Genomic DNA, 144,179 nt, shown 5'->3' on the forward strand with positions numbered 1-144,179 from the left:
ATTATTGAACCAATCAATGATGCATACAGAATCACATCCATTCGTCTACGCTCATCAAGTGTTTTTGGGCACTGAGTTTTTGGGCACTGAGACATGGGTAGGTAGCCTCGCTTGGAGTTTGCCATCTTGAACCTATCAAGTACCTTATTGATATAAGTGCTTTGACTAAGTCTAATCGTCTTTTTAGATCTATCTCTGTAAATCTTGATGCCCAATATGTATTTTGCTTCTCCTAGATCCTTCATCGAAAAACATTTCCCAAGCCAAATCTTGACAAAGTTCAACATAGGAATGTCATTTCCGATAAGTAATATGTCGTCGACATATAATACTAGAAAAGCAATTTTGCTCCCACTGACCTTCTTGTATACACAAGATTCGTCTGTGTTCTTGATGAAACCAAAGTCACTGACTGCTTCATCAAAACGTATATTCCATCTCCTGGATGCCTGCTTCAATCCGTAGATTGATTTCTTTAGCTTGCATACCTTTTTAGCATTCTTTGGATCCTCAAAACCCTCAGACTCTATCATAAACACAGTTTCTGTTAAAACGCCGTTTAAGAAAGCGGTTTTGACATCCATCTGCCATATTTCATAATCGTAATATGCAGCGATTGCTAACATTATCCCAATAGACTTCAGCATTGCAACTGGTGAAAAGGTTTCATCGTAATCCACACCGTGGACTTGCCTGTAACCTTTTGCAACCAATCTAGCTTTGAAAACTTCAAGTTTCCCATCCTTGTCCTTTTTCAGTTTGAAAACCCATTTGCTTCCAATGGCTTGGTAGCCATCTGGCAAATCGACCAAATCCCAAACTTGGTTTTCAGACATGGAGTCTAATTCAGATTGCATGGCTTCTTGCCATTGCTTGGAGCTAGGGCTCGTCATAGCTTGTTTGTAAGTCGCAGGTTCATCACTTTCAAGTAATAGAACGTCATAGCTCTCGTTCGTCAAAATACCTAAGTACCTTTCCGGTTGAGATCTATATCTTTGCGATCTACGCGGGGTTACATCTCTAGATTGTCCATGATTCTCACCAGATACTTCTAAAGATCTCTGAGTTTCATCCTGAATGTCATCTTGAGCATTTTCTAGAGTTTGTTATTCGACTCGAATTTCTTCGAGGTCTACTTTTCTCCCACTTGTCATTTTGGAAATGTGATTCTTTTCCAAAAAGATACCATCTCGAGCAACAAACACCTTGTTCTCAGATGTATTGTAGAAGTAATATCCCTTTGTTTCCTTTGGATAGCCCACAAGGATACATTTGTTAGATTTTGGATGAAGTTTGTCTGAAATTAATTGTTTGATGTATATTTCACATCCCCAAATCTTAAGAAAAGACACTTTTGGAGGCTTTCCAAACCATAACTCATATGGAGTCTTTTCAGCAGCTTTAGACGGAGCTCTATTTATAGTGAGTGCGGCTGTATTTAGTGCATGTCCCCAAAATTCTATTGGAAGTTCGGCCTGACCCATCATTGATCTAACCATGTCTAGCAAGGTTCTGTTCCTCCGTTCCGACACACCGTTCCATTGTGGTGTTCCAGGAGGAGTCAATTCTGATATAATTCCACATTCTTTCAGATGGTCATCAAATTCATAGCTCAGATATTTACCGCCTCTATCAGATCGCAGTGCCTTAATCTTCTTGCCTAATTGATTCTCTACTTCACTCTGAAATTCCTTGAATTTGTCAAAGGATTCAGACTTATGCTTCATTAGGTAGACATAACCGTATCTACTGAAGTCATCAGTGAAAGTGATAAAGTAGCTGAAACCACCTCTAGCATTTGTACTCATTGGTCAACATACATCTGTATGGATTAAACCCAATAGTTCATTTGCTCTTTCTCCAACTTTAGAGAAAGGTTGCTTTGTCATTTTGCCAAGTAAACATGATTCGCATTTACCATAATCCTCTAAGTCAAATGGTTCTAGAATTCCTTCCTTTTGAAGTCTTTCTAAGCGTTTCAAGTTTATATGGCCTAATCGACAATGCCACAGATAGGTGAGATCTGAATCATCCTTTTTGGCCTTTTTGGTATTTATGTTATATACTTGTTTGTCGTGATCTAATATATAAAGTCCATTGACTAATCTAGCAGATCCATAAAACATCTCTTTAAAATAAAACGAATAACTATTGTCTTTTATTAAAAAGGAAAATCCCTTAGCATCTAAGCAAGAAACTGAAATGATATTTTTAGTAAGACTTGGAACATGGAAACACTGTTCCAGTTCCAAAACTAGCCCGGAGGGCAACGACAAATAATAAGTTCCTACAGCTAATGCAGCAATCCGTGCTCCATTTCCCACTCGTAGGTCGACTTCACCCTTGCTTAACTTTCTACTTCTTCTTAGTCCCTGTGAATTGGAACATAAGTGTGAGCCACAACCTGTATCTAATACCCAAGAAGTTGAATTAGAAAGTATACAGTCTATAACGAAAATACCTGAAGATGGAACGACTGTTCCGTTCTTCTGATCTTCCTTTAGCTTTGGACATTCTCTTTTGTAATGGCCTATTCCATCACAATAAAGACAGCTTGGTATTTGAAAGAAAGTTGTTGACAAGGACTCTTTTTTAGAGGTGGACTTGTCCTGCTTTGATTTAGCATTGCCCTTGGACTTTCCGCCTTTCTTGAACGGTCTCCCTTTAGCCTTGAGTAAACCTTTGGCTTCACAGTCCAGTATTATCTCAGCCTTTCTGACAAGGTGAACAAATTCTGCAACTGTTTCTTCTCTTGGTTCACTTAGGTATAGTTGCTTGAAGCGACCAAACCCACTGTGCAGTGAATTGAGCAAGATAGAGACTACCATCCTTTCGCTTATTGGTGTTCCTAGCAGACTTAGGCGACCAAAATATGAAAGCATAAGATCCACATGGAACCTTAGTGGGAAGCCTACCCTTTGTTTAGTGCGAAGGAGCTGAACATGTGTTTCTTGGACCTCCATCCTATAACACCTGTTGGGAGAACTAACCTTTAGACCAGACATTGATTCAATCAATTCATGGACGTTCAGGTCCCTGTCCTCCGTGCTTCCACGAAAGATATCCCTCAGATTCTTGATGAGCATAAAAGGTTCATAAGATACAAACCTTCTAGCCCATTCATCAGAGATATTGTTCAGCATTAGACTCGTAACCTTTTTGAGATCCGCATCCCAGGCGGAAAATCTTTCAGGGGTCATGTCTCTGGCATAGTAGCTTGGCATGGGATGTAACAGTACATACTCAAGTCCATTGAGTCTGACTATTTCAACTAGCTTAGCTTCCCATTCAAGAAAATTTGTTAGGTTCAGCTTGACCATAAGCTCAGAACCCATGATGATGTTTTGATTGTTGTTTGCCATAGTAAAACTACAATTGAAAAAGAATAAACAAATAAATAATCATTCACAGTTTCTCTTAATAAACTTAAATTCTAGCATATATGCATAATTCAATGTTCATTAAGCATTTTATTCAAGTTATGTGTTCCGGCAGGTGTGAATAAAATGATTCCAAGATCCTAAAATCCATTGAAGAATTAAGCACATTATGTATTTAGACTCAATTCTAAAATCTTTTAGGTAAGCAAAAGCCTTTTGCTAATAGTCTAGAAACTACTCTTGGTTGATAGGTACGTCTAAGAACTTATCAGGTAAACCTGTCGATTTTGCCACGACATAAAAGGACTCCTTACTTATATCGTTGAGTTTCACCAAAACTAACATGTACTCACAATTATTTGTGTACCTTACCCCTTTAGTATCGATAAGTAACACCTCGCTATGGCGGAAAACTATTACTAAGATCGATGTAAAGGATATCCAAGTAAGTGTTATTTTGGCATGGCACCTTTTAACTCAATTTTTTAAGTTTGGAACTTAAGGCTCTTACTATGTTGGTTAGATTTTAAGTGAACTAAAATCCTTAATCATGCAACATAATCAAGCTTCGATCTCATGCATATTTAAGACATATTTAAAAGCAAAAATAACTTAAAGCATGCATAAGATAAATTTGATCTAGTATTGCCCGACTTCATCTTGAAGCTTCAACTTCAAAGTCCGTCTTGAAAATGCATTGGAAACTTCGTCTTAAATTTCACCGTGGGAGGCGCCATTTTCTTCAAATAGGATAAGATATAATTAAACTAATTACAACTATTTGATGGTACGCAGACCATATTTGAATTGAAAAATAAATTTTGGTACTTTAGACCAATTACATTCAAATTAATGGTACGCAGACCATATTTTCTATCCTATTTGGGCCATACTAGTCACTTCATAACCTACAAAACAGTACATATACAATATATACCATTCACCCATTCATTACCATGAATGGCCCACATAATTGTTTAGTGAAAACACATTGTATGCATCACATAAATATTTGCAACAATTAATTAAGGGCACCAATAATCTACCAATTATTCAGTCCTTATTAATTCTAATCAAGTTGTTTAACCTTAAAGGATTTGTAGACCTAATCAAGAGTTTATGACTAAAATTGCTCCCACTTAAACCAATAAATTCATATGCTTTACTAATTTTAAACATAAAAATGTATTTCTAGTCTAACCGGAAAATACAAATTTAATTAAAATTTAAAGCTCATATAAATTTATAATTGAATCCATTTTATTTAATTTATTTTCAGTTGATTTAAATGAATTTAAATTAATTCAAGGTTTAATTTTAGTAAAATAATTAGTATAAATTAAATTTTATAATAATTATAATATTCAAAATTAAAATCCGAGAAAACAATTTAAATTATTAATTTTAAAATTTATTAAAATTATTTCCGAACTGAAAAATTCAAATTAAAATTTAAAACGAACCAATCGGGTCAAGACAAGGCCATGGGCTTGCGCCCATACCTCGTCAAGTCCAACAAGCGACAAACCCCTTGTCACTCGATTGATCGTACCGCAAAGCCCAAGCAACAACGCACCAATGCGTCAGGCCCAGCGAGCCACGCTTGCGCGCAGCCCACTCGCCCAACGCCTTGGCGCGCTGCTGGGCAACGCTTGCTGGACAGGCCATCCCGCGTGCACGTTGTGTTGCGCTTGTCGCTGCCTTGGCTACTGCCTTGGCGTGCTGCTGAGCGAGGCAACGCATGTGTGGCGCAACATCCATCGCTGCCCACGCGTGCTTGCCTTGCTCGCTGCACTTGCTCGCCCGTTGCCCCATCGCCCACACGCGTAGCACACGCCCCTTAGGCTCATTGCCTTGTGCATGCCACGCTTGTTGCTCGCTGCATTCGTACCGCACGGCGACGAGCTCCCTTGCTCGTCGTCTCGTGCCTGCACTATACAACACCCTTAAGGGTAACACGTAGCTTCCATTGCTTTGTGCGTGCAACATTTATGGGCGTTTTCATAAAAAATTAAAATTTTTAATTTAAAATTAATGACAAATTAATAAAACATATTAATTTCATAATTTTAGGGCGAAAAATCGAAAATTTATTAATCAATTAATTTCCGATTAACATGGATTCAAATCTAGGTCATAAAAATTAAAATTTTAACATAAATGAACAATTTTTATGGTGGATTTTAATCATGGATACCTAATTAAATTATTAATTAATTATGAAAAACAAATCAATTCTAAATTATTCGAATTTCAAAAAATTAATCATAATTACAAATTAGGTTGTATAATTAACAAGTCTAGGCATTCATAATTGTTAAACATATACAGTAGTTCAATCAAAAACTCAAGATTTATCAACAAGAATCGCAAATACTTAATTTAACATCTTAAATTTACAAACTTTTGCGTTCGAAAAACTAAAACCTCCGAAAAGTCATAGTTAGGCTTCGAATTTGGGAATTCTGGGTTCGGCCAAAAAAAACTCTTTTTGTCAAAAATTTTAGAATGCCTTTTACATGCGGAATTGACACAAAAATCACTCGATTTGGATGAGTAACGAAGAAACTGCCGAAAAACTGCGTACATATAATTAAATAAACGCAATTTGCAATTAATTAACAATTACGAAAATTAATCACCCCTTTTAATTTTTTGCAAATTTGTAAAATTTAACCATGTTCATGCAATTTAGATTATGAAAATAATAAGAGGCTCGTGATACCACTGTTAGGTTATGATACATATGAATAAACATAAATCATGCGGAAAAACCATAAAACCAGGAAACATATTATTTACACATAATCATGTAGCATAATTCAGATGCATACACTTTGTAGCGTGCCCTCCCTAGCTGCGCCCGAACCGAACAAGAACAAGTCTTTAGGACTCCAAGTGTCGTCCCTCCGTAGATAGTCCACAACACGTCCGGATCCGCCTTAAGCTTCACCAACTTGAATCGCCCTTAAGGTTACTTAGGATTTTCGGCTATTTTGGGTTGCAAGTGTTTGACTGATTTTTGCTTAAAATTTTTACCTTTGAATACTTCAAAATCATTTGTTAAATATGTGACCCTATGACCTTATTTATAGAGTTTATGGAAAGGAATTATAATCCTACTAGGATATGGATTTATTAATTAGAATCCTAATAGAACTCTAAATAATAAATTTAATCTTTTAGGATTAGGATTTAATCAGTGCACGAATTCCCATAGGATTAGGATTCGTTACGAACACGAGCACACGCACACGCATGCACGCCCGTACGCAGGCCTTGCGGCCCACGCCGAGCGCACAGCGCATGCGGCCTCGCAGCCCATGAGCTTTGTGCGCGCCTGTCAGTGCTTGGCTGGGCCTGGCCTTGCGCTGGGCTTGGTCGAGCACTTGGCGTGTGGCTTGCTGGGCGTTGGCCTAGCCTCGTGATGGGCCTTCGTCTAGCAAGCCTCGTCCGATGCTAATTCGTACGATACGCTTTCCGATTAAATTCCCGATTCCGGAATTCATTTCCGATACGAACAATATTTAATATTTCCGATTCCGGAATTAATTTCCGTTTCGAACAAATATTTAATATTTCCGTTTCCGGAATTATTTTCCGATTCCGATAATATTTCCGATTCTGACAGTATTTCCGTTTCCGGCAATATTTCCGATTCCGGCAATATTTCAATTTCCATTTCCATTAATATTTTCCGATACGTACCATGTTTCCGTTTCCGGCAACATCTACGAATTGGATAATATTTATATTTCCGATACGATCCATATTTCCGTTTCCGGCAATATCATCGTTTCCGGAGTATTCATTTCTTGCCTTTGATGATCTCAGCTCCCACTGGAACCAAGATCCGTCGATTCCGAATATCCATAGATGGAGTATTTAATGTCATTAAATACTTGATCCGTTTACGTACTATTTGTGTGACCCTACGGGTTCAGTCAAGAGTAAGCTGTGGATTAATATAATTAATTCCACTTGAACTGAAGCGGCCTCTAGCTAGGCATTCAGCTCACTTGATCTCACTGAAATATTAACTTCTTAATTAATACTGAACCGCATTTATTAGGCTTAATATTATATGCATACTTGGACCAAGGGCATTATTTCCTTCATTGTTTGCCTAGATCAGCAGGAGGTTGGAACATTAAAGATATGTTGCTTTGGGACAAAGCAGCTATCTGCAAGTTGTTGTGGGCTATTGCTCACAAGAAAGATAAGCTGTGGGCAAGGTGGGTAAACAGTTACTATGTGAAAAACAAGCCTTTGGTGGGATTGCATTCCCCTGCCAACATGTCTTGGTCTTTGAAGAAGATTCTGGAAGGAATTGATTTGATTGAGCAAGTGGGAGGCTGGTCTGTAGTGATGAAGCATGGGAAGTTTTCTATTAAACTAATGTACCAGAAGCTTAGTGGCACTCATGCCAAAGTTCCTTGGAGGAGATTAACCTGTCACAATCAGGCTACACCAAAAAGTCTGTTTATTCTATGGATTACTATCTGGAAAAGACTTCCTACCCTGGACAGGCTGCTGCAGTGGAATATAGTATCCTCCAGTTTGTGTCCTATGTGCCAAGTTGGTTCTGAATCTGTGGAGCATATGTTTTTTGACTGTCAGTTTTCAGCTCAAGTTTGGCAGAAGGTTCTGAAACTTCTGCAGTTTGCAAGAAGGCCTGTTGGCTTTACTGATGAATTGAAGTGGGTTCTTAAAAGCTGTAAGAGAGGAGGTAATAGGCACAAATTGTTAAGAATGTTCTTTGCTGAGAGTGTGTATTCTCTATGGTTAAATAGGAATGATCAAGTGTATAACAAGCATTGTAAAAGTCCCACTGAACTGTTTAGAGAGATCCAGTTTAGGGTAGCTAGTAGGCTAACTGATGAGCTTTGTTCTTATTTACTAGAACATAGTGTTTAGATGAGCTGATTGTTTTTGCTCAGGAGGCTTGTGTGGCTTAGTGGTTTGTGCTTGTATTGGGCTGTTGCCTAACTCTCCTTTTGGTAATAAAATCTTTTAATTGCCAAAAAAAAAAAAACAGCCTAACAAAAGGTCTTGCACACACAAGGGGTACAATAAATTTAGTTACCTTTTACTTTGATGTACAGAGTACAATATTTATTTTACACCACCTTTAAATAAAAGAATGTGTGACAAATTAATTATTAACTCTTTCAAGCTAATATTCAAGGAAATTAGTGTAATGCTTCATTTTCTATATTAGCATTGAGAACCTCCTACTTGGGTGAATGCAATCAGTATGCATTTGCTGCAGTAAATAATCATCATCTACAAAGAGATTTGCTGCTCAACTTTACAAACTGATCGACTAATCGTAGTCCCTTTCAAACTTTGACGATTATTGACATGCATTTACCCAGCTATTGCATGTAACATCCATTGAAAAGATGAACATATTGCATCTAGACAAGAATTGATACGACAGCAGAAAGTAAATGATCAGAACCTTGAACCTTGTACAAGAAAGTCTCAAGTCTCAACAGAAGCAATATAAATTATGCTGTAATATAACTTTAGTAATCAACATTAGATACTGATCCTGAAGATTTTTTGTTCTGTAATACAATTTATCAACATTAGATACTCTATACAATCCGCTGCAGAACTTGAGATGTTAATGAAAACAAGTATTTTAGTTCCTATCCATGGCCTTTCTTATTTTGTGCCTTATACAGAAAAAAAAAAAGAAGAAAAATTAATGGTGATGACTAAAGCATCGAAAAGGTAAGGAGAGCAAAGGGGTTGTTACTTGGAAAAAAGCTGTCTGCATCGCCTGTTAGGCTTGCGTCTATGGCGAGCTGACTCACCAATAACGATCTCATCTACCAAATCTTTAAAAATGGATCGCTCCAAATCGAGGACTACATTGGAAAATTCACCTCGGAAATCTGTCCAACTATCTGATCTATGCATCACATCCTCCCACAAGATGCATTTCAACACATCCTCTTCTTCCTCAGGGCTAAAATCCTGCTTCTTAATTTGCAGCAATTCTATCTCTGAACACAACTCCCTCAGAAGCTTCTGAGCATTAAGGGTCTTCTTAGCAAGTTTTGTAGGCTTCAACCAAGGCTCGGTAGGTGGGCCCTCAATGGCTAATTTTTCTGTAAGAATTTCATTCACGGCATCAAATATGAGTTTGCGGTGAAACTTTTCAGGCTTGGACTTGCTGAGAGAAACCTCATCAACATTCTCTCCTTTGGCAAGCAAACTGCTTGCTTTTGTCTGCTCTAAAACATAAAACAGTTCTGGGTTGATAGGATGTCCAGATGGGTGGAGTTGGAAGGCTGTGAAGCCTGAACTAAGCTCTCTGAGTAGAAGACCTGAAGCCAAGAGTATCTCAGATATGTATCTGTGGTCTGGATTAGTGTTCTCACACAGTGAGGCGATGTAATCTGTCTGGGCTTCATCATGAGTTGAATTCAATCTTCTGAGCTTTTGAACCAAGTTGTCGATGCTCTGTAATTTCTTTCGACTAATCTCAGAAGGAAGCTCCAAAACCGTGCTCTTAGTAGAAATATTATCTACAGTACTCCACAACTCTTGCCCTCCATCATTTGATTCAGCAACTAAATTATTTGTGCCATAAGAATTTACAGAAAAACAATAAGTGAGCGTAGCGTAAGAGATTATTTTACACAAGGACTTGCAAAAAAATCACATATCAGGTACAGAGTGCCACCCAAAACAAAACAAACAAATCATTTCCGTCCAGATATATTGGCACAACATTTCAACCTATCTGTTCGACTTATTCGACTTGTTTCAGTTCATATAAGTCAGATAAGTTCAGTTAAGTTCAGATAATATAAAGTCAGAAAAAAAAAAGTTTTTTTTCATACATTTTCACACAAATAAGTATATTTCAGACAAAATAAGTTTTTCTCGGATAAAATAAGATAAGTTCAGATAAGTTATGATAAGTTTAGTTAAGTTCAGATAAGTTCATATAATATAAGTTCAGACAAAATAACTCCGATAGAACGGAAACCAAGTACGACAAAGATCTTTATCAATGCAGCAACTAGAAACACTAAATTTACCTTTGCATGTTTTTTGTTTTTGATTTATTTATTACAAAGGCAAATGATAACAAATTTTCAGGGCAAAAAAAATTCACCTTTGAGGGAATGTAAAGTTTGTTTGACAGGAGATGGAGACCCTTCCATGTATGCAGAAGAGTCAAGCACAGAAACAGGACTTGGCTGTTCAGGGGCAAAAGCAAGATTCCCCATCGTGTTCTCTTCAATCAACCTCAAACTCACTTCCTGAAACAGATTAATATGCAATTCCTTAGCCAAGGTTACACACTAGAATGGTCTGAAAAGGCCATCACAGTCAAGGGTCAGAAAACTTACTTCCTCCTTTTCTACGGAGACCCAATGCTTATCCCCGGATGGGCTCTGAGTGATGGCTACATCCACAGACTGCTTGGTGCTGGTGCCTTCTGTATCTATCCTTGACTCCATTGTCAAATTGGTGTTGGATTGCAGATAAACATTGTTTAATTGGCAGCACGAATTTCTGGAGTTGTTACATCTTTCACTTGATTGGTCATCATTCTGCTGCACACTGCTGGTTTTGGTCAATCGCCGCCTCCCGCCTGGGGAACTAGATTCAGTTGACTGCTTAATAGTCTGTCTTCTAGATTTGTTTAAATCAGCAGGTGGGGTTGGAGGACGAGATCTCTTGTCAAACTCCAGTTTCTTCTGTTGCAATCTAGGGCTTATTGATCCCGAATTTTTTGATGAATTTGCAGCGTTATCCTTTGCTATCTGTGGCGACCTTGATGAAGATGGAGCTACTTTTAAGTTTCTATTATTAGTTTTCTTATCAGAAGAAACAACAACCTGATCTCTGCGACCATCTTTAATAGTCTGATCTTTGGGTATTTTGCTACCAACTGAATTCTTTCTGTGAGATGCACCTTCGCTACTCTGGGGCCTTTGAAGAGAAGACAAGCCATCAATTGGGATGATGGAGGAAGCAGGAATACCAGATTTCTGGACAAGCTTAGCAGGCTTCATAATAACAATTGGGGAGTCAAATGCTTTTGGTGTGCCTTTTTCCCTTTGTTTGGAAGCAATAGCTCTACTAGAGCGGAAATCATTGGAGCTCATCATGCCAGCATTCATCTCAGAACCAGTTCTACGGTCATGCTCTCTGTTGTCACCCATGTCGAAAGTGTGATTATCTTTTGTGGAATCTAAAAGACCTTTTGCTTGCATTGCTTCCAGTATCTGCTTTAGAGCTCTAAGGTCCTTTCCAGATTGTTTGAACTCAATATCTTTCAACCGTTTCTCCATTTCACCAAGAACGGAAGGGGAGTTGCTAGATGTACTCGGTGAGGATTTTATCGGCCTTGAAGCTTGCTTTGGAGAAGCTCGGCCACCATCTTGATGCTTCCACGGTGCTGGTTCAATAGGAATTTTTGAAGTAGGAATTGGTTTCATGACTGTATCAGGATTCTTCCACCTTGGTGAAGTTGACTCCTTTCTAGTGCTCCTTGGCGATTTAGGAAGTCGAACTGGCCTGCATCCATCAAGTGTTCTTAAAGGTGCTAAAGAGGGACCACTGTCTTCAAATAACATCTTTATTGGCCCCAACTGATTTTCATTGGAACGTTTAGTTTCAGGTAACAGATCAAGGCCCATGAGTTTAGCCACTACACTAGAGGGACGTGACTGGTTATTTGATGGCTGCAGTACACATTCAACTCTTTCATTATTGGATCCCCTTGCCGAGCTTTCTCTACTGTCCAAAGAAAGCCTCGGAGCATCTTTAATCTTGCGATTCATCTCTCTCCCGTCATAGGAAAACCTCGGTGCATCCCTCGGTGTTGGAAAGAAAGACCCTTCCGTTGACTCATGCGATAACCTCGGAAGTTCTTTTTCATTATAATTCCACTGAGAATCGCGAAGTTTAGCAAGAACTCTTAAAGACTCCTTGATATCAGCTGCCATGTTATTACCCTTCATCCCAACTCCTAATGATTCATCCATTGACTTGGACAACTGTTGGGGTCTTGGGGAGTCGTTATGTTTCAAAATGTGGCCTGATCCATCCTCCTTAGCAGTGGTGTGGACTGATAGACCTCGAGAGTCTCTGTACATTGAATCCTTAACCACATCTCGAATGTCAACAGAAAGTCTTCCCATCTTGGGACTAGCACTTGTCTGGCTTATGACAGGGTCTCTTGAAGGAGTGTCAGGAAATATAATTCTATCTGTGGAAGACGGCTCTGGTTGTCCTGTTCTGCCACAATCAAGGGAGGAAAATGATGAAGAACGTGAAGAAGAGGAAAAGGAGGCTCTTGATGATTCGGTGGATGCCCGTTGTTTTTCATTTACATTTTTATTTGAATTCCTTTCCTGCAACAACAAGCTAAAGTTACTAAATCATGATTGATAGAAATCTATTAAGAAATGCAAAATGAAGCCTACATTGGTGAATTCTCATATAGTATGCTCAAAGCTGAAAGATATAAATATGAAGAAGTGTTTGAGACTTCTGAATTTCAACATATTTCCAAGGAGCTTGTCTAGGGATAAACATATCTAAAATGTTAACACCCCATCATCTGAACATAACAAAAAAAATTCACCAATTTGCCTCAACATGATTAAATTTTAATACCGGCATTCTATGCTCATCTAAACCAATTCACAAACCCACTGATTGACTACACAATATTAAACACAGATACAAAGCACTGCACATAGATGAAACAAACCCAGCGAAAACAAAAAAAAGTTGCCAAATTGAGATCCAGTACCAGCGTTTCACGATTGTAGGCATTACTGGAATCAGCATCCAGTTCTCCATTGCCAAACTTGGAATTACCTATAGAAAAAGGTAATTGACCATTAGAAAATGGTACAGCATTGAGCATTTGGTGAGGGGCGAGGCAGGGTAGTTGATATCACACCACAGTGACCACCATAGGAATACAATCTATCAAATTTCTACATAATACAAGCACCTTCCCACACCCCACCCTCGCAGTGACAAAAAAATGTAAAAAGATACTCCGTAGTAGTTAAGATAAGAAGGCCAATATAGCAAGATACAAGATTATAGATTGCAAGTTTACCAAATGGTCAAAACCACCATATCAACAGATTATAGATTGCAAGTTTCTTACTTATTTGCAATATTCCAAGTATAGAGACAAACAATAATGACAGCCAAAACAAAAGTATCAAAAGGACAGTAGATTGCCAAATATAAGGAAAAATTACAAGTGAGCATACCACATTAGAAAATGGAAATAAGCACACTAGCAAACAGCAATGAAACAGTCAAAGATACAATTGAAATACTTCGTATGAAACCCAAAACCAACAAGCACTTCCATTATCAAATGTATTATCAACAATCCAAAATCAATACCGAAGAGCAATAACAGACTACCTTGGGGAGGAGGAAGGAGTCTCCGGGTGTTCGGCCGCCTCCCGGAGAGGAGTTGCTGGCGGTCAAAGATTTGGAAAATTCCAGTCATACATCCAATTTGCTTGTGCAAATCTGGATTGTCATCTGCCAATGAATGCAACAGCTTTGCAGCCATGGTAGCCCCAAATAGAAACAAATACTACTACCACTTCTCCAAAATCAAACACAAAGTCCAAACACCTTTACCAAACCCAGATAATGTTTATGCCATATTCCTCCAAATTCAGCAAAATCCAAAACCCCACCCCTCCTCAAATCTGAATTACAGTACTGTCAGGACTTCAAAATTTGGGAGTGGGGACAAGCTACTCCACACTGCCACGGTAATTAAGCTTGGTAAATGTCTTGATTAACCAAATTAACCACTCTCAATTTGAGATATAAATCAGTACAATCACCATAATCTCAACCTCCAACCACCAAAATTAAAACCCTAGAAAACTTCCTTTCATTACCCACCTTCAAAATCCAAATACTGAACTACCCAAAATAGCAAAATCAGCACAAATGAGTTGCTATCACTTCAAAATCAAGCAAGCTGGAACGCAGTAACTCCAAGAACACTTTCTCCACCTACCAATTAGTGAAAATTGACAAAAATGCAGGCTTATTTAGTACCAAATTTCTGGGTCTTTTTACCTAATTCTTCAGTACCCAGTACACATTACAGCAGAACAAGAGATACCCAGATGAGCGAAACCAATTTACTCAACTGGGTATCTAATAAAACACCCCGAGATTTGACTTATGTCTCGTTTAGTGAAGAACCATTAAAACCCAGAACAAAAATTGAATTGAATTAAATGTAAAAGGAAGAATAACTGCAGATCCAAGAAGAAATGTTTGGGGTTTGATTTGCGCAGAACACAAAAAGAAATGACAACCAAGAGACAGAAAAATGAAGGAATGGAGGGAGATTGTTAAATCAGAGAATATGGAAATACAGAGTAATCTGTCTCTAGTCTAGCCATGTGGTGCAGAGCAGGTGATTGGGTTTAATTAAACAAAAGGAAAAAGAGGAGAGAGAAAGAGATTAAATAAATGAATGGGGGTGTTTTTATCTGAAGAAGAAGAATCTGTGGAGAGAGATGATCTCTTCCATGTGGGATGATTGTATGGGTGGGGTCATGGAGCTACCTGCATGGGCATGTGAAGTTGTCAGTTGGAGGAGAGAGTGAATTAGTGAATGATAAAACCATTTTAATTACTAGGGAATAAGGGATTACCTTTTCACTTTATTTGTTTGATTAATTTGAGTTAAGAGAAGGAGATTTAGGTATGTTTGGCAAAATTAGCGGTAGGTGTTACTGATTGAGTTGCGGTTAGTTGTTAGAATATTGAGTAGCGATTGAATAGTATCGGTAACGGTTTGTTGCCAAAGTAGCTGTGTCTAATATAAGTATTCGGTAAAAGTAGCGGTGTCTAATATGAGTATTCGGTAAAAATAACGGTTGATATTATAAAATATATTAAAAACTATACTCCTTATATATGGTTACTAAAAAAATTATCCAAATGCTACCCACTACCTTTGAATGCTACTAAGTTTAACGTTTGACCAAAAGTTACTCATTTGCTACCTCTAACGCTAACTGATGCCTTACCAAACATTTATAAATTTAATTAGTGAATGATAAAATATTTTAATTAGTAATTACTAGGGAATAAGGGATTACCTTTTCACTTTTTTTTTTTTTTGATTAATTTGAGTTAAGGGAGGGAGATTTAGGCCATATTCGGCAAAATTAGCAATAAGTGTTACCCATTGAGTTGTGGTTAGTTGTTAGAATATCGAGTAGCGATTGAATAGTAACGGTAAAGCTTGTTGTCAAAGTAGTGGTGTCTAATATGATTATTCGGTCAAAGTAGCGGTTGATATTATAAAATTATATTGTTTGAAACTTTACTATAAAATTATCAAATGCTATTCACTACCTTTGAACGCTACTAAGTTTAACGTTTGACCAAAAGTTACTCAATCGCTCACTCTAACGCTAACCGCTACCTAAATCGCTACCTTGCCAAACATTTATATTTTATGAATTTTACAAGTAGCCTTTTGACTAGGTAAAAATGCTAGTTCAACCGATATTGCCGAACACGCCCTTAATTATTAGGATTTAGGAAGATGAGTGTTTTAATGTTTTTAATATAAGCTCTGTTTAGTTCATTTTATAACCTTATAAAATAAAAGCTTATTATTTAATATTCCCTTTATTCCATATTTTTCTTTTACAATTATGTGATATTTGTAATTGGATATGGGAGAGTGTGAAACCCTAATAGTTTGTAGTGGAAAGAGAGATTTGTTAAAGGGTAAAATGTATGCAAAATTTGTAATTGGATGTGGGAGTGTGAAATCCTTATTGTTTGTAGTGGAAAGAGAGAGTTGGTAAAGGGGTATTTCTTACGTAGTAAAATAGATTTTGATAAACTTAACGAGCCTAACACGAGTCCGGACAAGGAAAGTGATTGATCACATATAAGTCTGATGGTGGTGATAGGTGGAGTAGCCCACAAATCTTATATGTTAGTCAATCTCTTTCTATGTCTTCAATATATGTGGGATAACTAGTCTAATACTCACATGTGGATTATACCCCTTAACACATCTTTAATTAGCTTTTCTTATCATTAATTCCCATCATGAAATTAAAATGAAATTATTATTAGGGTTACTGAAAGAACTTTATTTTTGTGCAAATTTCATTTATATCTTATACTACATAGTCATCATTTTTTTTTTTTGGTTCTACTACGAGGAGTTCCCACCGCCTTAGGCGAGTGGACTAATCTCCCGCGGGAGTTTGTATGGGTACCTCGATGGGCAGCATCCCTCCCAGTTGAGATTTTTTTCATTCCCAAGGCTCGAACCCGAGACCTTGGTTAAGGAGCAAGAGGCCCTTAACCACTCATGCCAACCTCAATTGGTCTATATAGTCGTCATTGATATGCTGAAAGCTGAAAGATATGTTGCAATACAACATTTTTGTTATTGAATAGGGTTACCTTCTTCTATGCACATGTATTATGTATACAATTGTAGCTTGTTAAAAATGACTTGAAATTAGAGTCTTCTTTGGTGATACACCCACCTTCTCTTGGCTAGTTTAGATAGATGTCATTATTTCTTGTTTTGGGTTGTATAGAAGTAGAACCAACATGTAGGCAACCCATGAACCCATAAAAGGGTGACAACAATACAATTGAGAATTTATGTGTAGAATTGACCATTTTATGGCCTGAATATGTAAAGACATTACACTGATTTACCACAACTCATAGGTAAAATTAAAATGTTCTCATCTCCTTTAGATGAGAATGTGACACTGCAACATAAGCCACATGGCACATTAACAATCCATACATGTATTATAATATTATTAATTACCAATGAATACCTTCTATCCTCCAAGTCCACCGAAATATCCCCTCATGACAAACTTTTGGTACGGTACGGTATGTTTCTACTCGCACTACATCGGTTTTATACGGTAATATTTTTAACATTTCACATTTTTATGTTTGCTAATATAAAATTTTAGTATGTAGATCTCTAATGATTTATTCTAAAAATTATAAAAAGTTGATATTTTAAAAGTATATACGAAGTATTGAGATGACTGATAGTAACACCCTTATATGACTATGTTTGATTTTTTTTTTTTACGTATTACAAATAAGGTTAAAGTAGAGCTTGTGAATATCAATTTGTGGTTTATGACTTTATGTACTCCAGGTCTACAGTAAATAGTGTTCAATTAAGTTATCCATTTGTTTTTTTCACCCATCTTTATTTTGAGATTCTTTTTTCTTTCGGGTACTTTAATTTGCTCTATTGTATTTTAACATCTTAACTCAGGCCACAACATTTACAATATACTTCGTATATTTTTCAATCTTTTACTTTCTCCTATACCCACTTTTTAGTTTATCTCTCTTTGCTTTATTCATTTTTCATAGCACACTCACCTTAAAATAGACATAGAGTATTACATTTTTTTTATTAAAATATTGCTTTAAGATAGGCATAGAGTATTGCGTTTTTAATTAAAATATTTCTTTTTTTTACATGTGCTTAAAGAGACAAGTAAGGAAAATTAGAAAAACACAATAAAGCCAAGGAGCTATTAGAATGAGTTGTTACATGTCGTTCTCAATGTATCTATTTAAGTCGATAATTATAAGAATTTGTCCGATGAAAATAATACAATTACCGGTGTTAACATTGTGGATGTCAGTGACTAGTTCAAATTGGTTAAATATACGAGCCGAGGGATGCAATGATCGAATCTTGTATGTATTATTTTCGCCTTGTAACTCTCTCTACAAAAAAAAAAAAAAAAAAAAAAAGGTATACAGTACATTGAGCAAATGTACAACAAGTCCTCTGGTTGTGCCTTAATTGAGAAAAGCAAAACCGGTAGGATGTTGATGAATTAGAATGCTCCCTCATTTTAGAGATTAGTGATCGATATGGTGGCTGAACAAAGGACAGGTGATGAAAACAAAGATGGCATCAATGTATGTACAATTGGTTTACTATATACCTAGCTTGACAATGAGCAAATTCAAGAGTATTAGGTGATCAATATGCCAATAATCAAATACATGTATGTTCATGCAAAACTTGTGGGGCACTTAACATTATTAATTTATTACACAACAATATATGATATTTATTTTAATTTGATATATCACAACACTAACATTAGGACAAAATGAATTTAGACAACATATACATGGATATTATATTTTCAATATGAGCACCCCAAACTCATACCTCTTAAACCATAATTATAGTCTATTCTAAAAAAAAATAAAAAATAAAAAAAACTAACACATACTACCTTGGAAAAACGTATGTATAATATTAATAATGTATAGTCACGTTCAATAATTTGAAAACAAATTGGTCAAAAAATCAACCTAATCAAGGACTTTAAGGTCGGACTTTTGCCTAGAAAAGAAAATATAGATCTACAACATTTACAATAGTCGATAATTTGCAACATGATTTTCAATTGAGAAAACTTCCAATTTATATTACGGAGTACTGAGAGTGATGGATAGCTCAGTTGGTTAGAGCTTCCATCCCAGTTCCAGGTGATCCTGGGATCGATTCTCATCCCCACTCTTGTGGCTCATTCGCACCAAAAAAAGAAAGGAGTACTACCTTCTACTCTGTTACGACTAAAATAAAATAAAATAAAATGTAGACAAATGAAGACTATGGAGAGGGAGGTTGATAAGGGTATGACATGAAAAATGAACTAAGCATGAAGCATCACCACAAATAAGAATATAAGATGTGGGAATGCCTTATACAAGTATATGTTTCAAGGGAACACAACTTATCCACCTCTTTGGTAGACACATGATGGCCTACCTTTCTTTTTTTAACTCTTTACCCCAATAATTTCATTATTATTACATAGCTAGACAAAATTAATGCACGATTAAATAGCTAGTCAATTCAAAAGAAATCATTATTAATTTATTAATTGTTTTTTTTATGTATCTATATCACCCCCATGTCACACAAAAATGAGTGACCAACTAAACTTTTCAATCCTTTACAAATCTAGAATAATTAACTTAGGGAAAGGCAAGTTTCTAAAAAGTTGTTAGGATTGACCAATCATTAAACAAGATAGAAAATTGTTACAAAAAAGGGGCGAAAAGGGCAAGAGATTTCAAAAGTTTGTACCATATCTTGAGTGATAGTGCACCAATGCATTGGTCAAGAATAGCCAAGAGAGTGGAGTTGTAGATGGCTTTGAAGAAGTTCAACAACTATCCATGACTTTTGAAAAAAAAAGGAAATAGGGCTCGAGTTGACCAAGGTCGAATTAACCCTTGACTGATTGTGTTGCACATAACCGTTAGTCCGTTATAGCATGTCCATTTTGAATTTGAGCTCACCACGTGTACCAGTCACACAATTAACTTGTGATCAATTTAATTAGTTTTTCTCATTTTTCATTCTTCAAATGAGTAAAACGGTCAAATCAAATATAACATTTGGATACCAAGGAACGGGGTGGAGGTGTTCCCAATTGCACCGGGAGTAACATTTCCAGCCTTCTCATCCACAATTCTACAATTATTAGGCGTTACTTGGTAGTTAGAAATGCCATGTTGCTCAGCTGGCAAAACCCAACCACCCCAAAAGAGTACATTGTTAAATACACAAATATGTCAAAACAATCATGCAATGGTCTATGCATGCAATTGCGTGATTACATGCATGGTCCAAAATCAAGAGTCATTTTCATGCAAATATCACAAGATTTGTGCTAGGATTCTCTCCACTTTTTTTCATCCAGTTCATTTCTCCGTTACTTTTTATCCGTTTCTTTTCTTAAGATGATTTCACTTAAGCTAGTAGAGAAATTTAATTCCGTTAAGACCATCCATTTTTTGACGGAAATGAAGATGATCCTTACTCGGAAGATTCATTACATACTTGCTGCATGATTTGCTGGAAAAACTTAACTTCCCTTTCAAGCATGATCTTATACTATATGCTTTTGTACTTCCATCATAATGACACAATTATTGACATAATCATGATTATAAACAATCCAAACAAAAGTAACCATGTGCAGATGAGTCAATCACAAATCACAATAAACTTGTTTTCTGTCTGCCGTTGTGCCGGCGATATTCCAGCACGATACAAGTTTACAACCGAACTATAATTTGTTTGAAGCACCGGAAAGCAAAATAGTCCATATTATAAGACACAGTACAAACTGAGAGATCATGATTTTAGTACAAAGGGAGAACAAAAACACAAAGCCGTGACTTCGCTGTAACTCCTCCACAGCCCTCCTTAATAAGAGGGTCAGCAGCATTGGACATCTTCACATCCTTGATTTACAGCCTTTTATCACGTTCCACATCAAAGAATAAATTATAAGCCTATGATCTATGATTTATCGTACACTCTTGACTCTTCTATCAAAATACGATGTAAAACCTAAACCTAAAACTAAGTACTAACCCATCAAGAGTATGTGCCTATATGGTCATGCACAGAAGTGAGTGAAGCCCCTAGCCCCTAGGGATACATGCTCAACGAACTGGTAATGACAAATAAATGCAAACTACAGTCTGTAAACCCTTTGGTTATACAGTCAGCAACGGAAAATATAACCTGGTAGGTACTGAACAATGAACATCAAACCAAAAAACCAATCAGCTTTAAGCAGATTGTTACCACCAAGGACGTGCTACGAGTGAGTGGCTATATTTGCATATTTTCCTTGTTGGCTTCCATAAGTACCAGCTATTTTAGCATAAAACTGCCAAGAACTGCTTGTTTTGGAGAGCGGCCTTTGACCAAATGGATTGTCCTGGATAAATTTCTGGACATTCTCAGCTTCGGCCAGTCTTTCAAGATACACGCGAAGATCACCACCAGGTCCTGTCACGATTTCAAATTGTGAAAAACGCATTCCACGATACTGTTTTATAATAAAATGTGAAAGCGGGAGAGGGCTAGACGGTAGCAAATGCATTAACCAATAAATAACAAAGTTTGGGGGTGGCATACATGCATATTTGAATTAACACGACGAGCATAAAGCTAGGCGGACCAACAATGATCCAGCATGCCAAAGATGATTATTAAGCAGGACACTGAAATCAATACTGTGTGCGAGTGATCTCATAAAGAAAATTCTACAGAGATTGAGGGAACCTTACCTAGTGCATTATCTCCAGCATTCTTGAAACTGTAAGGATGTGGAAATATGGCCGTATGGGGCTGAACAAAAGATGCAAAGAAAGAAAAATGAGTAATAGAATTGAACCACAAGTGACCTAATGATGACTGATGAACAAAGATACAAAATACTGATTAAATGAAAGCCTAACATGTGCACATATCTGAGGACAATGTACGTGCATCAAAATTCAGAACTTACAGGATTCCGTAGAGCCTTGTACGGTGAATCATCCACCAATACTGTATTAGTTTCATTATAATATCCCTTGTCCCAAGGAAGAGATACCCCTTTGTTATCCCACCAAAGGTACCTAAGTTCCTTCAAAACAAGGGGCTTGTCCTTGTTTTCAAGAGTCTTGTATTCTGTAGCAGTACAATGGGACCGATCCTGCACAGAGTTCTCCATTTAATCAATCAGAAACAAAGATGCAGCAGTTAAGAAACAATAACATGTTGAGAAAGGCATAGATGCAAAAAAGAGAAAACGTTACAAAGAGAAACAAGTATCAAGATCCCAATAGCACGAACATACAACATGGTAACATACATCATAATCTACAGGAAAATTTGACAAAAACATTCCCAACTATACATATTCTTCTTTGAACAGTCCCAACTTTTGATTAACTAACAATGGTCCCATCTTTGAGAGTATATTCTCAAATTGGTCCTGTATAACTTGTAACTAACAATGGTCCCTGTTAAACCAGTAATTTGTGTATAAGCTTTCCTCTTCATACGTGTATTGCTGCTACCCCACCAATCCTACGCTTCCTCCCTCCTCGCCCTACCATCGCCACCAGGCCCACTACCATCCTCAAAGTTTGATCTAAAAATGGGCAACTTATAATAGGACATGTTAGGATGTCAGTTCAATAGGTTCACAGGATAATAGTTGGGACTATTTTGAGATCATTAATAGTACGGGATTATTTTGAAATGCCCAAAACAAAGTTAGGGTTATTGGTGCTGATTTTTTCAATGAATTTAATCTATTTCTCTTACAGATTCTTTCAAAATTTTCAGAACAACTTCCAGTTGATTAATGAGTATGTACGCGTAAGGTTGCATACATCTGCACCTTCCTACATCTTGTCCTAAAAGGAGTTTTACTGGATTTCTGGTATTTAACTATTTATCTTTGATGCATACTTCTGGAAAGATTATTAGACATTACACCTAGCAAGAGATCCACCTTTGAAAAAAGTAGAAGCCTTGAAATGAGATCTGACAAAAAGCCAAATGAATGAACTAATTTCTACAACTGGAGAAATAAGTTCCAGCAATATATAGCAGAATTACTGTCTTGCAAGTCTCAATGCCTATCCAATACATCATCAAATACCTCACAATATCTCTAATCTTAATCACTTTTAATACATTCTATGAACATCAATGCCCCTACCATGCCCTGCCCCCCAACAAGCTCCTAAGACCTTGTAGTCTTTACATGTTTTATCACTTGTATGATCCAAATAAGAAGTGAGCAAAGCATCTGTATGTTACTTGCAAAAGCACCTTGATACCTAACAACCAAATTATCCTGATGTCTTCCTTTCAAGAGGTGAGGCGCCTAGACTTCTCAATCAATAAACCATTTCAAACAAACGACAAAACTTCATCACACTCCAGCGATTTGATTTCAGATCCAAGACATGTTACTACTCATGAATTGGATTACTACTGATGTCTGCCTTTCAAGAGTCTTCTCAATCAAAAAACCATTTCAAACAAATGACAAAAAGTCATTACACACCAGTGATTTTATTTCAGAGTCAAGACATGTTACTAGTCATGAATTGGATAACTGGTGTTTTAAACTCTCAACAATCCAACTTAAGGATATAGATAAATCCAACCAATCAGAAGCAAATCAATCACTTAAACTATACTCCTTTAAATGCTAAATAATCACAACACTTGCCTTATTCGTCCGTTCCTGCCTTCCTAAATATGGTTGCAACAATTCTTATTATGGAAAAGACCCCGCTACTATTTTATTTGTTTCTCTCCCACAAACAATAAAAAATAACCCCATTAACCCCTTTTGCACATTAAAAGATGTTTTCCATGTACTAACCACTTGTTCTCCTAAAACTACGAGCAAACAAGTGTTGCGACTATTTAGGAACGGAGGTAGAACTATTATTTTTTGATTTGGGGGGGGGGAGGTTATGAACAGTCATTAACATCACGTTCAAAAGCAGTCATTAACATCAAGTTCAAAAGCAGATTCCAGCTATCAAACACAGTAGTGTAGGTACAACCTTGGCAGCTTCCAGTGTGAATGTCAATCCTGCCAGAAAAGGAAATATAGAACTTCTAGATATACATGACCTTACACCTAACTAGTCAAGGACTCGAGACTAATGAGGAAGTTGTTTCTAACGTTCATCATATAGAGACAACAACAACAACAAAGCCTTAGTCCCAAAATGATTTGGGGTCGGCTAACAACGTTCATCATATAGAGAAAAATCCAAAAAAAATCTTTCCCTACAGAAGGAACAGTTAATAGGTTTCCAGACATCAGAACAGAAAAACAGTTGAAGTACCAGAAACAGCATAGCAACAACTTTACACGTGTAGAACTTCATATGTTGATCAGAAATTGGCATGATTTGACCAATCAAAACGTTATTGGGAAGATAAGACACATTATAACATAAAGAAACTCCATTAGCATGCATGTCAGATATTTGTATAAGAATGCCTCACCCAACAAAAAAGTAATTTATTCTTGGTATCCCTCATGAGGAAGTCCACCACCTTATTCAAGTTCATACTGCACAGACAAAATAGAGACCAATGAGACAATTAATCAAGTACCATTATAAATTTGCAACAAACAAGAATCAAAATATATTTTCCTTGTGCAGATAAGTAGCAGCCACTTCCTGTATAATTAACGATTATTTATAGTGCATAGCTACGCAGGTAATATGTGATTCTTTCCGCTAGGCACAAGACAATAATCAAAGACATCCGTTGGAAATCCTGAGACAAATACCTTTCAGTTTCAAAATTCAAGATGAGGATCAAATAATTTACCTAGCCTATTAAAACTAAGGCATTATTATAATTTAAATGGCACAGAATACATTACTGGAGAAAGCCATATGTCCTTTTCAACAGATTAAATGAAAATATATCATTATTCCAATCACTGCACAAATAAAGCAGAAAAAGACAAGTGGGATTAATCGAGATAATTACTTGGTTCTTGATGACCAAATTCCCACATCAAATCTTTCAAAGCAGAACTTCAGAAAATCATCGCAGAAGGGCCGTTTGAAGACTGGAAAAATAAAGGGGAATGAGTCAGATAAGAATATGGATAACAATAGAAATAGAAGTCAAATAACACAAAACTGAAGTCATAGAGGTAAAATTCCCTCGCCTGCTTTTGCTGCTACCCTTGTGTCCGGCTTGTATCGAGGATGAAAATCCGTGACAACGTCAACCAGTATACCATTTACATCAAGGACAAGAAGATTTTTTCTAGAATTTGGAACAAGATTCCCTACCAAAGAACTGACTGGCATCGCCTCTTTTGATGCATCAATTCCCTCTTTTGATGCATCAGTTCCCTCCTCTTTCATGGGTTCTTCACAAGATGCAGATTCAGAGTGCCTTTTCATATGCTTCTTATCCTGCTGTATAACTGGAAGGTCATCGTTGGTCACTTTCTCCAAATCATTACCATTAGTCTCTACCAAAGAACTAATTGGCGTTCCCAGTTTTGAGGCCTCGTCTTCTACCATTGTTTCTTCACAAGATGCAGATTTAGAGCGCTTTTTTTTACGCTTCTTCTGTTCCTGCGGTTTAACTGGATCACTATCATTTGAAGCACGCAAATTCACAGGCACAGAATTTGGTTCACTCAACGAAGTTTCTACTAATGAACCGGATGGCGTCCCCTGTTTTGGATCAATTACCTCTACTTTCATGGTTTCTTCACAAGATACAGGAAGCCTTTTTCTACTATTCTTCCTAGAATAGGTTTTTAACGATGTCATCAAGTCTAGAGTTGTCTCTTTCCCCTCCTGGCCAAAATCAATGGGCATGTTAACATTGGATTCTTTTTCTAACATAGTCTGACCAATAGCCAATGGAGAAATAACGTTTCTTCCACATGAACGTGTTGAACCTGATTCCAAAGCCTCCTGACTAATAGTGGCTGACCCCCCTGAACTATCAACGGCGACACTGTCTGTTGCTAATACCTCATTATTTTGGTTAGTATTACTAGGCTGTAAAGCACATCTTGCAGAATCAGCTTCATTTTTCTTGCTGGCAATCACAATACTTGAACCATGACCACCATCGGCACGCTGCTCTAGCTGCGAACCTAGAGTAACCACTTCTTTACACCTGTGGGGAGTTGCAAAATTGGAGTCGTTATTTTCACAAGAGCAAGGGTTCACTGAAGTTTCTTTGCCGTTTGTACGCCGTTGGCTATTCGCATGAAACACAGGCTTCTCGTATCTGTAAGAACGACGATCTGAATATTGATATTGTGCAACATTGTAGGACCTGCCTCCACGTGAGCCAACCCAAGAATCATATCTCCTAAACTTCGGGCAATGAAAATCTTCTTGGGAGGGGAAGGGGGGACTACTGTTTCTTTGCCTCTTAAATGGCCGACTCCATAAACTGATATTATCACGTCCTTCAGCAGAATTGCAGAAACTCTCAACTTTTTCTCCAGAAATATCACATTTGAGCCCATCCATGGTTGTCGCATCACCCTTACGAATTTTAGGTTCCATAGCAACATCAACAGATTGCCCTTTAGCTTCCTTGTCAAAGAAACCATCAGATGGAAGTACACTGCTTTCAGTATGCTTACTTTTACCTAAGGACATCTGATAGTTCTTGATACCAGCGCGATCCTGAGCCATCGCTGTATTGGCATATTGATTTTCCACACCAAAATTCCTAGAGTCTCCAGCAGCTTCTGTGTTTGGTTTTCCACTCCAGTTAGAAGTAGAAGTAGCATATTCATGGTAGCCATGGAGATATCTGCAGTGTTCTCCAAGGTCACACCTACCCTTCGTAAACCGAAGGCACACCTCTCGTATTGTCTTGTCACCACCGAAATCATCCGTCAACCTGTTTCTCTGTCCCTCATACGACCAGCTCCTGGATGTAACATCCATATTTTTCCTGTTACCAGCCAACTGTACACCATCCTTTGACGGCCGTGCTTTTTTTGGCTCATGGTATGCATGTGTGTCTCGATATGGTTGGTTTGAATAGTTCTTGCTGTCCTCGTGAATTTGGGATGTCCCAAAAGTCGTAGCTATACTGCCATCAGCAAAATGTGGGGCTCTTGAATTTACTGAAACTCCTTGATTTTGTTGAGCATTCCATAAATCAAATCTTGGTCTATCATATACAGTAACAGGGTGCAAATGCACACAAGATGATCCACGATAACATTTTCCACTGAGGAAATTCCGGCATGGTGATCTGCTACTAGGATCTCTCGAATAAGCCCCAGTTCTCAATTGATTGTGCATATTTGCTTCCGCATACTCATGTGTTGTCCTCAAAATGACATCTCGACTTCTCTCACCAGAAACAGGATAACTTGAAGTTGCTGCGTATCCTTGATGATGTTGAGTATTCAGATCATGTCTGGAACCAACATATGTATTGACTGGGTGCCAACGTTTGCAAGATGCTCCAAAATCGCATTTGCCTCTGAGGAAATGTTGACAAGGGGATCTACTCCTGGACTCTGTATTTGCGTTGTTTGCTCCAACATGTTCCTGAGAAATCCTTGTAAAATTATCTCTATTTCTTCCACCAAAACCAGGATCCCTTACTGCTCTATGTACTTGCTGCTGGTCAACTCTTGAATCATGTATCGTTTTATCAAAACTGGCCATTTCAGGGTGCAAATATGGGCAAGATGCTCCACTGTAGCATCTTCCACTCTGAAATCTACGGCAAGGAGATCTGATCCTGCCACCTCTAGATGAAAACCTAGGTGTAGAATCAGTACCATCATTTGCTCTATAAAAATGGGAGTTTCCTAAAGTTGCAACAGCACCCAACTTTTCTCGCTCACTCTGACAGAACCTGGATCTATCATGTTCATCAGATTCAGAGTGCTGATATTTACAAATTGCTCCACGACTACATTTGCCTCGAAAGTTGTCACGGCATATAGGCATTTGAACCTTATCTTGTCTTAAATGCTCACCACCATAACTTCCACTTTGTGTAGTTCCTCTCCATCCCGTCCATCTCCTGGAGCACCATCGTTCGGTTGGATCCTGTTTCAAATGAGCACCACTGGTATTCACAGTGCCATTATGATGCGTATGAAGTTGATTGATATGTTGTTCCTGAGATAACGGTCTTTCAGAAACAGTTTGCTCCATTCTAGAACTCGCTTGAAGGCAAAAGGACTAGTGCTTGCTCAGTTTCACAAGATGAGTGCACTTCTCTAGCATTCTATCTTGCCTGCCCCAGTTTGGTGACTGCTTCAACAACTACCATGATGTGAGCTTTGAAGAGATCAAGTTTCCGCAACCCAGTATCTATCCATTCCAACAACGATGAAACAAAGTATAATTAGAAGGAAAAACACAGAGATTTTTCAGATCATTCGTAAAAGAAAATATTTTATGATAATCCTGGGGGATGGGGGGAGATAGAAATAAGGTAGGACTGTCTCGTTTATTTCAAAGCTAGCTTAAAGCTCTAGAATTTGGTAGAAGGATGCCAAAGATATAAGTCCCTTCAAATGATAGGTGTATAAACATTCGTATAATTTACAAAGATCAAAAGCAGCCAAAAATAAGAATAACAAAGACATTACTACTAGAAAGTCAAACACACAAAGAAGAAAGGGAAGCTAAACTGCATGTAAAAGAAATCTGACCTTAATACTGGAGACTTCCTTCTCCATTATTCAGGTCCCCAAGATTGCAGAAGCAAGAAGCAAAAGATAACTTAACAATTAATTGATCAAGCAAACCAAACCAATTTCTAATATGCAAACACTTGGCTGTTGCTGACAATAATGGAATCTGGGACATAGACTCTTAATTTCACCATAAGGTATCTGTGCTGCATTCTTCACACTTTGAGATGAGTATGGTCACTCAGGAAATTAGACACCTTAATTTACGACAAAAACACACGAATATTTGGGTGCCGATGACAATATTAAAACCTGGTTATCATACTCTATATATCACCTATAGTACCCATACTGCATACTTCACTCTTAATGTGGGTATGGGTACTTGGGAAGTTAGACGCCTTAATTTAAAACTAAACACATGAATACTTCAGAATATGGCTGAGTTCAATATTTGGACACTGCAAACCTGCTGCATCAGGGTTGGTGATAAGTTGAGAAAAGCTTAAACTTGGGTTAGCACTTAGCAGGTAGCATGGGTCAGCTCAACTCGACACAACTCAATCTTGAGACTGAGCTCTGGCTCGTCGAATTTCAAATTTCAGGCTTAGCTCAAGACGAGCTCTACTAACCAAAACTCAACAAAATCAAATACTTAGTTATGTTAAAATATTGTTAGTCTAACTTTTTGCCAAAACATTGAGATTCTCACAGGTATTGTCTTGATATCTATAAGGAGGCTTTAGGTATAGGGTATTTAGGAAAGGGGAAGAAAATTAGGAGGGCCAATTCCCTTTGTTGTTCACTTGTTTGTAATGTCATTTTAATCATTCCCTTTACTCCTTCAACTCCCCTAAAACTCCTCTACATGGTATTCCCATTCTCTTTCTCTAAAGCCACCAATAAAACACCATGCCACCACACAGCCACTGCCTACCCACCAACTCCGACATCACCACCGGCATCGATACACCACCACCACCCTCTCGGTCAAAAAAATCAACACCTACCACCAACCCAACATGGTATACAAAACTACCACCAGAATCATCCACGCCCCACCGGCCCACCCTCACTGCCGAAAATTCCACCCCATAACCGAAACTCCAAAACAGCCGACGGAATCGCCATCCCATCCATCCAAAATCAACCCAAACCATCGAAAATCCCATCCCATCCACGAAACCCTATCCACAACCCACCTTCATCCGCAAAACCCTAACCCCACCCACCCGAAAACCTACCTTAACCCCTGAAAACCAACAACCACCACCAATAATATACAAAAACCTAGATCTAAGAGAGAAGGTCTGTTTTTTTAAGAAAGAGAGAATTAAAGAAGCAACGGCAGCGGCAAAGGTTGAGGATGTAGGGGAAACGGTGAAGGAGGGGAAAGGAATGGATAGTGGTGGTAGAGGAAAGGTAAAGTGGTGGTCATACATTGGGAATCTTTTTTTCCTAAAACAAACAGTGTAAAATCTACAGGTTTAGCTTTCCATTCTCCTTCTTTCCCTTTCTCCTTTGTAAACCAAAGGCCCACTAAAGTTAATCTCAAATTTTCCATATAATTGGTTTAGTACATGATGCCAGCAGATAAGACTGATAGTATCAAAGGGTTCTTTCATAAATCTTTAACTTTCATGGTGTGATTTCTTGTTTGTTTCATCTTAGTGTGCATTTTCTTAGCTAAATGAGTTTGAGCAATTAATCTTATGACTCCTACACTAATCCACTAGATGTTTTAACTAATATTTCATATGTGTTAAGCTAGCACTAAAAGTTTTAGCAGAATATAAAAATAAAAATTGTCCAATTGAATTTTCCTCGCTTAGTTTTGTGTGACTTTTGGTTCTCTAATTACATTCCAACTTGATAATTTACTGATAATTAGTGTGATATCGAATTGGACAGACTACCCATGCCTATCCCAGAGCCAGGACAGGAGTGACAACCTCCCTGGACACAGGGAGAAAAGGTGCATTTTCATAGTTTTCCATCGTAACATAAAAAGGGTAATGAACAAAAGCCTACAAAATTAAGCTGAATTGTTGAAGGGGTTCAATCGTATTGAGACGTTTACCGCCTGGTTAATCATCAAACTTACTGAGGAATAAGGGGTTCGAATCTAACCTAATACACTTCCTTCTCATGAACAAAACCACCACCACCTACAATTCCTCAATCTCCATAATTCAAAATAAATAAAAAATAACTATGCAAATTCTTATTCAACCAAGGTCATAATTGACATATTAAAATCAATTCAATCATACTAAGTGTTATTATACCGTTAGTTATTGTTCTTTACTACTGGATTCCCTCCTTAAAAAAATCAAATAAACCACTAAAACACACAGTAGAATTTAAACAAAAATAATTGAACACATGACTTCAACTACAACTATGAACTGGTTATAGACTAATCAGACAAAAAAAGAACACTAAAACAAAACAAAGAACAAAAAAGAAAAGACATCCAGCAGAATACATTTAACAAAATGATTGAAACATCATATCAGGCAAAATCCATCATCGGCACATTAGGAAAAACACGAAATGGATCTATAAAAACACAAATAAATGAACAGAAAATTGATAACAAAAATATGAAAGTGAATAAATAGATGAGGAAAAGAAGCTATACATTGTCGTCAACACTGAGAATAACAGCGGCAGAGAAGGAGAATTGGTTAGAAGACCCCCAAATTGAAAATCGACAATGGAAGAGGCGGCGCCGATTAGAAGGTGGTGGTTTTGTGGGAGGAGAATAGTTAGGGTTTTAAGAGGCGGCGGAGGCAGTCAGAACTCCGGAGGCGGGAGGAGGAGGAAGGGTATGGAGATGAGATGAGAGCAGGTGAGATTTGGTGTTTGAGGAGAGAGAAATTAGAGATTAATTTACTTCTTTTTACGGTCATTAATCTATTTTTACAAAACTTAAAATATTACCCAGAAAAAAATAAGGACGATATTTGGATTTTGTAAATCCTGCCAATGCTCGAGTAATCGTTTTCTATCACGCAGTGATTTGTGATTCAGTGTGCCTTGTGCCGAGCTGGTGGACATTGTGGTTGTTTTTTTGTTTTTTTTTAATGAAAAAGAGCAGATAAATTAATATTAGGAATCAAGAGAGTTACTAGCTTCCCTTAGGATATAAAATTAGCATCATTAAAGTAAATTAATACAGATCAGGGGAGGAGTAAGAAAAATACTACTCTCATTGCCCATATTACAATTATGTCTAGCACTTTTCGCCAACAAGTCAGCCACTTTGTTGGTGGATCTAGCTTCAAAAATCAGTCGTATGCCTTGTAGAGCTTCAATTCTTTCCCTGCAATCATCAATAATCATTTTGTGTCTGGAGATACATAAAATAGGCCCAATAATCTCATTAACAGCAGCTAGGCAATCTGAGGATACAATACAATGAGGGCTAGAACAAGTTGCAACCTAAGAGAAGGGTTTCTTGATGCCTAGAACCTCACCCTCAAAAGCATCATGAGCAAACACAACCCTAGTTCTTACTTCAATCCAGTGACAAGAACTATCTCTGACAACCACAGCAATACCCGAAAGAAGAATAGATTAAACAAAAGAAGAGTCTGGATTTATTTTGATGAAACCTGTAGGGGGGGGGGACACCAAGGTAGCGAGGTGGGCTTTCCTTCCTTAGAGTGGTTATTCTGGTGAAGAACCATTCTAAAGTAGCCCACGAAGATTGATTAGTTGAGATGACAATTGGAATATTGTTTTGAGCGAAAATCCACGCATTCCTGCGTTTCCAAACACCCCAAATCCCAAAAGCAAAGAGGACATTGTCAGGCACAATGTGGAGCACATGAGTATTGGATATGAGGTTCATCTTAAACCAATCTTTAAACAGGGGAGACATGTCCACAACAACACCCATTTTTTCCCATAATTCAGTAACCCTAACACACCTCCTAAAAAGGTGATCATTGTCTTCGATCACACCTGGGCAAAAAGAACAAAAGGGGATTGAATTTAGCCTGAAATTTAGATTTTTTTCGAATGGCCAACCTATCCCACCATAATTTCCAAAAGAAAAACTGCATCTTTGGGTGCCACACACTTCCCCATACCCAATTCCAGTCGTCAACAAAATTCACACAAGAAAGTTTTCGATCCATAACAATATCCCTGGCTAAGCTAGAACAAAATTTACCTTTTTTGTGCCAATCTGAGAATATTCTGTCAGATTTAGTGGAGAAAACTGTAGAACTAATATGAACACTAACACACAACTCACTGGGAATAGGGAAGGAAAGGAAACAATGAATTTGGGAGGAAGGCATGTCTTTGAGCTCACTGACAGTTTTGACATCCCCACCTCTCATGATCGGCCCAATTAGTAAAGACCTCAACAAATCCTTACCGATCCACCTATCATTCCACAGATTAATGGATGAGCCATCATCCACCTCCCAAGCAAGTCTATTATGGTAAGACTCCCACCCTTTCCCAATAGATTTCCAAATGTGAGACCCGGTGGAAAAAGCTGTAGGAGAAGATTTTTCTATGAATATATTTGTCAAAAATGATATCGGAAGCAATTGACTTTTTATTTCCCAAATTCCAACAATTCTTAGCGAGGGCGACATAATTAATCTCCTCATTACTAGAATACCCCAACCCTCCAGCTTTTTTAGGTAAACACATATTCTTCCAGGAAACCCATGCCCTTTTTTTCCTGTTCATACTCCCACCCCAAAAGAAATTAGAACAAATGGAGTCTAGTTTGGAAGTGATAACTTTATGGCAGTCAAGAACGAGCGGGAATTTGACAATGGTCATTTTGACAATGGTCATTTTGCTAAATTCTGACAATGGTCATTTTGCTAAATTCTGTGAAAATAATGGGATGCAATTCCGCTTCTCGTGCCCGCATACTTCCCCTCAAAACAGAAAATCGTAACGCAAAATTAAGTCCATAAATAACATCGTTCGGACACTTCTTGCTCACTCCTCCATGCCTCCTTCGTTTTGGCATCACGCCCTTCAAATGGCCACCTACCTTATCAACATTATTCCTACCAAGGTTTTGGGGTATAAATCACCTACACAAAATATCTACTAGAAAAATCTCTCATACTCTCATCTACGTGTCTTTGGGTGTCTTTGCTATCACTTATTCCCCTCTACCTCCATCCATAAATTACAAGCACGTTCTACACCGTGCGTATTCTTGGGCTATCCTTCCCATCATCGGGGTTACAAATGTTACGACTTGTCGAATCGAAAAATTATTATTTCTAGGCATGTAATTTTTGAAGAAAATAACTTTCCCTTCTCTAAAGTCCATGCACCAAACCCATCCTCGTATGATTTTCTTGATGCTGGTCCATCTCCTTTTTTGGTCTCCCAACTGCTGCAGTCGGCCCAATCCAATGAGCCAACTCAAACCAATTCCCTCACTCAACACTCTGACCAGCCCATTTCCTCACCAGATCAGCGCCCAACCAGCCCGCCTTCTCCCTTACCCGTTTCCCAGCAGGCCTACACCATGAGCTCACCCAACTCGCCTAGCTCCCAATCTGCTATTTCGGCCCAGCAGCCTCAGGCCGACCCACCACCCAGAATGTCCACAAGAAGTCAGCATGGCATTTATAAGCCCAAAAAGGGTTTTAATTTGCACACATCCTCCATTCCTTCCATTTCCCCAATTCCTAAAAATATCTTAAGTGCTTCAAAAGACACAAATTGGAAAATGGCTATGTTGGATGAATTTTCTGCTCTAATTGAAAATAAGACGTGGGAGTTGGTCCCACGCTCTGCTGATGTGAATATTATTTGTTCTTTGTGGATTTTTCGACATAAAAAGAAAGATGACGGTTCTTTTGAGCGACATAAAGCTCGTCTTGTAGGTGATGGCCAATCCCAACAGGTGGGTGTAGATTGTTTTGAGACCTTCAGTCCGGTTGTGAAACCGGCCACCATTCGGTCAATTTTGAGCATCGCATTATCTAATTCTTGGTCTATCCGTCAGTTGGATGTCAAGAATGCCTTTCTCCATGGTAATCTCACTGAAACTGTTTATATGCATCAGCATATGGGATTTCGAGATCCTAACTATTCTTATTATGTATGCTTGCTGCGGAAATCTCTCTACGGCCTTAAACAGGCTCCCCGATCCTAGTATCAACGTTTTGCAGATTATGTTACCTCTATTGGCTTTGTTCACAACAAATCTGATCATTCTTTATTTATTTATCATCATGGAGCTGACACTGCATATATTTTGTTGTATGTTGATGACATCATTATTACTGCTTCTTCTGATGCTCTCCGCAAGTCGATAATGTCTCTTCTCAGTTCTGAATTTGCAATGAAGGACTTGGGTCCTCTCATTTATTTTTTGGGTATTTCTGTCACCCAATGTAATACCTCGTATTTTTATAATATTTATAAGTATATTTTATTATATTTATAAAGCATTTTACGATTTATTAACATTTAAATAATATTTAAATGCATTTTATTTAATGTATTTTAATTAATTAGAATATTTATTATTTTAATTAATTACGAAACAAATTTAATTCTTGAGTCGGAAAATTAAATGAGTTACAAATGATTTTTAAAGCTTCTGGTTTTACATAAAAAGTCCAATTCGTTTTACTAAACGAGCCCAATCAATAGTATTTAATTTAAATCCTAAGCTAGCCCAATTCATTTAATTCCTAAGCCCAACTCAAATATCCTAAGCCTAGCCCATCAAGGGATTAGGGAGCCTATAAATAGGACTCCCCCATCATTAAATGAGCCCCTAAAATTCATAAACCCTATTTTTCTTTGCTTGCCCAACACTCCCTCTCGCCCTCGCTCGCCTTCCCTCGCGCATCAACGCCCAGCCCTCGCTCTCTCCCTCACTCGCAGCCAGCGCTGCCCCCTTCCCCTTTGTCGCGCGCAGCTGCTGTTGTTGCTATGGTGCGTTGTTGCTGTCCCTCTCGCCAAGCCGCACGCACACTCCATCCCTCTCTTCTCTCGTTTGCACACCCGCACGCACGCAACCATGCTCGTGCCCTTGTGCTGCTCGGCCTCACGCCCAACGCGCTGCCCCTGTGCCTTTGAGTGTGTCGCGCCCAGCGCTGCACTCCCTCTCGCCCTCGCTTGCTCTCTCTCGCGCACCAGCGCCCAGACCCTCGCTCCCTCTCTCGCGCAACAGCGCCCAGCCCTCGCTCCCTCTCTCGCGCAACAGCGCCCAACCCTCGCTCGCCCCTCGCGCCCAGCGCCCAGCCGCGGCCTTCGCCCTGCTGCTGCTCTTCGTGCCGCGCTGCACACGCACACACGAGTGGTGTGTCGTGTGTTGTGTTGCTTCATTGTTGTTCGTTTTCCAATCTCTTTTCGCCCAATCACATTAATTCGTGGTTGTTCCGTGCTATAGGCCGGATTGGTATAATTCTCTTCTTCCTTATCTATTCTATTTAAATTTCGTATTTTAAATTATTATATTAATATTGTTTTGAGTAATTAAAATGCCGGGAACCGGTTATGAATACCGTGGTTTGAGGATTTGTGTGTTGTGATTCATTAGGTTTGTTTTAATTATTAAAGGATGAATTTTCAGATTTGTTTATTAAATAAAGCATTGATTTTTATGATAAGAAACTAGTGTTATTGGGATTTTCAAGTTAGGGTTTTAACCTAGACCTAATGAGTCAATTGATTAGCATAATTAGGTGATGATTTTAATTATGATAATCAATTATATTTTCAGATTTGAATAAAGGTTTAAAGTGTCGATTTTTATTGATTTTAAAGGCAGAAAAAGTATGTTTTCGTACTAAGGATTGATTTTGCAAATTGAGACGTTTTTATTATTGAAAAACGATTGAATTCTAAAGTCTAAAGGAGGTTTTAAATTTTATAAAGTTGCTGGAAATTTAATGAACATGGAAATAACTTAAGTTTCATTATTTTGATGATAGGAGGTGATTTCTAGTTGAGTGCTCGTTATTGCAAAGTGGCCCCTACGCTTAGGTATTCAAGGTACGTACAAGTCTAGGGCGACCACACCTTGTTGTCAATGACATTACATGATTGTTGATGATGTGAATTACATTATGTGGAATCATGTTTATTTTGGTGAACGAGCATGTGAATTGTGATGTTGGATTTATTGGATTAATTGTTGAACAAGCATGTTGAAATTATTACGAGTATGGATTTCATTGTCAATCATGTTGTTCAATATTTATGCATGTATGGTTTGTTTCACATGCAAGGGATGGATTATTTATTTGTATGATATTGTACGGGATGTCTAGCATACTTTGAGCCAATTATTCGTACCTCGTTGTACTATTTATTTTACCACATGTGAAGGGTTAGCTCACGTAAGCCACCACACATGTAGGGTTCAGTTGGGAATGTTATGTATCAAATGAATTAGGATTTGTCGTGCAAGGGCACAACCCTCATGTTAATATGCATGATATGGAGTCTCACTTTGGTGAGGAGGAACATGGTAGCAATATCACAAGTGTCTCGCTTGGTTGATCACAAGTCTTAAAGCATTAAAATAAGATTGTTCTGGTTGTTGTTTATTAATTGTATGTATGAATGTTGTCGAGTCTTGAGTTCGCCTTTATTAAAATATTAATAAACGTAAAGTGCAACCGGAACAAGCTTCAAAACTCTTGGAACGTATATACCTTGAGTATGAACAATGGGGGGAGTCTTGCCGGAAAGCTCGTACTCCTACTAATGATACAAGACGTTGTTTCATTTATATTATGCGCAGGAATTCCGTCGGTATGGCCCGACACTTGGTATGGCCCGATTTTATTATTATTATATTTGGTGTATGGTTGGCTCCCATCACCTTTCCTTTATGGAATATTTCTTTTGGCCCGTTCGAAGCTTATTCTAATTAAATTGTGAGTCAAGAGTCGAGTCAAGAGTCGAGTCTTGTATTCATGATTGATTGTTAATTATTATATGGCTTTCGCATGTTGATTAACACTTAGTGAGTGATGCATGTTTTAGTTTCATTCACCCTATGCTTGTAAGTACTCAGCTTTTGCTGACTACGTGCTTTGTGTGTGTTGGTCATGGCCTTTGCCTTAATGACCCTATGATGATCTATCATTTGCACTTGCATTGATGGGGAGTAGAATAAAATAGCAGGTTGGTAGATCGGAATCATGTGGCTTGGGATGATCGAGAGAGTTGCATGTTTTCGTATTTTGAACTATTTAACTTTATTTTAATTATGTTTGAAATGTTTGAATTATTTATACTTTGGGTTTTGGGCCATTATGGTTCCAAATTGTAGGAGGCCTCAATATTTCATTAATTATGGTTTTTAAAAGTTAGTTGACATTTAATTCCGCTGCGTAATTCTGGTACTAGCCTTAACCGTTATCACGGTGGCGGTAATACTTTAGTAATTCCTTTATTTTAAGTTGGAAAATGGTTTTATAAAAGCAAGGAATTATTAGGGTGTTACACCCAACATGCAGGTGGTCTCTTTCTTTCTCAGACGAAATATGCTGAATAGATTATTGAACGGGCTGGGATGACATCGTGCAAATCCCCTCCAACACCCGTTGACACTGGCTCCAAACTCAGCTCCTTTGCAGGTTCTCCTTATGAAGATCCTACCCATTATCGCAGTCTTACCGGTGCATTACAATATCTTACATTCACCAGACCAGATATTTCATATGCCGTACAACAAGTGTGCCTTCACATGCATGATCCGAAGACTGAACATATGAGTGCGCTTAAGCGCATATTGCATTACATTTAAGGTACTCTTACATTTGGTTTGCATCTTTACAAATCTTTTATTGCTTCTCTTGTCACATACACAGATGCAGACTGGGGTGGTTGCCCCGATACTAGACGATCCACTTCCGGTTATTGCGTTTTTCTAGGCGACAACCTGATTTCTTGGTCTTCTAAACGCCAACCAATTTTATCTCGGTCCAGTGCAGAAGCATAATATAGGGGGGGTGGAAAATGTCGTCTCTAAGTCTTGTTGGATCCGTAATCTACTTTTGGAACTCTCTTTCCCGATCCGCAAGGCTACATTGGTTTATTGTGACAATGTCAGTGCGATATACCTTTCCGGCAATCCCGTACAACATCAACGCACAAAGCACATTGAAATGGACATTCACTTCGTCCATGAGAAAGTTAGTCGAGGTGAAGTCCGTGTTCTTCATGTTCTATCTCACTATCAGATAGCCGACAATATTCACTAAAGGACTTCCGCACGTACTCTTCAATGATTTTCGGGACAATCTAAGCGTCCGTGAGTCTCCCCCTTTGACCGTGCGGGTGTGATAGACCACATATATATCTTTGTATTTATGTAAATTATTCTGTTAATTATGTATAGCTTGACTTAGTCCAAAACCCTAAACCTAATGTATCCTGTATATATACATTTAACGTAAATCAATAAAAGCACACAACTGAATTCTCTCATCATGAACCACAATGTCACCTGTTTTCGGTACCGCAAAGTATGTAAGAGTATAATTATATACCGACATCAGAAAAATAAGTCACATATTCTTAAGGGTCGTTTGGTTGATCGTGGGAAGTAGAACTTCCTAGGAAGAAACTTTTCCCATGAATAAGCATCTCCTAGGAATTGGGTGATATTGTTTGGTTGAACATGGGAAGTAAATTCCCATGGGAAGTTCCACTCACCTAAGAGAACCTAAGTAAGCAACTTCCTCTATTTTGTAGGAAGTAGAACTTCCTAAAAAGTGTGACTTCCCATGTTTTTGTCAACCAAATAATCCTAAAATTTTCCCCTTCCTAGGAAGTTATACTTCCCATGGTTTTTCATGTCAACCAAACAACACCTTAAGTTGATTACAATTTTATTACGGAGTAACTAGACTATGTTCTTTCCACCTTATTTTTGTTGCTTATTATATTAGAGTATTAGACCAGAAAAATCAAACCAGATTAGACTAGACCTGATAAAAAATTCACGTGGTCCCTTATTAAAGCTGAGTTTGATTAATTTTTGTGCTTAATTTACTGGAATTCAATCTTCCTTTCTAGAACCATCACATTGTTTAACATGTGTATCTAATTTCTCAACATTTGAAGAACAAATATATCATTATGTATTGAAAGTTTTTGTTTGGAAATACAAAAGAAAAGAGTGTAAAAATGTGAATAGCATTTTTGTCCCACATTAAAAGAATTCCTCATTTCCACTTTATTTATACTTAGGGTTGAGGGTGTAACTCTGTTTGATCGAGAAAGTCTGAGAGTTGTATGGATGGACACATAATACATGCGTGCGCCGGCTAGGTCGGGCTTGGGTCTCGCGCCACGGGCCATGGTACTAGGAAATGCAATGCGCGGGCGTGGGGTGTGTTTTGTGGGCCTTACCTATTCCTTTTGACACCGGGCTATTTTGGTTAATTATTTGTTACGGGAATCTGTATTGATGACGTAATCGTTGAATTAATTGGCCTTAATGGTGTCCGTTACATTTTTGTTGCTTTGTCCGTTATTGTCTTTTTCTCTTCCTAAGTTTGATTAAATATCATCAAACTTTGTTAAAAAATAATATATACTACACGAATTGGTTCCTATAAAAACCACATTTTTTTTCTTCCTCTCAAAAAAGTTACTTATCTTATTGTCGCCAGACTCGCAACATCATTTTGTTATTTGATTTGGATACATGTAGTTTCTATCCAAACCCAACGGTAACTTGTTGTAGTTCCTGTCTATCTCATTCTCATCGCCATCTTCACTGCCGCTTTCTGGGTTGGTGTCGCGCTCACGAAACAGTTCTACAACAGCCAGCGCTTGCTTGAAGATTGCATGTTGTCGAGTCCGCACAAGCTTCTCACTCAAGATCTCACAAAGCTTCATTACTTTGGCTTCAATCAGTGTTGTTGCTCTGTAATCATCATCTTCAGTTTTTCGTTGCAGTTTGTGGAGAGGTGTATTCTTCTTCTTAACAAGGAGAAGCCTCTCTACCTTCTGTTGGACGGTACCACCAGATTTAAGTCCTAAGATGTCCAATAACTCCTTTAGCTTTGCAGATCCCAATTCCATAAGACTCTCCGCTGTGTTGAATCCATCAATTTGCTCCATCACATCGCTACTTGTCATTGTCATTGTCATTGTCATACTCCTCCGCCGCTTCTGTCCTACAATGAAATCAGATTCCAAATCTTTGAACAATCGATCCAAAAACAACAAGGGTTGCGTTCGATCAAGAAAGGACACCAAGTACTCAAATATTTCTGTGATATATTGTTTATAGTCTGTTCTGCGCTTGTATTTTGAAGATCCAATTCCAGGGAATATGGCGAGGTAATCGACATAGCAAAGAGGGTAACCAAATTTAGAATTGACGAAAGTAAAATAAAATTGATGAAGATCTAAATACCTTCCACAGTTTTCTTCTCCGCTGAAAGGTATGTCAAAACTCTGTAATTCCTGAAGAATCATCTCTATTTGCTCGCCGTCACGAACGACCCTCGAAGACGACTCCATCATCTGATTGAATGTTTTTGTTTTTGTTTTAGAATTTATAGATATTATTGAAGTGAATTATGTTAAATGTTGACGGCTTATCAAATACGGAGTATATATATACATACACACGTAATATCAGTCCGAATATATATTTTTAGTTTCCTAATCCTAACACTTATAAAGCTTTGAACTTGATTTACTATTCACCCAATAGTAGAATACCCACACTACCCCCGTTTCATGCCTAAATTTTATTTTTGTCTTATTCTTAATAATAGTGCTCAGACTATATTACCCTCGGTTATTTTACTTACACGTGTTTCTTTTCTCCTTCTCTTTCCTCCTTCCTTTTCTTTCCTTTTCGATTGAACGCTGGGAAGTGAGAACCCTATCTTTTCTTCTATCTCCTCCCGTCTTTCCTCTGCCATTCATCATCTCCTTCCTCCTTTCACTTGGTTTTTCGAGTTCTCCTTCCTCTTTCTACATCGGATCTTTTTCTCTCTCCTCCAAGCAGCTTCAATTCTCGTCTGCTACTTCCGACGATTGTTGTAGCAACTACAATCTTTGACCCAGGTTTGTTTTATTCAGTTTCTCAATCTATTTTCTTGATTTTGATTTCTTTGATTTCATGGCACTCTTTATGAATTTGTATGAATTAGGACTGATGGTATGAATTTGTTAATTAATTATGTTAATTTGTTAATTTTATGATGAGATCAAAATTGTATGAATTAGGGCTGATTGTATGAATTTGTTAATTAGTTATGTTAATTTGTTAATCTTATGACGAGATCGAACTTGTATGAATTTGTATGAATTAGGGCTGATTGTATGGATTTGTAACCCTAAACTGAATTAAGTTGTGAAGACTAATTGCACTTGCTTAATTTAAGCTGCTTGTCCAACTAGCAGTTCATAGTTCATACTCTTACATTATTTGAATGTACGAACATCTTCAAGCTTACAATTGACATGTGAATTTTCTTTTCTTGCCAGCTTGTTCTGGTTTACATGTCCAAGGTGGATGGAAAATTCAATTTTAGTCAGTGTCAACTTCTTGACCGAGATTATGAAGGTTATCTTTGCAATTGTTATGATTTTGATTCAGGTAAACTTGTTAATCTTTTTAGTTATAAATTCTGTCAATTTTTTCTTTTTTAGCTTAAGTTTGGTGTCAAGCTCTGAACAATTCTCTTCACTCTGCATGGTCTGTCTTCCCCCCACTCTTTTTTTTACTAAGATCACAGGGGGGAGCAGACAAAAAAGTTTTGGTCTCCATCACTTCATATATGCATTTTATTATATGGGTAGGGACGTAGGGTGCTTTGCTAAAGTTGACAACTCAAGTTGTCTTGATTAGTTCACTTGTTTGTTGTCCTGAATGTGCTTTCTTCTGTTTATGTCACCTTGAATCATGATTCTGATAACATATCACTCTAAAACGGAATCAGGTCTGCACAAGCTTCAATCGGCCTGGGGTATGGGCACAAGTATATGACTCTGTCTATACATGTTAACCTCTCTGGAATCCCACAAACCCTTTACATCCTAGGTATTGTTGTATTTAGCGGTCTGAGCATAGCGCTATAAGATGACTTATGTTGCATAGATCTCATTGTAATCCCCCGTAATTTTATACATTTTATTTATATATTTTAACGTATATTTAATAACTAATTTATGAATTTTAGAAATAAATATATAAATAACGTATATTCATTTATTACATTTTTAATGTTTTTAATGATTTACGAAATCAAAAATAATTTTGAATTTTATGTTGAAAAGAATTTGAATTACGAAAACACATTGGAATTTGGAAAATAAGCCTAATCGATTTTGGATTCAAACGTAAAAGTTCAATTCTAATCCTAGCCCAATTAGATTCCTAGCCCATAAAATATCTAAGCCCCAACTAACCCCAAAAAGTTTACTCACTATTGTTTTCTCTCTCCTCTCAAACCCTCATGAAGTCTCACGTACTTTTGCTCTCTCCTTTCACGTGAAACTCTCAAAACACACAAACTCACAAACCCTCTCATCCCTCCTTCTCCAGCCGCCGCACCAACCGCCGTGACTGCTGCCGCGCCACCGTCGCCCTTCGACGTCCGGTACTCTCCTTCTCCTTCTCCTTCTCCTTCTCTTGTTCTTTATTTCTTTCTTTCTTTCTTCCTTTTTGTCTCCTTATTTCGGGTCCTCCTTTCTCACAGCCACCGTGCTGTCACTCGCAGCCGCCAAAGTCGCCGCACCACCGCCGGCGAGCCTCGCCCTTCCTTCTCCTCTCGTTCGTCTCCCCTCTCTTCGCCTATTGCTTGCTGTTGGGTCTTTCGCGAGCAACCAGCGCCGCTGCGACCCACCTGTGCCACCACCTTCGGTGCCCAGTCTCCGTGGCCGTGCCTCCTTGTCTGTTGCCGCCACCCTTGTCCGTCGGCCAGCACTTACCTCCCTCTTGATTTGGTTAATTCTTAAACCCTAAACTAATTAATGTTTTAATTACGTTTTATTAATATAATTCATGTTTTCCTTGAATTAAGTTATAGTTTTTATGGGTTAATGATGAATTTTAGATTTTATGTTTTTCACAATTAATAATTTTAATTTCAGATTATATAATTGAATTAAAATAAGGATTTTAATTATTAAAACATGAATTTTTAAGGTTTTAATAGTTTTAAAATCATGATAGAATGGTTTGAATTATTAAAGTTATTAGTTTTATGTTCTAAGCATGATAATTTGGTTTTCGGAAAGCTTTAAACGATTTCATATTGCTGAAAATTTAAAGTATGATGTTTGCGAAGAGTTTTCAACGAATTTCAATCAGTAATTTAATAATTATGATGTTAGGAAATCAAATATTCAAGTTTGGTTATTGGGGAAGGTTCTAAATATGTTTAGGATGTATTTAGAATGCTTTATTATAGTTGTGAATGATTAGAAATTGATTGGGAATCCTTGTTGGTTGTTTTAGGCGGAGAATTCTCTTTAGGCGACTTTTGAAAGTGTTAAAGTGGCCTATTAGTTGTTTATGCAAGGTACGTACATACCTGTGTGCTTGGAATGTGTGCTAATTGTTGAAACCATGTTGAATTGTTGATGAACTTGGTTATGTTAATGTTGTTGATGAACTTAGTCAGGTTGAAATTGCATGTTTGATACTGTTGGATGAACATATTAAACCTTTATTGCATTTTGAGGATTATAACATGTTAGTATGGAAGATTGATGCAAACATGTTTGATTGGGAACACTAGATTATTTAGTATATAATTCAGATCAGTTAATTGTTGTTCCCTTTTTAGCTTTTCACTACTTTATGAGGGCGGAGGACCTTATTTAGTAAGTTGAAACCTTATACCCATATTCAGGGGTTGATCAGTATTAAAGAAAAGATTGGAGTTAATTGGAATGAGTCTTGTTTGATGCCTTTGTGATCACTTACTCAATTCCAAGATAAAAACAGTTATAAATAAATGTGAGTTGCATGCCTTATGTGATTGTTGAGTCATAACAGGGTGTCAATTTGTAAATCATGTAAAGTGAAACTGAGTAGCAATAGCTTTAGACTGTGCACGTCTAAAGTGACGGACAAATAGGAGTTGGGGTTCATGGTGGTAGCCCATGGCCTTTCATTCGGACCGGATTGATCACCGCGTCCTATTTTCAGTCAAACGTTCCTCGATATCGCAGGTCACTGAGGTTACGGAGTCGCGCCCATACCTCGCCTAGCTAGAAAACTCGGTCCATTGCCTATTTCAATTAAAATAACATTATTGTTATAAAAGTCTAGTCCAGTCTAGCCTAGTCTAGTTAAGTATGGTCGTCAGATTATCATGTTTTGTCTGCCCTTAATTATGTTTAATAGTATCATGTTAGGATTATTATTGTTTTAGTATGTAGTACTCAGCTTTGCTGATTACGTGCTTTGTTTGTGTGTGTTGATCATGGCTATGCCTTATTGATCCTGTGATGACCCAACTTTGGTGAGCAGTCTCTAAGGATCAATAAGCGTTGCCCATCTACAGGTTTGAAGATGATGCATCATTGGGATCGGGATTAGAGAGCTCGTAGTTATATTTATTTTATTAAGTGATTTGGGTTGTTAACTTATATTTGAAAGTTGTCGTACTATTCGTATTTCCTTATTTCCGTTAATTGGTCTTGGACTTAGTATGTAATCGATTATTTATGAACCTAAAAGTTAGTTTTATGTTTTCCGCTGCAAAATTCTGAATAAGCCGTACGTTTTCACACGGGCGATAATGCCTTGATAATTCTCTATAGTTATATTTATAAAAGGGTTGTTTTAGAAAAAGGGAATTGTCGGGGTGTTACAAAGTGGTATCTAGAAGCTAAGGTTTTACTTTAATAAATTTTTAGGCGCCTAACTACCTAGTTATTTAAAATAGATTTCTTAAAAATCGAGCTTCTACGGATTATAGTGTTCAAAAATTGGTACTTTTTTTTTGGGGGGCCGATTTCATTTTATCTCGTTTGAAAGTATACGATATTCCTTATTTACGTTCAAAATCAAATTATTTTTCCAAGTTAAAGTGATACTTTGGACATTTATTTTTTATTATTTATTATTCAAACAAATAAATAAAAATCATATGAATACATTTTTTAAAAAGGAGTTCAATTTTTTTTAAAAGTTGTTTCACGAGTTAGAATTCGTTAATTAGGAAATATAAATCTTTTTGAATTAATAACTTTATTCTCGAATTTATTCGCTACGTTATAATTCTATTATATTTTCGTTCTTTTATTTCGTTATATAAATGATTCTAATGCTTTAGTTTATGAGAGATGGGTAGTATAAGAAGGGCATATAAGATAGAATTATATGTACATTAGTAGCTAGTCAATGATAAGAAATTGATTGTTATGTATGTGCATGTGCTAATTGTTTAAGTGTTACATTTACAAGTGCATAAAGAATTGTTTGATTCCACCAAACTTATCGATTACTGAACCTTGTTTATGTTTTGGCTGGAAAATCGTTAGTGAGACCTTGAATTGTTTATTTCAGGAATAAAATGTTTCTTTCCAAGTATACCAATATAGGATCCTTCGAGAAACTTGATATAGAAACCCCAGATATTTATGTGAAGAAAATTGTGTTTGGATGTGAATATTATGCTAAGGTTCAAGGGCAACCTATCTTAAGGAGAAAGGATATCATAGCAGCCACTATCATTAATTGCTTACCTAACAAATTTCCATACCTAGAACTCAAGGAAAGGTTTAAAGACATGCATTCTGATAATGGAACTCCAAACTTGGTTAAGTATGGAACTTGGGATGGTAGATGGAAATATGATTCAGAAATTCTGACCACCATTATTGAAGCAGCAGAAAGTGGGTTTAGAGACGGTAAAATCGTAGGGAGTCATGTTGGGGATTCAGTTACAGAAGAACCTATGGGAATTAGTGTAAATAATAACCTAGAGGAAAATGATGTAGATGTGGAGAACGAGAATGTAGGTGTTGAGACAGAGAATCCTAACTCAGCGGCTCATGAGCCAACCATTGAGATCTCTAGTGATTCGAATGCAGAGCTCGAAAGTGAACAGGAAATGACAAGTGAGCCTAATCAAAATGAAGACATGGGTGAAGATGCAAACCCTGAGGAAGACCCCGATGAAGACCCTGAAGAAGAGTTCGATGATCTTGAGATCTAAATTTCACTCCGCAAGTTTCAGGAGCAATGGATAGGCAAGAGGCCACAAATATTTTGAAGTCATAAATAGTTTATTAGCTCTTTTATGTTTTAAAGAATAAGTAGCAAAGCTACAACAGTTTAAGGTTAAATTTATTGAAGTTTGAAATGTTCTTTATTATTTTCAAGGATGTATTAAACCTTTATAGAACTAGCAATAAAAGTTAAAGTTTTCGTTTCCAGTGTGAGAATTCCATAATTCGCCACAAATAGTTTATGTTTATATCATAGAACTTTTAATTTTATTTTAAGGACAGGTGTGTTGTGGATATTTAGGATTGTTATTAACATTCTTTTGAGGAATAGAGTTAGATCATTGATTATCCAAAGGATCAAGAGTTTATTTTGGGCACGCAAAGAGAATGTTTTCTTCTTTTATTCTGCCTTATTATTCGTGATGATTGAATTTGTTCCTTGTTTCTCAGTTGAATGTCATGTATGCGAATATCATTCATAAATGATCGTTTATGTATGTGAATTCTGGATGCTGGTGTGATATTACATTGCTAGGATAATGTTAAGTGAAGTTTTCGAACGTAAAATAGAATATATTACGTACAGGTCGCGCTTTAGGATGGCCAACAATAATGACCTAGCTGCTGCTATTCGCCTCTTGGCGGAAAAACTAACCCAGGAAAGAACTGAGCGCCCCGATTCTGCAGGGGACATGTTTGAAAGGTTTGCGAAAGTTAAGCCACCATACTTCAAGGGGCATGCAGACCCGACCTTCCTAGAAAACTGGATTAGGGAGTTTGAAAAACTATTTTGGGCGGTAAATTGTCCTGAAAATATGAAAGTAGGCCAAGCTGTCCTTTACCTAAAAGATGAGGCCGATCTATGGTGGAAAGAGAATGGAACTAGGCTAAGTGTTGTTGAAGGATTTAATTGGGACTCATTTGTCGTTGCGTTGAGGGAAAAGTTTTATCCTCCTTTCATAACAAAACGAAAAGCGCAGGAATTCATAAACCTGGGGATGGGGAGTATGACCATCGCTGAATATTATAGCAAATTTATAGCGCTGTCGGAGTTTGCACCTGAGGTTGTAGCCGCAGAAGAGATAAAGGCTCAGAGGTTTGAGCAAGGGTTGACCGATGAGATCCAGTTAGGATTAGGTGGAGAAACCTTTACATCTTTAGATAATGTGTATGAGAGAACCACTAATATTTATGGTTTGCAGTCCTTAAGGGACGAGAAAAACGTTGTTGGGAAGAAAAGAAAAGTGTTAAATGTCCGGGAAAACCAAGGGAATTTCAAGAGGAATATGAATGAGAATAGGAATGGAAACGGAAATGGAAATTATCGAGGAGGAAACAGTCAGGGGCACAACAATAGGAGTCAATCCGAGAGAGTGTATCACTGCAAGAGGTGCAACAATAACCACCCTGGGAAGGATTGTAAAGGAACATTGGTGAATTGCCACTACTGTCAGAAAAGGGGGCATAGAGAGTTTGAGTGCTTCACTAAGCACAGGAGGGAGCAGAATGGTAGTGAGAGTGGTAACCAAGGGAAACCAGGGTTTAACCAATCCGGAAATCGGAGTTCGAAGCCTATAGGGTCGCAGAATAACCTGGGGAACCACAGTAAGTCTGCCAATGAGAACAACAACCAGAATAAGGCTCCGGGCAAACTGTTCATGATGACTAGAAATGAAGCTGAACATTCTGCAGACGTAGTTCATGGTACTTTTTCCTATTAACTTCGTGCTAGTAAAAACATTATTTGATTCGGTAGCAACTTATTCTTCCGTTTGTCATCTGTTATTAAGAACCTGAAGTTAGTATATCTTGAATGATTGATTTACCTGTTAGTATACCTACCGGTGTAACCATAAGGTGTATAAGATTATTTAAGAACTTGCCTTTGAAGATAAAATATTGCGTTCTCATTCTGATTTGATAAAAGTTTAATCTGAAGGATCTAGATGTAATTATGGGAATGGATTGACTAAGTTTTTTTTACAAGGCTAAGATAGACTGTGAAATTTAGAAAGTAAGTTTAAGGAACCCTATTAGAAGGTTGACCTCATATAGACGTTTTGAGAAGTCCAATAACCCTTAGTTATTTCGGTAATGCAAGTGAGGAAATTGATGAATAGGGAGTGTGAGCTATTTCTCTGTAGTGTGCTAGTGGGAGTAAATAAGTTGGAGTGAAGATCGAGGATGTTCCCAGTGTGAATGAATTCATTGATGTGTTCCGAGTGGAATTGCAAGTATGTTACCTGTTAGAGCCTTTGAGTTCACTATAGACTTAGTTCCTGGAAAGACACCTATATCTAAAGCACCATATAGAATGACACCTCCTGAAATGAGCGAATTAAGACACAATTGCAAGAATTGTTTAGTTAAGGGGTATATTATGCCTAGTGCATCACCGTGGGGACCTCATGTGTTGTTTATTAAGAAGAAAGATGAGAGTGTGAGATTGGGTATCGATTTTAGGGAGCTAAGCAATGTAACCATCAAGAACAAGTATCCTTTGCCTAGGATAGATGACATATTGGATCAATTAAATTGGGCGAGTGTGTTCTCGAAGACTGATTTGCGTTTGAAGTACCACCAAGTGAGAATAGCTGATAAGGGCCTAAGACCTCATTAGGATTCATCATTGTCAATATGGGTTTAGAGTAACGTCTTTTGGGTTAACCAATGCACATGCATTAATTATGGATTTGATGAATGAGATTTTCTACGAATTCCGAATTAAGTTCGTTATGATGTTATTGATGATATCCCTATTTATGCAAGGAATGAGAAAGAACATGACAAACACTAGAGGATTACTTGGAGACGCTTACGAAGAATCTAGTTTTATTAAATGAAGTATACAAATCTTGAAGTCATATGTGTATAAGTGACACCGACGGAAAAGTGAAGGACTAAATTGATTGAGAACTATGTTACGTAAGGGAATAAATCTAAGAGATGATTTGAGTGGTCCAGGATCGTTAGAGATCATTGTTGTCTGGAAAAGATGAAAAGAAATACATGAATTGGTGCAAGAGCTAAGAGTTAAGCCCAAAAGTTATACACCCATGAAAAGTGTAATGAGGTTCGGTAACAAGGAAAAGTTGAACAGAAGAGGTTTTGTGGATCATGCTAAGATTCAAGCTGTGAGTGAGTGAGTGACCTACTCCAAAGAACGTGTCCGATACTTGAAGTTTTCTAAGCCTAGATGACCATTATAGGAGGTTGTGAAAGACTTTTCGAAGAGAGCAAAACCATTGACCAACTTGTTGAAAGAGGAATCAAAATTCGAGTGGAGTGAGAAATGGGAGAAAGCTTTCTAGATTTTAAAAGGGCGTTTGACCTCCGCACCTGTTGTCGCGTCAATTGAAACTTTATGAAACCAATTACCCAACCCATGACCTAAAACTAGCTGCTAGTGCGTTTGCTTTGAATAATTTGGAGACATTATCTTTATGGGGCAACATTTGAGATCCTTACCGACTATAAAAGTCTGAAATTTTGGCAAAAAGGTCTAGTGAATCTTGTGAACGACATTGAAATGAGTATTTCTTTCCACCCTGCAACCGATAGACAGACTGAGATTACTACGAAATATATGTTGAGATTCTGTGTTATTGACTTTAAGGGTAATTGGGAAGACCAACTAGAGTGATTGAATTTCTTGCACAAATAGTTACTATGCGAGCTTTAAGATGGAACCTGTTGAGGCATTGTGTAGAAAGAAGTGTAGAAATCCCACTTGCTACGATTTTAGTGGAAATATAGCTTTGGGGGCATGATTCGTTGAAGTAGAAATAGCCAAAGTCATTCCCTGGGATGAGTTACGAGGGCGTAACTCGTTTTCTTTTAGGGGGTAGAATGCGATAGAAATTCGCGCTTTTTACCTATTTTTATGGTATTTTTATGCATTTCATGCTTATTTTAGCAACCTTTACATGTTGATGCAAGTAAATAGATTCTCCGCATAAGAAAATGTGTTCGTGAATATTACAAGTAACTCTTAGTTGGCAAAAGAGTGAACAAGAGTGGCACAAAGTACTTGTACAATAAGAATAAGTTGAAAAGTTTGGAAAGATATGTGAATTTTCGTGTCAAGTTTCGGGACGAAACTTCTTTTAAGAGGGGTAGATTGTAATCCCCCGTAATTTTATACATTTTATTTATATATTTTAACGTATATTTAATAACTAATTTATGAATTTTAGAAATAAATATATAAATAACGTATATTCATTTATTACATTTTTAATGTTTTTAATGATTTACGAAATCAAAAATAATTTTGAATTTTATGTTGAAAAGAATTTGAATTACGAAAACACATTGGAATTTGGAAAATAAGCCTAATCGATTTTGGATTCAAACGTAAAAGTTCAATTCTAATCCTAGCCCAATTAGATTCCTAGCCCATAAAATATCTAAGCCCCAACTAACCCCAAAAAGTTTACTCACTATTGTTTTCTCTCTCCTCTCAAACCCTCATGAAGTCTCACGTACTTTTGCTCTCTCCTTTCACGTGAAACTCTCAAAACACACAAACTCACAAACCCTCTCATCCCTCCTTCTCCAGCCGCCGCACCAACCGCCGTGACTGCTGCCGCGCCACCGTCGCCCTTCGACGTCCGGTACTCTCCTTCTCCTTCTCCTTCTCCTTCTCTTGTTCTTTATTTCTTTCTTTCTTTCTTCCTTTTTGTCTCCTTATTTCGGGTCCTCCTTTCTCACAGCCACCGTGCTGTCACTCGCAGCCGCCAAAGTCGCCGCACCACCGCCGGCGAGCCTCGCCCTTCCTTCTCCTCTCGTTCGTCTCCCCTCTCTTCGCCTATTGCTTGCTGTTGGGTCTTTCGCGAGCAACCAGCGCCGCTGCGACCCACCTGTGCCACCACCTTCGGTGCCCAGTCTCCGTGGCCGTGCCTCCTTGTCTGTTGCCGCCACCCTTGTCCGTCGGCCAGCACTTACCTCCCTCTTGATTTGGTTAATTCTTAAACCCTAAACTAATTAATGTTTTAATTACGTTTTATTAATATAATTCATGTTTTCCTTGAATTAAGTTATAGTTTTTATGGGTTAATGATGAATTTTAGATTTTATGTTTTTCACAATTAATAATTTTAATTTCAGATTATATAATTGAATTAAAATAAGGATTTTAATTATTAAAACATGAATTTTTAAGGTTTTAATAGTTTTAAAATCATGATAGAATGGTTTGAATTATTAAAGTTATTAGTTTTATGTTCTAAGCATGATAATTTGGTTTTCGGAAAGCTTTAAACGATTTCATATTGCTGAAAATTTAAAGTATGATGTTTGCGAAGAGTTTTCAACGAATTTCAATCAGTAATTTAATAATTATGATGTTAGGAAATCAAATATTCAAGTTTGGTTATTGGGGAAGGTTCTAAATATGTTTAGGATGTATTTAGAATGCTTTATTATAGTTGTGAATGATTAGAAATTGATTGGGAATCCTTGTTGGTTGTTTTAGGCGGAGAATTCTCTTTAGGCGACTTTTGAAAGTGTTAAAGTGGCCTATTAGTTGTTTATGCAAGGTACGTACATACCTGTGTGCTTGGAATGTGTGCTAATTGTTGAAACCATGTTGAATTGTTGATGAACTTGGTTATGTTAATGTTGTTGATGAACTTAGTCAGGTTGAAATTGCATGTTTGATACTGTTGGATGAACATATTAAACCTTTATTGCATTTTGAGGATTATAACATGTTAGTATGGAAGATTGATGCAAACATGTTTGATTGGGAACACTAGATTATTTAGTATATAATTCAGATCAGTTAATTGTTGTTCCCTTTTTAGCTTTTCACTACTTTATGAGGGCGGAGGACCTTATTTAGTAAGTTGAAACCTTATACCCATATTCAGGGGTTGATCAGTATTAAAGAAAAGATTGGAGTTAATTGGAATGAGTCTTGTTTGATGCCTTTGTGATCACTTACTCAATTCCAAGATAAAAACAGTTATAAATAAATGTGAGTTGCATGCCTTATGTGATTGTTGAGTCATAACAGGGTGTCAATTTGTAAATCATGTAAAGTGAAACTGAGTAGCAATAGCTTTAGACTGTGCACGTCTAAAGTGACGGACAAATAGGAGTTGGGGTTCATGGTGGTAGCCCATGGCCTTTCATTCGGACCGGATTGATCACCGCGTCCTATTTTCAGTCAAACGTTCCTCGATATCGCAGGTCACTGAGGTTACGGAGTCGCGCCCGTACCTCGCCTAGCTAGAAAACTCGGTCCATTGCCTATTTCAATTAAAATAACATTATTGTTATAAAAGTCTAGTCCAGTCTAGCCTAGTCTAGTTAAGTATGGTCGTCAGATTATCATGTTTTGTCTGCCCTTAATTATGTTTAATAGTATCATGTTAGGATTATTATTGTTTTAGTATGTAGTACTCAGCTTTGCTGATTACGTGCTTTGTTTGTGTGTGTTGATCATGGCTATGCCTTATTGATCCTGTGATGACCCAACTTTGGTGAGCAGTCTCTAAGGATCAATAAGCGTTGCCCATCTACAGGTTTGAAGATGATGCATCATTGGGATCGGGATTAGAGAGCTCGTAGTTATATTTATTTTATTAAGTGATTTGGGTTGTTAACTTATATTTGAAAGTTGTCGTACTATTCGTATTTCCTTATTTCCGTTAATTGGTCTTGGACTTAGTATGTAATCGATTATTTATGAACCTAAAAGTTAGTTTTATGTTTTCCGCTGCAAAATTCTGAATAAGCCGTACGTTTTCACACGGGCGATAATGCCTTGATAATTCTCTATAGTTATATTTATAAAAGGGTTGTTTTAGAAAAAGGGAATTGTCGGGGTGTTACAAAGTGGTATCTAGAAGCTAAGGTTTTACTTTAATAAATTTTTAGGCGCCTAACTACCTAGTTATTTAAAATAGATTTCTTAAAAATCGAGCTTCTACGGATTATAGTGTTCAAAAATTGGTACTTTTTTTTTGGGGGGCCGATTTCATTTTATCTCGTTTGAAAGTATACGATATTCCTTATTTACGTTCAAAATCAAATTATTTTTCCAAGTTAAAGTGATACTTTGGACATTTATTTTTTATTATTTATTATTCAAACAAATAAATAAAAATCATATGAATACATTTTTTAAAAAGGAGTTCAATTTTTTTTAAAAGTTGTTTCACGAGTTAGAATTCGTTAATTAGGAAATATAAATCTTTTTGAATTAATAACTTTATTCTCGAATTTATTCGCTACGTTATAATTCTATTATATTTTCGTTCTTTTATTTCGTTATATAAATGATTCTAATGCTTTAGTTTATGAGAGATGGGTAGTATAAGAAGGGCATATAAGATAGAATTATATGTACATTAGTAGCTAGTCAATGATAAGAAATTGATTGTTATGTATGTGCATGTGCTAATTGTTTAAGTGTTACATTTACAAGTGCATAAAGAATTGTTTGATTCCACCAAACTTATCGATTACTGAACCTTGTTTATGTTTTGGCTGGAAAATCGTTAGTGAGACCTTGAATTGTTTATTTCAGGAATAAAATGTTTCTTTCCAAGTATACCAATATAGGATCCTTCGAGAAACTTGATATAGAAACCCCAGATATTTATGTGAAGAAAATTGTGTTTGGATGTGAATATTATGCTAAGGTTCAAGGGCAACCTATCTTAAGGAGAAAGGATATCATAGCAGCCACTATCATTAATTGCTTACCTAACAAATTTCCATACCTAGAACTCAAGGAAAGGTTTAAAGACATGCATTCTGATAATGGAACTCCAAACTTGGTTAAGTATGGAACTTGGGATGGTAGATGGAAATATGATTCAGAAATTCTGACCACCATTATTGAAGCAGCAGAAAGTGGGTTTAGAGACGGTAAAATCGTAGGGAGTCATGTTGGGGATTCAGTTACAGAAGAACCTATGGGAATTAGTGTAAATAATAACCTAGAGGAAAATGATGTAGATGTGGAGAACGAGAATGTAGGTGTTGAGACAGAGAATCCTAACTCAGCGGCTCATGAGCCAACCATTGAGATCTCTAGTGATTCGAATGCAGAGCTCGAAAGTGAACAGGAAATGACAAGTGAGCCTAATCAAAATGAAGACATGGGTGAAGATGCAAACCCTGAGGAAGACCCCGATGAAGACCCTGAAGAAGAGTTCGATGATCTTGAGATCTAAATTTCACTCCGCAAGTTTCAGGAGCAATGGATAGGCAAGAGGCCACAAATATTTTGAAGTCATAAATAGTTTATTAGCTCTTTTATGTTTTAAAGAATAAGTAGCAAAGCTACAACAGTTTAAGGTTAAATTTATTGAAGTTTGAAATGTTCTTTATTATTTTCAAGGATGTATTAAACCTTTATAGAACTAGCAATAAAAGTTAAAGTTTTCGTTTCCAGTGTGAGAATTCCATAATTCGCCACAAATAGTTTATGTTTATATCATAGAACTTTTAATTTTATTTTAAGGACAGGTGTGTTGTGGATATTTAGGATTGTTATTAACATTCTTTTGAGGAATAGAGTTAGATCATTGATTATCCAAAGGATCAAGAGTTTATTTTGGGCACGCAAAGAGAATGTTTTCTTCTTTTATTCTGCCTTATTATTCGTGATGATTGAATTTGTTCCTTGTTTCTCAGTTGAATGTCATGTATGCGAATATCATTCATAAATGATCGTTTATGTATGTGAATTCTGGATGCTGGTGTGATATTACATTGCTAGGATAATGTTAAGTGAAGTTTTCGAACGTAAAATAGAATATATTACGTACAGGTCGCGCTTTAGGATGGCCAACAATAATGACCTAGCTGCTGCTATTCGCCTCTTGGCGGAAAAACTAACCCAGGAAAGAACTGAGCGCCCCGATTCTGCAGGGGACATGTTTGAAAGGTTTGCGAAAGTTAAGCCACCATACTTCAAGGGGCATGCAGACCCGACCTTCCTAGAAAACTGGATTAGGGAGTTTGAAAAACTATTTTGGGCGGTAAATTGTCCTGAAAATATGAAAGTAGGCCAAGCTGTCCTTTACCTAAAAGATGAGGCCGATCTATGGTGGAAAGAGAATGGAACTAGGCTAAGTGTTGTTGAAGGATTTAATTGGGACTCATTTGTCGTTGCGTTGAGGGAAAAGTTTTATCCTCCTTTCATAACAAAACGAAAAGCGCAGGAATTCATAAACCTGGGGATGGGGAGTATGACCATCGCTGAATATTATAGCAAATTTATAGCGCTGTCGGAGTTTGCACCTGAGGTTGTAGCCGCAGAAGAGATAAAGGCTCAGAGGTTTGAGCAAGGGTTGACCGATGAGATCCAGTTAGGATTAGGTGGAGAAACCTTTACATCTTTAGATAATGTGTATGAGAGAACCACTAATATTTATGGTTTGCAGTCCTTAAGGGACGAGAAAAACGTTGTTGGGAAGAAAAGAAAAGTGTTAAATGTCCGGGAAAACCAAGGGAATTTCAAGAGGAATATGAATGAGAATAGGAATGGAAACGGAAATGGAAATTATCGAGGAGGAAACAGTCAGGGGCACAACAATAGGAGTCAATCCGAGAGAGTGTATCACTGCAAGAGGTGCAACAATAACCACCCTGGGAAGGATTGTAAAGGAACATTGGTGAATTGCCACTACTGTCAGAAAAGGGGGCATAGAGAGTTTGAGTGCTTCACTAAGCACAGGAGGGAGCAGAATGGTAGTGAGAGTGGTAACCAAGGGAAACCAGGGTTTAACCAATCCGGAAATCGGAGTTCGAAGCCTATAGGGTCGCAGAATAACCTGGGGAACCACAGTAAGTCTGCCAATGAGAACAACAACCAGAATAAGGCTCCGGGCAAACTGTTCATGATGACTAGAAATGAAGCTGAACATTCTGCAGACGTAGTTCATGGTACTTTTTCCTATTAACTTCGTGCTAGTAAAAACATTATTTGATTCGGTAGCAACTTATTCTTCCGTTTGTCATCTGTTATTAAGAACCTGAAGTTAGTATATCTTGAATGATTGATTTACCTGTTAGTATACCTACCGGTGTAACCATAAGGTGTATAAGATTATTTAAGAACTTGCCTTTGAAGATAAAATATTGCGTTCTCATTCTGATTTGATAAAAGTTTAATCTGAAGGATCTAGATGTAATTATGGGAATGGATTGACTAAGTTTTTTTTACAAGGCTAAGATAGACTGTGAAATTTAGAAAGTAAGTTTAAGGAACCCTATTAGAAGGTTGACCTCATATAGACGTTTTGAGAAGTCCAATAACCCTTAGTTATTTCGGTAATGCAAGTGAGGAAATTGATGAATAGGGAGTGTGAGCTATTTCTCTGTAGTGTGCTAGTGGGAGTAAATAAGTTGGAGTGAAGATCGAGGATGTTCCCAGTGTGAATGAATTCATTGATGTGTTCCGAGTGGAATTGCAAGTATGTTACCTGTTAGAGCCTTTGAGTTCACTATAGACTTAGTTCCTGGAAAGACACCTATATCTAAAGCACCATATAGAATGACACCTCCTGAAATGAGCGAATTAAGACACAATTGCAAGAATTGTTTAGTTAAGGGGTATATTATGCCTAGTGCATCACCGTGGGGACCTCATGTGTTGTTTATTAAGAAGAAAGATGAGAGTGTGAGATTGGGTATCGATTTTAGGGAGCTAAGCAATGTAACCATCAAGAACAAGTATCCTTTGCCTAGGATAGATGACATATTGGATCAATTAAATTGGGCGAGTGTGTTCTCGAAGACTGATTTGCGTTTGAAGTACCACCAAGTGAGAATAGCTGATAAGGGCCTAAGACCTCATTAGGATTCATCATTGTCAATATGGGTTTAGAGTAACGTCTTTTGGGTTAACCAATGCACATGCATTAATTATGGATTTGATGAATGAGATTTTCTACGAATTCCGAATTAAGTTCGTTATGATGTTATTGATGATATCCCTATTTATGCAAGGAATGAGAAAGAACATGACAAACACTAGAGGATTACTTGGAGACGCTTACGAAGAATCTAGTTTTATTAAATGAAGTATACAAATCTTGAAGTCATATGTGTATAAGTGACACCGACGGAAAAGTGAAGGACTAAATTGATTGAGAACTATGTTACGTAAGGGAATAAATCTAAGAGATGATTTGAGTGGTCCAGGATCGTTAGAGATCATTGTTGTCTGGAAAAGATGAAAAGAAATACATGAATTGGTGCAAGAGCTAAGAGTTAAGCCCAAAAGTTATACACCCATGAAAAGTGTAATGAGGTTCGGTAACAAGGAAAAGTTGAACAGAAGAGGTTTTGTGGATCATGCTAAGATTCAAGCTGTGAGTGAGTGAGTGACCTACTCCAAAGAACGTGTCCGATACTTGAAGTTTTCTAAGCCTAGATGACCATTATAGGAGGTTGTGAAAGACTTTTCGAAGAGAGCAAAACCATTGACCAACTTGTTGAAAGAGGAATCAAAATTCGAGTGGAGTGAGAAATGGGAGAAAGCTTTCTAGATTTTAAAAGGGCGTTTGACCTCCGCACCTGTTGTCGCGTCAATTGAAACTTTATGAAACCAATTACCCAACCCATGACCTAAAACTAGCTGCTAGTGCGTTTGCTTTGAATAATTTGGAGACATTATCTTTATGGGGCAACATTTGAGATCCTTACCGACTATAAAAGTCTGAAATTTTGGCAAAAAGGTCTAGTGAATCTTGTGAACGACATTGAAATGAGTATTTCTTTCCACCCTGCAACCGATAGACAGACTGAGATTACTACGAAATATATGTTGAGATTCTGTGTTATTGACTTTAAGGGTAATTGGGAAGACCAACTAGAGTGATTGAATTTCTTGCACAAATAGTTACTATGCGAGCTTTAAGATGGAACCTGTTGAGGCATTGTGTAGAAAGAAGTGTAGAAATCCCACTTGCTACGATTTTAGTGGAAATATAGCTTTGGGGGCATGATTCGTTGAAGTAGAAATAGCCAAAGTCATTCCCTGGGATGAGTTACGAGGGCGTAACTCGTTTTCTTTTAGGGGGTAGAATGCGATAGAAATTCGCGCTTTTTACCTATTTTTATGGTATTTTTATGCATTTCATGCTTATTTTAGCAACCTTTACATGTTGATGCAAGTAAATAGATTCTCCGCATAAGAAAATGTGTTCGTGAATATTACAAGTAACTCTTAGTTGGCAAAAGAGTGAACAAGAGTGGCACAAAGTACTTGTACAATAAGAATAAGTTGAAAAGTTTGGAAAGATATGTGAATTTTCGTGTCAAGTTTCGGGACGAAACTTCTTTTAAGAGGGGTAGATTGTAATCCCCCGTAATTTTATACATTTTATTTATATATTTTAACGTATATTTAATAACTAATTTATGAATTTTAGAAATAAATATATAAATAACGTATATTCATTTATTACATTTTTAATGTTTTTAATGATTTACGAAATCAAAAATAATTTTGAATTTTATGTTGAAAAGAATTTGAATTACGAAAACACATTGGAATTTGGAAAATAAGCCTAATCGATTTTGGATTCAAACGTAAAAGTTCAATTCTAATCCTAGCCCAATTAGATTCCTAGCCCATAAAATATCTAAGCCCCAACTAACCCCAAAAAGTTTACTCACTATTGTTTTCTCTCTCCTCTCAAACCCTCATGAAGTCTCACGTACTTTTGCTCTCTCCTTTCACGTGAAACTCTCAAAACACACAAACTCACAAACCCTCTCATCCCTCCTTCTCCAGCCGCCGCACCAACCGCCGTGACTGCTGCCGCGCCACCGTCGCCCTTCGACGTCCGGTACTCTCCTTCTCCTTCTCCTTCTCCTTCTCTTGTTCTTTATTTCTTTCTTTCTTTCTTCCTTTTTGTCTCCTTATTTCGGGTCCTCCTTTCTCACAGCCACCGTGCTGTCACTCGCAGCCGCCAAAGTCGCCGCACCACCGCCGGCGAGCCTCGCCCTTCCTTCTCCTCTCGTTCGTCTCCCCTCTCTTCGCCTATTGCTTGCTGTTGGGTCTTTCGCGAGCAACCAGCGCCGCTGCGACCCACCTGTGCCACCACCTTCGGTGCCCAGTCTCCGTGGCCGTGCCTCCTTGTCTGTTGCCGCCACCCTTGTCCGTCGGCCAGCACTTACCTCCCTCTTGATTTGGTTAATTCTTAAACCCTAAACTAATTAATGTTTTAATTACGTTTTATTAATATAATTCATGTTTTCCTTGAATTAAGTTATAGTTTTTATGGGTTAATGATGAATTTTAGATTTTATGTTTTTCACAATTAATAATTTTAATTTCAGATTATATAATTGAATTAAAATAAGGATTTTAATTATTAAAACATGAATTTTTAAGGTTTTAATAGTTTTAAAATCATGATAGAATGGTTTGAATTATTAAAGTTATTAGTTTTATGTTCTAAGCATGATAATTTGGTTTTCGGAAAGCTTTAAACGATTTCATATTGCTGAAAATTTAAAGTATGATGTTTGCGAAGAGTTTTCAACGAATTTCAATCAGTAATTTAATAATTATGATGTTAGGAAATCAAATATTCAAGTTTGGTTATTGGGGAAGGTTCTAAATATGTTTAGGATGTATTTAGAATGCTTTATTATAGTTGTGAATGATTAGAAATTGATTGGGAATCCTTGTTGGTTGTTTTAGGCGGAGAATTCTCTTTAGGCGACTTTTGAAAGTGTTAAAGTGGCCTATTAGTTGTTTATGCAAGGTACGTACATACCTGTGTGCTTGGAATGTGTGCTAATTGTTGAAACCATGTTGAATTGTTGATGAACTTGGTTATGTTAATGTTGTTGATGAACTTAGTCAGGTTGAAATTGCATGTTTGATACTGTTGGATGAACATATTAAACCTTTATTGCATTTTGAGGATTATAACATGTTAGTATGGAAGATTGATGCAAACATGTTTGATTGGGAACACTAGATTATTTAGTATATAATTCAGATCAGTTAATTGTTGTTCCCTTTTTAGCTTTTCACTACTTTATGAGGGCGGAGGACCTTATTTAGTAAGTTGAAACCTTATACCCATATTCAGGGGTTGATCAGTATTAAAGAAAAGATTGGAGTTAATTGGAATGAGTCTTGTTTGATGCCTTTGTGATCACTTACTCAATTCCAAGATAAAAACAGTTATAAATAAATGTGAGTTGCATGCCTTATGTGATTGTTGAGTCATAACAGGGTGTCAATTTGTAAATCATGTAAAGTGAAACTGAGTAGCAATAGCTTTAGACTGTGCACGTCTAAAGTGACGGACAAATAGGAGTTGGGGTTCATGGTGGTAGCCCATGGCCTTTCATTCGGACCGGATTGATCACCGCGTCCTATTTTCAGTCAAACGTTCCTCGATATCGCAGGTCACTGAGGTTACGGAGTCGCGCCCGTACCTCGCCTAGCTAGAAAACTCGGTCCATTGCCTATTTCAATTAAAATAACATTATTGTTATAAAAGTCTAGTCCAGTCTAGCCTAGTCTAGTTAAGTATGGTCGTCAGATTATCATGTTTTGTCTGCCCTTAATTATGTTTAATAGTATCATGTTAGGATTATTATTGTTTTAGTATGTAGTACTCAGCTTTGCTGATTACGTGCTTTGTTTGTGTGTGTTGATCATGGCTATGCCTTATTGATCCTGTGATGACCCAACTTTGGTGAGCAGTCTCTAAGGATCAATAAGCGTTGCCCATCTACAGGTTTGAAGATGATGCATCATTGGGATCGGGATTAGAGAGCTCGTAGTTATATTTATTTTATTAAGTGATTTGGGTTGTTAACTTATATTTGAAAGTTGTCGTACTATTCGTATTTCCTTATTTCCGTTAATTGGTCTTGGACTTAGTATGTAATCGATTATTTATGAACCTAAAAGTTAGTTTTATGTTTTCCGCTGCAAAATTCTGAATAAGCCGTACGTTTTCACACGGGCGATAATGCCTTGATAATTCTCTATAGTTATATTTATAAAAGGGTTGTTTTAGAAAAAGGGAATTGTCGGGGTGTTACACTCATATTATCAAGAGATGTGACTGTAGACTAGAAATAGGATAATTGACATGAGAATACTTGATGGATTAAGCTCTTGCATCTGTTTTATCTTGTGGCATTAATTTCCTACACGAACGGCCCCTAATGGTGAGTATAAGTATATAACATAAAGACGAGCCCTCTACCTCAAAGAAGCGTTAAGGAATGTTGGTATACATATAGGAAAGTAAAAGGAAAAAAGGTCTTGAAGCTAAAGAATTAGTAATAGTCTTCTCCGTATAAAGAAGTGATCTACATAGACCGCTTGGTAGGGATGCCAGTGGGTTTCATGGGAAATTTTAATTTTACTGTTTTAGTTAATTTTTTCATGTTAGATTTTACTTCAAGATGAAAGAGTAAAAACCGAAAAAGTTACTTTAGGATAGTTATGGGGGCTACATTGCCATAACTACCAATTTAGTTTACTTTTAAGTTAGGCTATTCTGCTAACATCTGTACTTTGGGGAACTTTTTCTTTCATATTGTTGACTTATCTACTCTGGTAACTGGTAACGTTTGCAGGCCAGACAAAAAATTTGGAGAAAAGCCTCTTCCATCTGTCTCCACATTTGTTCAGGTATTCTTTTTTTATTATGTCACAACATTCACACTTGTAAATTGTAATTCCCCCTTGTAGTGTATAATTTATGTTCTTTTTAGCTCAGTATGTCTTTGCTGGACAACAAAGAACGCCAGGAGGATAGCAGTATCCCCTGGGTCCCTCGTGAGAAATTTTAAGTTGTTATGGTGAATCAAACAAATGTCCATTTAGATTGGTACTAAACTATTATGATCTTCATTATTTATTTAGTCTTCCAGGAATCTTGATCTTTTGCATCTTGTTATTTGTTTGGGATTGATGATATGAGTTAAGGTCACATTAAAAAAATTCCTTAGTATACCTTTTGTATCGCGACACGTTGATTGGTCCAGGTCAACTAGGTAATTTTTTTCTTGGGACAGGATATGTAAAGCTTCAAGCAATTTTTCAATTTGACATAGGAAGGAATACAAGCCTTTAGGTTTTGGTATTAGGGTAAGATTTATAGTTTAGTACCTTTCAAAGTTCAAACTCAGTGACTGGGTAGTCCTTAAGACACATGATAATATGGATCAACTAAAGTTGCTTTTTTTCTCACAGCAAATGCTGTAAATAGTCATTGCTGGCATATGCTGAGAGGTATGTCTGCCCGGCGTAATATTTTTACAAAATAGAAATTATTTAAGTTGAAGTATCCTTTTGAAAGTATGTCACTTTGTTCTTTCTTCAAAACAAACCCATCATCCTAACATTTATAAAGGCTTGAACTTCATTTACTATTCATGTAACAGTTAGATTACTATAATGCCCTTATTTCTTCTTTGTTTTACATTCTGCCCTTTGCCTCAATCTGATGCCACGTTCCCCCCTTGCCATCGGCTCTCCTCTCCTCTTCTCTTCTCTCCCCATTTGGTGCCCTAATTCTTTGTTTTGTTCTTCAGCTCTCCCTCTCCTCTTCTCTCATGGTAGTAACTAGATATGCTATGGCTATCTTTCTCTTCCTCGATCTTACCTCCCTCTCATCTACTACCGGCCATATTCTTTGATCAAACAAATTTCTCTGGTCTCCTCGCCCTCTTCCTGTTCCTCTTCGATAAATCTTTGTCTGGTTTTTTCACCCCTAGTCCTTTTCTCTCTCATGTGAATCTCCTCTGATGACCATCAAAGTATCGCCGGCAATGTATCTCAATTGGGTTGTGCTTTTGTGTGTGTAATTTGTGTAATCTTGAGCAATGTAATTATAGTTTACATACACTCTTTTGTAGTTGGGTTATTACTGATTTTTATGTTCCAGAAAACAAATCAAGGGTTTTAATTTCTAGGGGTTTTTCTCAAATTTGTCCTTTTTTTTTGGTGAGTATATTTTGAACCGAAATTCAATTTGTAGGTAACTGATTACTGGGGCGAGTACTTGAGGTCCTCTGTCGATTTCTTCTCCCTGAATCGTTTCTTGCTCGTCGGACTCAACTAAGCAATGATGTAAGTTTAACTCCTAATTTCTTTTTAGTACCAGTGAATTGATATAAGATTAAGTTGAATTGTAGTAATCTGAGTGTGGTTGCTTTCAGCTTGATGCTGATTAGTCGATTAAAAGGAGGATGTATAGGGAATTACCAATAGAGATTTTATTGTTAGAGCTACTAAGGAGGATGTATAGTGGAATTACCAGTGGAGATTTTAATGTTAGAGCTATCAAGGTTAGAGCTTTTCGCCTCTTCTGTTGATTTCAGAATTAATTGGAGCCTATACTTCTTAGTGTTGTAAGTGCACTTAAACTACAATATATGTCTGTAGGATGTGGCACATTTTCTTGAGGCTTTTAGGCAATCTTAAAGCATTTTTATTTTAACCATAAATTAGAGAAAGTATGATAGTGATTGAACTATTATTAATTTCTGATGATCTATCTTAATCTTTTAGCTTATTTGGAGGTTTTTGGTTTGTTGGGTGTTTCCACAACTCTGATTTTTACGTGGCCCTGTTTAGTCTGAAATTTAAAAATTCTTCCGCTTTCCACAGTATGTGTTTATTCAACTTTGAAGAGACCTGCTCATATATCATTTTTATTAATATTATTAATGTAAGTGTTCTACTACTTGGTCAAGATAGAATCTTATAGTTGTCATTTGAATGTTATTTATTATGTATTGGAACTCGCAGTAGTAGAGATGTAAATGGAAAGACCTTCCTGTGTGGAAGATGTAGTTTCCTGAAGATGTTATATTGGCTTGTGATAGTTGATTAGTTGTTATTTTCCCAGAGATGGCTCATCTATTGTTTGTGCATTACAGGTTTCTTCAGTTCGTGCAAGCAAGTTAGATGATAAAAGACTGAGCATATTTACTGGAACAAAGACTCTTCACTTACACTGTGTGTCCAAAGAAGATAGAGAAGCATGGATTGAGGTGTTGTTAGCTGCAAAGATCTTTTCCCCAGGGTGCTTTCAAGCATTGAATTTTCTCCTGAAGACACTCTTGTGTCAACAAATAACCTTCGGCGAAGGATGTTACAGGAAGGTGTTGCCGAGCCAGTGATTAAAGATTGCGAGTCTATTATGCTCGTAGAAGTCTCTAAGCCGAAGAATCAATTTACAACTCTTCCACACAAACGTATCTCTTTGCTGGAGACTTTGAGACGGTTAGAGGTATGTATCAGAATCACCCAACTTTATTAAAACTGTCAGGTCATTTGGCTATTATATGCAGTCTAAGAATTAAAATTCTCCGTAGTAGGATTTGTGTATTTTGCAATTCTGTTGAAATAAACGGTGTGATACTATGACAGTGTGACATAGATAACTTTTAAAGTGGTATAAAAAAAACCTTAAGATTTATATTTTCCTTTTATAGACAAAGAATCATGTTACGAAGTTACCACGCATCTCCCTTTTCCTTCCTGCGTTTGTGTTTTAGCTATATTCTTTTAACAACTGCTACTATCTTCATATGTGAGCTTTTTCTTTTGTGGATCAACCTACCAGAAAATACTTCGCTTAAAAGATCCTCTTTTGACTAATAGTTGCAAGTTTATACGTATATCCTTATCCGCTTGCATTATATCTTTCAAAGTATCTTGAGTCGTGGAGAGTGTTTAATTACTGGTTATGAATAATGAGAAGTGTAGTACGTTGTTAATATGATCTTATTTGATCTATCAGGCTTTAATCCATGGGAAAGACCTACCCAACTGTCAATGAGGTCAACCAGAAATCTAATCGAAAGGCTAGGAGAAAGTGAATGGATTTTATCTTTCGTCTTGCGTAAATTAACTTGTTCGAAATTTCAGTTGGAACTGACATTTTATTTAGCAACAACAAAATTTTGATGATTGATTTGTTTGTTGCACAGATGGCACTTTACTGTTACCTTTGATTGTATGTCAAAGACTGGAGGACGGTACAGTGAGGCACTAGGAGGAGTTGTCTCATGGGGCTCACATAGTCTACTGCTCTTTCCGCTTACTTGAATGAGGTATCTATTGATTCATGTACGAGTAAAATGATTAAATTTCTACATCTTGGTTGATATTTGTTTTCCACTTCACCACATTGTTGGTGCATAATTGATAAAACCTTCGGTGTAGTGGAATAACAAAAATAATTAAGCTTGAATACATGCCTCACGTGTTACTTAGATGTAGTTAAATGCAGTAATAGTTTTCCTAGCAATTTCTGGGCCATTGCAGATTAACGTGCTGATCAGGTTGGTTCTACACCTTTATGACTATATGTATTAGGTTATTTACTTGGCCCAAGAGAACAAGGGAAATAGAAAAGTATGATTGGTAGCAAGATTATGAATCGTATTGTATGTCAAAGTCAAGTAGGCTCAATTGTCTTGCACAATAGATTTTCAAATATTTTGGATAATTTATCTACTAAGATACGGTTATCTACATTCAAAACTTATTAGTCGTCATCATTCTTTATTTTCAGTTGGTATAGATTCGACTATCTCCACATTGTTGTAGTGGAATATATCCAACATAACATGCAAAATTTTCAAAGTTAAACGATTCAACAATTTCTGATTCGATTATGTTGAAATTTCTGATTCGATTTTGTTGAAATTTCTGGGGTGTGTGGGGGGGGTGGTGTTATAGGAGTTTTTGGTATTTAATATCATAATTCATAAGAGTTTTAATGAAATAAATTATAATACCCAGTTGATATTTCCTTGTGTCAGCCTTTTTTATCTTGTGCACTGTGCCCCTTTTCTCTTTTAATCAATACTTGGATTGTCATTGCGGACTCATAGTGGTCAGTTGTATGCTGGGAAAATCATAATTTGAAAGAGCCGCATTTCAACAAGATAAGGCATCTTCATCCCACTTGTAAAAATTTTAACTTGCCAATATGTTGAAAGCCAAACATCCATGCCTTCAGCCTCTCATCACTTGACATTGAGATTAATGTATTTCCTTTATGGATAATTGTTTTTGCATTCTTTCATATTGAAACGGAACGGTTTCTTTGAGATCATTTATATTCTTGTTGACCGTAATGTAGCAAATGTATTGTTCAGTTAATTGGTATAGGACAATTAGCAATACTATTATGAGAATTGTCAAAACTGGTGTCAAACGCACTTTCCGATTATCGATTAGTTAAGAATATAAATTTTAGGGAACATTCTTTTGGAGGTTGGATTAGTTGTTATGAAATTATGGTGCAGTTTAGACTAGACATGTAGTTAAGAATGTAAAAATAACTATGCAACCAGCAAACCGGGAATAGTGTGCAGTACTGTAATGCATGTATTATAATTGCGAAAAGAAAGAACGGTGTACCACGAAAGTTGTTTACATGATATATTGATATACATATGTACTTATATAGAATAAAGTAAAATTATACCACTAAGCTAGGCGGTAAGTAAAGATGTAATGGAGTAAGAAAGAGAGCATGTGCCTAACAAAGCTCTGGTCAAGGGCATTATGTGTTTGCAGACTGGATCCTTCCTTTTATTAGTATTGAACTAATAGATAAAATTACCATAAAAGGGCATAACAATGTACTCATCGTACTCTAGAGATTGAAGCTTTGGTTGTTGAAGTGGAAAACCAGATGATTTTGCTTCCTGCTTAGCTTGTGAGACCTTGTTTCCTTGGAAACGGTCGGTGTAAGAGTTGCAGGGCCACAGACTAAGACACCAACATCAACCGCCCCTCCCCCCAATGTTCTGACAATTGTTCAAAAATTTCTGCAATAATAATTGTAATCAAGTTGTTGATCAGAAATGTCTGTCCATAATTCTTTCATGGATACATTACTTTTAAGGGTGGGCAGATTTGGGTTTTAATAATGATGCTGAATAAAGAGATTTGACAAACTGGCCTTAAACATCTGCTGGAAAATTCAAATTTCCTATGTTTTATCCTACAAAGGATCCTCAAGTTGCTTGACTGAAGTTGTTAAGACTCAGTTCGTTTCAGTTTTCACTTTATGAACTTATATGAACTCATTTACTTGTGAAGTTTACTTGGTAGCCCTTATCTAAAGATGTTTTTTCCCGTAACTTATAGGTGAAGAGAGCAAACTTCGGTGTTAATTCTGACTTTTGAGATAAAACTATCGTATCTTGCTACATTTTTAAAAATAACAAAAGAAGGGCATGAAAGGTTTTGGATTACAACGAGCCTTTAAGCCGACAAATTTAACAAGTGATTAATTTAACCCTTGTATAATCTTATTTTAAGCATTATCTGAGAAATTTATATATTCCTTGATCGTATTATCATTAGTTGATCTTATTTGACATGCCAATTCAAACAATTGGTTAAATTTGGTGGTTTGTTCTTCATTTCTCTGTTTTAGGTTAGTTTTTAGTACGTATTTGATTTTTAGTTGTTATGGTTGATTTTTAGTTGTTATGGTAACTCAACAAGCGCTTCACCCAATACATCGAGTGATCGCTATAGACGTAATTTTTTACTCTGGTTATGGTGGATCATCGAGCTACCTTCTTGTGCATGTTAAGGTAGTTGTTTCATATGTAGAGTATATATGTCATTTTCTTTGTCTATAACTATTTGTAAATATCTATTGTAGTATTTTGATTCAATTTGTTCTATCTGTCTTAGTATTAACACCGCTTAATATTAACACCGCTTAATATTAACACCGCTTAATATTAACACCACCATAACTTATGTTGCCTGATTACTTTTTAAATTGTTAAATGTCTCAGATTAAGTAGAAACAATAAGGCCTTGTGAATTATGTCAAGGCATTAAGCTTGCTCATTTTCTGTCAATAATTTCACTTTGCTGACACATTGTATTTCCTACAGCAAGGGTTCAAGACGAAGATTTAGTTTCTTAAATAAAAAATTGGCAGAAGGCAGGGGATCTCTATTTGGCGGTTGTTGTAGAACTACTCCAAAGACGATAAATGGCGGACTCTCTTCGAGCATTCAGTCCCTCCGAGTTAACAAGTCATTCACACTTTTGTGTTGTAAATGAGTAATTAGGAAATGTGATCTATGCTTGTGTACTGTTGTTGCCTTTATTGTTTCATATAATTCTGAGGATTTGCTTCCGAATTTGTTTACTGAAGGGACCTTCTCGTTCTCATTTGGATATCAGTACAAAGGCGAGCTTTGCATACAAAACAAATACAAGTACTACAGTTTGCAAAAATTAGTCGTTCGTTTTTATTATTCTAAGCTGACTCGTGAACTTTGACCCCCGATTTTACACGTAGTGTTTTTACGATATATGTTTGTATCCCTTGGGGGATCGTGCGCGCTAGCGCACGGTCCAACAACTAGTTTACTTAGGTTTCTATAGTTTGCTTCATATATGTATTACTGTATTAGTTTCCTAACTTAGGTTTCTAGCGTTTGCTACGTAAATGTACTAGTTTCCTAACTTAGAACAACTCTAATGGTGAGCTACAAGATGTTGTGGCTAATTTTGCCACATCAAATTTCTACCTACAATTGATTGAAACTACAAATTATCACATTGGTGGGTTACATACTTTGTAGCTCCGTATAATCTTTAATCAAATAATTTATTTATTTGAGCTATATTTTTTTGAGCTACGTAGCCTAAAATAGCTACACGATTTTAACAGCTGATTATGTCATTGTTGTACCAATGGTGGACTACCTGCTCACATGCTCATTTTTTTGTGAGCAGGTCCATTTTATAACCGTTGGAGTTGCTCTTAGGTTTCTACCGTTTGCTACGTGTTTTAAGAAACAAACCCATCCTATATTTCCATCCATCTATAACCTAACTGCCATCTATTTCCTAACTTATTTAGGTTTCTATCTGTAGGTACGGAAAATTCGTTAATGTGATATTCGAGTGTTATTCGAGTCAAAAGTCAATGTATTGCCTATGTAATTATTTGACAGCCAATTAAAATTGATTAATTTGGATGAACAAATTAAATAGTACATTTTAATTATTTTATTGATACACGTTTAATCTGTGGTAGTGAGGTAGAAACAATACTACACTCATTGTCTGACTGCAAGTATGTTGCTCCTATTTGGGCTCATAGTGAGCTTGTGAACATGGTATTGGATGCACCGCGCTTGTCCTTCGGCAGAGCGATTACAATGGGTGTCGGGCAAAATGGAGAAGGTGAAGCTACGACAGTTCTCGTCCCTGGCTTGGGCTGCTTGGTTCTGCACAAACAAGGCCATCTTCGAGCCAGGAGGGGTGTTCGATGCAGTTGCGGGGAAAGTGTTGGGAAACGGTTGGTCGCTGCAGTGAAGAAGAGGGTTGAATCCCAGTGGTCTGCGACTCTGCGGCAATGGCTGAAGCCAGGGCTGCTAGGTACGGGGTGGAGTTGACGAGTCGCTTTGGCTACAACAAGGTGATTCTGGAGAGTGATGCGTCGTATGTGGAAGTGGCTCCAATCTTCCTGATTTTTGATGACATTACAAGAATTCGTAGCTCTTTTAATGTTTTCCTATGTATGCATGTGAGACAAAAGGGAACGGTGGCTCACTCTATAGCTAGATGGGATTTGGGAATTAATGTGCACATGGAACGCGTTTGTAATATTGTATAAACTCCTTTCTCCCAAAGTATTCAAATTTTGGTGGAACATAATTTAATATAATCCTTTGGCCGCTTGGTCTTTCCTTCAAAAAAAAAAAAGAATTTATACACATTTATTAATGGTTAAAATATTACCTGCAAAGCCGTGAACTAATGAACTAGAGGATTTAGCATAAACTAAACTCCAATACTACAAAATAACATGGGTGAATCAGGCTGACATTTTGATCTAGATCTACGATGCTAGTGGCTTCAACTCCTAATTAGTTCAGAACTTTCTATGGAAGGACGAAACAAGTATGTGAAGGTGCTAGTTGCAATAATATATTTTACAATCAAATTATCAGGAATTAATTGTTCACATCTTAAAGGAAAGAAGAAATTCACTAACCAACTTTTATGAAATCTAGCCGATATACATACATATTTAACAGGTCCTCAACATCAAACAATCTTCTGCGATCCAACTCTGGACAATTAATCTTCTGACATGACCCTTCTTCGAAGATAATAAAATACCTAGTGTCCAAAACTCAGTCTCATGCACCCTAAGAAAAAATTTGTGAGCTCAAGGCTGGCGAATAATGTCCTCCAAATTGGGTTTTGTTTGCAAATGGATGACTTTAAATACCAAAATTTCTGATTGATTCATCCTGCTGAAGTCAAACCTGATGTTAACTTACTGATCTAGGCTCTTGTACTTCAGTTCAGCGCCTGTGGACACGGCTGGGCATTTGAAGCTGACATCAACTCTGATATTTATCAACATAACCCTGCATTGACCCAAAAATTAGAAGATAAAAGGGGGGTTAGTAGTTGATCTGGGGAAGAGACTGGAATGAACAGGCACAAGCAAGACAGAGAGGCCGAAAAAAAGAATTATTCAAAATAGAAAGTAGTTTGCTGGTCCAACTTTAACTTATCCGACGTAAAATCCAAAGATCCTAAATAATGTTCCATTACATAAGAAAGGAACACGTTCACAAAATTATACAATGATTTACCCCAGAGATCAAAGAGAAGTGATGTCTGGAAGTTGGGTAGATCCAAAAGGTGTCTGCTAAAGAGATCAAAATCCAGTTGAAAGGGTAGATCTGAGCATCAAATTAAAAGCATTTCCAAATGAAAAAGAGAAGAGTATCAAACGGCTAAAATTTAGATGTACACTAATCAGCTGGCAGTGGGCCTGTAAGAATTAATTCTATGCCAGGATCCCACTCCACACAATCTCTTTCGGTCTACCCCAAAATTTGAGCAGGCAACAGCAAGGAATAAGACAAATTGCAGCAAAAGTTCACTAAAACATCTGTATTCCCCAGCATACACCACAATTTCTCACTCATTGGAAGCTTTCCAACTTTTGTTAGGTGAAGATTTCCAACAAACATATGAGCTATTTAACATAACCAGTGAGTGCTTGCATTCTAACAATCCCATGACATTCACCTTAAGGGTTTTTGAAATAATGAAGTTCTTTAGTAAATAATAAATCCAAATCCAAACACAAATTTATGTTATTAGTATGAAGCAGAATGGATGCCATGTTAGCCAGCGTTAAAAGCATTCTTAAAAAAACTGTTTAGTTCACACCAAAGGGTGACTGAGCACAGCAAATTCAGTGACCAAAAAGCAACGCTGAAGGAAAATTGCAGTGCTTTTGGGGACTTCAACAGAAGACTGATAATAGAATAAACTTCATGTCAAAAGTAAAATCAATGTATAATTTGCCTCAAGAAAAAAAGAAGAAAAGAAATACACACTACAAATGTCATGAAAGAGAAATAAACAAAGATTAAATAATTAAATCCATGTTTACACCACTATGAAAGTAAAAAAATGATAATTTCTTTGGTCCAAAAGCAAGTGTCAAGTGTCTATAGCCAAATAGTCTATGTCGGAGTGTTGAGATTCCTGCCAGAGAATTTGATGTACTATTGTACTGAAGAGTCTAACAGATCAAATTCCATTGTCATTAGCACCCAATGGAAAAAGTGGACTAGCTATAATAAGCCAAACAAAACAAAAACATAAACTAAACACCCAAAGGTTTTCTTACTAAGAAGAAAAACTTAATAGACTAGGTAAGGTTGGCTAAAAAAAACTCTTCACAAGCAAGCCAGCAGAAAGATTCTCGGAAAAAAGCGCAGAGCACATTTCAGACGTGCAACCAACTAAACGACTAAGTAAATTAATACAATGAAACAACAATTCACGATATAACCATGTAAAACAATCATGACTATGAATACTAACCTCCACTAGTTGCATGAGTTTCCTCCGTGATGAGTCGATATAGTGATCTATCTTTGCATTTGACTTGGGTACACGGTGATTTTTCATAGCACCAGATACTTTATCAACGGTTTTCTTAACAATTGTCTTGAAAACTTCCTTGCTCATATACCCCTGACGCCATTGTGGCTTAAGAACCTCCTTCACAAAATTTGCAACTGCAACTTTGAACAGTTTCATTGATCTAGAGTCCTTAGTTTTCTTACTTCTCCCTTCTGATTTTACTTGATCAATCTCAATGTCACCTTCAGCAATATCGGCATCGTCATCGGGACTGCTGGGGCTTCCATTTTCTACAGCACCAACTTCAGCATCAGCTGTCTCACCAAATTCATCATTCTCCAGAGACGCAGTTGCAGTAACAGCTCCAACCACTTTCTGCTTGCTGTTCTCTTCCACATCTAACACCTTGTGATGACTGCCGAGCTTTAACATGATATCAGAGTTATCAGCTGCATGGTCCTGCTTCTGAGCATGCCTCTTAACAGATTCTGGAAATGGATTTATGCTATCAAACAAAGGGTCATATTGTTCTCCACCTGAACTTGGCAGAGTTTGTCCCTCAGTCTTTGAAAAATTTGATAAGGGCATAATCGGCCTCGATCCCTGATCACCAGCTGTTTGTCCATCATACTTAATAGCACCAACACCCTCTCTCTCTTGTTTAAAAGCAATAGAACTGAATCTTGTGCTTAGTGGCTGATCAAATGTCGAAGCATAAGGATTATAATGGGTAAAAATTCTAGATCCTCCAACATCAAAGAAACTAGATGGATTATCCCTGTCAACAGCATTAGATGAGTATCCAGCCACAGGAAGAGACCCTCCAAGGTGAGGAGACATACTCTCAGCAGCAGTAAGATGTGGACCATATGGTGGTGGTCTCTGCTGTGCTAACTGATGATTCTGGAAAGACTGTTTAGAAGATTCACCGACCACATTTTCCGCAGGAAATGACTGTGTGTTCTTCACAGATGGATCCCCTTGGAATGATACAGGTTGAGGGGCCACCCCAGACCCAAAGGAGCTGGATGCTACAAGATTCTGGGTAGGGAACTGAGAATATCTATCATCCCTGCCTAGATTGGGACCTGCAAATGGCTGAGTTGGAAAGCCACTTGAAGGTAGATGATGGTATGTTTGATGTGAAAACCCACCAACCTGAGAATGACCTGGTAGTTCACCAGGGTGAGTCCTCAAAGACATCTGACCTGGAAAGTCATTTCTCAGAGGAAAATTACCCTGCTGAAATTGCAAGGAGGTACCAGGAATAGTTGGACCAACCATCTGTGGGGGACGTGGCTGCGGCATGGTAGAAACAGATTGAGGGGGGAAACTAACTGTTGGAGCCAACAAGTTGTAATCTACCTGCAGGTTAGGACCTCGTGGTGCATTTGTTGCTTGTTGAGGCAAGGGAGGTGGAGGTAAATGAGAAACCTGTTGAGAGAAATCTGGTGCCGAAGCATTTTGGGCAGTACATTCATTAGGCAATTTGGCCAGATTTGGCTCATTCACAGAAAGCCCAAACGCAGACATTTCAGATGTCTGGATAGTTGAAGAACCACTTTTCAAAGAACTGTCCACCTTTAGGGGCTCCTTCTCAAGTATATCATTTGCTCCAGCAGAAGCCACACCTTGAGGATGATGGATCACTTGTTCAGTTGTTGGAGGGATGCTAGATGATGGATGTTCCTCAGAAATAGGAAGATGAGGAATAAGTTCATCTGACGCACCTGGAATCCAATCTTCCTTTCTAGAACTATCACATTGTTTAACATCTGTATCTAATTTCTCAACACCTGAAGAACAGTGCTGCAGAGCACCATCTGTGAATTCTGATTTACTTCTACCAATGTTCACTTGTGAAGCCAAATCATGACTATCATGCTTATCCAACAGATGCATTGTCTCACCCTTCATATCATTACGTTCATGAGGTGATTTTGAGCTGACACTTCCACCTTGTTTATCAGGATTATCTGCATTTCCTGCAATTTCTATCTGGTGATGTTTACTGCTAAAACGTCTGGAATTTTCATTCTTATCAACCTCGACGTGCAAATACCGACAAGAAGCTCCACGATAACACCGTCCTTTAAGGAAATCAAAACATTCACGTGTTTGAACTTGGCCTCGTCTCAAATTCTCACCACGGAAATCAACTCCAGGTCTGTAAGGAGATCTGCTTCTACTTCTTCGTCTCTTTGGAGACCGGCTAACCCATCAGCCACAATCAAAAATCAATCTCATGCACCAACAGACCCAAAGTACAAATGCAAAGAAGCAAAGAGAAATACAGAGAAAAAAATAAAGGAAAATGCAAATATATACATACCATAATACACCTACCTACTAAAACGACAACTTTTATAGAAGGCAGGATATATACCTTCGAGATCGGCTTCTTCTCTCCTTCCTCCTGCGGGGACTTCTTCGAGGACTTCTTCTCCTCCTTCTATCAGTGGGTGATCGGCTACGGCTCCTATCTCTTCGCCTCCTTAAGTGGCGAGAATCTTCAGACTCGCTATCGCTAGCACCTTCCTTAACCAGTCTACCAAATTCATCAACTTTCACTGCAGTTTGGGTAATCTTTTTATCTTCTTTTTCAATATCTTTACATGGAGAAACAGGATCGATACCCGTACTTCCTAAAACATGTTTTCCATGTAAAGAAGCATTGGGATTGGACCCTTCAGCTCTACCATCTCTGCAATCAATTTCATAATTTCTTCGCGAAGCTGTAGTGGATTTTTCCTGGAGATCATCTTTAATTGATTGCAAATCGTGTCGGTCCTTTGTCAGCACACTTTCTAAACAAACTGTGACAGACTGATCAAGTCCTGTTTCAGGTGTCACGCCACTCTTTAAGATCATGTTTCCATGCTCCATGTCATCATGTGAGCTCAAAGCCCCAGATTTACCTGGGGGTGAAGCTACCACAGTCTTCGCATTTTCACGACATGGCTCACCGTTATCATCAGAAGAGTCATCAGAAGCATAGTTTTGTATGAGTCTAAATGGGTTATGGATATCAGTGGGCTGATCACCAAGATTTTCAGGCTTTGTTTCAGCACTGGCTTGAAATTGGACAGATGGGCTTGACTTCAGGGCTGGACTGCTGCCTCTTGAAAACTGCAAATCATTTTCATTTTCTTGCTTCTGCGGTTCACATATGTCTCCAGATAAAATGGTCTTTGGCTCGCCATCGTCAACTGAGTGATAAACCCCCTCTTTATCAGATTGTGTGATATCATCTAAAAAGCCAACCATCCAAAATCAACAGAACATAAAATATTCTGGTAAGAAAAGTTCAAAATTGAAACAATAAGAAATTTCTTGAAGAAAAAGTTTGGTTGAAGATCTCTAGCTGGCCTCTGAGAAAGAAGGACTATTGTAATGTGGGACAGGTAAATTAATGAAAGAAATACTAGAATACACCTAAGATTACTAAAAGCTTCATTAGATAGGGAGGCAATAGGAATTAAATGTAATGGGACTGAAGAGAGAAATGTCCTTTTAAATCTATAACCCCCATCTCTCAATCTCTTAAATATTTGGATAAATGACTTTAAAGTAAATCAGAAATTAGCTTCTATGACAAAACTGCAATGACCAAATTGTCAATTTAAAACTAACCAAGTATTAGAGGTGAAACATGTACAAACGAATGAATCAAAATAGAGATAAAGACATTATTTATTCTTCTCCAGCTCCATGCACTTTAACAAGTGGATAAATGCTGCAATAGTGTTTTCAACACAATTCAAAGTGTGATTGATAGAAAATGCAGACGCTTAATCAATATACAAACATTATCATGAATGATTCTGAAAACAAAACGGATTGATCGACAAGATTTACAATGAGTCATTCAAAACACAGTTCTAGCTCAGAAACATTTAAGCACGAAAAAATAAACATGGAGTTATATTTGAAAATCTCATTACATAATATTCTAACCCGCGTTCCAGGAAAAAGTGACAATGTAAAATAGCTCTGAAGCTGCATGGTCCTTGTGTTATTTTAACAACTTCAGTAGAGCCCAGAAGAGATTTCATTTTAGATTCATACGAGAGTTTCATAGTCAGAACCTCTATCTCAAAGTTCACTATGGGGGATTTAGCACCTAGGGAAGGAGACCAAGCTAAGCCCAAAGGTATAGGCAACCCACTACCTCCTTTACCAACTTGAAAAAAGTGGCCAGCATGGTTTGAACACTCGCCAAGGTGGTAGATTCACCAACTCAACTAGTTCAGTTTTGTTTGGGCGTTAAGGTTACCTTTCAAGTTTTATACTTCAAATATAATTACTGTACAATCTAAAAAAAGGAGTGAAAGGCTCCATAAAAGCATCACGCAAGCTACTCGAAGATCAGTCATTACATTCTAGTAAGCACAGACAACAGGGAGGAGCATAAGACAAGGAAAATAATAACTGTAATTTTCAAAGGAAAGAAATATAATCTAGCGGAAACCACGTCATAAAACGAGGGTCAAAACATAGTCATCAATTTTCATGAACTTCTCCAATCATGCAGTATTAATTCAATTTCATAGCCACATAATGCTTATGCTCAATATCTTAACCACTAGGAGATTTATTGCTTCCTCATGTGGATGAGAAAAATGTTCCTCGTATGCACACTACCGTGGAGTAGGGGACGAGAAAAACAAGGAAAAACACTGCAACAATTGCCCTAGAATCAATAAGGGTAGAATCTGAAAACTAAAGGAAGGAGGCAACATAAATTAGGATCAGACAACAAACATGGATGACCATCAAGCTACAACACAAAACACACTACAACACCAATGACAAAACTAAAACAAAACAAAAGTCCACGAGGTTGACTGTTTCATCAGTTATTACCATTTAGTTTACCACCTAGATACTGAACTGCAAAGGTTGGGTAACATAGACCAGTTATTGTCTTTTGCTAAACCAGTTAGATTTGATGTATCTCTTTACATTCAAGAAAGTAAATCATAGGACGTACAACGTAATTGATCTTTTTTAACATGAGAAAAGAAATAAATTCAAAGCGCGGTAAAATGAAAACCAAGACCTTTCATCTTAAATAGATGGAGCGCAATTTATTATAAAATTGCCACTAACCTTCCATGTCTACATCAGAATCTGCAGGTGAATGAGCTGTTCTCACATTGGTCAAAGAATTAGGTGTTGTAGAGGGCTCTTCATCAACATGCCTCTTTGACAAATCTCTCTGGCCTTGACCTTTGTTCAAATCATTTTCAAGACCACATTTTTTTTTCATCCACAAGAAATATTCATGTGAACATGAAGCTTCACTTCCCGGATCACCCCCAACTAAAAAGTTGAACTCCGGATTTCCAGATTCTTTCTTACGAGCCATTTCTTCAAATTCAGGCCCATTTTTAGCAATAAACTGGCACAATACATCGATATTACGAACAACACTTTCATCTGTCGGCTTAGGTGGTGGAGGAGGTAGATTCAGCAAAACACTTTGTTTCAGCGACACATCTTCATTTGAAACTGAAGTGGCACCGCTCTTGTGACTGTGTATTGGGATATTACCACTAGATTCAGACACAAGAGCTTGTTCAGAAATAGGATCATGTCCTGATTGGGTTGGTGACCTATCAGCTGTTTGTGTGGCTGTAGCAAACTTTCCAGAAGAAGGAGAGCAGGCTGATGGAGGAGGTGGAGCTCTTGGCGGGGAAGAAGGTGGAAGAGGCGGTGGTGGGGGAGCTATGGAAGACATGTGAGACTCCGCGCTTTGTTGTTTAGCAGACTCGAAATTAGCAGGGGGGAAAAGACCAGCAGCTGTTGGGGGCGGGCGTGGGGGCGGTGGTGGAAGTTGCATAAAAGGAGGGGGTGGTGGAACTCTAGAAAGACCCATAGAAGGGGGAGGGGGAGGGGGAGGGGGAGGATGTTGATTAGGACTTCCAGACACAAAATTTTGTTGCGTAGCTAGATATGGAAGTTGAGCAGGAGCCCCACTATGTCCTGTTAGAGGTCGATGCAGGTAAGGCTGACCAGTATTCGAGGTAGAAACTGGAGGACCTTGATGTGGCATGCTCGGTGGGACAGGAGGAGCATGTAAATAGGAAGGACCGCGAGGTGAAATTCCATGAGGAGCTCCACCCTGTTGAATCACAGGTTGCAAGGGAACAGAATTCCCCTGTTGGAAAAGTGAAGCTGAAGGATGACCGGCTAGTTGTTGCTGATAAGGAGGCATTGGTCTTTGAAGACCTTGCCCAAACTGGGGGGCATAATTTCCTCGACCATACATATCCTAATTCCTAATGATACTATTACTAATCACAAAATTGAAAATTAATACAAAACCCGCCACAATCTATGAATCACGCCAAATAAAAGTCCCTGCAACAAGAAAAATCACAACTGTCTTGATTTTGTACAACATTACAAACCCAAAAGCAAAAGTATTGTATTTACAAGTTCACAACTATTAAAGAAAAACAAGAAATGCTATAAAGTAGATAAATTAGAAAAATTGCTTACAATCACCACATTTCGTTAAGCAACAAGCACGAAACGTGTGATACCACCAAAATCAAAGCTTTGACAGTATTGATCAAGCATTACAATTCATAAAAACAATTAGTATGAATGAGTACTCTAATAATTACTACTTTGCTCCTTTGCTCCAAACTATCAAATAAAAGCATAATCTAAAAAACAATCCAGATATCAATAGACAGCAAGAAGAAACTAATCACTCCCCAATTCCGAATTCTTTCGCAAATTTGTTCTACGAAGTATATGAAATTGCATAATAAAATCAAATCCACATCATATAAATTCGCACTCTAAATGCTTCAAATTCGAACAATTAACAAAACCAAATCATCAATTAATCAATTATAAGCTTCATAGAAGTCGGAGAAAAGAAAACTAAATGGCGAACTTACCGCATAGCAACGAGCAGCTGAAAATTGGAAAAATTGGGGGAAAACCCTAACGCTTGAAATTGGAAGATGAGTATGAATTAGGGTTTTGATGAAGGGAAAAGCCCTAAATGGATGAGTAGTAGAATTGATTTATCTTCTGAAACATGAAACTGTAACGAAGTTCCAATGGCTAGATTGTACTTGTATTTGATATTACTTGTCCGTTAAATTTTACAGCATAAAATTGCAGGGGAAGTTTTGGCTTCAATGTGTTTATTTGACTGCTCCGTTAATAGATTAACCTTACTAGTGTAGTTGGATCGTATGGGTAACAGACAAATATTGTGCATGTAATCCCCCGTAATTTTATACATTTTATATTTTTATTTTAACGTATAGTTAATTATATTTGAATAGAATTTACGAATTTTAGAAATAAATATTTAATTAACGAATATTTATTTTTATACGTTTTAAATGTTTTAATGATTTATGCAATGTAAAATAATTTTAGAATTCTATGTTGAAAAGACTTTGAATTTCGAAAACACATTTGAAATTGGGAAACCAAGCCTAATCGATTTTGGATTCAAATACTAAAAGTAAATCCTAATCCTAGCCCAAATTGGTGAAGCCCAAAACAAATAAACCCAAAATAAACCCATAACTCTCTCTCCTCTCCTTCACTCACGTAAAACTCAAAGGAAACAAAAACCCTCTTTCCCTCTTCTTCCTGCTGCACGTGAACAGGAACCTCAAGCCCCTCTTCTCGTCGCCGCCGTCCAGCCGACCACCGTCGTCCTTTACCGAAGCCTCAGCCGCCGGTAATCCTCCCTCTCCTTCTCTCTCTTTCGTTCTCTTAAACTCCTTGGTCTTGGTTGCACACCCATTAATAGTTACTCTGTTTTTGTTCTCGCTCAGCCTCCGCGCCACCGCAGTATCCGCCCAGTCATTGCTGCGCCGCCGCGTCCTTCGCCCACACCAGAAACCTCTCCTCTCCCTTCTTTCTCCTCCACGCACGCAACGACATTCCCTTCGCTCGTTGCTTCTTTCTTCCTGCCCCACAAACTCAGCCGTCGCTGCACGGCCACCGCAACCACCAGCAGCGTCACTCAGCCGCTGCACCACCTGCCCGCTTGTTGCCGCACCACCTTGTCCACCGGCAGCTTCTTGTTTTCTCTCTTCGGTTATTTCTTAAACCCTAAGTAACTAATTATTTTAATTAATTATAATTGTTAATTGAAATTATGTTCTTGATATTAAATTCATAATTTTTATGGTTTGAACATGATTTTCAGATGTTGGTTGAGTTTATAAACGAATTAATTTCAAGTTTTGGTTGATTGAATTATAAGTTAGGGCTTATTATGATTTATTAATTTGAATTATGTTTCATTAATTTGAATTATGTTTCTTGAATTAAAGTGATGATTTTTGTAATTTAAATTATAAATTTCAGATTATGCAAATTATATAATAAAGTTATTAATTTTCAGATTATCAAATTACTTTGAAATATGAATTTTGATTGTTTAAAGTATGAAATTCAAGGTTTTTATGATTTTTAATCATGATAGGTTGAGTATGAATTATTGAATTGGTTGTTTTGAGATACTAGGAACGTAGATTGACCTTGGTGAAGCTTTTAAATGAATTTATATTGCTGAAAATTTAAAGTACGATGTTTGCAAAAGTTTTCAACGAATTTCAATAATTAATATAATAATTATGATGCTAGGAAACCAAATATTCAAGTTTCGATATTGAAAAATGTTCTAATTATGTTTAGGAAGGGTTTGAAGCTCCCTAATGTTGTTGAAAATTCAATATGAATTGATATGAGTCTATATTGGTTGTTGTTAGGTGGAGAATTCTCCGTAGGCGACTTTTGAATTATTAAAGTGGTCTTGCAGTTTGTTTACACAAGGTACGTACATACCTGCGTGCTTGCAATGTGTGCTAATTGTTGAAATCATGTTGATATTATTGTTGAACTTGGTGATGTTGATATTATAGACAAACTTGGTTATATGGAATGTGCATGTTTAATACTGTTGGACAAACTTATTGAACTTATTTTGCACTATAAGAACTGTAACATGTTAGTATGGATGTTTGATACAAACATGTTGGTTGGGGACACTAGATTATTCTATATGATTGGGTTGGATCAATTGGTTGTTGTTCCCTTTCTATCTTTTCACTACTTTATAAGGGCGGAGGACCTTGTTTAGTAAGTTGAAACTTTATGCCCATATACAGGGTTGCTCATGGTTAAAGGAAAGGTTGGTTAAGTTGGAATGAGTCTTGATTGATGCTTTTATGATCACTTACTTAATTCCAAGATAAAAAAAACAGTTGTGAACAAATGTGAATTGTCTGTCTTATGTAATGGTTGAGTCATAACGGGATCTCAATTTGTAAATCATGTAAAGTGAAACTGAATAGCAATAGCTTTAGACTGTGCACGTCTGAAGTGACGGACAAACAGGAGTTGGGGTTCATGGTGGTAGCCCATGGCCTTTAATTCGGACCGGATTGATCACCGTGTCCTATTTTTATTTAAACGTTCCTCGATATCGCAGGTCACTGAGGTTACGGAGTCGCGCCCGTACCTCGTCTTCCTTAGTGAAGACTTCTGGATGGTCAACTCGGTCCATTGTCTATTTCAACTAAAATAATATTATTGCTAAAAGTCTAGCCTAGTCTAGTCTGGTCAAGTATGGTCGTCAAACTATCATGTTTTGTCTGCCCTTGTTTGTGTTCATTAGTATCATGTTAGGGTTGTTCGTTTAATAGAATCATGTTAGGATTATTATTGATTTAGTATGTAGTACTCAGCTTTGCTGATTACGTGCTTTTGCTTGTGCATGTTGATCATGGCTATGCCTTATTGATCCTGTGATGACCCAATCTTTGGTGAGCAGTCTCTAAGGATCAATAAGCATTGTCCATCTGCAGGTTTGAAGATGTTGCATCATTGGGATCGGGAATAGAGAGCTTGTATTTAGTTTTGATTTGCTAAGTTGACTTGGGTTTGTTTAAATGGACTTTAAACTTGTCATACTATTTATATTTCCTTATTTTCGTTGGTTGATTTTTGAGACTAAACCTGTAATCGATTATTTATAAACCTAAAGTTAGTTTTATGTTTTCCGCTGCAAAATTCTGAATAAGCCGTTACGTTTTCACACGGGCGATAATGCCTTGATAATTCTCTATGTTTTATATTAAAAGGTTATTTTAGAAAAGAGAGAATTGTCGGGGTGTTACAAAGTGGTATCTAGAAGCTAAGGTTTTATTTTAATAAATTTTTAGGCGCCTAACTAGTTAGTTATTTAAAATAAATTTCTTAAAAATCGAGCTTCTACGGATTATAGTGTTCAAAATTGGTACTTTTTTTTTGGGGGGTCGATTTCCTTTTATCTTGTTTGAAAGTATATGATATTTCTTATTTAAGTTCGAAATCAAATTATTATTCAAGTTAAAGTGATAATTTTGACATTTTTATTTTTCTTATTATTTATTATTCAAAAAAATAATGAGTACACTTTTTTAAAGAAGTTCAAATTTTTTTTAGTTGTTTTAAGATTTAGAATTCGTTATTAGAAAATATAAATCTTTTTCGAATTAATAACTTTATTTTCTAATTTATTCGCTACGCATTTCCTTAATTTATTTTACTTTATTTATTTTATATTTTATTTATGTTATTATTCTATGTTATAATTTTATTATATTAGCGTCCTTTTACCTTGTTATTTAAATTATTCCAATGCTTTAGCTTATGAGAGATGGGTAGTATAAGAAGGGCATATAAGATAGAATTATATGTGCATTAGTAGCTAGTCAATGATAAGAAATTGATTGTTATGTATGTGCATGTGCTAATTGTTTAAGTGTTACATTTACAAGTGCATAAAGAATTGTTTGATTCCACCAAACTTATCGATTACTGAACCTTGTTTATGTTTTGGCTGGAAAATCGTTAGTGAGACCTTGAATTGTTTATTTCAAGAATAAAATGTTTCTTTCCAAGTATACCAACATAGGATCCTTCGAGAAACTTGATATAGAAACCCCTGATATTTACGTGAAGAAAATCATGTTTGGATGTGAATATTATGCTAAAGTTTAAGGGCAACCTATCTTAATGAGAAAGGATATCATAGCAGCCACTATCATTAATTGCTTACCTAACAAATTTCCATACCTAGAACTCAAGGAAAAGTTTAAAGACATGCATTCTGATGATGGAACACCAAAGTTGATTAAGTATGGGACTAGGGATGGTAGGTAGAGATATGACGTAGAGATCCTGACCACCATTATTGAGGTCGTAGAAAATGGGTTCAAGGAGGGTAGAAACTCATGGAGTCATGCTTGGGATGCAGTTATAGATGAACCTATTAGAGTTGTAAATATCTAGAGGGAAATGATGTAACCGTGGAGAATGAGAATGTAGTGGTTGAGGCAAATAACCCTAACCCAGTGGCCCATGAGCCTACCATTGAGATTCCTAGTGAGTCGGATGTGGAACCTAAAGGTGATGGTGAGGTGGCAAGTGAGTCTCATCAAGATAAAGACATGAAAGAAGACTCATACTCGGAAGAAGAATTCGACGAATATTGAAGATCTAGATCTTACTCCACAAGTTTCCAAGGAAAGAATAGGTAGGCAAGATGCCTTAAACATTTGAAGTTGTAATAGTTAGTTAGTTCTTTTATGTTTTAAAGAATAAGTGGCATATCAGCAACGGTTTAAAGTTAAAGCAATAAGAGTTTGAGTTATTCTTTATTCTCTTCAAGGATATAATAAGCCTTTATAGAGTTAGCAATAGAAGTTAAAGTATTCATTTCCAGTTTGAGAGTTTCGTTATTCAACAACAATAGTTTATGTTTGTGTCGTAGAACCTTTATGTTAATTTGAGGACAAGTGCGTTATTATGGTTTAGAAATTGTTATTAACATTCTTTTGAGGAATAGAGTTAGATTATTGATAATCCAAATGATCAAAAGTTTATTTTGGGCACGCGAATGGGAATATTATTACTTATTTGTTGTGATTGAACTTCCATTCATTGGTTTTCAAATTTTATGTCCTTGATAGGGATATTTTCTTGAATGAGTGACAATGATTGCTCTATTATTGGTGTACATTCTTGAATAAGTGTTTGTTGATGCGATCTCTACGATCAAATCTAAAATTCTTTCGTAGAGGGGACATATGAGTTATGTATCGTAGAGTAATTAATTTTAGGTCGCACACTAGAATGTCAAGCAATAGTGAGTTAGTTGCTACTATTCGCCTTTTGGCGGGAAGACTGGCTGAAGAGAGAACTGAGCGTCCTGATTCTACTGGGGACATGTTTGAGAGACTAACCAAAGTTAAGCCATCATACTTTAAGAAGCAAGCTGATCCTACCTTTCTAGAGAACTGGGTTAGAGAGTTTGAGAAACTGTTTGGGGATGTGAACTGTCTTGAGAACATGAGAGTGGGTCAAGTTGCACTGTACTTGGAAGATGAAGCTGATTTGTGGTGGAGAGAAAATGGGGTTAGACTTAGCGTTGTTGAGAGATTCAATTGGGATTCATTTGTTACCGTCTTAAGGAAAAAGTTTTATCCTCTTTTTATGAGAAAACAAAAGGCACAAGAATTCATAAACCTTAGGATGGGATTGGCTAAGTTTGTACAACGCTAAGATAGACGTACTGTGAAATTCAGAAAGTAAATTTAAGGAACCATATTGGAAGATTGACCTCGTATAGATGTTTTGAGAAGTCCAAGAACCTTTAGTTATTTCTGTAATGCAAGTGAGGACTTGATGAACAAGAAGTGTGAACTATTTTTCGATAGTGTGTTAGAGGTTAGTAAAGAAGTTAGAGTGAAAATCGAGGATGTTACCTTTGTGAATGGATTCATTGATGTGTTTCCGAGTGAAATTGCGAGTATGTCACCTGCTAGAGCCTTTGAGTTCATTATAGAGTTAAATCCTGAAACGACACCTATATCCAAGGAACCTTATAGCATGACACCTCCTGAAATGAGCTAATTAGGACACAGTTGTAAGAGTTGTTTGGTCAAGGAATATATTAGGCCTAGTGCATCACCGTGGGGAGCTCCTGTGTTGTTTGTTAAGGAGAAAGATAAGAGTATGGAATTGTGCATCGATTTTAGGGAGCTAAACACCATCAATAACAAGTATCCCTTGCCTAGGATAGATGACATATTGGATCAATTGAATTGGGCGAGTGTGTTCTCGAAGACTGATTTGCGTTTGAAGTACCACCAATTGGGAATAGCTGATAAGGGTCTAAGACCTCATTAGGATTCGTCATTGTCATTATGGGTTTTAGAGTAACGTCTTTTGGGTTAACCAATGCACCTGCATTAATTATGGATTTGATGAATGAGATTTTCTACGAATTCCGAATTAAGTTCGTTATGATGTTATTAATGATATCCCCATTTATGCAAGGAATGAGAAAGAGCATGACAAACACTTGAGGATTACTTGGAGACGCTTAGGAAGAATCTAGTTTTATTAAATGAAGTATACAAATCTTGAAGTCATATGTGTATAAGTGACACCGACAGAAAAGTGAAGGACTAAATTGATTGAGAACTATGTTACGTAAGGGAATAAATTTAAGAGAAGATTTGAGTGGTCCAGGATCGTTGGAAATCATTGTTGGCTGGAAAAGATGAAAAGAAATACATGAATTGGTGCAAGAGCTAAGAGTTAAGCCCAAAAGTTATACACCCATGAAAAGTGTAATGAGGTTCGGTATCAAGGAAAAGTTGAACAGAAGGAGTTTCTGTAGATCATGCTAAGATTCAAGCTGTGAGTGAGTGACCTACTCCAAAGAACGTGTCCGATACTTGAAGTTTTATAGGCCTAGATGACCATTATAGGAGGTTGTGAAAGACTTTTGGAAGAAAGCAAAACCAATGACCAACTTGTTGAAAAAGGAATCGAAATTCAAGTGAAGTGAGAAATGTGAGGAAACTTTCTAGATTTAGCTGTTGTCGCGTCAATTGAAACCTTATAAGGCTAATTACCAAACCCATGACCTAGAGTTAGCTGTTATGGTGTTATCTACGAATATTTGGAGACATTACCCTTATAGGGCAACATATAAGATCCTTACCGAGAACAAAAGTCTGAAATTTTGGCAATAAGGTCCAGTTGAATCTTGGGGACAACATTGAAAATGAATATTTCTTTCCGCCCTGCAACCAATAGACAGATTGAGATTACTAACGGAATTTATGTTGAAAACCTGTGTTATTGACTCTAAGGGTAATTGGGAAAGCCACCCAGGTTCGATTGAATTTTCGTGCATCAATAGTTACCATGCAAGCATTACGATGTCACCTGTTGAGGCATTGTGTGGAAAGAAGTGTAGAAATCCCACTTGCTATGATTTTAGTGGAAATATAGCTTTGGGGGCATGATTCGTTGAAGTAGAAATATCCAAAGTCATTCCCTGGGGTGAGTTACGAGGGCGTAACTCGTTTTCTTTAAGGGGGTAGAATGCGATAGAAATTCGCGCTTTTTACCTATTTTTATGGTATTTTTATGCATTTTATGCTTATTTTTAGCAACCTTTACAAGTTGATGCAAAGCAAATAGATTCTCCGCATAAGAAAAGGTGTTCATGAGTAACACAAACAGCTTTGAGTTGGCAAAATAGTGCACTTAGGTGGCACAAATACTTCTTTAGTATGAATAAGTTGAAAACTTTTGAAAAAGGTGTGAATTTCCCTGTCAAGTTTCGGGACGAAACTTCTTTTAAGAGGGGTAGATTGTAATCCCCCGTAATTTTATACATTTTATATTTTTATTTTAACGTATAGTTAATTATATTTGAATAGAATTTACGAATTTTAGAAATAAATATTTAATTAACGAATATTTATTTTTATACGTTTTAAATGTTTTAATGATTTATGCAATGTAAAATAATTTTAGAATTCTATGTTGAAAAGACTTTGAATTTCGAAAACACATTTGAAATTGGGAAACCAAGCCTAATCGATTTTGGATTCAAATACTAAAAGTAAATCCTAATCCTAGCCCAAATTGGTGAAGCCCAAAACAAATAAACCCAAAATAAACCCATAACTCTCTCTCCTCTCCTTCACTCACGTAAAACTCAAAGGAAACAAAAACCCTCTTTCCCTCTTCTTCCTGCTGCACGTGAACAGGAACCTCAAGCCCCTCTTCTCGTCGCCGCCGTCCAGCCGACCACCGTCGTCCTTTACCGAAGCCTCAGCCGCCGGTAATCCTCCCTCTCCTTCTCTCTCTTTCGTTCTCTTAAACTCCTTGGTCTTGGTTGCACACCCATTAATAGTTACTCTGTTTTTGTTCTCGCTCAGCCTCCGCGCCACCGCAGTATCCGCCCAGTCATTGCTGCGCCGCCGCGTCCTTCGCCCACACCAGAAACCTCTCCTCTCCCTTCTTTCTCCTCCACGCACGCAACGACATTCCCTTCGCTCGTTGCTTCTTTCTTCCTGCCCCACAAACTCAGCCGTCGCTGCACGGCCACCGCAACCACCAGCAGCGTCACTCAGCCGCTGCACCACCTGCCCGCTTGTTGCCGCACCACCTTGTCCACCGGCAGCTTCTTGTTTTCTCTCTTCGGTTATTTCTTAAACCCTAAGTAACTAATTATTTTAATTAATTATAATTGTTAATTGAAATTATGTTCTTGATATTAAATTCATAATTTTTATGGTTTGAACATGATTTTCAGATGTTGGTTGAGTTTATAAACGAATTAATTTCAAGTTTTGGTTGATTGAATTATAAGTTAGGGCTTATTATGATTTATTAATTTGAATTATGTTTCATTAATTTGAATTATGTTTCTTGAATTAAAGTGATGATTTTTGTAATTTAAATTATAAATTTCAGATTATGCAAATTATATAATAAAGTTATTAATTTTCAGATTATCAAATTACTTTGAAATATGAATTTTGATTGTTTAAAGTATGAAATTCAAGGTTTTTATGATTTTTAATCATGATAGGTTGAGTATGAATTATTGAATTGGTTGTTTTGAGATACTAGGAACGTAGATTGACCTTGGTGAAGCTTTTAAATGAATTTATATTGCTGAAAATTTAAAGTACGATGTTTGCAAAAGTTTTCAACGAATTTCAATAATTAATATAATAATTATGATGCTAGGAAACCAAATATTCAAGTTTCGATATTGAAAAATGTTCTAATTATGTTTAGGAAGGGTTTGAAGCTCCCTAATGTTGTTGAAAATTCAATATGAATTGATATGAGTCTATATTGGTTGTTGTTAGGTGGAGAATTCTCCGTAGGCGACTTTTGAATTATTAAAGTGGTCTTGCAGTTTGTTTACACAAGGTACGTACATACCTGCGTGCTTGCAATGTGTGCTAATTGTTGAAATCATGTTGATATTATTGTTGAACTTGGTGATGTTGATATTATAGACAAACTTGGTTATATGGAATGTGCATGTTTAATACTGTTGGACAAACTTATTGAACTTATTTTGCACTATAAGAACTGTAACATGTTAGTATGGATGTTTGATACAAACATGTTGGTTGGGGACACTAGATTATTCTATATGATTGGGTTGGATCAATTGGTTGTTGTTCCCTTTCTATCTTTTCACTACTTTATAAGGGCGGAGGACCTTGTTTAGTAAGTTGAAACTTTATGCCCATATACAGGGTTGCTCATGGTTAAAGGAAAGGTTGGTTAAGTTGGAATGAGTCTTGATTGATGCTTTTATGATCACTTACTTAATTCCAAGATAAAAAAAACAGTTGTGAACAAATGTGAATTGTCTGTCTTATGTAATGGTTGAGTCATAACGGGATCTCAATTTGTAAATCATGTAAAGTGAAACTGAATAGCAATAGCTTTAGACTGTGCACGTCTGAAGTGACGGACAAACAGGAGTTGGGGTTCATGGTGGTAGCCCATGGCCTTTAATTCGGACCGGATTGATCACCGTGTCCTATTTTTATTTAAACGTTCCTCGATATCGCAGGTCACTGAGGTTACGGAGTCGCGCCCGTACCTCGTCTTCCTTAGTGAAGACTTCTGGATGGTCAACTCGGTCCATTGTCTATTTCAACTAAAATAATATTATTGCTAAAAGTCTAGCCTAGTCTAGTCTGGTCAAGTATGGTCGTCAAACTATCATGTTTTGTCTGCCCTTGTTTGTGTTCATTAGTATCATGTTAGGGTTGTTCGTTTAATAGAATCATGTTAGGATTATTATTGATTTAGTATGTAGTACTCAGCTTTGCTGATTACGTGCTTTTGCTTGTGCATGTTGATCATGGCTATGCCTTATTGATCCTGTGATGACCCAATCTTTGGTGAGCAGTCTCTAAGGATCAATAAGCATTGTCCATCTGCAGGTTTGAAGATGTTGCATCATTGGGATCGGGAATAGAGAGCTTGTATTTAGTTTTGATTTGCTAAGTTGACTTGGGTTTGTTTAAATGGACTTTAAACTTGTCATACTATTTATATTTCCTTATTTTCGTTGGTTGATTTTTGAGACTAAACCTGTAATCGATTATTTATAAACCTAAAGTTAGTTTTATGTTTTCCGCTGCAAAATTCTGAATAAGCCGTTACGTTTTCACACGGGCGATAATGCCTTGATAATTCTCTATGTTTTATATTAAAAGGTTATTTTAGAAAAGAGAGAATTGTCGGGGTGTTACAGTGCAATCTCGTATATTCTCATTAATCTCCAACGTATATATAGTACATCATAATTACCTAAACCTTCTAGGATACATATTTAGGTAACATATCATAAATAGGATATTACAATACACACATAATATATATATAACATATATATCGTAATATCCCCTCAAGGTGGAGCATGAAGGTCTCGAATGCCCATCTTGTTTTAAAAAACTCAAATTGCGTCTTTCCCAACGCCTTTGTAAATATATCTGCTAATTGTACCTTTGTCGACACGTACGACGAACAAATAATCCCCTCCTTAATCGCATCACGAATAAAATGACAATCTGCCTCAATGTATTTCGTCCTCTCATGAAACACCGGATTTTGTGCAATATGTAATGCAGACTGACTATCACACAACATACTCATACCTTGCTTGTGCTCTACACCCAAATCACATAGTAGTTGTTGCAACCACTTCAACTCACATGGCAATGCTGCCATCGACCGATATTCTGCCTCTGCAGAGGAACGAGAAACAGTATGTTGTTTTTTGGTTTTCCACGACACAGGGGAAAAGCCAAGCAACACTACCCAACCAGTCAGCGAACGGCGAGTTAACGGACAACTTGCCCAGTCTGAATCACACCAACCTTCTAACTGCAACGCACTGTCGGAACGAATGAGTATTCCTTAACCTGGACACTTTTTCAAGTACCTTACAACTCGCAAAGTTGCTTCCCAATGTTCCTCTTTCGGGTTCTGCATAAACTGTGACAGAATATGTATGGAGTATGTCAAATCTGGTCTCGTCACCGCTAAGTAGATCAGACGACCAATCAAACGCCGATATTTTTCTCCGTCTGCCAATTCCTTTCCTTCTGCCAAGGCCAGTTTATGGTTTTGCTACATCGGAAAATCAACAGGCTTTGCACCTAACAATCCAGTTTCTGAAATAATATCCAGGGCATATTTTATCTGACACACATAAAATCCATGACTACTACAATCCACCTCAAGACCTAGAAAGTATTTCAGAGCACCCAAATCCTTCATTTTAAAGCATTCACTCAAGTATGCCTTAAAGCTCTCAAGTGCAAATTTATTATTTCCTACAATAATCATATCATCCACAAAATAAGCACACTAATCTGCAGTTTACCTTTAGAAAGAGTAAATAGTGAATAGTCCGACAACGCCTGTTTAAATCCATAGTGCGTCAGTGCTGTTGATAGCTTCTGAAACCAACACTGAGGAGCCTGTTTCAACCCATACAACGATTTTCTCATTATGCATACTTTGTCGGAGTTATCTTTCTGAAATCCTGGAGGAATCTTCATATAGATCTCTTCCTCCAAGTCTCCATACAGGAAAGCATTATGTACATACATCTAATGCACCTCCCAATTCTTAACAGCTGCAACTGCTAAGAACGTCCGAACTGTCGCCATTTTTGCAACTGGTGCGAATGTCTCATTATAATCCAATCCTTCCTCTTGACGATTCCCTAGACAGGCCAATCGTGCCTTTAATCTCAACAAACTACCATCTTCATCACGCTTCTCAGTGTACACCCATTTACTTCCAAGTGCTCTCTTCCCTTCCGGCAATTTTTCCAAGGTCCACGTACCCTGTTCCTCTAGCGCCTCTATTTCTGCGCGCGGCCATTTCTTTACGCCACCCCTCATGCTGCATTGCCTGTTTAAATGTTTTAGGTGCTTTCTCCTCCTGTAATGCTGCAATAAAATTTCTGTGTTTTGACGAAAAACGCTCATAGTTAACAAAATATGTGATAGGATAAGGAGTACCTGAGGGCGATGTTGTCGTAGGTGTTGTTTCAGAAGTACTATATTTTTTTCCGTATCGTTTGCATCACACAATCTCTAAATTTCCTCGACGGGAACTTCTCACGCCTCCCCCTTCCTAACTCTGTATCCTCCGTTACTTGCATAGTCTCACACTGCCCCTCAATGATATTTGTTGCATTGCTCCCTGCACTCCTCACCTCACTTGTAACACCCCGACAATTCCCATTTTCTAAAATACCCCTTTTTAAACATAACTGTAGGGAATTATCAAAGTATTATCGCCCGTGTGAAAACGTAACGGCTTATTCAGAATTTTGCAGCGGAAAACATAAAACTAACTTGTAGGTTCATAAATAATCTTATTACATATTAGGTTCAAAACCAATTAACTGAAATAAGGAAATACGAATAGTACGACAATTTCAAATTTAAGTTAACAAACCAAATCACTTAATAAAGAAAATATAACTACAAGCTCTCTAATCCCGATCCCAATGATACATCATCTTCAAACCTGTAGATGGGCAACGCTTATTGATCCTTAGAGACTGCTCACCAAAGTTGGGTCATCACAGGATCAATAAGGCATAGCCATGATCAACACACACAAACAAAGCACGTAATCAGCAAAGCTGAGTACTACATACTAAAACAATAATAATCCTAACATGATACTATTAACGAACAACCTTAACATGATACTAATGAACATAAACAAGGGCAGACATAACATGATAATTTGACGACCATACTTGATTAGACTAGGCTAGACCTACAACAATAATATTATTTTAGTTGAAGTAGACAATGGACCGAGTTGTCCATCCAGAAGTCTTCACTAAGGAAGACGAGGTACGGGCGCGACTCCGTGACCTCAGTGACCTGCGATATCGAGGAACGTTTAAATAAAAATAGAACACGGTGATCAATCCGGTCCCAGAAAAGGCCATGGGCTACCACCATGAACCCCAACTCCTGTTTGTCCGTCACTTTAGACGTGCACAGTCTAAAGCTATTGCTACTCAGTTTCACTTTACATGATTTACAATTGAGATTTCGTTATGACTCAACAATCACATAAGACATACAATTCACATTTGTTCACAACTGTTTTTATCTTGGAATTAAGTAAGTGATCATAAAAGCATCAATCAAGACTCATTCCAATTTATCCAACCTTTCCTTTAACCATGAGCAACCCTGTATATGGGTATAAAGTTTCAACTTACTAAACAAGGTCCACCGCCCTCATAAAGTAGTGAAAAGATAGAAAGGGAACAACAACCAATCGATCCAAACCAATCATATAGAATAATCTAGTGTTCCCAACCAACATGTTTGTATCAATCATCCATACTAACATGTTACAGTTCTCATAGTGCAAAATAAGTTCAATAAGTTTGTCCAACAGTATTAAACATGCACATTCCATATAACCAAGTTCAACAACAAATTCAACATGGTTTCAACAATTAGCACACATTCCAAGCACGCAGGTATGTACGTACCTTGTGTAAACAAACTGATAGGCCACTTTAACACTTTCAAAAGTCGCCTAAAGAGAATTCTCCGCCTAAACAATCAACAAGTAGTCTCAATCAATTTCTAATCATTGACAACCATAATAAAGCATTCTAAATGCATCCTAAATATATTTAGAACTTTCCCCAATATCAAAACTTGAACCTTTGCTTTCCTAGCATCATAATTATTGAACTAGTGATTGAAATTCGTTGAAAACTTTTGCAAACATCGTACTTTAAATTTTCAGCAATATAAATTCATTTAAAAGCTTCACCAAGGTCAATCTACGTTCCTATTATCTCAAAACAACCAATTCAATAATTCATACTCAACCTATCATGATTAAAAATCATAAAAACCTTGAATTTCCTACTTTAAACAGTCAAAATTCATATTTCAAAGTAATTTGATAATCTGAAAATTAATAACTTTATTATATAATTTGCATAATCTGAAATTTATAATTTAAATTACAAAAATCATCACTTTAATCCAAGAAACATAATTCAAATTAATAAATCATAAATAAGCCCTAACTTATAATTCAATCAACCAAAACTTGAAATTAATTCGTTTATAAACTCAACCAACATCTGAAAATCATGTTCAAACCATAAAAATTATGAATTTAATATCAAGAACATAATTTAAATTAACAATTATAATTAATTAAAATAATTAGTTACTTAGGGTTTAAGAAATAACCAAGAACCAAAGAGGAGAGAGGGGTTTGGCCGGCTGGTAGGTGGTGGCTCACGACGAGGCTTGACCGACTGAGGTGGCTGGCCTGGGTTGCGGTGCAGCTGCGATAATCGAGAAAAGCCAATGAGGAAGGACGAAAACAGAGAGGGAAAGAAAGAACGAAAATAGAGGAAGAAAAGGGAACGGCGAAGAAGAGGATTACCGGTGATAGGTCGCCGGTGGCTGAGGAGTGCTGGACGGCGGCGGCTCGGCGACGGCGTGGAGGGAGAGAGGACGGCTGAGGGTGAGCGTGAGGGAAGGATGGAGGGTTTCCTGTTTTCTTTTTTTTTTTTTTGTTTCACGTGAGTATGGAGGGAAGAGAGAGGAGGGTTTGGTTTGTTTTTTACGTGAATGAGGAAAAGAGAAGGGAGTATGGTTTTGGGGTTTTGTTGGTTTGGGCTTTGCCCAATTGGGCTAGGAGTAGAATTTAGGTTGCTGAATCCGAAATGGTTAGGATTTGCTTTCTAATTTCAATAGAACGTGATTTCAAAATCCGAATTCGTTTTAACGTAAAATTCAAAAATCAATTTTGATTTCATAAATCATTAAAATATTCAAAATGTAATAACATAATTATATTTTAATTACATATTCATTTCTAAAATTCATAAATTACATTTAAATATATTAAATATACGTTAAAATATATAAATAAAATATAATAAAATTACGGGGGATTACAATCTACCCCTCTTAAAAGAAGTTTCGTCCCGAAACTTGACACGGAAATTCACATATCTTTCCAAACTTTTCAACTTATTCTTATTGTAGAAGTACTTTGTGCCACTCTTGTGCACTCTTTTGCCGACTAAGCGTTACTTGTAATACTCAAGAACACATTTTCTTATGCGGAGAATCTATTTACTTGCATCATCATGTAAAGGTTGCTAAAAATAAGCATAAAATGCATAAAAACACCATAAAAATAGGTAAAAACGCGAATTTCTATCGCATTCTACCCCTCTTAAAGAAAACGAGTTACGCCCTCGTAACTCACCTCAGAAAATAACTCTGGATACTTGATCTTCATTTCAGCTTCGGCTTCCCACGTTGCCTCTTCGTACTCGTGGTTCGACCAAAGTACTTTCACTATGCTGACGTCCTTATTGCGTGTACTACGCACTTTTCTATCAAGGATTTTCACAGGTCTTTCTTCGTATGTGAGGCTACTATCAATCTGGATTCTCTCAGGCTCTAAGATATGACGCTCATCAGGGATATAGCGCTTTAGTTGGGAAATGTGAAACACGTCGTGCATCTTTTCGAACTCCATTGGCAAGGCTAACTTGTATGCTACTTTCCCTATTCGTTGCAGAATCTCATATGGGCCTACATACTTGGCACTTAGCTTCCCCTTTTTCCCGAATCTCATCACACCCTTGGTTGGTGATACTTTCAAGAACACTTTATCACCTACTGCAAATTCATCATCTCTTCTTTTCAAATCAGCATAACTCTTTTGCCTATCTTGGGCAGCTTGAATTCTAGCCTGAATCATTTTTACATTCCTGACAGTCTCCTCAATGAATTCCGTTCCCAAGACTATATTTTCACTGAAATCATTCCAGCAGGTGGGACTTCTACATTTTCTCCCATATAGTGCCTCAAAAGGTGCCATCTTAATGCTTGCATGGTAACTATTGTTGTATGAAAATTCGATCAAGTCTAGATGGTCTTCCCAACTACCCTTAAAGTCAATCGCACAAGCCCTCAACATATCTTCCATAGTCTGGTTAGTTCTCTCAGTCTGACCATCGGTTGCAGGATGGAAAGCAGTGCTCATTTTCAAAGTTGTCCCAAGGTTCAACTGGACCTTTTGCCAAAATTTCGAGAGGAATCTTGAATCACGGTCTGAGATAATATCGGTTGGGACCCCATGCAACCTCACTACATGCTTAATGTAAGTCTTTGCAAGCTGTTTCTTTTTCCATATCTCTTTAATCGGAATAAACACGGCTGATTTTGTTAGACGGTCCACAATAACCCAAATGGTATCATTTCCGTTCTTTGATCTAGGCAAGGCAGTAACAAAATCCATAGAAATGGAATCCCACTTCCATCCAGGCACTTCTAAAGGTTGAACTTTCCCCATGGGTCTTTTGTGGTCTATTTTGACTTTCTGACAGGTTAGGCATCTAGACACAAACTCGGCAACTTCCCGTTTCATATTAGGCCACCAATAGATTTGCTTCAGGTCTTTGTACAACTTGTCACCCCCAGGGTGCACAGAATATGGAGTATTATGCCCCTCATCCATAAGACGTCTCTTGAGTTCTTCACACTTCTGTGGTACACACCATCTCCCTTTGAACCTCAAACTACCATCTTCATGAATCTTGAAATCTACTTCTTTCCCTTGACCCATCTTTTCTTTGATTTTCTCTAAGTACTCATCCCCAGCTTGACTTTCTCTAATCTCCTCGAATATAGACAACCCCAACGATAATGCACTCAGTTTTGCTTTGGTTTCCCCAGAATTTACTATTTCCAGGCTAAGTCTCTGCATGTCTCGACACAACTCTTCAGGCACTACCAAGACATTCATACTATGGCTAGATTTCCTACTCAATGCATCGGCAACTACATTTGCTTTCCCCTCATGATACTGAATGTTCAAATCATAGTCCTTGATCAACTCTAACCATCTTCTTTGTCTCATGTTGAGATCTTTCTGGGTGAAAATGTATTTTAGGCTTTTGTGGTCTGTGAAGATCTTACATGTTGCCCCATAGAGGTAATGTCTCCAAATTTTTAAAGCGAAAACAATCGCAGCTAGCTCTAGATCGTGGGTAGGGTAATTAGCCTCATATGGTTTCAATTGACGCGACGCATACATAATCACCTTCCCATTTTGCTGTAACACACACCCCAACCCATTCTTCGACGCATCACTATATACCTCAAACCCTTCATTCCCATCAGGCAAGGTTAAAACAGGTGCTGAGGTTAAACGCTCTTTGAGAATTTGGAAGGCTTCCTCACATTTTTCGCTCCACTAAAATTTTGATTCTTTCTTCATCAAGTTGGTCATGGGTCTTGCTATCTTTGAGAAATCTCTCACAAATCTCCTATAATACCCAGCTAGACCTAAGAAACTCCGAATATCAGACACGTTCTTCGGAGTAGGCCACTCACTCACAGCTTGAATCTTGGCAGGATCCACAGAGACTCCTTCCTTTGACACATAATGCCCCAAAAATGCTACCTTTTCCAGACGGAACTCACACTTAGAGAACTTTGCATACAACTGGTTCTTCCTAAGCGTCTCCAAGATAACCCTCAAATGCTCATCATGTTCCTTTTCATTCCTCGAATAGATCAGAATATTATCAATGAATACCACCACGAACTTATCTAGGAATTCATGGAAAATCCTATTCATTAAATCCATAAATATGGCGGGTGCATTGGTTAACCCAAAAGGCATTACTGTAAACTCATAATGGCCATAACGAGTCCTAAATGCAGTCTTAGGAATGTCTTTTTCAGCTACCCTCAATTGGTGATATCCCGAACGCAAATCAATCTTTGAGAATACACTTGCCCCGTTCAACTGGTCAAACAGGTCATCTATCCTAGGCAAAGGATATTTGTTTTTGATTGTTACGTTGTTCAACTCCCTATAATCAATACATAGCCGCATGCTCCCATCTTTCTTTTTGACAAACAATACTGGAGCTCCCCATGGTGATGCACTAGGCCTGATGTACCCCTTGTCGAACAAGTCCTGCAATTGTGTCTTTAACCCACTCATTTCTGGGGGTGCCATCCTATAAGGTGCTTTGGATATAGGTGCGGTTCCGGGATTTAACTCTATGGTAAACTCGAGGGCTCTAGCCGGTGGCATACCCGGAATCTCATCCGGAAATACATCTACGAATTCTCCTACAATTGGGACATCCTCTATCTTTACCCCAACTTCCTTACTCACATCTTGGACACTACAGAAAAATAGTTCACACCCTTTATTGACCAATTTCCTCACTTGCAATGCGGAGATCACCCCAAAGTTCCTAGACTTCCCAAAACGTCTATATGATATTGATTTCCCAATAGGGTTCTTTAGGCTTACTTTCTGAATCTCGCGATCTATCCTGGCCTTGTATAATCTTAGCAAATCCATCCCCAGAATCACATCTAGGTCCCCCAAACTAAATTCTATCAAATTAGATGGAAAAGTGCAATCTTTTATCTTCAAGGGCAAGTTCTTAAATAATTTCGTACACCTTATGGTTGCACCAGTAGGCATACTAACAGGTAAATCAATTGCTTCAAAATCTACTAGCTTCAAACTTTTAACAATAGAGGACGAAATAAAAGAATAAGTTGCCCCTGAATCAAACAACGTTTTAACAGGTAAGGAGTGAACAGAGAAAGTACCCGAAACTACATCTGCAGAACGTTCAGCTTCATTTCTACTCATTACGAACAGCTTTCCAGGAGCCTTGTTGTTATTGTTGTTTCCATTGGCAGGTTTGTTTTGGTTTCCCTGGTTATTTGGTGCCCCAGCAGGCTTCGAACTTTGGTTCCCCGAATGGTTAAACCCTGGTTTCCCTTGGTTACTACTCCCACTACCATTCTGCTCTTTCTTCTGCTTTGTGAAGCACTCAAACTCCCTATGTCCCTTCTTATGACAATAGTTGCAAATTACCAATTCCCCCTTACAATCCTTCCCAGGGTGGTTGTTGTTGCACCTCCTGCAGTGGTACACTCTGTCAGTTTGGTTTCTGTTGTTATAGTTATTCCTCTGATTGTTTCTTCCCTGGAAATTACCGTTACCGTTACCATTACCATTCCCATTTCTATTCCTTTTGAAGTTCCCCTGACTTCCCCCAGCATTAAACTCTTTCCTTTTATCCCCAACAACAACATTCTTCTTGTCTCTCCTGGTCTGCAGGCCATAAATATGAGCAGCTCTCCCATACACAATGTCTAAGGACGTAAAGGTTTCCCCGCCTAATCCCAATTGGATCTCATCGGTTAACCCTTGCTCAAACCTCTGAGCCTTTAGTTCCTCAGTAGCTACCACCTCAGGTGCAAACCTCGACAAAAAAAGCTATAAACTTACTGTAGTATTCAGCAATGGTCATATTCCCCATCCTAAGGTTGATAAACTCCTGTGCTTTCTGCTTCCTCATAAAAGGAGGATAAAACTTCCCCCTCAAGGCAACAATAAAAGAATCCCAATTGAATCCCTCAGCAGCACTTAGTCTAGTCCCATTTTCCCTCCACCAAAGGTCGGCCTCATCTTTCAGGTAGAGGACAGCTTGGCCTACTTTCATATGCTCAGGACAGTTTACCGCCCCAAATAGTTTCTCAAATTCCCTGATCCAGTTTTCAAGGAAAGTGAGGTTTGCCTGCCCCTTAAAGTATGGTGGCTTAACTTTCGCAAGCCTTTCAAACATGTCCCCTGCAGAATCGGGGCGCACAGTTCTTTCCTGGGTTAGTTTTTCCGCCAAGAGGCGAATAGCAGCAGCTAGGTCACTATTATTGGCCATCCTAGAGCGCGACCTGAAATTAATATACTCTAATTCAGGTTCAAAACTTTACTTATATTATCCTCTAGCAATGTAATATCACATCAACATTCAAAATGCACACGAAATGAACAATCATGCAAAACATTCAACTGAGAGACAAGGAATAACTTCAATCATCACGAATAATAAGGTAGAATAAAAGAAGAAAACATTCCCCTTGCGTGCCCGTAATAAACTTTGATCCTTTAGATAGTCAATAATCTAACTTTTATTCCTCAGAAGAATGTCAATAACAATCCTAAATATTAACACACACCTGTTCTCAAAATAAAGTAAAAAGGTTCTACGATATATGAAGGAAATAGTGCCCTTGGTCCAAGTATGCATATAATATTAAGTCTAATAAATGCGGTTCAGTATTAATTAACAAGTTAATAATTCAGTGAGATCAAGTGAGCTGAATGCCTGACTAGAGGCCGCTTCAGTTCAAGTGGAATTAATTATATTAATCCACAGCTTACTCTTGACTGAACCCGTAGGGTCACACAAATAGTACGTAAACGGATCAAGTATTTAATGGCATTAAATACTCCATCTATGGATATTCGGAATCGACGGATCTTGGTTTCAGTGGGAGCTGAGATCGTCACAGGCAAGAAATGAATACTCCGGAAACGATGATATTGCCGGAAACGGAAATATGGATCGTATCGGAAATATAAATATTATCCAAGTCGTAGATGTTGCCGGAAACGGAAACATGGTACGTATCGGAAAATATTATCGGAAATGGAAATATTGCCGGAATCGGAAATATTGCCGGAAACGGAAATATTGTCAGAATCGGAAATATTATCGGAATCGGAAAATAATTCCGGAAACGGAAATATTAAATATTTGTTCGAAACGGAAATTAATTCCGGAATCGGAAATATTAAATGTTGTTCGTATCGGAAATGAATTCCGGAATCGGGAATTTAATCGGAAGCGTATCGTACGAATTAGCATCGGACGAGGCCCGCTAGACGAAGGCCCAGCACGAAGGCAGGCCATCGCCCAGCGAGCCGCACGCAGCAACGCACGCCTCGACCAGGCCTAGCGCAAGGCCAGGCCCAGCCAAGGGCGCGCGCGCGCGCAGCACCGCACATGGGCTGTGCGCTTGTCGTGGGACGCAAGGCCTGCGCGGGTGCACGGCTTGTACGATGCGTGTGCGGGAAATCCTAATCCTATTAGGATTCGTGCGAAGATTAAAATCCTAATCCTATTAGATTTGCTTTGTTATTTAGAGTCCTAATAAAGTTCTAATTAACAAATCCACATCCTAGTAGGATTACAATTCCTTTTCCATACCTCTATAAATAAGGGCCTAGGGTCATTATTTGTATATACGATTCAAGTATTCAAAGTGATTTTTGAGAGAAAAAATTCAGTCATATAATTGCCTACAATAGCCGAAAATTCTAAGTACCTTAAGGGCGATTCTAGTTGGTCAAGCTTAAGGCGGATCCGGACGTGCTGTGGACTATCTACGGAGGGACGACACTTGGAGTCCTAAAGACTTGTTCTTGTTCGGTTCGGGCGCAGCTAGGGAGGGCACGCAACAAAGTGTATGCATCTAAACTATGCTAAATGATTATGTGTAAATAATATGCTTTCCTGGCTTTATGGTTTTTCCGCATGATTTATGTTTTGTCATATGAATCATAACCTAACAATATAAACATAAACTATGGTTGGGCGGATTGTCCAACATTTTTCTCACACACAACTAAATATGTAAGCAAAGCTAAAGGGAAACATCATCAGACTTGTCCTTTGATTCGCTATATCCTTCTAGGGTGAATAACTCATATTTAAGTTCATCATCATCATCCATATCAAAATAATAAGCTTCCTTTCTCGGCCTAGAGGATCTTCGTAGACCTTGAAGTTGATGATTAGCTTCCTCTGGCTCTGGCTCAGGTTCAGGTTCATGTTCAGGCTCGGGTTCAGGCTCAAACTCAAACTCAGGCTCAACCTCCAATTCATGCTCGAACTCAAATTCAAATTCATGTTCGAACTCATACCCAAATTCATGCTCAAACTCAGGCTCCGAATCGCTTTCAGGTCTCAAAACAGCTTGATAAATATCGACCCTAGTTTGCCCTCTAGCACGATCAAATTCACGAAGGGCTTCATCATCACTATCAGGTTCTCCTGCTCTTAAAACTTGACGCAGAACAAGTTCATGGCTGGTGTAACTGTTAATGTCAGACTCGTAATCCATTTCATTTTCATCATCGCTCAGAACAATAGGGTTAGAATTGCTCCCTATTCTATTTCCTTGTATGCCAGACATGATTAATGATCTATAACAATTAAACATAGTTTCTATGTTAGTAATTAGTACTCTCGCTTGCCGTATGATCCCACAATACACAACAAGTAAGAATATGATTAATGGCAAAGCATAGGAAAGACACGACAGTTAGTAGGCACAAAAGTACAATCATGTTGACATAATGCAGACACAATGTTCCTATTCTATATGCCCTTTCCTATGCTACCCATCTCTCAAAATAAACATAGTATATCAAACATTGAAGCATAAAAGAATAAAACGAGAATGATTTATAAGAATTAATTTGTTTAAACGAATAATTATTTAAACGACAAATAATTAATAAATAAATAAAAAATATATATATATATTTTTTTAATATATAATTACGAAAATATTAATTTAAATCTAAAAAAAACGAAATACATGAAGTCACATAAACAAGAACGTATTTCAAAGCATGTAATTCAAGAGTTAATTTTAAAATAAATTCAAACATTTCTAACTAATAACTTTCAATTTATTCACTAGTTGTAGTTTAATTCAATGAAATTCTTTTTACGTAACTAATTAGTTAGTTAGGCGCCTAAAATTTAAAAGGTAGACACGAAATTTCAGTAAAACCTTTAGCTCAAAAATACCACTTTGTAACACCCCGACAATTCCCATTTTCTAAAATACCCCTTTTTAAACATAACTGTAGGGAATTATCAAAGTATTATCGCCCGTGTGAAAACGTAACGGCTTATTCAGAATTTTGCAGCGGAAAACATAAAACTAACTTGTAGGTTCATAAATAATCTTATTACATATTAGGTTCAAAACCAATTAACTGAAATAAGGAAATACGAATAGTACGACAATTTCAAATTTAAGTTAACAAACCAAATCACTTAATAAAGAAAATATAACTACAAGCTCTCTAATCCCGATCCCAATGATACATCATCTTCAAACCTGTAGATGGGCAACGCTTATTGATCCTTAGAGACTGCTCACCAAAGTTGGGTCATCACAGGATCAATAAGGCATAGCCATGATCAACACACACAAACAAAGCACGTAATCAGCAAAGCTGAGTACTACATACTAAAACAATAATAATCCTAACATGATACTATTAACGAACAACCTTAACATGATACTAATGAACATAAACAAGGGCAGACATAACATGATAATTTGACGACCATACTTGATTAGACTAGGCTAGACCTACAACAATAATATTATTTTAGTTGAAGTAGACAATGGACCGAGTTGTCCATCCAGAAGTCTTCACTAAGGAAGACGAGGTACGGGCGCGACTCCGTGACCTCAGTGACCTGCGATATCGAGGAACGTTTAAATAAAAATAGAACACGGTGATCAATCCGGTCCCAGAAAAGGCCATGGGCTACCACCATGAACCCCAACTCCTGTTTGTCCGTCACTTTAGACGTGCACAGTCTAAAGCTATTGCTACTCAGTTTCACTTTACATGATTTACAATTGAGATTTCGTTATGACTCAACAATCACATAAGACATACAATTCACATTTGTTCACAACTGTTTTTATCTTGGAATTAAGTAAGTGATCATAAAAGCATCAATCAAGACTCATTCCAATTTATCCAACCTTTCCTTTAACCATGAGCAACCCTGTATATGGGTATAAAGTTTCAACTTACTAAACAAGGTCCACCGCCCTCATAAAGTAGTGAAAAGATAGAAAGGGAACAACAACCAATCGATCCAAACCAATCATATAGAATAATCTAGTGTTCCCAACCAACATGTTTGTATCAATCATCCATACTAACATGTTACAGTTCTCATAGTGCAAAATAAGTTCAATAAGTTTGTCCAACAGTATTAAACATGCACATTCCATATAACCAAGTTCAACAACAAATTCAACATGGTTTCAACAATTAGCACACATTCCAAGCACGCAGGTATGTACGTACCTTGTGTAAACAAACTGATAGGCCACTTTAACACTTTCAAAAGTCGCCTAAAGAGAATTCTCCGCCTAAACAATCAACAAGTAGTCTCAATCAATTTCTAATCATTGACAACCATAATAAAGCATTCTAAATGCATCCTAAATATATTTAGAACTTTCCCCAATATCAAAACTTGAACCTTTGCTTTCCTAGCATCATAATTATTGAACTAGTGATTGAAATTCGTTGAAAACTTTTGCAAACATCGTACTTTAAATTTTCAGCAATATAAATTCATTTAAAAGCTTCACCAAGGTCAATCTACGTTCCTATTATCTCAAAACAACCAATTCAATAATTCATACTCAACCTATCATGATTAAAAATCATAAAAACCTTGAATTTCCTACTTTAAACAGTCAAAATTCATATTTCAAAGTAATTTGATAATCTGAAAATTAATAACTTTATTATATAATTTGCATAATATGAAATTTATAATTTAAATTACAAAAATCATCACTTTAATCCAAGAAACATAATTCAAATTAATAAATCATAAATAAGCCCTAACTTATAATTCAATCAACCAAAACTTGAAATTAATTCGTTTATAAACTCAACCAACATCTGAAAATCATGTTCAAACCATAAAAATTATGAATTTAATATCAAGAACATAATTTAAATTAACAATTATAATTAATTAAAATAATTAGTTACTTAGGGTTTAAGAAATAACCAAGAACCAAAGAGGAGAGAGGGGTTTGGCCGGCTGGTAGGTGGTGGCTCACGACGAGGCTTGACCGGCTGAGGTGGCTGGCCTGGGTCGCGGTGCAGCTGCGACAATCGAGAAAAGCCAATGAGGAAGGACGAAAACAGAGAGGGAAAGAAAGAACGAAAATAGAGGAAGAAAAGGGAACGACGAAGAAGAGGATTACCGGTGATAGGTCGCCGGTGGCTGAGGAGTGCTGGACGGCGGCGGCTCGGCGACGGCGTGGAGGGAGAGAGGACGGCTGAGGGTGAGCGTGAGGGAAGGATGAAGGGTTTCCTCTTTTCTTTTTTTTTTGTTTGTTTCACGTGAGTATGGAGGGAAGAGAGAGGAGGGTTTGGTTTGTTTTTTACGTGAATGAGGAAAAGAGAAGGGAGTATGGTTTTGGGGTTTTGTTGGTTTGGGCTTTGCCCAATTGGGCTAGGAGTAGAATTTAGGTTGCTGATATGTGCGTTTTATATAATATTTTCACCCCCGTCCCTTAGTACTTTTATGCGTCAAATGAGCTCCTAGGAGCCATTTTAGTACTAATCTGTGTATTTTAGTGTGCCGTGAGTTTCAGGAATACTTAGTGTGAAATTGGTCTTTTTAGGCCCGTTTCTTGATGATTTAGGCCACTACAGGATCCCGAGGGAGTTCGGGACGACTTTTGTCGACTTAAGGGAGCCCTAGATGTTCATGATCGAGCCCCAGAAGTTAGACTCGGTGTTGTGGACGAAGGGCGGATCACTTAGCCCTCCGCCAGGTGGATTGCCCCTCGCCCATCGGGCGAGCAAGCAGAGGAACAGTTCGTCAGAGGGCGCCCGACGGGCGGAGTTTCGCCCGGTGCCCACCGGGCGCCCATCAGAAGCAGCAGCAGAAATCGCTCTCCGCCCGACGGGCGAGAGCCGCCCGACCGGGCGCGCGGAGAAGGTTTCCAGAAAGTCGCCCTACGCCCGTCGGGCAGCCCTGCGCCCGTCGGGCGGACTTCGAGCTTCTCGCCCGTCGGGCGGAGAGCCGCCCGACCGGGCGACGACAACCCAAGGCGCTGTGCGCGCGCGTCCTTCTTTATTTTTTTCCGGTTTTTCCTTATGTTTTTGGGCTAAACTATAAATATAGCCTTTGTTAATTTAGTGAGGGATTTCATCATCTTATTTCCTAGTATTAAACCCTTAGTTTATTTTCCTTAGCTTACTTTTTCTCTCTAGATTTATGCAAACACTTAGTTCTCAATTTCAATAAAAATTCAAGCTTTCTGTTTCTCTTATTCTTCAATTAAGGTATTGTTCTTTATTTCAATTCCTTGTTTAGCTTTAATTATGTTTTCAATCATGCTAATTGCTTTGTTTATCGTTAATATGCTTGAGTAGTATAATTTCTAGGGTTTTGGGGATCCATGAATAATATGAAGGGACATTGAATAATTGTGATTGTTGGCATTGTAATTAATTCCTATTGATTGGTTTATTTCACTATACAATTAGATTTGCGCAGGTTTAATTGTGGTAGTTATGCAATATCAAGTTAAGATTCGAGAGATGCAATTTGATGTTTAGGCTTGTGTCAATAGGTGGAATTGGGATTAATACGTAGCGAGAGCCCGTTAATTCTAAGTCCATGATTAGTATCGATTCGAGAGAGCATGCTAGTCTAATTAATTACTTTGTTGATTATCGTGATTGTTCGTTGTCCTGGACTGTTATTTGTTGGTGAACCTATGCCCTAGATTCCTTAATATATTGATTCATATTCGTTTAATTATCGTTCGTAGTTATAGCATACAATCAATCAACCAACTCTTGTTCCCAATAGTCTAGTTTAATTAATTGATAGTAGAAAGAACGCATGTTTCCCTGTGGATTCGATCCTGACTTCCCTTGCTACCTAGCTAGTGGACTTAGGTTTTTTTTGATTAGGTGATACGACTTTAGCCTGTCAAAATTTGGCGCCGTTGCCTGGGAATCTGTTCTATTTTCTGTTGTTGATTGCTTATCCTAGATTATTGTTTGTTACTACTCAAGGAACTCACGTTCCTTGAGACCGGATCTCACATTGTTTTGTAGTCTTTGTCTATGCCCAAGACCGTAGGTACTAGTAATCTTACTCCATTCGATCCTGAGCCCGAAAGAACCTTTCGTAGACGAAGAACTTTCATTGCACAGTGTGGGAATTATTCTGATTCTGATCATAATATTGGCGATCTTTTTCCTTCAGAGATAGAGATGGGTGACGAAAATCTGATACCGCCACCTACCCCACGGCTTACAGACTATTCTAAGCCAAGTCTGTCCGTGCTACCAAAGGCGATCATGCCTTCTATTGCAGCTGAGACCTTCAAGATTGAGCCTGCATTGATTAACATGATCGAGAGACGCCAATACGGTGGGGAACCAGGTGAAGATCCGAATCTTCACATTCAGTCCTTTATCCAATATTGCTCCACCATCAAGCAAAAGGGATTGACTCCGGAGCAGACTTTGGAGATACTTTTCCCGTTCTCTTTGAGTGGGAAAGCTAAACTGTGGATTAATGGGTTGAATCGGGCGGCTTTGAAAATCAATAATTGGGAATCCTTGGCTCTTGTTTTTATGTTAAATATTTTCCACCTGAGAAAACGGCTCGTCTGAGGGGTCAGATATTAGGTATCTCACAACAAGCGGATGAGAGTTTGGGATCGAGGTCTGGGAGAGATTCAAGGATTTGCAAAGAGAATGCCTGCACCATGGTTTGGAAGATTGGTTCTTGATTCAGCAGTTTTATAATGGTCTGGGCAATGAGTCTAGATGTTTGTTGGATTCAGCTGCCAGTGGGAGGTTCATGCAACTTGAGGTGCCTAGAGCTATGGAGGTGATTGAGGAGATAGCCATTCACAATGCCCAGTATGGAAATCCTAGAGGTCTATCTAACAGGGGTGGTAAGCATGATTTAAATTCTATTGAACAATTAGCTGCCCAATTGACTGCTTTACATTATAAGTTTGATAATATGCAAGCGGCCAATGCTCAATCTGCCCAACCTGTTAGTGTAGCTGCTATGAGTGCCCAACCTACTACTATTTGTGAAAGTTGTGGAATGTCTGGTCATTATGCACAGGAATGTAGGAGCTCTATTGAACAATGTAATGCATTTCAATCCTACAAACAAAACAACCCATTCTCCAACTCTTACAATGAGGGCTACCTAGCTAGTGGACTTAGGTTATTTTTGATTAGGTGATACGACTTTAGCCTGTCAGTTGCTGAATCCGAAATGGTTAGGATTTGCTTTCTAATTTCAATAGAACGTGATTTCAAAATCCGAATTCGTTTTAACGTAAAATTCAAAAATCAATTTTGATTTCATAAATCATTAAAATATTCAAAATGTAATAACATAATTATATTTTAATTACATATTCATTTCTAAAATTCGTAAATTACATTTAAATATATTAAATATACGTTAAAATATATAAATAAAATATAATAAAATTACGGGGGATTACATCACTACTCGTCGCCTGTGGGGCGACCTTTGTGCTTGCATTGCTGCGCTCAGTATGTCGCGCGCTACTATCCTCTTCGATAGCACCAGCAGCGCACTGCTGCCCCTCCAACACACACTCACCACTCGCACTCACTCCCTCACTACCACTCGCACTCACTCCCTCACTACTGCTCCGTTCACGCTGCACACACTCACTCTCCATAGCACGCGCGCTGCCCAGCAGCTTGTCGCACCCCACGACCCTCAACATCATTCACAAGCAACGACACTCCAATACCACATCGAGTCGCACTCTCATCCAAACTCCAATTCACAATTTCCCCTTCTCCATCAGTCACCTCAAGCAAACCATTCGGTGTGTCAGCAAACGGAAACGTCCGTTCATGGAACTTAATGTCCCGAGAAACAAAAAACTCATGAGTTTCTAAGTCGTATAATTGTCATCCCTTCCGACCAAACAGATAACCTAAGAACACACATTTGCGACTGCGAGAATCAAACTTATCCCCTTTACTCCGCAGATTATATGCATAACACAGACACCCAAAAACACGGATAGGCACATACGATGGTGGTTTGCCAAATAATATCTCATACGGTGTTTTATTATCAAGAATCGGTGTAGGAGTACAATTGATCAAATAGCAAGCAGCCCGAACACATTCCCCCCCCCCCCCCCCCCCAAAATTTCTTAGGCAAATTCCCTTGAAAACGCAATGCTCTCCCTACATTCAGAATATGTTTATGCTTTCTCTCTACTCTCCCATTTTGTTGAGGTGTCCCAACACACGATGACTCAAACATAATCCCATTTTTAAAGAAATAGCCTTGCAAGCAGTTGAACTCAGTGCCATTGGCACTTCTGACTACTTTAAGAGTTTGATTAAACCGGCACTTAACCATAGCAACAGAATTGAGAAACGATGATTCAACTTCCATTTTATTGCTCAATAAATAAATCCACACACCTCTAGAGTAATCATCCACAATGGTAAAAAAACACTTTACCCCACAAGACGATGGTGTCTTGTAAGGACCCCATAAATCAAAATGAACAAGGTCAAAAATTCTACTAGGACGACTGTCACTCACTGGAAAACTCTCCCTACATTGTTTTGCACGCGGACATACATCGCAAATTATATTTTTTTTCCTACGAGTATTACTCACAGGAGGGAGTAGCTGTAATACCTTCTCCGACGGATGTCCCATTCGTTGATGCCAGAAGTCAACCACACATTGCACGGCTAGCACCCTCACTCTCGGAACCCCACGAAAAAAATATAGTTCTTCTTGTCTGTCACCCACGCCAATCATTGTCCTCGTCACATGATCCTGAATCACACAAATTTTGTTAGTAAATTGAGCGAAACAATTTAATTCGTCACTTAATTGAGTTACAGAAATTAAATTGTAGTTTAATCTGGGCACAAATAAAAAATTATCAAGCACAAAACCCCCCTCCAACATTACGGAGCCATATTGATTTGAATTCGCCGTCTGACCATCCGGTAACACTACCGGGCAATTTTCAGATGTGGTGATATTTTTCAATATGGACAGATTACCCGTCACATAATTTGAAGCGTCTGTGTCAATAATCCATCGTATGTCTATATTTCCTTGCGATTTGGGCGTAGACGTAGATAGAATTTCCATAATTTGCTGCTCTGGATCACTCGACACGCCGTACAATCCTTGCACCATAACTGCTGATTCAATGTGCTTGGGTGCTTCACGTCCCTTTATCATAATTATACGGAAATTTGGTGAAACACTACCTTTAAGTTTGGTGGTTTTGTGAATTGCTACCTTTTAAAAAGGAAATTATATTTTACTACCTTTTAAGTTTGGTTTGTTTGACAAATACTACCATTTGCCGTTTTTTTGTTAATGTTTTACGTCTTTGGACTCCATTACAACGCTTATTTAATATGGCAAATGCACAAAATGACAAATGAACAGAGATATTTAAAAGAATAGAAGAAATACAAGACGGAAAATATTAACGAAAAACGTCAAATGGTAGTGTTAGTCAAACAAACCAAACTTATAAGGTAGTTAAATTAAAAAAAGTTTTTATAAGGTAGCAATTCACAAAACCACCAAACTTAAAGGTAGTGTTTCACAAAATTTCCTAATTATACCAAGGAATAAAGATTTGTGTAATAGTGGGATGCAAATTTACTCACGCACTCACAATAAGTAATTGCTGTTCTCGATCAATATTTATTATCGTAGAATGATTACCTATTTATTTTTCTTCAGAAAGTATTTTAACCAATGGTTTTATTATGTCTATTGGAAGATTTCATCACAAATGCATGGTCGAAAAATTAAGAAAATTGTTAAGAATATCTATACAATCCAATTTGTAGGTGAATTTTGTTGTCAAATAAAGTTATACATGTTGTTCATCCCAATTTTGGTTTAAAAAACAATTAATTAATTAATTTGTTTTATGAAAAGCGTAATTTTTTTGTTCATATACTTTTTCTGGTTTATAGATGATAGATTGACACTATCAAAGAAAAAATAAATGCTAGATTGTCAATAGTTTTGAAAGGTGTTTCTTATAGTAATAAGTCATAACAATTTAGTACTACAGAGTACATGATTTGTTATTTTTGTTTTAACAATTTCATGCATTATGATGGATGAAAATGGTAGAATCTTTGTTACATCAGTGTTTTAACAATAACATATGATTAAAAACATGTAGTAAAAAGGTCGATTATAATGTGAAAAATGTTATACAGACCAGAGTAGTAAATGACATATGAACATTAATTTCATCTGGCTCTTTGTAACAGAAAAATAAAGAACTTGATTAGTTATAAACAATTTGAAAATGTTAAGCAATAAAAGGGACAGGTTGAAAACTTTAAAATGAAATGATAGATTGAGATCCACCAAGTGTGTCAAAATTGTAAGATCGTAACTATAAAAGAAAGTGATATTGTATTTGAATAATTAGTAACTATTCAACTACAACCAATAATAATGCTCTAACATAGTCATACATAAGAGATCACATAAAGAAAGAGTGAACCATATATTGTGTTTTGAGTGATCTATTAGGGTGGGGAGGGGGTTAAGTTTATATAGTAAACAAATGCTACTTATTTTTGGCTTCTTGAGAGGTGATTGACGCGAATTATTGGTTAATTGTTGTTATTCCACAATTTAGCTCAATCGTAAATTATAATTGCAATTATCATAAAGATGATTGAAATTTTGAAATTTATTTCCAGATTGGCAATTATGATATAATAATTATTGATTTATATAAGGCAAAATTTGTTATTAATTCAATTGTGAGCGAGGACAAACTATTCTATAGGGGGACACCAAAAGTGCAATTACTAAATTGACATCAGGAGTTCCCTTATAAAATAGAGATATTTACGTTTGTTCTCATTTACGCGATTTAACAACTAACTGATGCTTGAAGCGTTGCATATAGTTTGATTATTTTTCTCATAATCATTTATGAGAAAAAGAAACAAAAGAGAAATGAGGTTTTGAGTTTGAGGGACTCCCAAGGAATTTTTCAAGAAGGTCAGGACAATATGCAGAGAATAGTGGTTGACAGTCTGAAAGGGATTTTTAAGAAAGATAATTCGAATATGAATTACGAATAAGTGGATTATGTCCTACGTGAAATACTGTTGCCACAACTATCAACCATGAGATTACTAGGCTAACAATGCTACTAATAACAGCAGAAAGGTAAGGAATTTAGGAAATGCAGAATTTACAAGGTGCGTCTGTACAAAATGTAGTCTGCTCAGGACCTAGCAAAAAGGACGGCAAATGACGGACTTCAGTTCGTCTTTCCTTCGTCGTTATGCCAAGTAGCTAGTTAGCTTGTTTTATTATCTTCCATTTCCTTGTATCTTTATCCTATGTAAAAAAAAAAAAAAAATTAACTGTCTTTACTACCCTGGATTCATAAATTCTTTTCGGAATCACTTTAAGCTTGATTTGCAACATGCAACACTTCCAAACATGTTATCCCCTCCCTTTCTTTTTAGACAAAGTTCCTCATATACCTTGAATTATTCATGATTTTCAAAGAAGACTACAGCCTCCTCGGACCAATAACCACCAGTCGACCACAGACAAACAATGCGTATCATGGCAGAATGATGCAACTCTAGTCAAAAGTATCACTTTACATTAAAATGTTACTGCTCGAACTACTACATGCTGCTACAATCGTCTTCTAAAAAGATGGAGTAGTATGTGAAGGAGTTACACCGATTCAACGTGTGGCAGTTGTAAGCCCTAGGAAGACCAAATGTCATCTGTCATCTATCAGCTGTCTACAATCACCTTCAAGCTATGGATGTACAATTAATTAGCTGGGTAATATATGTACCTCTTCGATGCACGCTGGGTAATATATGTACCTCTTCGATGCAAATAAATAATTCGACCCCAGAAGAATTTTCTGCATGTGCAAAAAATCGCTGTTGCTGGAGAGCTAGCTTCTAGTCTAGTTTAGCAGTCCCCAAGCTCACTATCTGCCCTAATTACTACTAACTGCAAAAAATGGTTTCCTCCAAATGTCAAAACTGATGCTTGAAAGCTATTATTCTACCTTCATGTTCTTTCAGCAATCTCTACCTGACCCTCTGCAATAGCAAAAAACAAAACCAAAGACATACTATCAGGAAAGTGTTTATCAATACTACAGAATACTGAAATTTGAATAATCACTACCACCAAAGCAATACAACAACCCAATATGACTAGAAGCACTGGATAACTGGTCTTGTTTCTATATTGATAAAACATACATATTCGACTGAGAATGGGATCAGTACAACATTAAGTAAATAGCATGCTATGAGCCTAGTAAAAAGAGAAAAGGGGGCAAAGTAGGTGAAGCAAATCACAGTTAAATACAGTTCCAAGGTTTCAAAACAATCGCAATATTCAACTTGTTAAGCAAGCTCTGGCTAAGAACTTTCATTACATGTTTTGGCAAACTTTATAAAAGGATTATTGTGCGAAAGTATCTACTAAAATAAACTTCTACAAAATACTCGTAATACACATATTTTCAATCATTTGGAAATACTGGCTAAGCTTAATAAACAGGCAAAACATGACATAATAATTTCGAAACTCTATTATGTTTATTATGCCAGTAGAGATGTAGAATATTTTCGATTGTCATTATCAAGACCTAGAATTAGTTGTTAGATCTGCACGGGGACATGGACTGAGAGAATTAGAGACAGAACAACGTTAAAAGAGATGACTGAAATGCCAAATTCGACACTCAGATGAAAGGAAAACGAAAGGAAAACATCATGTGTTCCATTTTGCGTGATGCATATATTGATAAACATATACTCCGTACATCCCAAGTTCAAATAGTCAAAGAAGACAATAAGGGGTGTTTGATTCAATTGGTGGAAAAGATTGGAATGTAGAAAGGGAAATAATACAAATGGAATTAGGAAAGGGAATTTTGTCTGTGTTTACTTCGAGAAGCTAAGGAAATTGTATTGAATTCCGATTGATGCTGTTTGGTAATGGCCTAATGGGTTTCAAGAAGGAAATTGTATTGAACTCCTTTTTACTCTATTTGATAATTGGTTTCTCTTCATAGTTCATACATGAAATTTTCTCTTCAAAAACTTGAAAACAAGCTTACCTTGGCTCGTAGGAAAAGCAACAGAGCCCTCAGGCACTGAAGACGGATTCAAGGTGACTGAATCTGCTGAGGTTGCAGTTCCAACTGTTGTCTTGACTTCAAGTATAGAATTCGAATTTTCGAACCCTCTAATAGATACCTGAATATTCAATCAAGCAGACTAAGATGGGTCAAAAAAACATACAGTCATCTAGTTACACAAATATCTGCAATTAATAAAAGATCCCTGAAAGCATAAGTAATTGGTCAGATTATTGCAGATTGTGATATAATTGCAAAACTACCCAAGAAAGAGAAATAGAAAATGATAAGCTTCATAATCAAATCGATTTTGCCAAATAATCCTCTTTTTCTTATGACTATCATGGTAAAAAAAAAATAGTACAGCAGGACAAAATTGTCTCTCTGTTACGCGGGACAACAACTACTACTACTACTAAACAGGTAGTAAAGCAGGACAGTCCTTCAACCTTAGTGAGTGCAAATGAATTGAAAAGGAGTTATTCATCTGAGTTCAGAACTCTTGTAGTAATATGAGGTACACTATCAATCAGTAAATTTGTTTACTTTAACAGTTTACTGACACACTTATACGAAGTACAAGTAATATAACAGCTAGCCCAGATAACTTAGAGCTCCCTTTGAAGCCTGACTACTCTTTGGTTCTCCATTTCTTTCACCAGCTTTATGCCTAATTTTTTCCCTTTGGTTTGTGCTAGAGGTGGAGATCCAAAGCATTAAAATATTATGAAACTTGAAAAAAGAGTGTAAAACCAAATATCTCACTACATCCACATATAGATGCACAATTCTCATTGCAGCATAGCCTGTCTTGTTGTACTCTTATCGCTTTTGGGTCAATTGGAAACAACCTCTTTGCAATTTGGGTCAATTGGAAACAACCTCTCTGCAATTTGGGTCAATTGGAAACAACCTCTCTGCAATTGCAGGGGTAAGGTTGGGTAAGTCCGACCCCCCCTTACCCCGCTTCTTGCGGGAGCCTCTTTGAGGCAATGAGGTAATGATAATGATGATGACCCACATATAGTTACACAATTCTCATTGCAGCATAGCCAGTCTTGTTGTACTCTTATAACTCTCTTTGATAGTCCATCTCATAACGAGGAAGAATCTAGTTAGCATGCCTTTTAATCAGGTGAAAAGAATTATCAAGGGCAATCAGCACGAGGAATGCACAAGGATGGTTTCAGACTCAAAAGAACGAAAAGCTTAAGTGACATATGTGACTGTCTGACTGAAAGTTAAGAAAAAGCAACAAACATAAAGCACTTTCACTTTCAAACATTTGTTTATCATTTATGCACTTGGGATAAGAAAGTGATATTTCAGGACTCTGATAGCATCATAGCAACATAGAAAATTAGAACCTAACCTGCTGTACCTGGCCAACATCTGCATGCTCAGTATTTTTGGTGGTTGGTGAATTCGTAGGTTCAGCAGGAGACTCATGGACAGTTGGAGATATTGTAACAGGACCGTGATTTTCAGTCACCTTAGACTTGACATCTTCAGAGTCCTTTTTCCTGAATAGACATCACCAATAAATAAATTTAAAAAACCCGCAAGACAAATAAGTTTAAAAGTAAGCAGAAGTTGCTGGAACCTCACCGTTGAGAACTCAAGTTAGTTGCGGAGGTTGGAAAAAGAATTCCATGCAACGGTTTTCCATCTATAATGGTTTCAATGGAATATCCACTTGGAAAGTTTTTAGTAACTTTGGCTTGAAATGTCCTCTTCCCTATTGGGGGTCGGTACATGTTTAGATGGAAATATTGCTGACCTGCACAATAGTGTTGTCTGTAAATTAGGAGTTCAAATCTATACATTTTAGAAATGGGAAAGAAAACTTCCATGGAAACACCGGGCAATGAAAAAGGTGCATCATAAGATAAGCAAACGGTAACATCAGAAAGCATTTGTTCTGAAGTTATAATTGGCACACTGATAGTATGTGATAGAATATTAACGGCGGCTTGCTTATCAGGAAAGAACAAATCCACACCGATAGACGTTATGAATGTTCAAGCTCACCTATTCTTTCTCCAGTTCAGCAGTACTATCTAGCAATCTCGGTAGTTCAAATCCATCTTGGAAAATGGTGTCACAGATAAAAAGGTTTGAGACCTTCAAGAGATCAAAATGTCCATATTCAATCATGCTTCCAGTTTTCCATACCCCTTGAACATGACAAGTCAAATCACAAAATGGAATTTCCTATCTCTGTGAAACTAGTATTCCTGATTTGTTTTCGTTAAGTATTGATCTTATCACGTGTAAGGTCTAAAAGGGTCTGAACTTTGAGGTGGCTAGGCAAAAAGCAAAGGGAAGTTCTGCTGATGTGGAGAGATCCAAGCTTCTATTGCACCAGAGGCGTATGAAATATGGAGATTGCGCCAGGAACTTTGAACTTTTGAGATACTCAATATCAAACTTTGGACTGCAGTAAAATATGTTGTCTCAATCAAATTCATTAGTTTAAAAACCAACCAAGCCACTACACTCCCACACAACAACGGTGCAGCTTAAGAAAGAAATAAATATAGGAATTCAACACTGGCCTTGCACCATTCAGCTTAGCAAAAGGGCCACTGAATGGAGGCAGGTTATGTGTGGCCATCAGGGAGAAAAGAGCAATGTCCCAGACCAGAGAGCAATGTCTCGGACCAAGTTCAGTCCAAATTTTGGGGAGTGCTTGACTAGCACAATGTTGCAATGGAAGATTCTACCACCTTGTGATAAAAGAATCAGTTCAGCACAACAGTCAAATACTATACTCACCTTTCCACTGAGATAAATTATTTGAGCAGTTTAACGATTTAAGTTAATTTTCCAATGCAATTAGTGCCACTGTGTAAGTGCAAATCAAGTCCATAGACAAAATTTCCTTCAGAATAAATCTAACATAGGCTTTAAGATTCAAACCCAAGCAAAAGCCCTCAATTAATTGCATGAAATTTTTGGAGGCAATATAATTTGAAGGAAATTTTATCATCATACAAGATCCAGCTCTCATGGTTGCATCCATGCACCATTGTATCAACAAGTTCCTCAGCATGGTCACAGTCCCAAGTGTATCATGGCGCATACTCATTCTTAGTGAAGAGAGGTGGAGGAGAAGAAAAATCAGATTAACGCTCATGCAAAATGTAACAAGCACTACACATTAACCATGTTCATGTGAACCATGTACCAACTATAATAAAAGATTGAGGGGTATGAATCAAATGATGATAATGGGCTCCTTCCATGTTTATTGTTTATACTATGAGAAGCATGATATAACGCCTATGGGCTATGCGCCAATATAAATTAGCAAAATTTTATGGATAAGCTGATAATTATTGATTTAAGTTGGCAACCATCACCATATATTCATATTGCAGTTATCAACACTATGTTCAGCTAAGGACATCAGATAATTAAAACCAAAGCATGAAGCGTGGAGTCCATGGCAATTGAGAAAAATTAAAAACAAACCACTACAAAAATTAATTTCCTCCTTCAAAGAGGCTCCCGCAAAAAGCGGGGTAAGGGGGGTCGAATGTCCATTCCTGATGGAGCCAAAGATTCATTTGCTCTTTTTGCTTTGGGATATAATGGACTAAATCAAAATGGCTCCCAAAACCATGAAGTAGAAGAGAAACAACCCGTTATCGCTTATGGGAAAAAGGAAACAACCTCTCTACAGGGGTATGGTTGTGTACGTCTAAACCCCCCCCCCCCCCCTACCCCGCTTGTTGCGGGAGCCTCTTTGAAGGCACTGGGCTAACGATAATGAATGAACAATAATTAATATGTAGGAAAAAAATACTAATTATGAAAATTTTATATTAGACTTTTAAAAAGGCGTTGAATAATTAGTTTCATATGTTTTTTTTTTTTTTGTATTTTTACCATAATTTGTAGTATTATTTTTAAAATTATAGAAATAAGTCTAAACCAGTCCAAATCGGCCCGGTCCGGGTGTTGGACCGGTTTTTCCAGTCCGGGAGTTGGACCGGTTTTTCCAGTCCGGTCCAAGCATAACCGGTCTCTGGTCCACCGACGAACACCCCTAATCACATATAAAGTCCCAAGTTTAACCAAAGACAAATAAATTATGTATATGTTACCATATCTTATTGGTCGTTGTATGACACAGGACACACTGCTACGTTTAACTTTTTTTTTTTATAGAATATCACATATTTCCACTGTTTTTTATGATTTACCGACTTTCATTAAAAGGTGCTTGTTTTGTTCTACCCACTTCTATTGTATTCTGTTTTTGGCAAACTTGTTTTCCGATCTTACTCTTACCCGTTTTCCCCACAACATTTACACCTTTCCACACATTCACTCTCTCTTACTTTATAGTTATCCACTTTTTTTCTTACAACCACTCACCTTTTTACTACCTCTCTCTTACTTTATAGTTATCCACTTTTTTTCTTACAACCACTCACCTTTTTACTACCTCTCTCTTACTTTATCTATCTTTTTCCTACATAGTTACACCCACTCACTTCTCCTAGAAACAAGAGTCTACGGTAATTGGGTATAACAAAACAAAAAAAAGAACAGAGGGGGTACATGTTGTCTTACTTTGATGGCTATTTTGTGGCACAGAACATGGTGTGGTAGAATCAACTGTCCCAGAGGTGACAAGGGCTTTATCATTCTCCGAAGAAACAATGTATTGTTGTTGACACTTCATCTTCAGCTGTTTTCTGAAAGATAATTTTTCCAACCTTCGCTCATCTCTTCCATCATCCCTCAAAAGTTCTGGTATGAGAAATAGACTGCAATCAGCTCCATGTTTCCGTAAGCATCTCAATTGGTGGAAATTAATATTCTCATTAACTAAGTTTCGTTACATCAGAGCAGAAAAGATATTAATATAGAAGTATCAAAGTAAAGAAAAACAAAGTATCAAAGTAAAGAGTAGTAATATAAAGACCTGTGTGAAAGTAGTACATATCGTCCAGAGCCTCTAAATTTTTATTGCAACCACCTATGAAGACCAAAACACCTGCCTTTGATGGATCCAAACAGTCACCAGACATGGAGAATCTGGCAGAAGGCCCGTCACCACTTGGCATAATTTTGGTCCAAATACCAGTATCTAGAAATTGTATTCAGAAAAGCAATGAGTTGAACTATTATCATAAAACATGGAATTATTGCAGAACACGGTAAGAACAAGAGAGACAGGAAATGCAGCAGTTCACGACCTCGCTCTACTTTGTTTTCAAAACATGGGTTAATCGGTTAAGCCATCAAAATTTGAATGTCATTAGTTGTTATAAAAATAGGTTTGATCAAGGTACTTTCATTGAGTTTTTCACATTTTGAACATATTCACACCAATAGCACCAACCTTGGTTTAGCATATTTTCTAAAGAAACAAATTGTGCAACAACCAACGCCCAATTTTCCAAATCAGGTAATAAGTAATAACACGGCAGTGCATCTTTTAATTATCAATTTCTGAATATAGTTATCCTCTTTTTCTTAATAGACATTCAGTCTTAACAAATTTTAGTCACAGGGTAAAATAAAATTAACACATGTGGATTGCTCAGAAGAATCTCTCCAAAATTACAGCACATCTCAACACGTCTCATAATATCAAGCCTAATTTGAACGCCTCCTTGCAAACATGTGCCAAATCTCACATACCTCAGACTAATTTTCCTAACAAAGGTGATCTATTTATCAGTTTTTACATGATTGCAGGAGATTTCAGCATGCAAATAGCTCTAAGTTATTACAAAGACATCAAAGTCAGGTACAACCATACAAGCACAATAAGTCAATTGTCATAGTTGTTGGGATCCTTCTAATTACTATTGTTTTGATTTAGGGAAGTATATGTTTCTTATTGTATTAGGAAAAGTAGGATGGGAGAATCTATAAATATTGCGTTAAATTAAAGCCATTTCGGGTTTGATTTAAGAAAAATGGGAGTCCTATAATAAGATATTATAGGCTCATTGATATGAATAAGTGTACAAGTGTTGTGGAAACCATGTAAGGGTCTGATTGGGAGCATTGTATGTGGTGTGTGCCTACTGTTAGGAGCTTAGAATGTATTCATTGTCCGGATGTGTTCCTGAGAGAAACAAAGACAAAGTGGGAGTACATGCAATTGTTCTCTCGGCATGCTGGAATTCTGGAAGTTTATAAACATCCGTTGATTAACAATACGACTTGTCAGTTTTTCCTTGATTGAGTTCTTCACATTAATTTGAATGTTCTTAATGACTAACTGTCCTTTTTTCCATTGGTATTGACACACTACTTTATTGTATTCTATGGCTACACTTCCTCACAGCCTGAAGAACTAGGTTGAGGCTAATCTCACTTCTATCTATGAGTTGTTCTACTTCTATCCTTGGTACACTTTGACCCAGTTGTACAGATAACAAACTCTGCCAATTTAGTGTTGGCAGACACTAAAGAGACAAATAGTGATCAAGCTTATATGTGCCCTACAATACCAAAAACAACAAAACAAACCGACAGTTGTGTTTCAAGAACTGAGATAATTCATGTATGTGCTACAAATCTTAAAAACAGGAGACACAAATAACAACCGTGCATCCGTAACACTAATATTAAACCTGCCAAATCAGACCATAGAATTGTTTATTCCAGTTTTGATCCCAAAAATGTGGCTAACCATCAAGTGCACACATCACATACGGAGGCTGATGAGACAGAAGTTGAAGGACATAAAGCAACTCTGCCAGCACGTTCAGCATCTAATATTCTAAATAACAATGGATGATTTTCAAAGTACTGCACAGCTGATAAGATCAACAACTCCTTAAGAAAATAAGATAACAAGGCCTGTCAAATTGTGAAAATAATGTGATTGCTAGCTAGCTTAGCTGATAAAGGACTGGTGGATGATACCCGGGACCTGGGATCACATCCCATGTACATCAATGCCCTTTGAGGCTCTCTATACACCAAAAAGAATGTGAAAATGGTACAGTAATTGAGAGGGACAAAACAAAAGTAAACAATCTTCTTACCAATATCAAGCATATAAAGATCATCAAACAGGTTCTGAGCATCAGTGAATCCCCCAAATACAAATATGTGTCTTCCAAAGGCCACGGTTGAGTGCCCAGCACGGGGAGGCAACAATTGACCAGAAGTATTCAGCTCTCTCCAAACAAGAGTATCTGTTTCAACATATAATCACCAGCATAAGACCACTCTCTCCCCTCCACTTCTAGCATAAAAATATGCAATTGAAACAAAGAAGTCCTAAATACTCAATTCATGTATAGCTGAGATAACGTCAGACCCCAATTTTTATTTATTGAAGAGCTTAAAAATGTATACAAAAGTTGGAAGAAAACTATATTACCAGGTAATAGGAAGTTCATAAAGTTTCGGAGTGGGGACAGACAGGCTGTACAGGTTATTAAGAAGGGCAATATTTTATCACAGTTATAATGTACTTTTATTAACACATAAAACTTTTGTTTCTATTACTCTTAGCTTCCAAAAAAAAACCCTTAGGAAGTTAAAATAATCATGCAGCAGGGTGTAGCCTTGTTCTTATCACTCGGTCACTCCAGCTTTGGAGAAGGGTGATATGGTGCTACATAAGCTTCTGCTGTATTGGACGATGCAACTTTGCTCACCACTAATAATAAGTTTAGATTGAACAATTAATTAACCTCGGGCATTTCAGGAAAAAGAATTAATTAAACCTGTATCAAGAATGTGAACATCACACAAATAATAATCGTGCTCATCTTCACCACCAATAACAACTATTTTGTCTTCCCAAGATGAGCACGAATGGCTATCTCGTGCAGCTGGTGACTTGCCAAATGTTGCAGCACATTGCCATACAAAGTTCTCTGCAATTAAAAGGAAAGTTAATTAACGTCAGCCATCACTTCCCATCTATTAGACCATTTAATTGAAGCTATGACGAGTACTAGGCTCCAGATTCCAAAAGAAGCAACAAGAAAAAAAAAATACTAATAAGTAAAATCAAATTGTTGTGTTCACAACTTCATGGCATGTTAACTACGAGAACATATGCATAGACCATGCATCCGAGCATGAATAGGATCACATAGAAATAAATCTATGGAGAAAGAAAATTCATGTGAAGAACTGAAGAATATTCACCACAAGATGTTACTATCGAGGGGGCCTCAACTTTAGAAATTAGAAATAGAGAGCTTACTAGTATCCAATATGTAAAGATCATTGTAATACACTTCACTCGGATGGTTCAGAGATTTGCCACATCCACCAAAAATGAAAAGTTTTTCTCCAACAAGTGCTGCACTATGGCCTTCTCTTGCCTGTGGCCTATCACCTCTGACTTGTGGAGAAATCCATGAATTTGATGCTGCAAATATATGGACCTCATTAGCAAAGACACATCAACTGCCAGTAACATGACATAAATGCAATAGTTACAAAGGGAACAAAAAACCCACTGAAATAGGTTGTCTTATTCTCCGTGGAGTCATCGGACAAGTATATGTGGGAACCACAGAAGATAAAAAGTTCCCCACCAGAAATTTGATGCCGGTTAAGAGAAAATAAAGGCATGCATGAACCTATAATGCATGTCATTAACCCATAGGTTGGTTATGTAGATTTCCTTCTGTTACCAAGGTCCATATAGAGAAAAATCACACATGTAATGCAACATGAGCACACAAGGTTGTATGTCATTAACCCATAAGTTGGTTATATGGACTTCCTTCTGTTACCAAAGGGAAAATTCATACATATATAATCATCCCATGCATCCAGCAACGTATTCATTCAGCTTGTCACTCACCCTTGTCTAAATGACTAATAAATACCAGATAGCTGGAATACTTTTAAATACATAAAACATCATAAAGTTGTCCCACCAACTTGTTTTGAATGGCAGCTATACATGTACACATTTCACAATAATTTACAGCTGTGAAAACCGAGCCATTGAAAATATCACAACAGTCCTCTTATACCTAATTTGACCATATGCTAATACGCCGTATACTTTAGCTGGTCTTGAGGCCAGTAGATTTTCAATAATTGTACTACAAATAAAACTAGCATGTACTTGATTCAATATTTCAATGTAACCATCCAAAAACTTTACATCATAACCAACTGTTTCCATCGAATATATGAAAATTTTAAAAAAAAAAGAATTACATGAACTTACAAGTGTCTAGTATATGCAAGTCTCCAAGGGGGTTCATCCCATCTGTCCCACCAAAGACGAACAAGTTATCTCCAACTGTTGTACAAGTATGACTGTCCCTAGGGATTGGTGGAGTTCCCTTTACGGCTGGCTCACTCCACGTTTGAGAATCTACATATTAACAGCACAAGTGAGATGAAACCCCAAAATATGCAAAAAGAGAAGTTCTAAAATAGAAGAAGTGAAGGGAAAGAATGAAAGAAGATTGAAATGATGGGGGTAGGGAGTACACAGAACTCCAACACATTAGATGCTATAAAATAGAAAAAAATCATGGCATCTTCAATGCCACCTAAACAGGATGAGCTAAGAGGTATTAAGCCTACTAGACAAGCTGTACAATTTGAATTTTGAGATACCAAAGTTTATACACTTTAACACACCCTATCAGTGCTATCACCCATAAGTTCCTGAAGCATAAGTAAGATTGGCAATGCAAGTACTCAGCTAGAATGACTTTCACATTGACTTGAAAGCTGACGCCACTTCACTCAAAGTTCACCATGCAATGAACCATCACTCATCAAGGAAAACAATAATATAACATAGCACACTATAGTACTATACCATACCATTAACTCCAATGTCTATAAGTTCCCATCCAGGGTTTGGTTAGATGAAGCACATGTACATAGTGACTTAGCGTTAATCGTATAATTGCAAACAGTTTGTTTATGTTCAACTTATGATCCCAAAAGAAAAAAATACAGACGGGCTACAATCCATAACAACTATGGTTTGGAACAAGCAATCACTCCTAAACTTTTGAAACATAGGTTAGCATTCACGAAACATAAGTCTACCAAACCATAATAAATAATTACATTCTATCAAGTATTACATTCTCTCAAAATAGGTATCCCAAGAATAATACCCTAACGGTCTGTTTGGTAGGTGGTAGAGAAACAAACATAACCTTAGCAGCGAAACTGAACAGGAAACATCAGAAATAACAATATAACCTCCATAATTCCCCAAAAACATACAGATAACTATGTACAACAATGTTAATCCTCAAATAGTTCCAATTAAAAACAGAAACTGACAAACACCCACGTAAAAATTTTGAATTCTGATTCTTGCACAGAAAAATTACCTGCATAGGAATTCTCAGAACGAAATTCAAACCAAAATTCACAAAAACATGTAAAAGAGGAGAGAGAAAGACCCACACACCAGTGTCAAAAACATGAACTTGGTTAGTCTGAGAATTACTTTGGCCATAACCCCCAAACACATACAAAAGCTTCCCTCCTCTAATGGCGTTGCAGGTGTGTCCCCACCTCTTCCCGGGCCCACCTCCCTTCTCCATTGCTTCGCTCTGCTTCCATTTTTCCCATCTCATATTTCTTTGATTTTTCTGGGTTTGAATTCTTTCTTTCTCTTCTTTTCAGAAAAATGTTTGGGAAAAAAAAGAACAAGAAGGAAATTGCTGAAAAATGAAAAACTCTATAACCTGGGAATTGGAATTTGATCAAAGGGTTGATTTTGATTTGAGAAAATTTTGGAGTTCGTGAAAGAGTATTCTCAATTCTCAATTCTCAATTCTCAGTCGAGTACTGAGAAAAAAGAGGCCGGCTAACAAGTGTTACAAAGACGAAGTGTTAATAGTGTACTTAGGAGTAACATTTTTTGAGGGTAATCAAGTTGGTTAATGTCATTTACTCGATTACTCACCAACATAGTCTAAGGTCAAGTTTCAAGTTTGTATTGACAATTTACGTCCATATTCCGCACCCCGTTAAATAGAGCTAACAAAGGGTTAACTTGGTACGACATACACATTTGCCAATACTTTAAGTTTAATTTCAATATGAATTATTTAATTTACTTTTAAAACACGTCTCAAATATTTCAAAATCCTTCACGCTAGTTACATTTCTCCTTGATTCTCATAGGTTTTCTTTGTTGTTTGAGTTTAAGCAGCTAAATTTTAATATTTTTTCAATTTATCTTTATTTCACTTTTCGTGTTAATCCCATTGATTATATCTATCTACGGGGTTCTTAGATGTTTGAGTTTTCTAAACCGAATGTAGCTAAAGTTCTTCAAAATTTGCGATATTTTTTCGATTTCAATTTAATGTATGTTGAATTGATGTAAAAAAATAGACGTAACCCATAAAATCAAGTAAAATAAAGTTTCATCAATCCGTTTCAACTATCAAATCAATTGATAGTCTTTAGTCCATTCATAAATTGAGTCATGTTCAGGTTAAACAGATTTCAACCCACTTTACAAACTTGACACAACCCAACCTGTTTAAGCTCTAACAATCAAGCTTTCAAGATTATCTCCCCTTAGACGTAGCCATGCTACAAGGCCTACGACAGCAAGTTACCATCTCCCAACAAATAGGTAATTAAAAGAAAGGTCACATTTACAGTTAGACTAATGATAGGAGATGGAGTCACAGTATGAGATAACTTCCATGATGATCCGAACAATTTCAATCTATACATTATTAAACCTACCCCATGAAACATAAACTCATACACGATTTCAACCGGACAACAAATTAAAAACAAGAATCTCAGTGGTTAGAAACGGATTCTTTTTGTAAGACGTAGCCATGCCACAGCAGCAACTGCAGCACCACCCAGGTGAGCTGATCCAGATATGTGTTGATCTCCCTGCAGACCCGATACAACATGGTTAGTTGCAGCATCACAGGTTCAGTCATGCAACTAAAAATAGCTTGCCAGTGTAAAAGACAATTTTAAAAGTTGGATTGGATTATTGATTCATTTTTTTCATGGAGGAAGTTGGCATTAAGAAGAATCAAGAACAATCAAAATTCCAAGTCTGTGTACCTCTAAAATCCTCAAGACATCCTTTCCGACAAGAAAGATTCCCTAATATCAATAAAATTGATTAGGAACTGCAAATTTATATGTAAACATTCAGCAGTGAGTTTATTACAACGGTAGGAGGCGTTACCAGTAATATGGCAGGGACTGGAATGAAGAAGTCAAACATAAGTGTCTTTCTTGGAAAGAGGAATATGTCAAGAAGCAATATGGCATTGACTGCTCCACTTGCCCCCTAGAAACAAAACAAGTAAGCAGATTAACAAAGTTCCACAACAAATTGAATGAAATGTTGAGGTCTTCCCAGAGACAAAATTCAGCCGAACAGAAAAAATACAGGGAAAAAAAAGATAATAAGAGATGAAATAAGGATAAGAACTCATATGCATTGACAAAACAAGAATTCAGTGGACCAAAAGCATCATGAAACCATGTACAAGATCTCAGTGATTGCCAATTATCTCTCTCTTCTCATTCTAATAGTATTCTGCTCGAATTACCCTTCCTCTTAAAAAAGGAATCAGCAAGGTAGATGATAGAATGAGAAGCTTGTTTGAGGAAAATAGACTTAAGGAGTCATTTTCCTTGTTCCTGGTTTTTCCATGATTCTTGTAGTCAAAATTTTGCATGACCATCTCCCATACCCAACACTTTCTCAATGTCTGGACTCTGGAGTCGATTGGGTATTTGGGTTGACAAGAACAGAGAGACCCCCCGATAAAATAAAGAAGTTCAGGGATTAATTCAACAATTTCTTACACAAACTTAAATCCTTTCCCTACAATTTGTTTCTCCAATCTTTCCACCTTTCCTCAAAGTGATCTCCACAACTAAAAGGCAGACGGAAACATCCATCCTTTGAAGTACAGCACAACTTGCTACAATTGTAAATGAATTTAGTATTGCCATACTTTTTTCGTAGACAGTCATAAATATCTACAGTAGATAATTAGGTTCATTGTTGTAAAAAAATTGAAACTACATTATGAAGTTCCTCACCAAAAACTTACCAGTCCTGGAGTTCTTGATGGATTATTGCTGAAGATTCCGTGTCCCTGCAGAGACCAACATGTTAAAGAGAAGCCGGAAGCGATGCGTATACTCTATAGGTCAGGGAAATCCAAACTTGAAATCATAAAAGATAAAACATACGGAGTATATACTAATATATTAAAAAGCATTCACCCAATTTAAGCACTATGAACATGAGACCAACACGTATTGAATTACAAGTCTTATCAACTTAGCTTCTTTTTTTTTTGTGTTTTCTTATTCCACGTAAACATACTTTAACTTGAAAAGGATAATTGTTTAATTTCACTACTTTTTTAACTATGCAGCAATTATGCAAGACAATTTAATTTTGTTAGCTGAATAACTTAACAACTTTAATTTTGTGGTTTTTGAAAAATTAGATCTTTTTATTTTCATATGCAACGTAGAGTAACAGATCTTTCGTGGAAGTTTTTTACGAAAAAGTCGAACATGCTAACTAGCCATCCTAGACATTTGGCTGGGCCACACACTAGTTAGCACTTAAATATTGTAGAACTTCCTTGCTATTCTCTGAAGGAAAAACTTAGTAAAATAATAGAAAACCCCAACCATGTAAATCCAAAGGCAGAAGAAAATATATAATTGTCTTCAGCTTCTTCATAAGTTGATGTTCCAGGAAATGTAGGAGCAGCCAATGATTCACACACAACACATGTAATTCAGCATTGATCCCCTATACCTTAAATGTATTAGCTAGATAAGCATGGTGCACCAAATAGAATATAGATCCAACAACAGCACCAGCGACATATAGCTTCAGCAAATACTGTGGTCCAAACACACTTCCAATCTGCAGAGACAATGTAAAAAAAAAAGGTTGAAACAGACAATACTCCAATAGGTGCATAAACTCATACAAGTAATAAATAAGTATGACCCAATACTATATACCCTAACTTAACTCGCGCCTATGTTGGGATATTTGGCAGTGCACTGCCTTAACTAAGGAGTGAAAAGAGTTCTGTTTGACCCATGATAGGAAACTACCAATGAACCTTTTGCTGGACTACTATACCAAAGATAGGAAATAAAAGAACTATCGATTGAGATGTTGATTTATCATAAAGATGAAGAAATTTCACATTACAAACTCTTTCCCATCGATTGTACATGGCACACTGAAAGCGAAATAGCTGATAAAACTATACAAGTATAATACCATCAACACGAGTAACACACTTTGTGACTAAAGGTTAACAAATAGTCATACAGTTTATCCTTCTTTGGCCACAAATATAGTTGTTAACTTATTTCGTTATATTGAGCAGCCACTGATACTTATCTACTAATACGACCGTGAAATGGAAGTGAAACCACGGATAAATTGAAAGAACAAGATATGAACTAGCTTGGATACATGAATTATTACAAACAGATACAATATGGAGCAAGGAACAGGATGATGAGACTGACCACACCAATATATGGGCAAAAAGATTAATAAAAATAAAAATAGAATTAACACAAATCATAGCAGGTCAACGAGATTCTACTTTAAAAAAATTCTTGCAATGCAAGATAAATTCAAATTCAGAACACCCGATGAATTTAAAGTAGCACCTAGATACACCCCTTAGAAGCTTACAGCTTACTAGTTGTTGCTGCCTAATCCAGCATGAAGTTTCCAACTGTAATTAAGCTTTCAATATTAACGCGTTCGCATGTCAACTGAATCTGATCATGCGTAATTAAATGCAGGCAACAAGAATTTTGACATATTAAGGCTCTGTCAAACAACAGCTATTTGACTAGTACTGTTTAGAATTTGCACGCATCAAAACCCTACTAGGGGTTAAAAAAAATGGGTTCAATAAAGTAATGTTTTAGGGTAATAGGAGGTAGACAGGTGGTGTTTTCGAAAAAAAATGTAAGCTCTTAGGGAAGAAAAGCATTCCTTTTATTTTATATTTTTATGTTATCATTTTCGGTTAACTTGACTAGTTTTACCAAACTCTAGTTCTTCACACAATTTTAGCAGCCAACTTCTCACTGCTTAATACGAGTAGCTACTACCACGGCTGATAAATATTATTTGGGCTATATTTTGCCAAACAAGGTCTATTTATCCACAAAAGTAGTAATATAATCACTAGATTAGAATGAGGAGATCAAGGCCCATGAATGTCAGACTTCCTAACCTTGAAAAAAGAAGTATGTACAACTGAGCAAGTTTGAAATAGTTCGTTTTGTAATCTAAACCATTTTCCTAAAACTACTGCTGAGTGCAACATGTCAGAATAAACCATGTTTTCAATACGAAAAGATGGCAGATTGACAGCAACACGAAGATGGCAAGCTGGAGTTGTTAAATGAAAAGAGTTATGTTACAGTGAGAGCATAATGAACAAAATTAAGTGAAATCAACTCCAGAACCTTAAGTAAGAAGCAATGTTGTTAACAAGACTATAGAGCCGTCACTCTTACACTGCTGCCAAAGAAGTAGAGACCAAGCATGTTGGATCCAATATGTCCAATGTCCACATGGCTGAACGCCGAAGTAAGCAGTGTGTGTATACGTCCACTTTTAAAGTTGTCCACTGAAATCTGCGTGCCGCGGCAGGGGTAAAAAAGCACGAAAAATACAGTTAGGAACATTACAGTTATAATCAGGGCATATCAACATAATAAGAAGAAAAATATATTAGCTGCAACTACATGCTGCATAAAGAAGAAACTGCTAATAATACACAAATAGTAAAGCATTCAAATTCAATACACATGTGCTGTCAATCGATATGAAATACAAACAAACAAACATTTACAAAGACTCACTGTAAAGTTTCGATACATAAAATCCTGAGGGAAAACCCGCCACAGTATAAAAACAGCCGCATTGGCAATAATTAAGCCGTAAACTACATTATCAGCTGAATAGCCAGAATATCCTCCGGACCATGAACTCCTACAACAAAGACAAGAGAAGCAAGGAAGAAGCAAATCAGGATCAAAGCAAAAATATTCTTAAACTATACTCTTGTCCTCCTATTTACAAATAAATTGACAAGCAAGAACAACCCAAAAGTGAACAAAAGAAACAACAGATAGTACTTAACGTAAAAGGAAAGAGCAAATTGAACCAGGGAGCCAAAAACGTGTGTCAAGTTCCCTTTTACAAGCATGAAATCAAGAAGGAAAGAGGATCATAACATCACCAGAAAATGAGTAGAAGAAACTAGCTATCAGCAGTTACAATTTTCCACAAGATGCTACACATCACTGGGTATAATCATCTCACACATGAATATTTGATGCCTCTGGGGCCTTATTCAGGTGATGCAAAATTGTACTTCCTCTGTCCCTAAATGACCACGTTTCGTTGAAGGTTGTTTTTGAGGAATTTGGTTGAAATACCATGATTTCTTTCTTTATGTAAGTGTTTATTGAACAGCTTTTACCATGCCACGAGATAGTCTTTCCTTAAGGTTATCGTTAAGGCCATAGGGGTAATCTGGATAAGTTGTAAGTTTAGGTGTCTTGCCAATCAATCATGGTTTAGCTCTTTAGTTAGAAAGGGGGCTATTATTTTTGGACAAACCAAAACTGAAGCGTGGCCTAATTTACGGATAAAGGGAGTACCTTTAAACATAAAATAAATTAGAATAAGATTGGTACAGCGGAAGCAGAATTTCCGCTGTCCCTCTCTAAAGATATCGACGTTATACATATGTCATTATAACACTTAGTTGCCTTATGTATTGTATAGTGTGACTATGTAATAATCATGTTGGACTTTGTTGTGCATTACCATTTGTATACTATTGTACATACCTGAATATAAGGTCCTGAGTTCGCCATGGTTTCGTGTTAGAAGAAACATACAATGTACCACATACCACAGTCCACATACATAGAAAGCAAAAGCATCACTATTCACTAGTCTAGTAATCCAAAACTATACATAACAGCTCTGCAACCATTTACAGCTTCGAATTCAAATGTCTTAGGATGAAACATAAAAAGAATTACTAATGATCAAAATCATACAGCAAAAGAAATCAAGTAGCGTCCTAACTCCTAAGCAGAATTCTGGAAATAATAAATTCAATAATAAACTCAGAACCCTAATTAAAGCAGCCATAGGTGATAGGCCCATAGCTAGCAAAATGTCACTCAATCAAAGCACCAAAAAAATCTCAAAAAAATTGAAAATCCATTGTCAAATTAAACAACATAAACCCCACAAAAGCCCTACACTTGGAACCCTAAAATTATAAGCAATCATTGAGAAATTCGACTCCAGCCCATCAAAATTGACAAACAAATGGTCATACACACAGCATTTCCCTTCTCATACAACACTCAAATACACTAAATTTGAATATGATTGACTAAAAAATAGCAGAGCATAAATACTACCATCCACTCCGCTGAATTGACGACCAAGTTGACCCTTTAATCTTGGAGAATTGGGTAGTAAGAAGCCCAACTCTGGAAACCACAAATCTTTTGATTGGACCCTTGAACTGGGCACGGGAAACGAAGTGTTTTGAGGGGGCAGGGTTTTTGAGGAAGCCATTAATGGTGGACGATCCCCATTGATGGTGAGGGGAGAGAAGAGAGGAATGGTGGGAATTGAGCAGGTGGCGGCCATTGTTGTTGATGTTGGGGTTGGAGAGAGAATGGAAAGATTTGAAGGAGTGCGAATTGGTGGGAGTTGAGCGTGGAAGATTGAACGATTTGTGGAGTTTTTCAGAGAGGGATTTCAGAGAAAGTAGTTGCTTCCTCATTTTGTTTAATTTGTTTGTTTGATTTTTTTTATACAGATGGTGTGATAATTGCAGTTCCTGGGTTTTGAATTGTGATTCTTGTGTCCTACTTAAATCCTACCGGCGTAATCACACATAGGAAGATCCTTGTGAGTTGTGACTTTGAAAGCGGAAGGGGATATCAAGAGTACGGTTTAACACTAAAAATATATTCGAACAAATATGCTGAAATCAAATTTTAATTTGTTTGACTAATTATTATGGAAAATAAAAAAGTCAAATTATAACTAGTTAATTTTTACATGTTTTCACACATTTTATTTTCTTCACTTTTTTGTTTAACTTACCAAACAAACTCAAATTAAAGAATTCTTCTATTTCCACAATTTTACACATTTTTCTAAGTGTCATAGGTTCATAAGATTCTCCTTAGTGTTTTATGTTCAAGGTTCAAGATAAGTGGAATGAAAATGTGGGAGTCTAAGGTGGCTCAAGCAAACGAGGGCCAACAATCAAAGTGTTGGCTATAGCCTCCGATTATAAATGTTTGTTTAACAGGCTTTGTAAGAGCCGGTACTTCAACATGGTACCAAACTAACAACGAGAGTACATAACTAATTTACTACTCCTTCCGTTTCGAAATAATAGGGACACTTTAACTTTTGATATTATTCACAAATTTCTATTTGACTATCATTTGTGATTTATAGGTATGAAAAAATATAGTCGTGTGGGTCTTATTTGATTCGTCTTGATATAACTTTCAAAATATAACTTTTTATAATTTTTACGAACATAAAAGCAGAAATATTAGTGTCCAAATATTTACATTGGCAAGCGCGTAAAAGTAAACTGTCTGGTTATTTCCAAACTGAGGGAGTATTTGCTCAAATAATTACGGAGTATTGTATCATTGTATGTAATCCGGATAGTGACCTCTAAATTAGATACACTGGTTTGGACTTCTTGTTGAAACTCAATCAGAGATTCAATTGCAATAGTTTTAATGATGAACCATTTTCGAAAGCTCAATCTTCTCATTTTACCTCAAATTTCCATCCCAAAATTTCCCAAATTTGCACCCTTTTCAAACATCCCAACTCCCCAAAGTTTCAATCTTTCAAACTCCCTCCCGCAAACCCAATACAGAAAGCAGATTTCACTTGCCAATCTTTTGCAGAGGTATGGTTTCCCCTCTTCTGAACTTCATACTTTTCTTACCAAGAACACATTTTTATCGAATTCGAATGTATCAGAAATTGAACAATCTTTGGGAATTTTATTATTGTCATTTAAATTGCAGCAAAATTTGATTGTTTCATTGGTTTATGGATGTCCTAGTGTTTTAGAATTGGGATTTTTGAAGAAATGGGAAGTGGGTATTGCTTCTTTGGGGCAATTGGCTAGTTCTCCTAGGGTAATTACGAGCATTCTTGAGTTTTCTAGACGGTTTCAGATTCACCCAGATAGATTTTCTAGTTGTGTTCAGATTTTGAAGGGTTTAGGGTTTAGTGATGACACCATAATCAGGGTTTTAGAGGGTTTTCCGGGGATAATTATGATCGATGAGAACGAACTTCGGAAGAGGATGGACTTTTGGATTATAGTAGGTTTCAAAACAGAAGCCATTGATAAGATTTTCCGTTCTTTTCCAGGGGTTTTAGGGTTTCAGGTAGAGAATAGGTTGAAGCCTCTGGTAGATGAGTTCTTGGAAATGGGTTTTGGAAGGCGTTGTGTGAGAGAAGAGATCATTAAAGAACCAAGAATTCTTAGTATGGAGCTTGGGGAGCTGCGGCGGTGTTTGGAATTGCTTCGGAAGATGAGGTGTCGAGAACCGATCAAAGAAAAGATATTCAGCGAGGGGGAGTTCAAAGCTGGATTTGCTGTTAAGCTGAGAGTTGATTGCTTGTGTAGATACGGGTTGATCCGGAGAGATGCTTTGAACATATTGAAAAGAGAACCAAGGTCAATCACATATGACATTGAGGACATTGAAAGTAAAATTGAGTTTCTTTTGGAGAGGATGAAATTTGATGTTGAAAGTTTGATGGAGGTCCCTGAGTATTTGGGGGTGAATTTTGATAAACAGATTGTTCCTAGGTATAATGTGATTGAGCATTTGAAATCGATAGGCGGGCTTGGTTTTGAGATAGGGTTGAGGGATATTATAAAGCCAACTAGGGTGAGATTCTACAACCTCTATGTAAAGCCATATCCTGAATGTGAAAAGATGTATGGCAGATTTTCTGAATGTGTTGACAATGAAAAGAAGACTCGGCATCCTGTTGGACTATGGAAACACTTCATGCCTCCAAAAGTCCCGGAGTCAAAGGAAGATATGAAGAACATAAAATCATTCACGGAATTATTAGTTTGACGTTGAAGCCTAAGGTGTTTTTGCTTCGTGATGACCAATTTCTCTGATCACATTCTGAGCTCCTGTTGTTTGGTTAACATTAAAAATCATGGAAAGTGTAATTTCCTAGGAAGTGGAACATTGTGGTGTTGTTTGGTTTACAATAACATGGGAAGTCACACTTCCTAGGAACTTCCACTTCCCTCAAAATGGAGGAAGTTGCTTACCTAGGTCCCATAGGTAAGTGGAACTTCCTACAAAAAGTTACTTATCATGTTCAACCAAACAACATTTCCTACTTCCTAGGAAATGCCAAATACATGGGAAATCTCCTTCCTATGAACTTGTACTTCCTACTGTCTACCAAACGATACCTTGGGATGTATGATGTTCAGCAATCAGCAGAGAGAAACCGTTCATGTAGACAACCCGAGAATAGGAAAGGAGATTGGTACTGCATATAATGTGGTCAACTGGACATCAATGCAGAGTTCCAAATTCTGGTTTGCTGTTGAATGTCATGGCAGCTGTTTGACTTTGGTACTGTTATTGCTTTCTGACCTGTAATCTGTGCAGCTGCCGTGTCTTTGTCAAAGCTCAAGTCTGCCATTATAAATGATCGAGCTGCTTCAGCATATGTTTGCATACATCAGAGCCTAGGAGGAAGACATGAAAAACACTGAAGCCATTTGCTGAAATTTTCAATAGAGAAGTCTGATAAGTCTTATCCGTCTCATGTGAGAAGCTGGGTGTGTGATGTTCAACTAGAGCAAAGCAGAGCGAGGCTGGTATTACACACACTTGAAAATTGGATGAATCCGGGTTTGATTGCAATAGCTGTTTCTGTTCGACCTCTAGTCTGCACAGTTATGTCTCTTTGTTAATGACTGATCACAACACATATAAATAGGTCAAATAACTGGAGAATATGTCGGCACAAGTTCCCTTTGTCTTGGCCACTCGCCTCCTTGTTTTTATAATTTGTTTTAATCAATATGGAGTAGCTAGTTTATGTACCAATTTATTGTATCGTATATACTCCATTTTCCATCTTTTACCTTAAATAGCAAATATGGTATTGACATTTTAATCTGAAACCATTTCATTTCATTGCAAATGGATGTGACTTGTGATGCGATAACTGTTTTCCGGTCGTGCTATCGTTTCAAATTCAGTTATCAAACTCTTGTTGCTATCAGTATCAGTCTATCAGATACTTCTAGACCTTAATGGATTGCTCCAATGTCCAATGCGAATAAGATATATAAGTGAAAGCAAAAAAACTAAGTTATTTATGACCTACAGAGAATATTTGACTAAAGACAGAAATTGCCTGTTATAAAGATGTGGAAGCCAGAAAAATAAGCTTCACTTGTTCAGTTTGCATGGCAGATAAAAGACCTATAATACAAAAATAGAAATTCTGAAAATTGTATTGTCTGAATAGTAAGTTAATATTATCTTCAATGTTAGTTATCAGCTTTGGGTCCTTGCAGTTGCCGCCTCACAAGTGCAGTGTAAATGCCGTCCTTGTCCAAAAGTTCATCATGAGTGCCTCTTTCCACCACCTGACCATCAGATATAACAGCTACAATGTCTGCACTTTTGACAGTCGAAAGCCTGTGTGCTATCACAAGGACAGTTCTTCCGTTCATCAAGCGATCCATGGCATCCTGCATAGCATGCACCCAACATTTGAAGGTTCATATAAAAGTTGCAGCCTGAAATTAATGAGAAAATGTTCAAGTATCAAGTATGGGTTACTGAACCTGCACAAGGTATTCACTTTCAGCATCAAGGGCACTTGTAGCTTCATCCAAAAGTAGTACTTTTGGGTTCATCAGTAGAGCTCTTGCAATTGCTATCCGCTGTTTCTGACCGCCTGATAGCCTAACTCCACGTTCTCCAACATGAGTTTGATACTTCTCTGGAAACTTGGATACAAATTCATGTGCATTTGCCATTTTCTGTGATATTTGACAAAAATAAAGATTTTAAACAACGGTTGTTAAAAGATATTTGGAATACTAAAAAAAAGATTGCATCTTACAGCAGCATTCTCAATATCAGCAGTGCTGGCTTTGCCATCTAGACCATAGGCGATGTTCTCTTCTATGGAGCAGTTGAAGAGAGTAGGCTCCTGGCTTACAATGCTTATCTGTAGCCCATGATCAAAGTTAAATCAGAATTTGCATAATTACAAATCTTAAGCTTATTCTTCCATACCCCATATTTAAGTTAAAGATTTGTTTGCAAAAAGACAACCCAAAATAGATGTGATCATTGTTAAAAGGGAAAATAGGTAGTATATACGGAGTAAAAAGGAGAATAAGGTGTAGGGATAATATCAGGGGTAAGTTCACAAGTATGTCGCACACATGCTCGTCTGCAAGCGCGCGCACACACACACATACACACCACATACTGCCATACTGCCATACTGATGAGTAAGGCCCTTTAGAGCTGAGCTAAGCTGAACTGAAATTAACTGAACTGAACTGAGCTGAACTGAGCTTAGCGTAGGTCAGCTTAACTTAACTTAACTTAACTGAGCTGAGCTGAGCTTAGCTTTGCTTAGAAGTAGTATTGATTGGGGTAGGCAAGACCTGTTGTATACGACAGGAGGTTGACTATCTACAATTTCCTCAGGAAAGAACAATGAACATGGATCTACCGCATTTACAAGAGAAATGAAAATCTCAGTTTCAAAACCTCCCACAACAAATCTATTGTCCCCCCACGGGTTAAGAAGATATTTTTGTAGAAAAGATCCTGTTGATATGTGAATGCTTATAAACCAACATTACCTTGCTATGCAAATGCTTGTGAGATATATCTACGAGTGGAACCCCACTCAGCAAGATCCTCCCCTTGGTAGGATCATAAAATCTCTCAATCAAATGTGCTATAGTTGTCTGCATCAATAAATCAAGAAGAAGAAAGGTGCAACAGTTAATTATAAGCTCTTAATCTCTTATTAATATAATTTATTTCTTCAGTGTAGCCACAACCATCACAAGAGCTTTTAAAGAATTAAAATTTACCTTTCCACCACCACTTGGACCAACAAGAGCAACTTTTGAACCAGGCAGCAGCTTTAACGTTATTCCCTGGAATTTAAAGGGCGTTTCTCAGTATCGTATTCAGTCAATAGAAGCACGTTTGCAAGGACTTAGGTTATATAATTACCTGTAGAACCATATGACTTGGGCGGGAAGGATATGCAAACCAGACATCATCCAATTCTACTTCTGCATCTTGATCACTGATAAACAAACACGAGGAATAAAAAGACAGAACATGCAAAACTACCTCAGTCATCACTTAAATGATCAGACTCGGAGATTAATATCAACCCAGGTGAACAAACATAAATCAAGATAATTACAGGAGCAAAAAATAAATAAAAATGAAGCGAAATAAGTTGCAAGCTCACCCTAACGGACACTTAGATCCTGAATTCTGCATGGATGATGTTCGGTCTAGGAGTTGGAAAACACGCCTACTGGCTCCAGCAGCTTTCATCGCCACTGTGTATAATCCAGATAGTCCAGATATAGATGACCCAACTGCATTCAAAAGAATTGCAGTGATCTATCAAAAATTCCATACACATAAGACAATATCAACTACCAAGCAACTAAAATTTTCTGCTACTAGTTAATCTTTGTCCATAGCTAGATGAGCTACATATTTGACAATGAACAATAAATCAATTACCTGTAAGGCTATAAAGTATGAAGGATGTTAGAGCACCAGGTGTCATGCCAGTACCATTGATAGTTAAGATAGCTCCATATATCACCACAACAATAACTGACAGGGTGGATGCTGCATTTAGTCCTCCAAAGAATAAACCTGCAACTTTCTATAGCGACCAAAATTAGTTGTCACAAGCTGCTAAAAACAAGACGAGATTGTAATTTAGAGGATAAACTCACAGCTTGTGTAAGTCCCAAGTTTAAAGTTTCATCAACTTTCTCCGAATACCGCTGAATTTCATAACCTTCTTGCGCAAAGGACCTCACTGTACGGATAGCACCAAAAGATTCCTGCAAAAAAATGCACTGTGAGAAACTATTCCCTAATCCTTATCAGTTGCAGCCTCAAAAGGAATGCAAAGGCTTTCAGTGAGAAACTACATTGTTCTACCATCTTTAGATACGTTTAAATTTTGAGAGTAACACCTTAATTAAGATGTCAGACGCATTGTGTCACTTTTACATTTTCCATCTAGCAAAAGACTGGATAGCCATGCATAGATCCTTTGGCCTTTTCTCCAGACCATTGAATTGAAGATTTGAAGAAGAAAGTGACCAAATGCAATAGATAGTGTTAAATTTAAATGCCTGCTATGTACCTCAGCAATTGAAGATGAAGCAGCAGCAGCAGCCTGAGTCTTGTGCGAGAGCTCACGAAGAAAGCGGCCAAATTTGCGTACACAAACAGAAATTGGAGGCACAACAGCCAATGCCAACACTGACCATGAGTTAAGATAAAAACTTATCAGATAACAAATGTAAAGAAGGGGATGGCTATCTCTATGTCCCATAAAAATGTTCCTTTTTTCAATATACGCAAGTCCTAGGTAATTTTATTCAAATTTAATTTATGTACATTTTTTTACCCTTTGGCCACCATTCCTTTTATTAGATTTTGAAACACCATCTAATGTACACAGATTTTAACTAACAAGACAAGGTTATGTAATAGTCAACATTTCCAACAAAATTTCAATTATCTTTCAGTCTGTTTTGAATCCGTGTGTTAAGTCAATGAGGAACAATTATCAGGGGCACAGGGAATTACAGAAAAACTCGTTCTTACATGTTAACTTCCATGATGTTGCACACATGAAACCAAGACCAATAAATGCGGTTGCTAAATTTCTCAGAGCTTCAGAGAGATTAGTTGTAGCAGCATTTTTTATGATTTGAGTGTCTTCAGCTAGTCTACTCAAAAGCTCTCCTGTTCGAGTAACATCAAAAAAAGCTATTTCCTGAAAGTAGGGGGAAGGTTAGTATCAGGGATCAATTTCACTGCAAATTTGTAGATTAGAAAAGGAGCATAATATCCATTTTATGGAAGAAGATAAACGATGAAATCAACAAACCCAAAAGGATCATTTCTCCACCTGGCAAATTAGATGGGAGAATAAGCTCTTTCTCAGTCTCGCAACAACCCTTTCACTAGCAGAATTAAATAGCCACGCCCTCAATGCTGTGCATATTGAACTGGGATAGAAAGGTATACAAGTCATGAATATGACACGAAAAAGGTACTGAGACAGTTAGAATGGGTTATTGATAGAATATAATGGATGCCTCTTACTGAGAAAGAAGAGAATTCAGAAACAAGTGTTAGTATAGTAAACTAATTATAAAGTTAACCCATAAATTTAAGAAGTTAACTTACCCCACGAGAACAACCAGGACAATCTCTAGTATGGTGCTGTAGACTGCTTTCCGAGCTTCAGATTTCTGCTCTGGCGAACTGATATCTCCTGACACAATATCAATTATTTTTCCACCGAACTTCGGCTGCAGCAAGACAATCAAACGCTCAAAATATGGGAACAAATATCATCATTTCAAACCTTCAACTCATTACAGATGCAGACATACCACTAATATGTTTGATGTGGCTGCAATCAATAGAGCAACTGTAGCTATAACTAGTTTTGGTGCATCAGGTTTTGCCTGCAGAATGAGATGTTAACGAATATAACATGAACGAAACAAATATGGAAAAAAAAATACACTATGTAAAAACTTAAGAACAATTTACTTACCAGAGAAAGAACCCTACAAAATCCCACATTTGCAGCCTAAAAATTTCAACAGGACTCGTCAGAAACTCACTTTAAAACATCATCACACTCATAAATGTTAGTAGAAAATTCCAGGAGTAAGATGATAAGCGGGTAGCCTTACCGGTGTATCCCCATTCTCTAGGTCTGTCAATTCCTCTCTCTTATAGCCCTTTAAGAAATTTGATGATTAGTAACTTCAAAAATGTCTACCATACAACGCACTTCTACACGCACAAATTTATACAGGGCATAGTTGTACTCCGTATAACAATCTTAAACACTTTTCACCCTAAATTAAAGCCACTTCCTGCTACCATGTTTCCGGATAGTCCTCTGCCTTTTTGCTTTACAATTTGGTTTGGAGTACAACAACAACAACAACAACAACAACAACAACAACAACAACAACAACAACAACAACAAAGTCTTAGTCCCAAAATGATTTGGGGTCGGCTAACCTGAATCGTCGTAGGAGATCGCCATTGTCACCAATCAAACCAGAAAGGAGCAGGAAGTAAAAAAGAAAAAACAAGGAAGAGAAAGTGGAATTAATGAAAGTAAGATAAAGAGAAAAATGTATATTTGGTTTGGAGTACATTGTAAAGCAAAAAGGCAGAGGACTGATATCTTTAACCATGTTTCCAAACCAAATTTGTCACTACTACAGGCCATTTGCTAGACACCCACATAGAAACCAAAGGCGCATAGGCCATACCCAAGAGGCAGGAGCATTGATCCACACTGGGGCAGTTTAAAATCGGAACACGGAAACACATTATGATCTTCACAAGCATGTAAATGTGCATTAAGGCAACACAAATAGCACTGTCAAAACTTATCCAAATTCCAATCTACAAATAACAAATTCATAGTGTAATTGATGGTATCTCAAAGCTTCGAACTTGAGAAAGATCGAACACTCCTAGAAGCTAACATTTGAAGCCATTGAAAATAGCGACAATTATCACAAGAGTCGGCAAAACTTTCATGTCATTAACATAGTACCAGACCACCAGTACCATGGCATTGTACCAAAACTAACAAATATACTTCGCTTTAGCATTTAAAAGCTACTAAAATGAGCATAACTTTCAAGTCATTAACATTATTGCCATTTCATCCAATAACAACCTTTAATTTTTAACAAAACGACTCACATTATCTTCAAATTCTTGAAAAATATGTTGGTTTTCCTCTTCAAATGATCATTATCTTTAAAACCCACAATTTCCAACCCTTAATTCAACTAATTATCTCAAAACAACTCAAATAAAGATTAATTACCATCACAAATGATCAAAATATTTAATACCCACTATTTCCAATCATCATATAATCAATAAATAACCCAAAATTAACTTAAATATCAAAAACCCAAAAAAATTACTTAACACCCAATTACTTAAAAACTTTTGCATAATGAATAATAAACAACTTACTTGCCGATTCAATAAAGGAGCCCTATTACCACCACCACCACCATTTCCTCCGCCATACCCACCACCACCGTGTCCTCCAAAATTCATGCTTTTTCTTCAAACTTTTATTCAAACTACAAAATGTAGTCTTAATAAAAATTAAATTATTTGTATAAAAACAAAAAAAGAGACGATGAACAAGTGGTGCGATGTTAGTGTTGGGTGTAAAATAAATACGGAGTAGTAGTAGCAGATTTGGCGTTTGGGTCTGGGAGCCTTTTTGGTCCTTGGAAAATTTTTAGTGGGTTGCTGTAAAGTTGTACTAAGACATTGCCACGAGTGGAATGGAGTGTGTGTAAATGACAATTCAGTTTTCGTCATCCATCACGTCTTTTTATATTTGCGGAGTACTCGACTTATGAGCAATGAGCCCAGATCGACTAGCTAACGTGGTTCGAATCTCGTCTATAAGACTTGTACGGAAATATATACGACCTATCAGACCACCTTGGTCATAGCAGAGCAAGTTGGTCTTGACTCTTGAGAAAGATCACCCTGCAACAGTCCCGGTTATTTTGAAGACCCTAGGCGAAATGAGGAATTAGGGCCCCTTCCGAAATGATATGTCTTTAATTGAAATGAATTTTTTTTTTTGTTAAATCCATTATATTGTTGAATTCAAATTAATAAAAAAAAAAATTATATCTCCTCTGCAAGATCCTAGAATTCAAAATCCTGCTCTAGTCGATCTCTCGAAATATTTCAATAAAATAAATACTTAATTAGAAAAAAAATTAATATGCATAAAGATATTTTTATTTTTTAAAATTAAAGGTTCCTTTTGAGCATATAAACGTTTCAGTTAATTTTGTCATCATTAAAATTGGGGCTTACTATTTACCGCCCTATATTACTCAAAGCCGCCATATTTATTTACCCATATATCCTCTTTTATTTAACCTTTTATTTCAACATTTACCATCCTCATTTACTCTTTTACCTTCTCATCCCAAATCTGACCACCACCGGCAACACCGTTGGCCACAACCGAAAACCACCACGCCGCCTACGACAAAATGCGTAGTAATGTTTACATGGCCTTGTCTAGCGGTGGAACGTCGCTATTCTTTTTTTGTCCGGAAAAAAAATTCAGAAACTTATGCATTTTTAGCTTGTACCATGGTACAGGCTTATGAATTTTAAGCTTGTACCATGGTACAAACTTATGAGTTTTTAGCTGCGACCATGGTATAGACTTATGAATTTTAAGCTTCTTCCATGGTACGAGCTAAAACTGCATAAGCTTCTTCCATGATCGAAGCTAAAAATTCACAAGTCTCTAATTTTCTTTTCCCAGTAGATTAAATCAAATAATATAGACTTATGCATATTAAGCTCACACCATGGCGTAGACTTATGAGTTTTAAGCTCCATCCATGGTACGAGATAAAACTGCATAAGTCTATACCATGGTCGAAGCTAAAAACTCATAAATCTGTACCATGGTACAAGCTTAAAATTCATAAGTCTGTATCATGGTACAAGCTAAAAATGCATAAGTTTCTGAATCTTTTTCCGGAAAAAAAAAAAAAAAAAAAAAAGATCGACGTTCCACCGGTAGACTCGCCCATGTTAACATTACGACGCATTTTTTCGCCGGCGGTTCTGGACGGTGGTGGCCGGATTTGGGGTAGGAAGGTAAGATGGAAAATGCTGATGGTAAATGTTGAAATAAGGGGGTAAATAAAGGAGGGTATATATGGGTAAATAGATAGAGCAGTTTTGAGTAATATGGGGCGGCTTTTAGCGCTCCACTATACCTCAGACCCCCTCTTTTTGAAAATATCAAACCACCTCCTCCGTGCTTCCTGTTCGCAGCTATACCAACGATCCTCATCATCATCAATCGATCTTCATCCACCATTAATCGTCATCATCAACGGTCATCATCAACTCATCATCACCAGCAAATCGCAACCAATCACACGGCTACAAATAACGATGCTCATGATAATCAATCGTAGCCGTTCAATTTCATTAATTCTGTACTAATTAAATTGAGCGCAAAACAGGTTCGGTCGGAACGTTAATGGAGGTTCTGGCGAACCCAATTCTAGTTTGGGCGCACACATGGTGGGTTTGACCGGACCCGGCCTTGTCAGGAACTTTTCAAAAATTCGGGTTCGGTCGAACTTAATACGGGTTCGACCGAACCCAGTTACTCTGCTTTTCTGCTCTGTTTCTGGGATGCAATGTTGGGCCGTTTTGGTGCTGTTTTGGGTTAATTTTGGTGTTGGAGTTGTATTGGCGCTTTGATGATGGAGTGAGGTTGCAGCGTTTGTGGTGGAGAGGGGAGCTGAGCAGGTGGTTGCGGTGGTGGATGTCGGTGAAGGAGTAGGGTGCTGCTAGGTGGTGGTGTAGGATAGGAGAGGAGGTGGTGTAGGCTAAGAGGAGGTAGGGAGGAGGTGTGGAGCTTTAAGTTTGGGCTTTTGACTAAACATAGTTCACAAATTAGTGTTATGCTTTAACTCCTGGAACGTTGACACCTACACACATAACCAAAACACGTGGAGGGAATAACGACATAATGATAAATAAAAGTAAATAGATAAATAAATAAATAAATAAACCAATAATAATAATAATGTGTTGACTTGACGGGATCTTCTCCTATGACTCAATCTGGGTTGTCTGGCTTTGTTCCGGGCCGGGTGGTGACTGATGCAGCTATTCGTAAGCGGGTCAAGTACGAAGCGCGTTGCAGGGCCATTGGTTATGGCTTTCTTCCGTTCTCTTTATCTTATTTGGGGGAGCTGAATAAGGATGTTGTTGCGTTGCTGAAGCGGATTCAGAAGTTTTCTAGGACTCATGACATTGGCTCGTGCTGCTGCTCATA

The 144,179-nt window shown here is 37.2% G+C and overlaps 8 protein-coding genes, 3 long non-coding RNA genes and 1 other non-coding gene across 18 annotated transcripts; 4 read left to right on the plus strand and 8 right to left on the minus strand.

Moving 5' to 3' along the window:
• Positions 1–8,874: 8,874 nt before the first annotated feature.
• Positions 8,875–14,961, minus strand: LOC110795620 (protein LONGIFOLIA 1). 2 transcript variants are annotated; one of them, XM_022000643.2, is made up of 5 exons: positions 13,812–14,961; positions 13,174–13,241; positions 10,757–12,769; positions 10,519–10,666; positions 8,875–9,967 (listed from the first exon to the last, which is right to left on the minus strand). In XM_022000643.2, the coding sequence occupies exons 1-5, from the start codon at positions 13,963–13,965 to the stop codon at positions 9,144–9,146; spliced, it is 3,207 nt and encodes a 1,068-aa protein (XP_021856335.1). In that variant the 5' UTR covers positions 13,966–14,961; the 3' UTR covers positions 8,875–9,143. The 2 variants fall into 2 exon arrangements, with proteins under 2 accessions (XP_021856335.1, XP_056685349.1); XM_056829371.1 differs by lacking the exon at positions 13,174–13,241 and having other exon boundaries at positions 13,812–13,951.
• Positions 14,962–20,462: 5,501 nt separating this feature from the next.
• On the minus strand, positions 20,463–31,497 carry LOC110795619 (uncharacterized). 2 transcript variants are annotated; one of them, XM_022000641.2, is made up of 7 exons: positions 31,110–31,497; positions 24,986–28,139; positions 24,802–24,883; positions 24,304–24,370; positions 21,785–21,973; positions 21,564–21,624; positions 20,463–21,282 (listed from the first exon to the last, which is right to left on the minus strand). In XM_022000641.2, the coding sequence occupies exons 2-7, from the start codon at positions 27,978–27,980 to the stop codon at positions 21,089–21,091; spliced, it is 3,588 nt and encodes a 1,195-aa protein (XP_021856333.1). In that variant the 5' UTR covers positions 27,981–28,139; positions 31,110–31,497; the 3' UTR covers positions 20,463–21,088. The 2 variants fall into 2 exon arrangements, with proteins under 2 accessions (XP_021856333.1, XP_021856334.1); XM_022000642.2 differs by lacking the exon at positions 31,110–31,497 and adding an exon at positions 28,484–28,507.
• An 8,623-nt stretch (positions 31,498–40,120) lies between these two features.
• On the minus strand, positions 40,121–40,969 carry LOC110795650 (splicing factor SF3a60 homolog). Its single transcript, XM_022000675.1, has one exon. It carries the CDS (start codon positions 40,967–40,969, stop codon positions 40,121–40,123), a length of 849 nt encoding a protein of 282 aa, XP_021856367.1.
• A 335-nt stretch (positions 40,970–41,304) lies between these two features.
• On the plus strand, positions 41,305–68,829 carry LOC130460853 (uncharacterized). Of its 3 annotated transcripts, none has more exons than XR_008921041.1 (8): positions 41,305–41,524; positions 41,948–42,059; positions 62,234–62,288; positions 63,640–63,731; positions 63,821–63,949; positions 64,513–64,896; positions 65,600–65,722; positions 68,543–68,829. It is a non-coding gene; the product is annotated as an uncharacterized lncRNA (long non-coding RNA). The 3 variants fall into 3 exon arrangements; XR_008921040.1 differs by having other exon boundaries at positions 64,554–64,896; positions 68,543–68,828; XR_008921042.1 differs by lacking the exon at positions 63,821–63,949 and having other exon boundaries at positions 64,554–64,896; positions 68,543–68,828.
• Positions 68,830–70,569: 1,740 nt separating this feature from the next.
• On the minus strand, positions 70,570–79,739 carry LOC110795618 (uncharacterized). Of its 2 annotated transcripts, none has more exons than XM_022000639.2 (5): positions 79,484–79,739; positions 77,679–78,932; positions 74,953–75,817; positions 72,525–74,778; positions 70,570–71,044 (listed from the first exon to the last, which is right to left on the minus strand). In XM_022000639.2, the coding sequence occupies exons 2-5, from the start codon at positions 78,838–78,840 to the stop codon at positions 71,018–71,020; spliced, it is 4,308 nt and encodes a 1,435-aa protein (XP_021856331.1). In that variant the 5' UTR covers positions 78,841–78,932; positions 79,484–79,739; the 3' UTR covers positions 70,570–71,017. The 2 variants fall into 2 exon arrangements, with proteins under 2 accessions (XP_021856331.1, XP_021856332.1); XM_022000640.2 differs by having other exon boundaries at positions 74,953–75,775; positions 79,484–79,727.
• Positions 79,740–81,209: 1,470 nt separating this feature from the next.
• LOC130460854 (uncharacterized) lies at positions 81,210–82,618 on the plus strand. Its single transcript, XR_008921043.1, has 2 exons — positions 81,210–81,389; positions 82,390–82,618. It is a non-coding gene; the product is annotated as an uncharacterized lncRNA (long non-coding RNA).
• A 6,052-nt stretch (positions 82,619–88,670) lies between these two features.
• Positions 88,671–90,079, plus strand: LOC130461175 (uncharacterized). Its single transcript, XR_008921570.1, has 2 exons — positions 88,671–88,850; positions 89,851–90,079. It is a non-coding gene; the product is annotated as an uncharacterized lncRNA (long non-coding RNA).
• Positions 90,080–107,344: 17,265 nt separating this feature from the next.
• LOC130462238 (small nucleolar RNA R71) lies at positions 107,345–107,453 on the minus strand. Its single transcript, XR_008922345.1, has one exon. It is a non-coding gene; the product is annotated as a small nucleolar RNA R71 (small nucleolar RNA).
• A 4,783-nt stretch (positions 107,454–112,236) lies between these two features.
• On the minus strand, positions 112,237–124,734 carry LOC110795617 (uncharacterized). Of its 2 annotated transcripts, none has more exons than XM_022000638.2 (11): positions 124,302–124,734; positions 123,087–123,236; positions 122,103–122,270; positions 121,615–121,767; positions 120,925–121,077; positions 118,842–119,006; positions 118,487–118,666; positions 115,511–115,682; positions 115,284–115,425; positions 113,882–114,020; positions 112,237–112,850 (listed from the first exon to the last, which is right to left on the minus strand). In XM_022000638.2, exons 1-11 carry the CDS (start codon positions 124,468–124,470, stop codon positions 112,819–112,821), a joined length of 1,623 nt encoding a protein of 540 aa, XP_021856330.1. In that variant the 5' UTR covers positions 124,471–124,734; the 3' UTR covers positions 112,237–112,818. The 2 variants fall into 2 exon arrangements, with proteins under 2 accessions (XP_021856330.1, XP_021856329.1); XM_022000637.2 differs by having other exon boundaries at positions 115,275–115,425.
• A 517-nt stretch (positions 124,735–125,251) lies between these two features.
• On the minus strand, positions 125,252–131,865 carry LOC110795616 (RHOMBOID-like protein 12, mitochondrial). Its single transcript, XM_022000636.2, has 8 exons — positions 131,348–131,865; positions 129,764–129,893; positions 129,416–129,535; positions 127,671–127,781; positions 126,946–126,990; positions 126,066–126,170; positions 125,939–125,980; positions 125,252–125,758 (listed from the first exon to the last, which is right to left on the minus strand). The coding sequence occupies exons 1-8, from the start codon at positions 131,716–131,718 to the stop codon at positions 125,666–125,668; spliced, it is 1,017 nt and encodes a 338-aa protein (XP_021856328.1). The 5' UTR covers positions 131,719–131,865; the 3' UTR covers positions 125,252–125,665.
• A 736-nt stretch (positions 131,866–132,601) lies between these two features.
• Positions 132,602–135,194, plus strand: LOC110795615 (transcription termination factor MTERF15, mitochondrial). The gene has a single exon (XM_022000634.2). The coding sequence runs from the start codon at positions 132,704–132,706 to the stop codon at positions 134,072–134,074; it is 1,371 nt and encodes a 456-aa protein (XP_021856326.1). The 5' UTR covers positions 132,602–132,703; the 3' UTR covers positions 134,075–135,194.
• A 170-nt stretch (positions 135,195–135,364) lies between these two features.
• On the minus strand, positions 135,365–141,633 carry LOC110795614 (ABC transporter B family member 25). Its single transcript, XM_022000633.2, has 17 exons — positions 141,305–141,633; positions 139,987–140,034; positions 139,845–139,880; positions 139,678–139,752; positions 139,469–139,593; positions 139,188–139,287; positions 138,881–139,052; positions 138,414–138,532; positions 137,995–138,105; positions 137,774–137,921; positions 137,490–137,622; positions 137,243–137,318; positions 137,098–137,163; positions 136,861–136,968; positions 136,104–136,211; positions 135,823–136,020; positions 135,365–135,726 (listed from the first exon to the last, which is right to left on the minus strand). The coding sequence occupies exons 1-17, from the start codon at positions 141,389–141,391 to the stop codon at positions 135,523–135,525; spliced, it is 1,914 nt and encodes a 637-aa protein (XP_021856325.1). The 5' UTR covers positions 141,392–141,633; the 3' UTR covers positions 135,365–135,522.
• Positions 141,634–144,179: the final 2,546 nt, after the last annotated feature.

The sequence above is a fragment of the Spinacia oleracea genome, chromosome 5, assembly GCF_020520425.1.
Source record: "Spinacia oleracea cultivar Varoflay chromosome 5, BTI_SOV_V1, whole genome shotgun sequence".
NCBI classification, from domain to species: domain Eukaryota; kingdom Viridiplantae; phylum Streptophyta; class Magnoliopsida; order Caryophyllales; family Amaranthaceae; genus Spinacia; species Spinacia oleracea.

Excerpts from the sequence above, each read along its gene's own strand:
- LOC110795618 (XM_022000639.2), bottom strand. The coding sequence starts at position 78,840 with ATGTATGGTCGAGGAAATTATGCCCCCCAGTTTGGGCAAGGTCTTCAA. Across the intron at positions 75,818-77,678 it reads TTCTGATGTAGACATGGAAG|ATGATATCACACAATCTGAT; the intron begins GTTAGTGGCAAT and ends TTGGCTTTTTAG. Across the intron at positions 71,045-72,524 it reads AACTCATGCAACTAGTGGAG|GGTTATGTTGATAAATATCA; the intron begins GTTAGTATTCAT and ends GGGTCAATGCAG.
- LOC110795614 (XM_022000633.2), bottom strand. The coding sequence starts at position 141,391 with ATGAATTTTGGAGGACACGGTGGTGGTGGGTATGGCGGAGGAAATGGT. Across the intron at positions 140,035-141,304 it reads CTCCTTTATTGAATCGGCAA|GGCTATAAGAGAGAGGAATT; the intron begins GTAAGTTGTTTA and ends AATTTCTTAAAG. Across the intron at positions 139,053-139,187 it reads TCTCCCATCTAATTTGCCAG|GAAATAGCTTTTTTTGATGT; the intron begins GTGGAGAAATGA and ends CCCTACTTTCAG.
- LOC110795620 (XM_022000643.2), bottom strand. The coding sequence starts at position 13,965 with ATGGCTGCAAAGCTGTTGCATTCATTGGCAGATGACAATCCAGATTTG. Across the intron at positions 10,667-10,756 it reads TCTCCGTAGAAAAGGAGGAA|GAAGTGAGTTTGAGGTTGAT; the intron begins GTAAGTTTTCTG and ends AATCTGTTTCAG. Across the intron at positions 9,968-10,518 it reads AACTTTACATTCCCTCAAAG|TTGCTGAATCAAATGATGGA; the intron begins GTGAATTTTTTT and ends CAAATAATTTAG.
- LOC110795619 (XM_022000641.2), bottom strand. The coding sequence starts at position 27,980 with ATGGAGCAAACTGTTTCTGAAAGACCGTTATCTCAGGAACAACATATC. Across the intron at positions 24,884-24,985 it reads AAGGGTAGCAGCAAAAGCAG|TCTTCAAACGGCCCTTCTGC; the intron begins GCGAGGGAATTT and ends TTATTTTTCCAG. Across the intron at positions 24,371-24,801 it reads ATTTGGTCATCAAGAACCAA|TATGAACTTGAATAAGGTGG; the intron begins GTAATTATCTCG and ends TTGTCTGTGCAG.
- LOC110795616 (XM_022000636.2), bottom strand. The coding sequence starts at position 131,718 with ATGAGGAAGCAACTACTTTCTCTGAAATCCCTCTCTGAAAAACTCCAC. Across the intron at positions 129,536-129,763 it reads TTATGTATCGAAACTTTACA|ATTTCAGTGGACAACTTTAA; the intron begins GTGAGTCTTTGT and ends CGCGGCACGCAG. Across the intron at positions 127,782-129,415 it reads TCTACTTCTTTGGCAGCAGT|ATTGGAAGTGTGTTTGGACC; the intron begins GTAAGAGTGACG and ends TTGTCTCTGCAG.
- LOC110795617 (XM_022000637.2), bottom strand. The coding sequence starts at position 124,470 with ATGAGATGGGAAAAATGGAAGCAGAGCGAAGCAATGGAGAAGGGAGGT. Across the intron at positions 123,237-124,301 it reads AGTTCATGTTTTTGACACTG|ATTCTCAAACGTGGAGTGAG; the intron begins GTGTGTGGGTCT and ends GTTAATATGTAG. Across the intron at positions 115,683-118,486 it reads GCCACAAAATAGCCATCAAA|GTCAGCAATATTTCCATCTA; the intron begins GTAAGACAACAT and ends ACTATTGTGCAG.
- LOC110795615 (XM_022000634.2), top strand. The coding sequence starts at position 132,704 with ATGATGAACCATTTTCGAAAGCTCAATCTTCTCATTTTACCTCAAATT.
- LOC110795650 (XM_022000675.1), bottom strand. The coding sequence starts at position 40,969 with ATGGAGTCGTCTTCGAGGGTCGTTCGTGACGGCGAGCAAATAGAGATG.